Genomic DNA, 124,986 nt, shown 5'->3' with positions numbered 1-124,986 from the left:
CTGCCTGCCCTGAAGGCTGGAGCTTAGAACCAGGAGACTGCATTTCCACAGAGGGGTTTAGGAAAGAGGTGAAAGTTTTAGAGCCAGGAGCCATGCTAAGTTTCAATAGGGTGGGAGAGGGGTGAGGACTATTAACAGTTTGTTTAGCATATGCTTTAACCTGCCTTTATCCCATTTCATCTTCTGAACTATCCAGCACTGGAGGTATTAGGATCCTCACTTTACTATTACAAAACCGAGGCTCAGAGGGTGAAGTGACTAAGACAAGAGCGACAGAAAGAAAGGGGCCGAATCCATATTTCATCCCAACTGATCCCAAAGTCCTTGCTTTTCCCACAGCAATGTTAGTTTAGTCTCTAAACTGGGCTGGGACTTCCCTGGTGGTCCAGGGGTTAAGAATCTGCCTGCTAATGTAGGGGACACAGGTTCGATCCTGATCTGGGACGATTCCACATGCCCCAGGGCAACTAAGCCACAACTACTGAGCCCTGGCACCTCAGTTACTGAAGGCCCTGAACACCTAGAGCCCTGCTCTGCAACAAGGGAAGACACCACAATGAGAAGCCTGCAACTAGAGAGTAGCTCCCCCACTTGCTGCTACTAGAAAAAGCCTGCATGCAGCAATGAAGACCCAGCACAGTCCAAAAAAAAAAAAAAACTGGAAAATTGAACTGAGTTGATTTTCTATAGGGAGAAGATTTTGGAGCAGGGACCTTTAACATAGGACCATTGTTCCTAGGATAGGGTTGCGGAAAATTAGATACACAATTCAGTAATCCTCTGAAACTGGATGGAAGAGTGTGTGTGTGTATATGTGTGTGATTTCTCTGGGGGCAAGACTTGGGTTGTTTCTTCTAGATTCACAAATTGCCTGGAAATTCTGAGCGCATGGAGGCTGGATATCTTGGTTTCAGGGAATAATCTTGAGCCTCGTGGAGCCTGTAAGGAGCCTGGTTGGGTGGGATGAATGGAGTGAGGTATTTCCGGTACTGCTCACAGACTGGCTGTCGGTGTGTTGAGGCAGGTATCAACCCCCTTAGCCCTTGAAACCTGGAAAGACCTGGGACCACCAGAGACCCCAGGAGGGTGGCTTCTGGCCTGGGCAACTTCTCTCACTCTGGGGATGATAAAAATCTAATGTTCTCAGTGTGATAGGATGCAAAAAAAGAGTGGGAAGAGATCAATGGACCAAAGGATCAGAGTTGCTTATTGGGTTTGTGTCTCTTTGGGCCCTCTCCTCCTGCCCCGTGGTGGCGGGATGAGAGGGAGTTTGCACTTTCAGAGGGGAAGGAAGGAAGGATAGAGTGAGTATGGAGCTGCAGTTGGAGGAGGGTATCTCAGGAAACAGAGTAGGATCCTTGTTATCCCAGGAGTCTGGGTCTGGATGCTGCTAAGATGGAGCACTGAGGGAATTCCCAGGTGGTCCAGTGGTTAGGACTCTGGGCTTCCACTTCGATAGGCATGGGTTCAATCCCTGGTTGGGGAACTAAGATCCTGCATCAAGACCAGAAAAAAAAAATTTGGAGCATTGCACTGTATGTGTGTCCAAGAGAGAAATCGGAAAGTACAGGATCCGTCAATATGAACTCTCAGGCTCTGTCACCACCCTGACTCAGGTCTCTGCTTAGGGGAACTGATGGCTCCATCATCTGTGAGTCACCGCCTACCATCCCCACTCCCTGTCTGATCCAGAGAGCAACACCTCCCCCATGTCCCAACCTAAAATAAACCCAGACTCCCCTCCCCTTACCACCCCCACTTTGCTCAGAGCACTGGAGGGGTGGATGAAGGATGTTTGCTAGACATCCTGGGGACAAGGCCAGTCCTGGGATGTTCAAGTTCTCTTGCTCTAGGGCTCTGAACCTAGAGCTTGAGATTGTGCTCAGGTATTTCCGTTAGGGACCAAACTGGGAATTTTTCCAGGCTGGACTAGGTTTGGGAGGGATAGAGGGACAGGGATTAAGGGAAGGGCATTGATGGGAGAGGGGCAGGGCTAAGGGAACACTGGGGTAAAAAAAATACAAGACCCAGGGGTCCAGAGCAAGCAGATTAATGGGAAGGAATTTCCGTCATTCAAACTAGTGTCTTCTTTTCCAAACCTTTAGTTTTTCTAGTCTACTTTTTAGCCTTTTTTTTTTTCTTTTTTTTTTTTAAGGCAACAGCAAAATGTAGCAACTTCACATAGGAAGTTAAAAGGGAAATAAGATTCTCTGGGGCATCCTGAACAGTGGCCTCATTTTATTTGCTCACCCACCCCAGCCCCATTATTTTCCATCCTTTTTCTCCCCTGTGTTGCCTACCTTTAGAGAAGAGAGGAGTGTCTGGAGCTTCTGGGCTCAAGGGCCTGGAAGCTGGAGGAGAGAGCCATCCGGGGTGGGAGCAGTGGGCGGGAGCGTCAGCTTCCTGGGATGGCCTTCCCAGATGTAGGCACATCTGGAGCCCATCAGGGAGGGACCTGGAACACCAGGATTCCCACTGCACACCCGACTGGGGCTGTGAGGAGCTGAGGATGAGCCAGGCGTTCCCTCCCACCCCCACGGTTTGCCTGCCGTTTCTAGTCCTCTTTTGGGAAGGATGACCAATCTCAGACAGGAAGTTCGGGCATTGGAAGGGGCGGGGAGGAGGGCAAGAGGGCCAGAGATTGCACCCAAGATGAGGAAATACTATTTCACTAGCTTTGGCTCTTTCTGGCTCTATAAAAGTGACAGTGGGAATTCCCTGGTGGTCCAGTGGTTAGGATTCTGTGCTTTCACTGCCAAGAGGCCAGGTTGGGGACCTAAGAACCCACAAGCCTTGTAGCATGGCCAAAAAAAAGAAAAAAAGGATAACAGCAATGATGGCATCTCTGATCAATTTGGAATCAGAGTGTATGTGTGTACAGCATAGATAGGTATGCCATCTGTCCTTAAACACACAGTAAATTGACTGTGGTGTCAGGTTGGGGGATGGAGGCCAGCATGTCCTCCTTGCTTTTCATGAAAAGGCCCAAGTCCTCCCCATGAGTTCTCTGGGCTTCTGGCACGTCTCACTCCTCCACCCGCAAACAAACACAAACACACTCCTTCCTTGGCTGCAAATTCCTCCCTGTCCATCGTCACCTTGTAATGAGCACGTTTGTTTGCCAGGGACCGTGTACAAGGCTAAGAATAGGTCCATCCCTGGCCTTTCTCTTCAGGGACGTGTAACATGTTGGGGTGCTGAATTAGAGGGTAAGCGGGGGTATACAGCGACCCCTGCAAGGCATCCAGGCATTCCCAGAAGCCAGCCCCAAGGGGGCAATGAGAAGTCTCTGGGGCTGAGATTCAGGAGCTCAGTGATAGGGAGAGCTCCTCTGCACAGTCCCTCCGTCACAGCCACAGTTGGAGGGGGAACCAAGCCTTAGGAGATTAAAAAAAAAACACTGGTTTTCTTTTTAAACAACCTCTGGACTTCAAGGTTGTGGCTTATTGAGTTGAGATATCAATATAATAGAAGGTAGTGGTGGATACAGTTTATTAGTCTGACATATAAAAAAAATATCGGACTTCTCATGGACTTCCCTGGCAGTCTGGTGGTTGAGGCTCTCTGCTTCCAATGCATAGAGTGTTCAGGTTCGATCCCTGGTTAGGGGACTAAGATCCCGTGTTCCTGCTATATATATATATATATATATACTTTTATATATTTTTAATATGTATTTTGGGACTTCCCTAGTGGCTCAGATGGAAAGAATCTGCCTGCAATGCAGGAGACCCAGGTTCTATCCCTGGGTCTGAAAGATCCCCTGAAGAAGGGAATGACTACTCACTCCAGTACTCTTGCTTGGAGAATTCCGTGGACAGAAGAGCCTGGTGGGCTACAGTCCATGGGGTCTCAAAGTGTTGGACATGAATGAGCAACTAACAGTCGTATTTGGGGAAGGGGCTTCCTAAATTACCTGCAGCAAAGGTCTAATGGACTACGCACTTTCAGCCTCTATCTCTCTCACCTCTGGCTTCAACCTTAGATTGAACTTCAAAGCAGAAGCCAAAGGGAGGAGCTCCCTGACCTTTTGCCTTAGATCCCTTTCAATAGCTGTCCAGCTGCTCAGAGGCTGGGCCCTGGAGTCCTGTCTGGTCTAGGTTTGAGTAGATCTGGTCCCAGATGACAGAATTGTGGGGTCAGGGGTATGGCTAGGGACTTCAGGATCAAAGATGGAGGAGGAATGTGTGGTAGATTGACAGGGGAAGAAGGAAAAGTTTGGGGTTTGGGTGGAGAGCCAAGTGGCTGGGGGAGGGGAAGGTGGAATGGTGCTCTAAGCTTTTACCTCCTGGAGACCAGCCCTCCCTCCAGGCCACACCCTCACACCCAGCCTGAGGCTGGCCACACCCCCACAGCTGGCTGGGAAGAGCTCCCCCCCCCCAAGACGATTGCTTACAGATGTTCTAGGAAAGGGGGGGTTGAGAGCAGGGAGGGCAGAATGGGGGTGCAGAGAAGGAAAACTGAAGGCAGGAGTGGGTAATTCATGGAAGGAGAGAGAGAGAGGCTGTGGTCAGGTGGGGAAGCCTGTGAAGATGAGGAGGAGTCAGAGGGAAACAGCTGGAAAGAAAGGCCCTCATCTCTGTGCAGGGCAAAGAGATGCCCTGAGGATTTGCCTCCTCACTGCAGGCAAATTCATCTTCTAAAAGCAAGGCTCAGAGGATGTTCCTTCTCAACTTAAAACCTTGCCTGGCTTCAACCTTTCAATTAAGAAAAATCTGTCTACTCTAAAGTGACATGATTGAGCGACACACACACACATTTCTAAGTATATTATTTAATGGCTTCCCTGGTATAGCTCAGTTGGTAGAGAATCTGCCTGCAATGCAGGAGACCTGGGTTTGATCTCTGGGTTGGGAAGATCCCCTGGAGAAAGAAATGGCAACCTACTCCAGTATTCTTGCCTGGAGAATCCCTTGGACAGAGGAGCCTGGCAGGCTCCATAGGGTCACAAAGAGTAGGACATGACTGAGTGACTAACACACAAAGTGTCTAGAACTGTGCAAAGCGCACAATAAGTGCAGTGATCCAATTCAGTGTACATGTTTGGGTGCTGTGTGTGCATTAGTCGCTCATCCGTGTCTGTCTCTTTGTGACCCCATGGACTATAGCCCACCAGGCTCCTCTGTTCATGGGATTCTCCAGGCAAGAATACTGGAGTGGGTTGCCATTTCCTTCTCCAGGGGATTGGGCGCTAACTATGTACAAAGCTCAGTGGGTCGTGCTGGGGGGCATGAAGAGGGAGAAGAGGTGGGGAATTGGGCTGGGATAGAACGTAAATAAGAGCAAAGAGATAGGGAGAGGCTTCCCGAGAGAGGACAGGCAGAGGGTGAGCCAGGAGTGCTGAGCGGAGAATGGAGGAAGTAGGAAAGAGGGTCCCTGAAAGAGGGTAGGAGGGAGGGAAGGGGAGAAGAAAGAAGGAAAGAAGTGGGGTGGGGGGCATGGAGGGAGAGGTCCACGAGAGAGGGAGGCAGGGTGCAGAGCATGGGGGATGAGAGACGGGTAGAAAAGGGGAACACTTCCTGCTGGCCTCTGGTCGGCAGTTTGGATGGGCAGAGAACCCACAGGCCGCCTGTCTCCTCCCCACTCCCTTCCCATTGAGGACTTTCTATATCCTTTGTCATTTTGGGGGTCCTTGAATTGACTCTTCTTTCTCTGGTTCCCATCCCTCCCACTCTCATCTCCTGGGCACAGATTTCTGAAGTCAGCTTCATTCCCACTCATCATACTGTGTGGCCCTCTTCTCTGGGTTTCTTTTTCTGAAGTGGGTAGGCAGAGATGAAGCAGAGCGGAGGTGCTTCCAGGACTGGTCTGCTCGGCACTCAGTGGCCCGCCTCCCTCTCCAAACCCGTGCAGGGCTGAGAGTGTGTGTCAGGAGTCCCTCTGGCCCCTTTCCTGCTCCTGAGTCTCTGGGGTGGTATTTGGGGGTGGGGGGAGGAGAAAGGTCCGAGGTGGAAAGTCTGACGCTGAGTCCAGGCCCCCAGCCCCACTCAGACTGGCTGAGCTCATCTCTCCAAGCAACCACAGCTGGACATTTTCCATGTGATCACCTCAGGGAGGGGAGCTGGCTTCCAGAAACCCAGACATCACTGACTGAGTCTCATAGCAGGCTTGTGGACGGGCCACCCTCAGGTGCCTCTCACCCTACCTCTGCTGGGCTCAGCAGGGAAGGCCCTGAGGGAGGACCAAGGGCAGAGGAGTGAGAGGCCTGGAGAAGAGCCAAAGCTGGGACAGATTTTGGGCCCAAGTTGGCCCAGGTTTCTTTATCCATTCATGTGAATGTTCACCATTTGCACTGGCTAGACAAGGAAGATGCAGTGTGATCGAATGTTTGTGTGAGGTGAAAACCTGTGTGTGTGTGTGTGTGTGTGTGTGTGTGTGTGTGTGAGGTCTGAACGCCTAAACATGCTGGGTCCAGGTTGGTGTGTATGTATGCATGGGTGGGGGTGTCTGTCCTGGGTGGTCAATAGGCCAAAGCTGGGGTGTGTGTGTATGTGTGTGTGTGTGTGAGATCGCCTTGCTCCCTCCACAGTGCAGTGGGAGGTTAGACAGCTGCCTGCCTTGCTGTCATTCCATCCTTTCCCAAACCCATAGCCTTCTCTTTCAACCACAGATAACGGGAGGGTGAGAGAAATCAAGCCAGAGAACACAGAGAAGAATGGGTCCCCTCCTCCCCAGTGGAAGAAATAGGGGCAAGGGGCTTCCGAGCTGGCTGAGGAGGGGGTGACCACTGGGCAGTGGATGCAGGGGCGCTGGGAGAGCGGCCCCTGGCCACTTGCCCTGAAGGCTGCTGAGCTGGAAGCGTTACAGGGTGTCTGGTGTGGGTCTCTGTACCCTTTTCCTCCTTCTCTCCAGCCCCAAGATGCTGGGACAGGCTGAAGGAGGTTGGTGGGGAGGCAGGGGTGGGGGTGGGGAGGAAGCCCTTGGCTGTTTTTTCTCTCTCTTTCCTTACTCCTTTGTGGCTGCAGACGGGCTTCCTTCCTCCCCACGGCACCTTGGCTCCCAGCTCATTTCCTCCCTTATGCCCTTAGCGCAAGCTCTCTACTTGGCACAGTGGAGCTTTTCCAAGCTGGGTTTCTGGGCCTGGGGACCCCTCGATGAGTGGGAATAGGGGCTGAGGAATGGAAATGAAATGCCCATCTGCCCCCCCCCCCCCCCAACCCACTCAAGGTCTGTTACCTGACTAGAGTGATCATGGGAGGGACTCATTGGCCAGTGAATGGGAAGCGCTCAGACAAAGCAGGGACCCAGGTGTGTGGTTACCTGGGGGCCGACTCTCCTCCAGCCTGGGATGTGGAGAGAGCCGGGCTGGAGAGACACCCCGCCCCCACCCCAGCCTGGCTTCCCTCTCTGCGTCCCTACTTGGCTGTCCTTGCTTCGGTCTGCCCCTGCCCCACCTCCCACCTCCATCCACTGCCCTACAAGTCAAGGAATGTAAGTTTCCTCTCTCACTCTCTCATTGATTAGTCATGGGCACCCCGATCCCCACGGGAACCGTTACTCACCCTTGGGCCCCCCCCTTAACGGCAGTCGTCTCCCCAGAACTGGCTGAATTCCTGTGGGAGGAGCTCACGGGGTTGGACGTGGCGGGGAGGTAGCGGTTTCGGGGGCAGGGGAGGTATGAAGGGGGTGGGGGTGGGCAGTGTCCTAGACACAGCCCAGGCAGGAGCCCCGCCCTCCCCCCACACACTGGTCCTTAGGGAGGTGGTACTCCTGAATCCAGCCACTTTAATGCCCATGGAGATTTAGGCAGAGGGGTGGGGTTGGGGTAGGGGACTGTGCTGTGACTGTGTGGAGAAGGGCCCAGAGCAACTGAGCATCTCGTCCCCTCACCGGGGCTGCCTTTGGGGCCAGGACCCGGGCCTGGGGCCCACTCTTTGGACTTGGCTGTGTGCCCAGGCCTGGCCTCTGTCTCACAGAATCAGACAGGGGCCTTTCCCAATAAGGAGCCTCAAACTCTGGGTCCACTCCCCTGCTGCCCCCACTCCTTCTCCCCTCCAACAGCTCCTCTTCCCTAAAATGGCCACGTTTTCCCTCCTTCCCTTCCCAGCACCCCGGTCTGGGCCCCAGGGGAGAGAAGGGGGCTGGTTAAGGGTAAGACTGCACAGGGGCCAGATGGGCAGGTTTGGAGAAGAGTAATGGGATCCCAGGGAGAGATAGGAATTGGGCCACATGATCCAGGTATGTATGGGGGTGGGTGTGGAGACAAAGCTTCCTGGAGTTATTGTCTTTCCTACAATGATAATAATAGCATAAGCTATTTTATACATACTATATTTTATATATATATATTAATATAAGTATTATTGGGCTTCCCAGGTGGTTTAGCAGGTAAAGAATCTGCCTGCAACTCAGGAGATGCAGGAGATGTGGGTTCGAACCTTGGGTCAGGAAGATCCCCTGGAGAAGGGAATGGCAACCCACTTCAGTATTCTTGCTTGGAGAATCCCATGGACAGAGGAAACTGGCAGGTTACAGTCGATGGAATTGCAAAGAGTCAGACACAACTGAAGTGACTGAACACACACACACATAGACATAAATATTATTAACATAGCACATACTATGCATTCTAAGAGCTTCACATGTATTAACTCAGTTAATTGGCACCACCACTCTGTGAGGAGGGTACCATTGACCTCTCTGCTAAGATAAGGAAACCTGGGCACAGAGAGTTTAAGGAACTTGCTTAGGGTAAGCAGAAGAGCTGGAATTCAAGCCCAAGCAATCAGGCTTCTCTTAGGAGAAACCAGCCCACTTGCGCTGTCTATGGAATAGTTGAGACTCACTGGTGGAGGCGTAAACAATGCTCAAATGGCTTATGGGGTGGTGATACTCACAGAAGTTGCCGGTCATGTGTGCCTGACTATGGGCCCTGGGGTGTTTAGATGGATTCAGATTATTCACTCCCAGAGAGCCACTGATTCATTAAAAATAAAAAACAAAACCAAACTGAACCCAAAATCTATTGTTGAGTGACAGGCAAAGGATATGCAGGTTAGCACAGAAACTAAATAAATGTGACTGGGGGCAGGGAAGAAATGGAGGGCAGGGGATGAAAGAAGCAGTGAGAAATGAAAGTTAGGAAAGAGCTAGGGAATGAAGAAGAAGCCACAGGATGTGTGTGGAAGGACTTCCTTGAGCCCTTCCCCAGCCTTTGCTTATGTTCTAGGCAGTTAAAAATAGTGACTTACTCTCCCCACTGAGAGGGAGAAAGAAAGAAAGGGATGAGAATTCTAGCCATGAGGGCAGACAGGAGCCACAGGAACCCCCTGGGAGAAATCCAGGTATTTGACTTGGAAGTACCAGCTTAAGCAAGACTGCCCCCTTTTCTGGCGCTCCATCTGGTCTTTCCTAAGCCGAAAGGATTGAACTAGATTATCCTTGGGGTTCCATCTCCAACACATGCAGATTCCTCTATGGGAACTCAGTGGGGAAAACCAGTGTGGGGGCTGGAGTCCTTGTGTGGGGCCAGGACTAAACAAACATTTGGTAACTAGGATGAGCTCAGGGCTCTAGGGGAAAGGCTTTGCAGGGGGTGATGAGAAGGCAGCCAGGCCAGGAAAGGCCAGACCCCAGAACAGTGAATGGAGGATGAACTCATTCATTCGTTCAACTGTGTCCCTTTGAAAACCTAGAAAGCTGAGCTTCCCATTTTAGGAGGCTGTATGAGAATATGAATTATAGATGTCTAGGAAGGGCAAACTCTTGGATCCCTCCTCTATTTTTGAGGTATTACAGGAAAAATTAGCTGTTACCAAGTACCAGGTACAGACCTAAGCATTTTACATGTATTACCTCATTTAACCTAAAAAAAAAAAACTCTTAAGGCAGCATATCTTTCAAATTGTTGTTCCTATTTCATCTTAACAACCCTCTGAAGTTAACAAGGCCATTTGGTTGATGAGAAATCTGAAAAAGCTGAGAAGGGGGAAATTAGATTTCTAGGGGGATTTTCTAATGGGTAAAGGTGGGAGAGCCTGGAGTTAGGGGACTCTCACTTCCCAGGAAGATCTTTGCTGGCTCTGGGTTTCTAGACTGGTTTGGCAGGAGAGAGGGCAGGGTGTGCCTTCCAGCCCTTGACAATAGGGGGAGGAGGATATCACCAAGGTCACATGACATGTTACTGATTAGGGAGAAAATGACACTCTGATATCTTGGAGAATGCTTCTTAGAAGTCTTTAGAGATAAAAACAACTACGGGGATGAACTTAAATCCGTGAAAGGAGCTTGAGAGGAGGCCAGAGGGAGAATTCTCAGCGAGCTGTAGTGGCTCTGTCTCCACCACCGACTTGTCCACCAGCAGGAGACAAGGCAATGCGATACATAGAAGGACTTCACTATTGTTTGGGGCTGATAGGGGAATCTTGCCTCCTGTGGTGATTGTAAAGTCTGCCAGAGGTGGGGGGATAGTGGTTGCAGTGGTTGGGGGGGATGGTGGAGAGGGAGATGCTAGTGGATGCCGGATGGTTCGCCTGCTTGACCTCTGACCAGCTAGAAGAGCCTGAGATTTCTAAGGAGGAGGAGGAAATTTGCCAAAAGGGCACTTGAGGGGAGGGTCCGTATGTTTGGGCTCCAGTCGGGGGTGAAGTCAGAGACATAAATCACGCCTCCCAGCTGCCCATTTCCTCTTTGAGCTAAGTTCCCAGCCAAAAGCCCAGCTCTCCTGCCAGAGGAGGGAGTGTGGTGATGGGGGAGGAGCCAAGGAGCTGGGAGCTGGTGGTTGGGAATGGGAATCTGCTGGGACCTCGAATCTGGTCCCCTCAGGGTCATGAAATGCACTCAGGGTCAGGGCTGGTAGGACCAGGAGGCCAGAGATCCTAACTGAGTAATAATGAGAAATGCTCATGAGGGTTGTAGATCGTCATTCCACTCAGGACACACCCACTGCACACCCAGTCTGCCAAATTCTCCCCCACAAATAAAACCACTCTGACGTGCCTAGAGGCTCAGATACCTGCATAGACACGGCCCCCATCCAGCTCTTCCCCCTTCCAGCTGTTGCTCACTTCTGCCAGAAATCCCCAGATCTCCCTGTGAGCTGCACTAGAAGAAAGGAGTGGTGGTTGAAAGAGATAAGAGTATCTTGGATCTCCTCTAAGATCTGGAAACATCCTCCCCTTGTGCTCTGTCATGTCTTTTGCCCCTCCGCACTGGGGGCAGGCCTGGAGGCTGTTCCCTCTCACTTTAGGAGAAGCTTGGCGGTCTGTTGTCCTCTTGGTATGCAGTACCTGGGGACCGCAGTGATGGAGCAGGAGGCCTGATGGGGTATGCATGTTGGGAGGGGGGCAGGAAATTGAGAAAGCAGCTCAGACAATGGTGGTTTCCGCTGGCTTGGGTCCAGGTTGCTGGGTCCTGTCTGACCCTAACAGCACCTCCTACTTTTCCTTTGGTCAGCTTCCTACTCAGTGCTTATCCAGGGGGAGAGACAGGAGAGGCAGGGTTCCTTTGGAAGAAAAGTAGCCCTTCTGTCAGCCCTTTTCCAAGTGACTGTTCTGGATTAAGAACCTCATCCAGTCTGGAGCCATCCCACCCCTGTCTAGTCTTCTCCTCCATGTAAAGAAGTTTGCCATGGCCCCTCCGTGGTGTAACTATAAGCACTCCGACATTTAACGGGAATCATGATGCTCTTATTTTGGAATACGTTTACCCCATTCCGTTCTCTGAATTGTCTGTTTGCAGTCCCATTAGTCTGGAAGCTTCAGTGGAACAAAGACTGTGTGTCTGTCAGTGGGTACAGGCCCCAGACCAGCATTAAGAAAATAATATGCTATACTTGGTAGGCAAAGTGACAACATGATAATAATGGGGGGGGGGGGAGGATCTTGGGAGTGCTGGGATATGTATTTTTCCTAGAAAAGGGGAGGGGTTAGGGCCATAGCTATCAGGACCACTTAAATGGGGGTAAACTGGCATGAGGCCTCCCTCCTCCCATACCGGTGAGGACCAGAAAAAGTCTCTTTCCAACACAACCTCTATTCTCTCACTTGACTCTCCCCAGTTCATTCTAATTTTCAATAATGTTCCACTGTTCTGAATTCCTGCACTCATAGTCTGGACTATAGTCTTGCACTTAATTATACAGGGTATTTACAAAATCTTTGTGCAATTTAGAAGCAAAATACATTTGGATGTACATATGAAACCATTTATCTCAGATTGGGACTTGAATCCATGTGGCCAGGACTTGAACCTGGCCAAAACCCACGGTCTTCCAACTGAGATCACAGACCTGGTTTCAGAATCTAATGAAGCTCAGTTTCTTGATGTCTCATCACAGAAAGAATTCAGTGAGAGATAAAGGGATAGGTAAAAAGTGCATTTATTCAGAGACAAACACTTCACAGACAGAATGTGGGCCATCGCAGAGGGAGACTGCTGCCTCGAAATGTGGCGTGGTTAGCTTTTATGGCCTGGGTAATTTCATAGGCTAATGAGTGGGAGGATTATTCCAATTATTTTGGGGAAGGGGTTGAGATTTCCTGGAATTGGGCCACGGCCCACTTTTTGATCTTTGATGGTCATCCTTGGAACTGTCATGAAACCTCTGGGTGTGGCATTTAGCTTGCTGACGTATTACAATGAGCATAAACTGAGGAGCAAGGTCTATTTGTATGGTCAGTCAAAGGTTAATCAAAGTTGACTTATCTGCCATTTTGGACCCGTTTGATTCTAATCAGTTTATATTGTGTCCTCGGGTTATGTCATTCTTTCAAAAGTTGTGCCTTGCTCCCTTTCCTCCTGTTTCACATATGGTAGAAACAATTAAATATATTTTATGAATGCATATTCCATATAGAATTTCTAATGCTAATGTTTGCTTTTTGTTGAGTTGGTGATGCCATCCAACCATCTCATCCTCTGTCACCTCCTTCTCCTCCTGCCTCTTGTATTTTGTTAACGTACTTCTAATTTGCAAAGGGAAAGTGCATTTTATACTGAAAAGACCTAGGTTTGAATGCTGCCTCTCTCACTTAATCGATATGTGACCTTAGGAAGTTAACTTTCCTGGGTCTCAGTATCTTCATCTGTAAATAGAGAAAACAACTTCCTCGTAGATTTATTGGAGAATTAAACTAATATACTGTATGTAAAATTACCTCCCATAGTACTTGACTGCACATATTAAAGCCTCATTCAGTTTGTCTGAGGAAACTGAAATCTATTCAAAGTCTGATGTGCTCTCTGAATGGAATGGAATGTATTTTATAGGTCAGTTCTCAGCACAGATATTTCTTCCTCCAAGAAGCCTTCCTTAATCCCCAACCCAGTACCCCCGATTTCTCTGTCAGAGCCCTTACCTCACTGTATGGTATATCATTGTTTAATTGCCACTCGAACTGGACTTAATTCTGTGGGGATCTTGTTTACATTTGTTTTCCCATTGCCTAACACTTTGCCTAGATCAGTAAACATTATGTGAATAAACTAAGTCTTTAAAAAAAAAGCAATGGTAAACAACACAGTGATATTATAAAACTAGTGTCTGAACTCTATGACAGATAATTTAAGTTAAAAAAAAATCTATTTATTTAGCTGGGTGCATTGGGTCTAAGTTGCTGCATGAGGGATCTTTAGTTGTGGTATGTGGGATCTAGTTTCCTGACCAGGGATCAAACCCAGGCCCCCTGCATTGGGAACGTGGAGTCTTAGCCACTGAAGCAGCAAGGAAGTCCCATAATTTTTTTTTTTTGACAAGATAGTTTTCCAGGGACTTCCCTGGTTAAGACTCTGCACTTCCACTGTAGGGGGAACAGGTTTGGTCCCTGGTCAGAGAACTAAGAGACCACATGCCACATGTGGTACAGCAAAACAAAACAAAATAAAACAAGATAGTCTTGTAGCAAGATAGTACTTCTTGCGATCCTGCTTTTAATGTACATCCAGTTCTTGAAATGTATCTGAAGATGTGATCCAATTACTTGCTAACCTCAGGCACTTGACCTGTCCCCAGAGAACTGTATTTTGTAGGTGTAGCAGCACGGTCTCCAAGAATCTAGACTCCTTTTCCTTTTAATAATAGGACCCCTCCACTCTGCCACCCACACAATGAGTCTTAACAGGGCACATGGCTGCTGGGTAGCATACTCTGCCCAGTCTCTTTAACAGTTAGGGGTTGGACACACAACTAATTCTGGTCAATGAAATGTGAGTAAACCAGTGTGTGTCACTTATCAGTCATGTTCTTAAAAAGGAAATGTGATCATCTTCTACTTCCTCTTCCTTCTGCTTGCTGGGATATGGTGACAGACTAAGCAGCCACCTTGGATCAGTGATGCAAGCCTTCTTCACCAGTCAAGGACTATCTACCCCATCTACTTCTGGACTGTCACTTTATCTCAACCCTTCTCTTTGCGGGTCCCTTTGACATAGCAGCATGGCCTACATTCTTTGAATGAAGATTGAGATCACAACAAAATCATGAAATCTCTTAGTTCACCCTGAAGAATGTTCTCAAGTAGTTTAAAGGTAAAGCAGAACCGAGTTTCAATGAAAATAGAATCTCCTGAAGTTGTTTATTTAACAGCATTTTGTGAAAAACCATGAAATTTGCCCCATCACAGCATGTTCAAATTTCTTGCAGGTTTATATATATTCTATATATTCTACTTCTTTTGGTTAGCATAATATATTACTTATGGTAATTTTGAGATCCAAGGTGGTTTATATAGCCAGACTCCAAGATGGCCCAAAGAGCCTCATCTCCTACTATCCATGCCCTTCTAGGTTCTCTTTCTACACTGAATCATGGTTGGCCTGTGTGATCAGCACAATACCGTGGGAGTGACATGTGTAACTTCTGAGGCTAAGTCATAAAAGACATGGCAGTTTCCACCTTGGTCTCTCTCTTGGGTGATTTGCTGTGAGGAAGACCAGCCACCATGTCAGGGGGACACTCAAGCAGGCCTATGGAGAAATCCATATGGAAAAGAATTGAGGTCTTTCAACAAAAGCCAGCACCAACTTGCCAGAATTTGAGTTCACTCCCATGAACCGAGTGAGTTATCTTGCAGTATGCAGTGGCCAACCCCATTCAACTTTCAAATAACTACAGCCCCAGCTGATGTGCTAACTACAGTGACATGAGAGACGTCAAGCCAGAGTCACCCAGCTAAGTGGCTTCTGAGTTCCTGACCCACAGAAACCGTGTGAGAGAATGTTTCTTGTTGCTTTTAAGTCACTTTTGAGGTAATTTGTTATATGTCAGCAGATAACTATTGTTGTCGTTCAGTTGCTCAGTCATGTCCAACTCTTTGCAACCCCATGGACTGCAGCATACCAGACTTCCCTGTCCTTCACCATCTCCCAGAGTTTGCTCAAACTCATGTCCATTGAGTCAGTGATGCCATCCAACCATCTAAACCTCTGTTGTCCCCTTCTCTTCCTGCTTTCAATCTTTCCCAGCATCAGGGTCTTTTCTAATAAGTCAGCTCTTCACATCAGGTGGCCAAAGTTTTGGAGCTTCAACTTCAGCATCAGCCCTTCCAATGAATATTCAGGATTGATTTTCTTTAGGATTGACTGGTTTGATCTTGCAGTCCAAGGGATTCTCAAGAGTCTTCTCAGACACCACAGTTCAAAAACATTGATTCTTTGGCATTAAACCTTCTTTATGGTCCAACCCTCACACCCATACATGACTACTGGGAAAACCACAGCTTTAACTAAATAGACCTTTGTCAGCAAAGTAATGTCTCTGCTTTTTAACACGCTGCCTAGGTTTGTCATGGCTCTTCTTCCAAGGAGCAAGCATCTTTTAATTTCGTGGCAGCAGTCACCATCTGCAGTGATTTTGGAGCCCAAGAAAATAAAATCTGTCACTGTTTCCATTGTTAAGAAATAACTATTATAGGCTATCAATTCCTTGAAAGTGAAACTCTTTTTTGGTAAATTTGTTCTTAGGGATTCATGTTTTATACCTATTTTCCTTCAAGTTATTGCATCTCCCTACCCCCTCCCCCAAAGATTATAGCATATTCAAATATGTGATGGAATATGAGCTGTGAAGGGCTTCCCAGGTGGCGCTAGTGGTAGAGAACCCACCTGCAAAGCAGGAGACATAATGGGACTTGGGTTTGATCCCTGGGTCAGGAAGATCCTTTGGAGGAGGGCCCAGCAACCCACTCCAGTATTCTTGCCTGGAGAATCCCATGGACAGAAGAGGCTGGTGGGCTATAGTCCAAGGGGTTGCAGAGTTGGACATGATTGATTGACTACCACTCGCTCACTGAAAAGGTGGAGGGGAAATCAAGAGAGTAGGACTCAGGCCTCATGTAAATACTGCTATTTGTCATTTTGGAATCTCCCCAGGCTGCCTGTTCTCCATTCTGCAAAGGAATATTTTCTTAAGTCTGGGTATACTGGAAAGTATATCTCCTTTGGTAAATGAGGAATTTCCAATATCCTATGGAAACTCACTTGGGCAAAAGGAGTGAGACAGTGTTTGAAGGGGAAGTAAAGGGGTACCTCTCTTCACAGAATAAATTCAGGCACAGGTCCTTTTCTAGGGACCAGGTGAACCCTGCAACAGCAGCCAGAGAACCAGCAGTCAGCCCAGTGAATGGGCAGGAAGGGACCTGAGTGTGGATGGGCAGTTCTTGGGGCAGTGGGGCAGAGATCAGACACTGATCTGCATTAGCTCCAAACTCGGTAGACAGTAATACAGTGGATGTCACCCAGATGAGCTGCACTTTCTTTTTGACACACAAGTTTTAGACTCTCTTAGTTACAAAGTTGACAAGAGTCTCCAGCCTTCTCAGTATACAGAAGATAGGGAGGTCTGGACCTCTGATCTTCAAGTCTCTGTGGTGGTGGGAAATCCCTGTGGCCTAGTGGTGGGAGTATAGACAGTGGGTCTGGAGGGACATTGGAAACCCAGAACTTTCACTTCCCCCTCCTCTAGTACTCGCTTCCCTTAGCTTAGACATAATTATGCCTGGTCACATGGGGGTCTCTGAAGCTAGACTGGTCACCCTCAACAAGGGAAAGTCAATAACTTCTTGAAATTGAATAGCACATGTTGGAAGAGGAAGATAGTCTAGATATCATCTAGCCCAACGTCCTCATTTTACAGACAAGAAACTGAAGCCCAGATAAAAAAAGAAATGACTTTCTCAAGGAAATGCAGCTAATGAGGGATATAATCTAGGTGGTCCTTGTCCCAAATTAGCTCCTTTTATCACATCAAACTGCCTTTACTCGACTTCCATCTTACATTGTTTTATCCTTTTAACTTCTGACTTCAAGTTCTGGGTCATATTCAGAAAGGTCCATTTCCAGACTTTCTTTTTCCAGTGGAAGAGTAAAGAGCCCCTGCTACTGTTTTTAGGTAAAGTAGGGCATTACCCCCGCTCCCTGCCTCCCTTTCTCCTGTTGCTCTCGGTGAGGAACTAAGTGTATGGAGAAGGGCTTTCGTAAGTTCTGGGCTCCATTCAGTTTGTGTGGGGGAAGCTGACGGGCACAACGTTCTGGGATGCCCTTTGCCTTGGTAGGCTGACTGTACCCAACTGGATGTCATGGCCTAGTGCCCAATGGCAGGGAGGGTGCCCGCCCATGCCTTAACTTGGTGCCTGGCATCCACAGATGATAGACAATTGGTTGGATACCTATGCTGAATCCTGCCTGGTCTTCCAGTTGTTGTTTGTGTCACTTTCAGATTCATGTATGTGTGGGAGTGTTAGAAGGGTCATCCCTCTGTGAATTTAAGATACTGGCATTTCCAGATGGGCAGGAATGACACCTCACTGTCAACACAGAATCTGTGATAAACAGCACAGATCGTGGATTTCAAATGTCTCCATGATCCTCCTCTTCCCATCTTCCCCCCACTATAGAGTTCTTCGTATCACCCCTCCCTAACCAGAAGATGACAGGTCACAGCTTCAGGCTTAAGTTTCTGTGAAAAGAAAGGAAGTGAAATATATGGGTTAGACTGGGGACTGGAGAGCAGCAAAGGCATCTTGCTTACACTGCCACAGACTTCAGAAGACTCTGGAATGTACTTGCTGCTGCTGCTAAGTCACTTCAGTCATGTCCAACTCTGTGCAACCCCATAGACGGCAGCCCACCAGGCTCCTCTGTCCCTGGGATTCTCCAGGCAAGAACACTGGAGTGGGTTGCCATTTCCTTCTCCGTCGGAAGGTACTTCAGTTCAGTTCAGTTCAGTTCAGTCGCTCAGTCGTGTCCGACTCTTTGCAACCCCATGAATCGCAGCACGCCAGGCCTCCCTGTCCATCACCAACTCCCGGAGTTTACTCAAACTCATGTCCATTGAATCGGTGATGCCATTCAGCCAACTCATCCTCTGTCGTCCCCTTCTCCTCCTGCCCCCAATCCCTCCCAGCATCAGGGTCTTTTCCAATGAGTCAACTCTTCGCATGAGATGGCCAAAGTATTGGAGTTTCAGCTTCAGCATCCCAGTAATTTCCACTGCAGTCTCAGGCAGTCTTAGACTGTATCGCCACCTGCTGGACACCAAGGAGATCGACAACCCTGTGTCATCTCTTCAGAGGGAGAGTTAACTAAAACTGCACAATTATGCCACCTTTATTCCAAGGTTAAATTCTTCCTTCTCAGAACCTACTGGGGTTACAGTTTTCTCTCTTGGAAGTCTGCCTTTTCAGGGCTGGAGTCTAGGGAGACCTGGGAGTCTCCCTAGGACTGGAGTCTCTAGGGAGACTAATTTCCCCCATGTGCTGTCCTTTATCAAAAATTCTCTCAGAGGCTGAACACAGAGCCTTGCGCCCTCACTCAGCTGCATGAGGTGGAGGGAGGTTGAAACTTATGTCCCTCCTTATACAGGTTAACTGTGTCCACAAACAGAAAGTAGCAGGCAGATGGGATTATGCTTGGCTCTAGATCACAAGGTCCCTGCTAGCCTCAGAGGCGGGAGGAGGGGAATCATAGATTGCCCTTATTTGACTCTCCCTTGCCTGATCGAGGTATGGGGGGAAGTGGGGGAGTCCTCCACTGTGCTATCCGTACTTACTGGCTGTTCTCTTCCCCTGTCCTAGCAGAGACAGTGTCACCAGAAGCCACTAGCAATCACTCAGTCCATGCTGAAATCTTGGGTGAGTTAACTCCTAGAGTCCCCAGGCTACAGCTTCAGAGGTGAAGGTCATTTGTAAGCAGTGTGTGTGTGCTCAGTCGTGTCCGACACTTTGTGACCCCATGGACTGTAGCCCACCTGGCTCTTCTGTCCATGGGATTTTCCTGGCAAGAATATTGGAGTGGGTTGCCATTTCCTCCTCCAGGGGATCTTCCTGATTCAGGGATCAAACCTGCATCTCCTACGTTGCAGGCACTGAGACACTGGGGAAGCCCTTTATAAGTAGTGACAACTCTCAAATGAATCTTTTATTGGTAAAATGGAACATCAATAGATACGCTCAGAATTGATCAGGACATATAATAATATCAATCTGTGGAGAGTAGAGGGCTAGGCAAACAAATGACAGCAGATCTAGAAATCTACTTTCTTTCCCCAGCTGGCATTGTGATTTACCGAGGTTAAGTAAAGAGCAGCCATTTCTTTTTTATTTTTTGGATGCCTGACCTTGACTGCAGAGAAGGCAATGGCACCCCACTCCAGTACTCTTGCCTGGAGAATCCCATGGACCGAGGAGCCTGGTGGCCTGCAGTCCATGGGGTCGCAACGAGTCGGACACGACTGAGCAACTTCACTTTCACTTTTCACTTTCATGCATTGGAGAAGGAACTGGCAACCCACTCCAGTGTTCTTACCTGGAGAATCCCAGGGACGGGGGAGCCTGGTGGGCTGCCGTCTACGGGGTTGCACAGAGTCGGACACGACTGGAAGCAACTTAGCAGCAGCAGCAGCAGACCTTGACTGAGGAGGATGTCCTTTAAGTGTCTTTCAAATTGCTGTTTCAGAAGGAAGAGATCGAGGCGTCAGGCGGTGGGTGGGGAAAACCTTGCGCTGCGTGTGGTGAACATCATTCATGTCATCTGCGTGCTGGGTGCCCTCAGGTTACTCGTTCTGGCTAAAATGTAGAGAGTGCTGACTTAACACTCTTAAACACTTTAATGCATTTTCCATTTATATTTTTAAATGATCTTATGATTTGGGTACTGCACTTTATTATATGCTTGTTCTTAATCGCTACTAGGCTATACTCTTTGTGGTGAATGTGCAGTTTTTTTTAAAGGACCTGGGTCCTTAAAACTCAAATAGTGTAATTATCTTCCTTGTAAATTCCTAAAAAACCTTTATTCAAAGTAATATGTGGTTTCAGAAACTTTATTGTACCTAAGAATTATACGAGGTGTATTGTGGAAAATAGATTCTTGAGTGCTGCTTCCAGATAACCTGATTCAGGAAATCTGGACCAAAGCCCAGCAATCTTCATTTTAAAATAGGCACCCAAGTAATTATGATGTAGGTGATATCTGGATTATGCTTTGAGAAACACTGCCTTTGACTATAAATGGCTTGAGGGTAGGGCTGTAACTATGACAAATCTTCATGTGTACATGCCATTTAGCTCGGCTGCGTGTAACAATAGATGTAATGCTGGTGTCTGTATCATCTGTGGTGAAGAACTAAACCCTCTTTATTTACTCTTATCTGTGTGTGTATGTGTATGTGTGCATGCATGTGTGCACACACGGAAGAGGCAGCCCTGGAGCCTCCCTGTCTGTCAAAGGCCCTTGGGAGAGAGGCTATATGTTTAGTGGCTTTTCCTTTTGCTAACCTGAAATATCTGGGCAAAGGTTTGGAGAAGGCTGTACAATTTGACACATTGACCCTGCTGTTTCTGCTGCCTTCACTGGAGAGGGCTGAGAAGAGGCTGTTATTTTTCTCTACCTTTTGAAATGCACAATGCGGGGGGCGGGGTGAGGGGAGGAGAGTCTGGGGACTAAGCTAGAATTGGTAAACAAGCTTTGAAGCAAACTAAGGAAGCATATTAGCAGGGGAGAAATGAAGGGCTGCACAGGGCTCCTGTAATGAATGCCACAGCATTCTCTGAAGACAGCATCAGTCGCTGCCGGTTGTCTCTTATTTTGAAGGAAATAACAACAACAAAAAACAGTATTGGCAACTGACCCTTGGCTAACACTTGAAGATTTGTCTGGAAATTGTGCTCTGAAAAGCCATTTACATCAGAGAATCAAGAGAATGAAGGACAAGTCTTGCAGGGAAAGAAAAAAAAAAAAAAAAGGCCAAAAAAATACAGCAAGCACCTCAAATAGCCCAAAGGAGGTAGCAGGGACCTGGGGAAAGCTGTTTAATCTTTGGCCTAGCTACCATAGCCAGGAGGATGCTTTTTAATGCAGTCTTTGTAACAAGCCTGCCTTTTGAGGTTGTGATGGGCCCTTCTAGCTCTAGAATCAGTGATGGCTCTTTGAAGAATTTCTTTCCCCCTTAAACTCCTGGGGACAGATTAACTAAAACTCCAAACGGGGAAATTAGGGAACCCCGAAGCTGCTCTGTGTGTTTTAAAAGGCTGTATTTGATTCAATATGGTGAAGGCAAAATCTCTTCCACTTTCTAGGTTCCTTTTTTCCCACTGCTTCTCTCCTCACATCTGGATAGCCTCAAAGAATGTTTTAAAGTTAACAGGGAAATTTTACAGAATGATCAAAATAAAGAAAGCCCTAGAGATGGTTGCATAATCTTCTTCCTCTTTACTTTAAAAATGTTTTTTCAATTGAATAACTAACAAATCAAAAATTAGGGTTGCATTGAATCTTGGAGGTCAGAGAAGAGAGGAATGAAGCATAGAGTTTAAATGACATTTCCAAGGTCAAAGGTCTGGTCTTAGATTCAAGATAAGTCTGTGTGAACTCCTAGTTCAACATTCTGTCTCTTAACTCCTTTCATAACCACTTTACTCAACTGGTTTTTGCCTGCACCCCCCCCCACGCCCCCAACCCCATCACTCAAGTACAGTAGCAACAAAAGTCTTGACTTTTTTTTTTTTTTAAGAGGGGGAGAATTTGGCATATGGTATCTTTTCCTGTGAACTTTGAAAATAACTATTTCCTTAAAAAAAAAAAAAGGGCTTACCTCAATCTTATTTTATGAAAGCAAACATTCAAAAACCCCAACACACCCTAAAGCAAACCCTCAACACTCCAGGTTCTGATTATCCAGTTTCCTTCTTCCTCCCTCTGCTGACCATGCATTTGGATGTTTACGTTGGTCAGTAGCTCTGCAAACAATCTGATACTATATATGTTGTGGGATCATTTGTCCTGTTTGTCAGCAGCTTCCTGATCCCTGGGTGGTACTATGGCGCTGTGTTCTCACACTCAGCATTCCGCTGGCCATCAAGGCTGTAGTTCTGTTAGTGAGTTGGTTTGGTAGTGTTCTGAGAGTCATTCCTAGAGGTCCCAGTTACAGCCTGCTTCTCCTGCTATTCAAAGGATTTGGTAAGCACTCCATAACTGTCTTACATTTCTGCTTAAAATACCGAGATGTTGAGAGCGGTTCCTTTTTTTTTTTTGGCTGCACCATGTCTTAGATCTTAGTCCAACCAGGGATTGAACATGTGCCCCCTGCAGAGGAAGCTCAGTCTTAACCACTGGACTGCCAGGGAATTCGAAGTGGTTTTTTTTTTCCTACTGTAAACTGGCTGATATGGGCATTTAGAAGTTAATCACAACGCAACTCAAAACTAGTACTAACAGAGAACAGCAGGAGGCTAGGTCAGAGAGCCTAGAGGTTACTCAAATAACACTTGAGTTGGAACTTGAAGGTGGAATAAGCTAAATGGAGAAACCATTGGGAAGGCGTGGGAACAAGTACATTTCAGGAAGCAAGATGTACCAAGGTGTGTTCATTAAGGAGCACAATGTGTTAGAGAGATGGGGTGTTCACTATGTCTAGACTATTAACAGAGTCAAGAGAGATGAGGCTGGAGCAATTGTAAAATGGGGTGGGAATAAGAAATACTGCCTTTGCAGGGGAGCAGACCTGACTGCAATTCCAGCTCCTCCATGTAGAAACTAAGTAATTCTGGTCAAATCTTGTATAGTCTCACTTTCCTTATCTAACAAATAGGGACCTAAAATATCTATTTCATAGGGGGAACCGAATGTGATAATGCATATACAGTGCTTGGCACAGACCAAGTGCTCAAAAAGCCTTTGCTATTATTATTAGGTAACTGGAAACAGATTACTAAATATCTTGAAGGCAGGTGGAAGATAAACTGAAATGGGAAGAACCTAGTGGCTAAAAGACTACTTAGGAGATTGTTGTAACAGTCCAAGAAGAGATGATGGTCTGAAATAAGGCAGTGACAGTACAGATACAAAGAACTGGTTGGCTTCAGAAGGCATCTTTTGTACCAAAGTTCCAGGATTTGGTGATTAACTGAATGAGGAATTCTGAAAAGACTAGGCAAACAGTAACATCATTAACCTAGATTATGTATGAGGAACAGCAAGTCTAGATAGTAGCTGAAGTTCAAGGCCTGTTCCAGGAAAGTGGTCTTAAGTAATTCTTTTGTGCATACCATTGATATGGCTCTTACCACAAGCATCACAAGCAACAACTTGCTTCTCCTTGAATGTTCAAGGGAGTAGGACTAAAATAGACCACTGGTCCTGCAAATTAGTAGGTTGAGTTGAGACAGAAGAGTGGGCAGAGTGCAATGGATTAGGAGTAAGTGGGAACTGCAGACCAAGGATAGACTCTTTTTCAATAAATCTAGCACTGAGGGGAAGAAGCAAGCAAACATTAGTTTGAGAGGCAGTGGGGAGGTTTCTACGTATTGGTTTGCTCAACATGATATTCTTCTAGTGTATGGATCTGGAAATCTGGACTACATTTCCCACAATCCCTTGTAGCTAGGATTCAGATACTATTTCAGATCTGCCAATCAGATGTATTATGTTTCTCAAGTCAGCAAGGATTAAGACAGGGTGCCGGGCATCCATTTGGGGACGCTGACAGTGGCAGAGGTAGTGTGCTTCTTGAACTGGCAGCTTCCTTACTGTAGTAGAAGCAGCACCTTCCGGAGCAGTCTTTATTTCTGGAAGTCCAGTCTAGAGTTTATTTCTTCAGTCTTCTCAACAATTCTGTGATCCATTTAATGCCCTATGACAAATCCTTTCCTGCTTAGACTGGCTCAAATGGATGTTTTCTGCAACTGAACCTGATTAATATGGTGGATAGGGTATGTGTTTTTTTTTAAGAAATGAATGTAACAGTAGAATTTTTATAGCTTAAAGAGTTAAAGACAACTTACTTATTACTGAAAAATATACAAAAAGAAAGAAATAGAATTGAGAGAAAAGAGGGAATAACTTATGGAAGATATTGGAAGACAGAAAAAGTGAGGTGAGCGAGCCATTCTTCAAGACAGTCCCAATAATTCTTGCCTCCTCATATTCATGCTCCTTTGACTTCTCCTACAGTGTAAAGGGCTCACCAGCATAACCAAAAAAGCATGCTGTGGAAATGATGGAGTGTGACTTCTAGAGTTAGGTCATTAAAGAATTTATAGCTTCCTCCTTGCTCTTAACTTACTCACTCTGGGGGAAGGCAGCTGACATGTTGTGAGGGCACTCAAACACGCCATGCAGAGTCCCTTATGTGGAGGAACTGAGACCTTCTGCCAACAACCAATACAGACTTGCCAAATATGTGAGTGAGCCACGTTAGAAGTAAATCCTCCAGCCTCACTTCAAGTCTTCAGAAAACTGTAGCCCTGCCTGACATCTTGACTGCAACCACAAGAGAGATCCCAAGCCAGGATTACCCAGCTAAGCCACTTGTGAATTCCTCACCCTTAGAAACTGGGAGGGTAATAATGTTCAGTTGTGTTTAAATCCAGGGAAGATCCCCTGGAGGAGTACATAGCAACCCACTCCAGTATTCTTGCCTGGAGAGTCCCATGGATAGAGGAGCCTGGTGGGCTGCAGTCCTTAGGGTTGCAGAGTCAGACACAACTGAAGCAACTTAGCACGCACGTGTTCTAATCCACGGTGCTTTGGGAATATGTGTTATGCCTCAACAGCAGGGGTATCCTATAGGGATGAGGTTAGTCTTGGAGATGAAGTGTGCCTCTGAGATAAAAGGAGAAAATGGACATCACAAGCATTCAAATCTAGGGGTGGGAAAAAGAAGAAGTTAAGTCTGATGACCAGTATTTTCTCTACACAGAGGCAAAGCCATCTGCTGAAAGTAAGGGTGGAAAGTAGGGACTATAAAGTTGAGAACAATAAAAAGAATATAATAGTTACCAGGTAAAACTGAAAGAAGCCAAATAGGAATGACTGCTTCAGTTAGAAAATCATACATCTGCAATGAAGTCAGTTGGTATATTATGTGATTTCCTATCACTATGCTTGATAACCCAGAGGGAATAGAGTAAGAGATGGTAGGTTTTGCTTGATTTGAGAACTGGTAAAGCAAAGATAGCAGAAAAACAACAGGGTCAAGGGAACTCAGGGTGCTGACTTAGGCCACTGAAGTGACTAGCCATGCAGGCCAAGCTGGTAGACATGGAAACAAGTTGAGGAGGAAACAGGTGGCCTGAAAGAGTAAGAGGCTGAGTGCAAAATCAACATTTAGAGAAACAAAACGGTTATAGAAGTCCAAAGCAGTAACTCCTTAGGAATCAGAAGTCCCAGGTTATGGTCATGGCACACTATTAACAAGCTTGGTATTCTAGGCAAACAGAAAATTTTCAGGGCCTTTATTTCCCCTACCCTTGGTTAAAAATATTCAAAATGTTAAGTAAGAACAGTGCCTTGCTTACAGTAAGCCTTCTGCAATGACTTTAGCAATTATTCTTAGATGTTTTAAAATTACATTGTTTAATACACAGGTATGAAGCATAGTTAACACTGGGAAATCCAAAACCCAATTAAACTGACTACTATTGTGTTTTTTCCTGATCCCATCCTTCTGATTTCTCCCCTGGAGATAACAACTATCTTGGATTTTGTGTTTATCCTTCTTTTTCCTAAAAAATATATGTTGTGTTCCACATTGGTACAGGGCCTATTTCTGTATTTCTATTTATTTCTAAAGATGAAGCTTTAGATCAGTGCTCTCTGAACTCCCCTCCAGTTCTGAGTATATGAGGTATGACAGGTGGATATCAAACCCACACACCTAGTAGAATCGTATCAATGTTTGTTTTTCGAGGCTTTATAAAGCTAAAACACTGACTCTTCTGTTGAAATCTCCAATTCAACAAAAGGATATCTCAATGGAACTTCTAAAGATCGAGACTTTCCATCACTTTCAATTTGCACCTCTGCTATAAAGTTCTACTCTAGAGAAAACCAACACAATGAGCTAAATAATTTAAGCCCCTAACCCTGTCCAATGAAATCCTGAAACTGAAGCCTGAGGAAACAGGACAGAAACAGAGGAGCTGGGGAAGTATACTTTATTTGAGTGACAAGTATTTTAGTAAAAATTAAGAGGCATGGTTGGGTTCATATCTAATAGTTTTTAATACAACATAGATTTATTTCTTCCATATATATGTGTATATGTAGGTAGAATGAAGTAAAACAACTGAATGTCTTTTTAATGTTCATCAAAAGTGCTCACTCTTTTAGTTTCACAAAAAACTGCCTTTAAATAAGGTAAACACGAATGCCAATCTGCTGACCATATGGCTTTTCTCCAGGATGCTGATCTTCTTCTAGCTGTAAACAACCTGAGATTTTATATTTGTCATACCAGTTACCAAGTTGATCAGAGTTAAGTAAACTGGCCCAGGCAGTGGAATTGCTGTGTCAAGGGCAAATAAATGCTCACCCCCCCACCCTATACACAGGTCTGTGTTTTCCAGACTTCAGTATGGCTGGAGTAAGAGGAAGAGACTGCTGGTACAAGGTAACAGGCTCATGTGTTTTCAGTGGCTTTTGAAGAGGCCACGCCCATAAAGTAGGATGTGAGTATGTTCTGAACCTGAGCAGTACCAGGAAGACAGTGGTCAAAAGAATGAACAGTAACTATAGTAATTTTCTCATGGAATTGAAGTCATTTTCCTTATTCTACCCATTGAACTGGTATAAGAAAATGTATTTTCTAAGAGGTATCTTCTCCCCAAGGACAGTCCTGCTTCAATCATTTAAAACATAGTATACAAATCACCTTGATTTTTATAACCTGCCTCTTTAAAAATGGTAATAAGAAGTATAATATCATCTCTTTAGTTTTTCTCTACCTTGAAGTGTAATATGAATTGTGAAAAGTACAATAAAGGACTCTCAGAATGCCAGGATAGGTGTAAGAGGCTAACACAAGCAGCTACTGTTCTGTCTCACCAATGAAAGGGTACTGCAGAGCGCTATTTGAAATTGAACCCAAATACTCTCCTTGTTTACCTCAAGTACAGCTATTAGGAGAGCTAAGTATCATCTACTACCTACATTTGTTTATTCCTGGTGAGGACATTTGCAAATCACAGTGGCACTTCTAGAATACCCACAGAGAAAGGCAACCTTCCGGAAAGCAAATGTTCTCCTTCCTGGATAAGATCAAAATGCAGAACTCAAAGGCTAAGGTAAGCTTCTGAAACATGTCTACATTTAACCTTTAACCATAACACTTGACCTTCACTGAAATTAAATTAAACCTTCACTGAATGTTCAACTGTTTACTTTCCACTATTCATATTCCAAACAGAAGGTAGCCTCTGAAAAAGGTCTCAAAAATAAGTAAGCTTCCCCTCTCAGCTTCCGACAGTAGTAGAATTCAAGGCACTTCTTTGCTCTAGTTTTTGGGAATGTCCAAAATCTCCAGCAAACTAAATCCAGACTAGTGAATCCTAGGCCCCCCAAAAATCCTAAGCAAACTGGCTGCTTTAATAATTAGTTTACTAAAGAGACAATGGGGTGGTCTATTTTGTGAGCTAACAAAATTAATATAGGCAAGCGTTTGCCTATAGTGAGTGTTATTCACACGTGGACAGGTCAGATGTATTGCTGGTTAAGTTCTAGAACTGGTGAGCAAAGAGGTGTCCTTCTAAAATAACAACGTAAGGTTTTTCATGAATGATAGATGCTAGCCTAATTTGCCTCTCTAGATATATAAAAAACACAAAGTAACTCTTTTCTATTTAATCCCTTCTTTGAGTTGTACTCAAGTAGCTAATTCTTTGCAATAAGACTCATACTTCTGTTTTTCCTAAACTTGGTAGGAGTTCTGGGTTTCAAGTGTAGTATAGACAGTTTGGGTTGTCATCACCCAAATAAATGAAATCTAAAGGGTTTTGTATTTTCCAGTTAAAACTATTTTTAAATAAAGTTAAACTGTTGTGAGCTGTTGACTGACAAACATTAGTGACCAGAATTAGGGGCATAATGGGTGTTTTTTCCTCCTCCTTAATACACCACACCACCCTCTCCAGAAGAAATAGTTTACTTATTCAGTTATTTATACCAGTAGCAGCAGAAATACTACTGTATTAGGGCTTATCTTGAACCTGTCTATAGAAGTTGGAACTAAATAAACAGATAGCTTTACTTCATTAGGAGAGAATCCTGTTTTGCACGAAACTTGTGGAAGCAGCATTCCATAAGAGCCCATTTCCCCTACAAACAATGCTCAAGGGATCACTTTTGGAATTACTTGTCAGTATGCTTCCTTTGAGTCCTTATCTATATCAGGTCGCAAATCCCTTCCCATGCCAGACAGTTTTAAACTCAAACCACACCAAATCTGAAAACAACCAACCAAATAAAGAACTAGCCTGGGAGATTATGAAGTCTCCTTTTGAGGGCCAACAAGATGCTAGGATAGCCAGAGCCTTAGGTATTTCAGAAATCTAACTTTTTACACACACGTCCCAGTGCCTTGACACATTTCAGCTTTGAGCTTAATCAAATTTCACACACAGGTGGAAAGCCTATCTCTTCTCCACATGTACACTGGTTCCTCCTCTTCATTCTAATCTTCACTCCTACATAATCCACATCTACCTTGACAGCTAGCACAATTTCTAGCTGGAATGTGGGAAAGAGAAAAGAGAGAAAAGAAACCTATCCTAAGTTAGAAAAGTTTAGGGAACAAGATGTCCTAAGGATTCTAAATAAGAATGGGGTATATTTCTATATATAAATGCTATCAACATCAAAGACTCAGTAAACAGATGCACTAATAGAAAAGGTCCATTCCTTTAAATGCTAGAAGGAATTTGGTTCATGTGAGTCAGAGAACACAAACACACAGTTACTTTTTCCAATCCAAATTTCTTGCCTGCTTTAGCTGGATCCTTTAAGGTAACTTTAGATGATTCTGTTTCATTAATGCAGAACAGGATATGAATTCTGATCTTGGGGCTGCAGGCACTTAACCAAATTATCAAGCTATCTACAATGATGGTTTACTTGAAACATTTCTTCGGAGCATGAGTGTTTTTTTCTTGCATCAAATGAGTAAGGACTCAAAGGGGGGAGGGAAAAAAAAGGTACTTGTCAGTTTGAAAGTCACAGATAGTTTATCTTTCTATAATTAGATTAGGAGAAAAAAAAAAAATGAAGAACCCATTACAGCAGGAAGAAGAGTCTTCCAGGGTCTGGCATCTGTAAGGAAACAAGAAAAAAAATAAGAGTTCTTAGTTTCTTTCAATGACAAAAGCACCAAATACATCTGACAATAAGTCACACAACTATAGCCCAATTAAAGTCTCTTGGTCTGCTGGAAGACTCTGTTGTTGTTAAGGGCAGAACACCAAGTACCTTCTGACCCTTAGCTCTTTAGTATCACGAATCATACAGAAACTTGTTAACTGATTTAAAAACATTCTATACAGAGATCAATATACAGTCCTTGTATCAACAGTTATCATGGGTGAGGAGAAAATCAGAACTGACCATCCAGGCAACTGACTTTTCCAGACAATTCTGGGTTAATTCCAATTAACTTATTTTTTTCTCTTTTCATATACTCATTAATTCAGTAATATTTTTTGAGCTGTTACAATGCACATTGAAAGTAAAGTCACTCAGTTCTGCCTGACTCTTTGCGAACCTACGGACTATACAGTCCATGGAATTCTCCAGGCCAGAATACTGGAGTGGGTAGCCTTTCCCTTCTCCAGGGGATCCTTCCCAACCCAGGACCAGCTGAGCTATCAGGGAAGCCCACAATGCATATTAGGGAAACAAAAATGAACATGGTATTACCTGCTTCTGAGGCACTTATCTCGTAAAATATTGTTGATTAAAAATATAAATGGGATAAAACATTTAAGTGTGAGGTGAATGAACCCTTTTCATGTATGTGCAATAAAAAATTTTCTGCTTACTCAAGTTCCTTAAGAGAACAAGTCATGCCTTCTGTGTGTGTGTGTGTGTGTCCAAGAAGAGAATTCTGCAACAGGTGTTCAAAAAATGATGCTTTATTTTTAACTAAGAGGATAAGAAGATCTGTGGCTATTTAAGGATTCTTACCTAAATTTTTCCCCTTATTCCTCTGTGGTAACACATACAAAAAAATTATCAGTGTGTAATGAGTTTATCACTTTTCCAAAGCAGAAAAGTGTTTAGTCTTAAGTGATAGTTTCTCCTAGGCTTTCACCGTGGAGTAGCCATTGGGTAGGTAGCTATCCATACTGGATGAACACCGAACATTTTAAGCAGTGTGCCAGAGAAGGATTCAAAGTTCTCCATTTACCCAGGGCTGTGTGTGCTTTTTTGATGAACTCCAGTGCAGTTGTGTCTCTTTCCCTTCTGGGACCAAATCCAATTTTCAGGCTTCCAGATTTATTTAATAATTTGATGTCAGAACCTACCAAGAAAAATGGCCGGTCCCTAGAAGCAACTGACAAATATTATTGTTCTCTGCTAAGGGGTGTTTGCTTCTAGTATATCTTTTGTTTCTCACCAGAAGAAACGTCAGTTTAGGTACAGAACAAACCCGAGCTCTCAGAAGATCCATCTGCTTCACTGTTCAGAAAAGTGAATGGGCTGGAAGGCGACAAGCCAGCTACTCATTCATTCACTGAATGTTCACTGAAGGTCTACTACCTCAAGACAGTGGGGATTATCCCATTCCCAGCCCAACAATATTCCTCTTTTGCCAGAAGCCATGTGGCCGGTCAACCTCAGCCAAGGCAGCCATTTGAAGCATCAACCCTGGCTCTGCTGTGGGTACATAGGGTGATCTCAAAGAAGGGCTTCATCTGTGAAAACTTAAAGATTTTGGTCTCGTTATATAGATTTTGTGAGGTTCTGCTAAATCAAATATTCAGATAAGATCTACAGTGCAATAAGATCTACAGACTTTTAGAGACCCAAAACTTTAAAATGCTAGTTAAAAAGTATGAATTTTTTGATGAGTGTTAAATTGTACTGCACAGGGAAAGAATTGCAAAGCAGTGAAGCACAGCTGTCTGATTAATCTCAGTCCATTAAAAAGGCATGATAGATCTAGAATGCAACTTTGATTAAAAAAAAAAAGGAAAAAGCAATGTGCACTAACGTTAGCGAGAGCAACTTGGTATGTAACAGAATTCTAATTTAACTAGTAAATGTTTATTCATTAGCATGTAAAGCCATAACAGAGTCTATATACTTAAAAAACGAAAGGCACACACAAAGCTTTAATTCGGTACCATAATCTGAAAGAAAATTGGACCCAAACTGCTTTATGTCCAGTTAAATCTTGCTACCATCTGAAAAAATTGTGAAATAAAACCAAAACACTTACTTGATGAAATATTCAGTTACTGTGCATTTCCATCTATGGAGTAGAAATATTTCAAAATAAATACACCATGTCAATTGAAATTCACTCCACCCCCTAGTCTTACTAAACACAAATGATTTATTCCTGGTGTATATGGAATTATATAATAAAGTAGAATTTAAAGTTATGGACAGGATTCTACTCAGCATGGAAAAAGAAAATAGTCTTCTACCTATCAAGACTTATGGCATACGATTAGGTAATCTCATTTTGGGGGAAATGCAACTATCCAAAGGGAAATGTTTTAAAGGGGATCCTGTAGCCACCTAAAAATTCGCTCAAACAACAACAAAGACTGAAATCAAGGAAATCTGAATTTGGGGGCAACATTAGGAAAAGGAAGTTTGTATTAAATAAAAATGACAGTATGTTGGGTGTACCAATATATGGGATTTCTTTACTAGCGTGGTATGACATGAATTTCAGACCTGTTTACTCAGCATTGTCTCTGAAGCCTTGGGAAGACATGTGAATACCATTCATACGCTGGTTCTTATAACATTACTTTCATTTTGTCTTTACCCATTACCTTTCAGGCCCTTGCAATCCAATTTCTAATCCCAATTCCCTATTGATATTATGCTTTAAAAATCAGGGATGATTTCCTCCTAGCTAAAATAGATAGTCTTTTTATTGGTCCCAAATTTATCCATGGAATCCGATGCCAGTGGTCACCCTTTTTTCTTTCTCGGTTTGAGTTTTATTTACAAAAATGTTATTTTTTAAGCCATCAGTGATTCACAATTGAAGGAGGCATTTCATAGCTGAAACCAAAGGCTTGAGATGGGGGTAGAGAAATGGTATGAGGGAGGTGGGAGTGGGCAGGAAACAAAGAGAACTAAAAAGACAGGAAAAGGAAACGAGGGGATAATTCTGGTCTTGGGAGTTAAGAGACTCATTCAGGGTCCAGATCTGCCAACTACCAGCAATGCAAACAATTTTTTGTGCAATTAGTATGTATTTTATAATTAAAAAATTTTAATTACCAAAACGTTCCTTGTTTATAATTATAGAGTTTTGAAGAGCAGATAAGAATACTGATGAGAGCACACAGCACAGAGCTTTCTACTGGGAAGCTCAACTAGTACGCATGCATGCTCTGTTGCTAAGATGTGTCTGACTCTTTGTGACCCCAAGCTCCTCTGTTCATGGGATTTCCTAGGCAAGAATACTGGAGTGGGTTGCCCTTTCTTTCTCCATCACTCTGTCTTGAAAATATTCTTTATGCTTCTGTGATCTTGTACATGCCTGTTACTAACCAGGGTTAGGACTAGGGGTGAAGTGAGTGAGGTGCTTAAGATGCAAAATCTGAGGAGGCACTCACTCTCAGGGTCATTGAGTGCAGGGTATTCGGTATTCAGACTGAACATGTCCTTGAATAATTAAGACGAACTGTATTTATTTAGCACAACACATAGTAAAAGCATTTTGCCACTCTTTCACTTACTGTTTTTCCATGGCAGAACATATGGCAGAGACTTGGGAACGCGCATGCCTGAAGCCAGGTTACTCTTATGTTCCATAACTATGTTGCTTGCAGGACTGCAAAAGGAGAGATGAATTTGAGTATGCTGGCATATTTGCATTCTTTAGGCAGGCACACATAAAACAATCAAAATGTGTTTTTTTGTAATTTTGGGAAAACCAATCACCTACATGCTGAAATGTAAACACATTTCCATCAAAACATTCTTGCAATTAGAATGATTACCACTTCTCTGGAAAGCTCACTGTTCTGTACAGGCATTAAGATGGGTTTAACCATTTTCATTTTCTAGAAATTGAGATAAACAGCAATGCCATCTACTGTTCAATTGTATGACAGGCTCATCAACTCACTCAATATACATACGAGATAAAAAATGCCAAGACAACCAAACTAAAGGTAACAAATCTCACAGAAGTGATATAAAATTAAAACTGTACCAACGGAATTCATCTTTAAGTTTTTCTATCTCAATGCATACATAAAGTACAATAACTGTACACTTACAATAACTGACTTTAGGAGCTAAAAAATAAAAATTGGTTAAGTATTCTATTTGAGGAAAAAATGAGGTCTACTGTCTTTCATTTTCTAATCTGGGAATGCTCTCATTTGGGTTTGAAATATGATCTTTTTGGCCACACTATATGGCTTATGGGATCTTAGTTCCCCAGCCAGGGATAGAACCTGCACCCTTGGCAGCGGAAGTGTGGAGTTCTAACTACTGGACTAACAGGGAATTCAGAACATGATCTTAAAAGGTTTGAAGATCAAGTGGTAATGAAAAATCTTAGAGATTTAAATTAGATACAAAATCAGTAGGGAAGGAGAGATGAGTTTTTTTTCCCTACCCAATTGGTATTATGGATTGTCCAGTCTAAAATCAGAAACTTTTAAGATTACTTTTTCCTTAGACACTAGTTATCCAGAGCAAAAATAACACATACAGTACAGCTACATAAGTTTTTCAAAGCATTAAAATAACAGGAACTTAGCAAAAACTCTAGCTTAGACATAAGAATGGCTGGCGCCACTGTCTCCTGTGCTAGACGACAAGCTAGTATTTTTGTGTTCCCACAGGAATTAATGCAAAGCATGTGACCTTTTTATGACTCAAGGAATAAATAGAAAAAACCCACCAAAACTATATCTAGACAAATCACCACCAAGTAACATCATTGAGGAAAGAGGTCAATACATGCTTTGGAGCCTACTACTGGTAACACAGCACTTTGATTCTGGGAGGAAGTGGTGGGAATGAGATCTTTTCATTTACCTATTGTTGCCACAGTAGTTGGCTGTGCCCCAGACAAAGGGGGTGCTGGTCTGTTCCCACAAATCTGCCAAAGGAAACAAAACACAGTTTGTGGTGCTACTAGGTAAAACACCAATTCATGCTAGTCGAATTTGTAAGATGAGAAATAATAAACAAGTTCAGAGAAGCAACTAAAAACTGGTCAAGTACCCTAAGAGACACAGTAGCAAGAATTTAACTGAAGGATATAAACACAAACGACATAAATAATAATAAACGTGCCTAGTAACAACCAAACACAGATGGTGTAACACAATTTATGAAAAAAACAGATGTAAAGTAGTGTTCTTTTCCAATCAAGTGGGAAAGGCTGCTCCATGTGTCTGCACAGATACAAATGTGTTTGTACTGGGGCTCAATAAGAATAAGGCGGCATTCTGAACAATATGGTATGTTCATAAAAAAGGAAAACCTTCCATCTAAAGCACATGACTCAAGATTTTGACATTGTGAAGAAACAGACGTAGAGGCCCTTCACCTTTATCCCAGTCTTCATCGCAAGGAGGGCACTGCCACGTGCTCTCAGTCAGAGTCTTCTGTCCAAGGTTCCTGGTTTGGTTGACTGCAAGACAATAGAGATTCTGACTTAAGAAGGAGACACTGCCAAGTTATTATGTTTAAAGGGGTTAGTGGCTTAAAAGGTTCCAGGGTCTTTGTTTCTGAAAAATGGGATAGGATGAAAGCTAAACAGGTCTTATCTCCTTTCCGACAGAAGAAAAGAAAGAGAAGCAGAAACAAAGATGTTTGCTGTATTTATGGTAATAAAAGAATTTTTATTTTTAAACGAAGTATTAGTAAAATGAATCAGGTTGTTCAGAGGGAAAGAAGTCTGGTACACATAACCTGACAATCTTTTGCTGCGAAGATTAAAAATCTCAAAGGCAGAAAAGTATTGTTTTTCCGAAATGATGAAAGCCAAAAATCAAGGTGATAATGTAACATCATGTAAGTTTGAGGGAGCTAACCTCCAGTACTGAAACACCTTAGCTAGTCAGTCTTACCTACATCCTGCTCAATACAGCTTTTGTCATCACAGCTTGAGATATGATGACTGATTTCAGCCCGAGGAACCTGATGGCGAGCATTGAAGGGACAAGTTGCCAGTTTGTTTGCGACATCAGGATGATTCTGGGAAAAAAATTAAAGGGGTTTGTCAATAAACTTGTGGTGGAACTGTGATAGGTACACTAAGCAGAACATTAAGGGAGAATTATTTATCACCTATAAAGATCACAGAGACATTACCTCTTTGTTATGATTATAAAGACTGACAACACAGATCTTGGGGTTAAAGTGGTTTATAAGGAAGTAAACAGTGAATTTAGAATTGGGTATTTGAATCATATCTTCTCCCTGTTTACTTCTCAGGGTCATGCGAGTCTGGAGGCACAGCCTGTAATGGCACAGCTCTCTGGATGTCTTTGAAAGCGGATATTGAGGATGAACAGCAACACTAAAACACACTTTGTCTGGTAAAAGAGTGCAGGAAAACAGCTGTGGGAAGGGAGCTGCAGAAGAGGCAAAGCCAGTGATTTTTCAGATTAACACAGGAACACTTATTGAAAGTAATGATGCCTGAAATGAGGCTCTGAACAATTTGTCCTTTACTTCAGCTATTTCACTAAGGATAAGTCCAGATGATAGAGAGCTCTGTTGACCAAGTTCCTTATTTTAATACAAAACAAGAAAACAAAACAAAGTGTTTAATAGAACCCAAATCCTACGTCAAGTTTACCAGCAATTAAGAAATTAGGAGAAGCAAAAGATATATCACAAATGATACTCAAAAAAGTAAAAATAATGTAAAGTGGGGAGAAGGGTGCAAAAAAATAGAAGATGGAGAAAATTGTGAGGGCAGGTATCTCCATGATTTTTTTAAGGGATAGTGGGCATTCTAATGCAAAGGTTTTGTGGCTGAAGATTAAGAGCATTAGGAGAGGGGAGTTATGATGATGTCTTTTTACCACTTAGCTCCCTTTCCCAACTTTTCTCCTTGGGACATGTCTGAGAGCCTAGAGGAGGAAGTTGTGGTGGTATCTGCTGGTCTGTAATGTCTAGGTTCAACCTTAAGAAATTCTTGCTCTAGAGATTGAAAGGAGCGGAGAAATAATCAACAATGGCATTATAATCACGTCTCCAGGACTGCAAGAGAAACATTCTTTGAAGAATGTTAATGCATATGTGAACTGTATGCAGGTTTGGATTAAATACCTAAATTGTTTTCCAAGCATTAATCCTGGCAAGAACTTTGGCCTCTGTATCTGACATTTCTATTTTAACCACTCTTTCAAACTGCCTCAATTAATTTATCAGCATTAAATTAGCTTACATCAACTAAATCTACAAAAGGTAACCAGAAGGAAAAAAACACTTTGAGCTTTTTTTTTTTCCCTCCCCCCAAAGATGTTTACTGTTGAAACTTGGAGAAATAGTTATTTTTATGAATAATCTTTTCTTGGGTTAACCTCTAGCTGTTCAACTTCTCTAACATTTCTAAACAAACACACACAAAAAAATCAAAATAAGTGTATTACGGTACTCAATCCTTATCAGGACATCAAGTTTACAAGGCAAGAATGATTTCTGATCACTAGTAAAAATTAGTGTTTCCTCTGTTTCACAGTGGGTGAGAAGACTGGAGAGAAACTGTTTAAGGGTGCTGTGTCACTAGCTGGGGGAGAAACCAAATGAGAAAAAACTTACACCCCCAAGAAATAAATTCTTATCTATAAATGTTGGCATTTAACCCAAAGCAATTCTGGCATTTAATTAAAACATATATGCTAAAATTATTTGATATTTATAAAATCTGGTTTTTTAAAAGAACTCAGGAGGCCATCACTGGGCAAATTGAGAAAATAATATCGTACCTTTCTGCACTTGATAAGGTGATAAGGAAACCTGCAGGCCCTGATCTGGTGGTTTTTATCATAGGGGCATTGTAACAGCTTTTCAGGGTCCAGAGTATCGACTGAAAGAGAGAAAAACAGGGTAAGTATAAAGCTTAACAGGCCCTTGCAACATTTCAGCATCCCTGGCACATGGATTTTTCAACAGCATCTGTAAGAACTGAACAAGATGGCCTAACAACAACTTGAAAGATTTTTTTAAAAGGGTGACTAAAAACATTTGAAAGTGTAAGATAAAACTGTGTTATTGAATCTTCATTAAGTCCAGCAAAACAAGCATTCATGGGATGGGGTCAAAGTTCACGTTTGGTTGTACATAAATACTGTTGTTTTTATTGTTGGTAATCCTTATTATAACAAAAAATTAAATGATACGTCTTTTCCTTTTTTTTTTTTTTTTTTCTTTTCCTTTTCTGAAAGTGCTAATTCAGGGTCATTCTTTTCTCTAGCTAGTTCAACCAAAACTTCCAGGCAGTATACTGAAAGTTGAAAAGGACAATGTGTTGATATACTGATGTGGGAGTCCACTGCACAAGTGCCCCCTATTTCCCAACTAGTCTTAGGCAAGCTGAGGGTAGTTAACCCCCTACACCAGCATCCCTATTTACTAGTTTGCCATGACATGAATAAAGTTGTTAAGCACTGCTCTGTATCAGTTATATGTTCTATGGAAGCTTAGGAAATATCACTGATAGATTTAATTTTTTTGTCTGCCTGATTTAATGTACTTCTCAAAATAACTCCTAGTCAGTGAATATAGCTACCTCTCAAATGAGACCAATACCTTTACCAAATTGGTAAAGGTTCCAAAATTTCATATTTTGGAACACAATGAGAAAAAAAAGGAGAGAATTTTTTATCTGATGATCATGAAATTGGCCATATAAAAAGTAGAATAAACTGCAAAAACAGAACCTCCTAAGTTTAAGACAGCTGCAGACATATGGGGCTACTGTGAGAAAGCCAACCCCTAATCTATATTGTGCAATTTAAAAGTACTCTTAGAACAGCATGTATATTATCTATAGTGAAACAGATCACCAGCCCAGGTGGGATGCATGAGACAAGTGCTCGGGCCTGGTGCACTGGGAAGACCCAGAGGAATCGGGTGGAGAGGGAGGTGGGAGCGGGGATCGGGATGGGGAATACATGCAACTCCATGGCTGATTCATGTCAATGTATGACAAAACCCACTGAAATGTTGTGAAGTAATTAGCCTCCAACTAATAAAAAAATAAAATAAAAAATAAAAGCAGAAAAAAAAATAAATAAAAGTACTCTTAGAAGACTATACTTTCAGGCTCCATTTCAATAGTTTAAATAGAAACTAGAGAAGTTTCTCATAATGTGTAAAACTACTCTTAGGTTCTGTAAAATGTCCAGGCTGAGCCCCAAAATTTAAGAATCTTGGTAAAAGAAGAGAAATTAAACAGTTAAGTACATTTTGAATATATTATGAGGACAAGACACAATCTAATAAAATGCTGTTGCCACCACTGAAGGCAATAATAAAAGTGAAATAAGATAAACAATTCACATTTGATAAGAAGCTTATAAACCAAGAGACTGCTATGAAAATCAGAAGCTGCAGGAATTGAAACAGTGTCCCTGGAAGAGTGGTAAACATGGGACAAATTGCTAACCATGACCGTGATGCAAATGAGCCAGAAAGGTGACTTGAAGGACAGAATTAATAGGAATGAAAAGTCTTAAAGGACAAGCAGGCTTATTATACCAACCAGGCTCATCCTGAGCAGTGATCTTTTCACATTTCTAAAGCTTCAGGATACACAGGAAAAGTATACAGATGAAATTCTTGTTAGTTTCCCTCCATTTAATCCATTTCATCACAAGCAAATGATAGGCCACGTCAGTAGCTGACAGACTGGACATACTTTATGATTCATACACATTTTACTGCCCATACAGTGGCATACATCAGAGTTAATGATAGCTTCCTACTAAAATGCTTTACTTTTTGGTCTCTGGTAACAGGTCTGCTCTAAATGGGTCTTTTATTTAAAAAATTTTCAATTTTATGTTTAATTTAAAAATTTTAATGGTAATAATACAAATAACACAAAATTCATCACCTTAACTATTTAAAGTGTATAGTTTATTGGTGTTAAGCATATTCACATTATTGCGAATCCAGACAATCTCTAGAAATTTTCACCTTGCAAAACAAACTCTATATCCATTAAATAACTCCCATTGCCTCCTCCCTGAAACCTCTGGCAGTCATTATTCCACTTTTTGTTTCTATGAGTTTGACTATTCTAGATATTTCATATAAGTGAAATCATATGGCATGTGGCCTTTTTTGTGATTAATTTATTTAAATTACCACAATGTCCTCAAAGTTTATCCATAGTGTAGCATGTGACAAGATTTCCTGTAACTATTTTATTTTTATTAAAAAAACAAAAACTTAACAGCTCCTTCTCTATCAGTGAAATATAAGAAACATTTCCCTTCTGCATATGAATGTAGCACAGATTCTTAATCAGTTCCCTTACTGATACATTTGTTTCTAGTTTTTACTATTATATAAATGCTGTGGATAGCAATCTAATATATACTTATCTATGCACTGTATGAGTATTTTTCTTGGGCAGATACCTAAGAGTACTGCACAAAGTATTATATGAATTTAAAGTTGTAACAAATACTATTGAAATCCTCAGCAAAAAATTTTTTTAGAATGTCCCTTAAATTGGTTTACCTGTTTTTAACATTTAGAAATGTTTAAATTTCTTTTGAATTGGAGATAATTGCTTTACAATATTGTGTTGGTTTCTGCCATGAAACCATGGCAACATGAATCAGCCACAGGTATACATATGTCCCCTCCCTCTCACCTCCCACCCCATCCCACCTCTCTAGATTGTTAGAGATCAGCAAAAATCTTGAGTGACTTTTTGGGAATATAACTTAATTTGGAAAACAAAGTAGGCCTCATGGACAAGCTTCCTCCAAAAGCACAGACTCAGATATTCCTCACACTTGGATAGGGCTCAGAACCCATGGTGAGAAAATGGAAGAAACTTCACAGAAATGAGGAACCAGACGTGACAAGAGTATCATCAGCTAAGAGGTACCGCATGAAGACAGAAGCTGGAGATCTTCAGGAATCTATCAGATTATAGAGTTTAGATCAGTTGGGGGGAAAGGTCAAATACATTCTAAACAGTATTTCTCACTTTAACTTGATTCCTGGTGTTAAATCACTTGAGGGCTGTAGATTCTGCATTCAGCACGTTTGAGATGAGGCCTGAGATTATACATTTCTAACATACTCTCAGGTTCTTTTAAAAATCTTAAAATAATGAAACTTTACCAAGACACAGATAAACAGAAAAAAATGCTATGCTTAAAAAAATGCTATGCTTAAAGGAGTTGATTCTTTATAAGTCAATATATTTTATTAAATTTACTTAGTCACAAACTTAAAAATAAACAAACAGTAAAATCAACCATTTTCTTCTTTAACAAACACCTGATTTAAAAAGTCTGTGCTATGTAGCAATAATTACAAGAACCAAGTGATATTTTTCTAATAAAAAATCACCACTGGATAAAGTAAAGAATAAGAGACATAAAGGGGAGATGATGCTTTCTAATTTAATAGAGTAGTAAGCTTCCAAGAATAAATATTAATCTCTCATATCTATCTCACACGGAAATCTCAGATTTTAATTAATATATTTTTAGAAAAATTAAGGAAGTGAAGGAGGGAGCCCTAAGGAAGATCAAGTAGAATCAGACCTCTAGATCCATTATGCTCAAAGTATGGTCCTCAGATTAGCACTACCACCTGGCAGCGTGTTAGAAATGCAAATTGAGTCCTAGACCTTCTGAATCAAAAATCTGGGGGGAGGGCTCCAGAAACCTGTGTCTTAACAAGTATCCTAGGTGATTCTTCTGCATGCTATAGTAGATATTTAATAAAGACTGTTTCCATGTAGTTTCTACATGTTGGTGATAAAGGTTCTATTGGACTCTTCCTTGAAGGCAGAATGGAACTAAAATATCTTTCAGTTAGAACTTAGAGATTCTGAACAAAATAGCAAAGTAGGAAACAAAGGTGGCCGTGTTGACAAGTTTCATCCACTCAGATGCTCCTCAAACTTGGTCAGGGTCTAGAAACCATAGTGCCTAGTGGTATAAAGTAGGGTACGACACATAAACAACATACAAGGCTCCGGTTCTGACTCTGTCCCCAACAGTGTAACCAGGGGGCAGATCAGTTAACCCAGGCTCTGTTTCTCAGCTGTTAAAATCCTAGTGTTGAATGAAATGGCTTTTCAGGCCTCTCTCATTCTACCCTTGTATGATCCTAGCTCTCCCGGCTCCCATTTGATTTGCTGGGCCATTGAGATTACTGGATCACTAGAGAAATAAGAATCCTCCCTAGGATTTCTTTAATCATAAAAACTCAATGCACATCAACATTAGGTATACCATATATCCCACAGAATAGAAACCAGGGGTTACCATCCCTGTGTCACTAACAAGAGAAACTGAAGTCCTAAAGAATGAAAATTCTTCACTTAATAAATAAAAATATAGTTTAACACAGGAGTCCCAACTACAGCTTTCTCAAAGCTTGATGACTTCTCAGACTTTTTAATTTAAATTTCAAGGGTCCTATTTCAGATTTGGACATTTCTCTGCATTATGAAAACAGTCTCATTTTTTCTTCCCAGCAGTTTAGCGAAAAAGTGAATCTTTCTCAACACATTAAAAGTCTTGTCAGAGAGAAAACTACATGTTAAGTAACTTATTTTCTAAAAGCAACAAGAAGTACTTACTGTAAGTTTCTTCCATGTTGGGATTTAAGGAGCCAAATCCAAAGTGCTGGGGGAAAGAAAAAACTGGATCAGGAAATCAGAAATAAAACGTACCAAAAGGAGCCCTAAGAAGTGGAATCAAACTAGAAGTGAGGTAACCCAAGTTAATATAAAAAACCCTTATAGCACCTCCCTCTTCCTATTAGTTTCTCTCCTTTAAGGCATTCTTTACTACTTTGAATCATTTTATCATTGCCTAACTCACATTCTTAGAACAAATTCTAGGGCTCACAGTTAAGAAAAACTAAACATGACTACTACTTAAACTGTATTCAGGTGAGAGGATGTCAGTCAATTTTAAGTGCCATTACAACACCGTGTCACTGTTTAAGAGTTTGTCACATCTTTTGATGCTATTTAACATTAGAAGGAGCAACTCAAGCCCACAAGCATGTTATTTAAACTGCAGGATAAACAAAGAATAGGGTACTATTTTAAAGCTCTGAAGTCTTCAAAAATACAGGATGATCGAGCTGCCAGTCTTGCTTCCTCCTGCCCCTGGGGACTTGGGAACACTGGAAGCCTATGTCAGACTGTACAGTCAACCCATTCAGTATGCCCAGAGACACTCCAGTTTACTATTCTATGATTTTTCTTAAACATGATTAGGAAGTATCACACTTTTCCCAGTGATGCTTTATTACCTACACCCCACCCTATGCAAAACCAGACAGACTAGGTTATTTAAATTTCTCCAGGTAATACTCATTCCCTCTGTGCACTGAGGAAACACTTCTGAATGTTAGCACTCAAGAACTGTCCATTTTATAGTTGACAGAATCACAAAAGAACAAGTCTGTAACAGAAATATGGAAGATTAAAAGACAATATTTTTAGTTTGAATCCTCTTCCACCTGATTCTCCTCTACTGAGCTCTGTGATTAAACAAACTTATCATTACAAAATAGACTAAATTTATATAAAATCATCCCCATAGGAAACTTAAAACTGGTTAGATTTACAGTTATTGCCCCTAGAGCCAGCTCTCCTCATACAATTCCACACCCCTTCCCCCCATTCTATGACATAAGCGGTCTTGGAACCTATGATAGGAAATAGAAGTGATCAGCTGGAACTCGTTTAGTATTTTGCTGCAGAGCCCATTTGTAAATGACAATCACTGGTGAAACTGCCATGAAAAAATAATTTTCATGTCTGGGTTAAGAAATTTTGACCTTCCTTTTGATATGTTATACTATAGTTATATAGTTACTCTATATTTTTTCAACAAAAAATAAAAAGAGAATGGCAAGAGCCAAACACTATGTTCCTTGATTTTAAGGCATTTAAAGATGCTATCGGTGCCAGATTCAGCAACTTGCAGGAAGCTCCCCTATCCTCTGGGGGCAAAAAGACTAAATTACAGTAGATTAAGGGCATTGGAAACTACAGCCTCCTCATTCAGCCCTGCCCATCTAAGAATCTTATCATTATCAAACTGTTATTACGTCTTCACGTTTTTCCTAGCACTGCTGCTTCTGTTAAGTCGCTTCAGTCGTGTCCGACACTGTGCGACCCCATAGACGGCAGCCCACCAGGCTCCCCCACCCCTGGGATTCTCCAGGCAAGAATACTGGAGTGGGTTACCATTTCCGTCTCTAATGCATGAAAGTGAAAAATGAAAGTGAAGTCGCTCAGTCCTGTCCGACTCTTAGCGACCCCATGGACTGCAGCCCACCAGGCTCCTCCGTCCATGGGATTTTCCAGGCAAGAGGACTCGAGTGGGGTGCTAGACGGCGGTAAAACGGGCACTCAGCAGTCAAGCTTGCGAGCTGGTTGTAGCCTGAAGCAACGGGTTACACTTAACCGAGCTGGGGTCTCAGTAAAACCAACATTTTCCCTCCTTTAAACAAAAGCCAAGAGTCTATTTAAACAATGGGACTACATAGGAGAAGGTGGAGAAGGTGCCTAACTTAAAAAACTAGGGAGCCAGGGAGGCCCTCGACGGGACGAAGCAGCGGCAGGCCCACCGGTTGCTTAAACACCTTTGCGGAGGACCCACCCGACGGGCAGAAAAGGGAATATACTAGAAGGTGAAAATATCCCAGTCCACGGCGAGATTTTTGGAGGTCCCCAAGCCAGGACCTGGGCGTCTTTCCTACCTCAGCGGAGACACGCTCTCCTCTCCTCACGGTCGCCTTCGCTCACACCCGTGCCCCAGCAACGCTCCCTTCCGGCCCCTGACGTTAGGGGGTGGGGCCCCCACTTCCTGTGACGCAGGCCTGGGCGTCGGGGAGCGTGGTGGTAGGCGCCGCTCCGGCGACTGCCTTCTTGGCGCTCACTCCTCGGCTTCCCCCCATCCCCTCTCGGGAGGTGGGCTTCCGCCCCCCCCCCCCCCTCCAATGACCGAGGCTTTGCGTGGGTGGAACTCGCGCTGCCTTCCCGGCCTCTGTGGGGGCCATCTTAGAAACTAGAATGAGCGCTGAGACATAGCGCTCGAGGAGAGGGTGGGACACCTTAGAGGTCAACTGATACTGGTGAGAAGGAAGCCATGTTAGTGCAAGTTGTCCGGAGAGAAAGATAATTTAGGTTTTGAGGGGAGGGAAGAGGAAAACTGAAAAAGAGATAAACAGAAGAAGTCTCCTCCTCCCACCCCCAGTTCCCCCAAAAACAAACCACTAAGGACAGGAATCTAGTTTTTGTTTAGCACGCCTTGTAGGTAGAATTTCAAAGTTCAAAAGTCGATAATGGTTTATCGGAGAATGCTTGGTAGGATGGATGCCCTAGTCATCTCCATTAAAGGAGATTTTTGAGTTGAGGAGAGAGCTGGCAGTAGAAAGGGCCAGAAAGTTATAAACTGATAGTAGAAAACGAAACATATTGTGAGCCTTTTTTCTGGAAACCTTGATACCAAGAAGGAAAAAAAGTGTAATCGATGGTTTTTGTGTTCAAGTTGCTAGGAAAACAGTCCCTAGAGTGGATGAAAGATTAAATGGCAGTACAACAGATGCTAAGAAAGTGGTTGAGAATGTGAATTCTTTAGAAGAAAACCACTGGGGCCCAAAGTGACCCGGGGAAGACTTTGAGAAAAAGGACTTGTGGCATTTGAAGACCAAAAAAAAAAAAAAAAGGAAGGAATTGATACTACACGTAGATCTGGTAATAATATTTTTTTAAAAGCAAGAAGTAAAAGGCGTGATACGACAAATTTTTGTATTGTTCAGGGTAGGAGGCAGACTGGATGGTCAGTTTGGGTGTTGGAATATTGGGGGTTTTAGACCATTTCAGTGGTTTATGTAGTCTAAATGTTATTTAGGAGAACTTATTCTAACAGCATGAACTAAATGTGGCTTTAGTGAAAAGGGTCATGGGACGTTTTTACATGAATAATATGTAAACATTATTGGATTTTTATTTCTGTCCATGCTGCTTGTTTTTCGATATCTTCATTCCCTGCCCAGGGATAGATCCTGTGCCCCATGCATTTGAAGCTGGAAGTCTTAAACACTGGACCTCCAGGGAAGTCCTGTTTTTTTTTTAATTTTTTAAATTATCATTCCTTGAGCTGAAGAGAGTATGCTTCACAGCCTTTGGTTCATGTTAAGATCCTAAAAATAAAAGTATTGGTGGGAGTAGAATCAAGACTTCTTAATGGTGTCTGCACTTCAGAACCATTTGAGGAGATTTGAAACATACCATGTCACGTCCCCTTCCCAAGCCAATTAATCAGAAAGAGTTAGTTTTAAAAGCTACCCAGATGATTCTAATGTGCAGTCAGGATTGAGAACCACTGAGGTAGGCACTGTTTTGAATTTACAAAAGCTATTGTTTCACCTGGGTGGCCTGGATGATTTCTGTGAAGGAGGGGCAAGCTGCTAAAGTGCTTCTTGAAAGATGATTGCTGAGAATGAACAAGCTTCATTGCAAGTTCAGCACAAACAATTTTAGAAAAGCTGTTGTTTTGCAAATCAGTTTCAGACTGTTAGGGATATCTTAAATAATCTACGAAATCGTAAACCTCTGGATTTACCAAATCATTCATGCAGAATTAGCAGGGCCGGTGTGATTTAAAGTGAAATGTGATTTTTCAGGGTTTAAACTTCAGTAATCTGGTGAAATTGTTGACCCTGTTACTGTGACCCATCTGTTCTTTTCATTCAGATACCTGCAGGTTGAAATTTCTGGAGAAGGAAGAGCTAAGAGCTTGAGAGGACGAGGAGTGGGTACCAAACCAGAATCCAAAGTCAGACTTCACTGCATTCAGTAATATCTTGTCAAGGTGACAGGATCCTCAACTGATAAAGCTGTTCCGTTTAGCACCAGTAAATAAGCCCACCAACTTTTAAACAAACTAAAGAACCAAACATGTCTTTTAGTGGTGGAGATATTAAAATAAAAATACACCACACGTCTTTCTCTTCTTAAATGCTTTTTTCAGTCCTTCCCAACCCAGAAAGTTCCTGCTTTATCTGAGATCCCTGCTGAGTTTTCTTTCAGACTGATTTTCCAGCCAGGTTGAATATATTTGAAAAGGAAGGAAAAAAAGAGAGCGAGCCCAAGGCATTTACATGGGGTCATTCTGAGGGCTAGCTGGGATTAATACCCTAAACTGAATCTGATCCATGCTGGTTCTATCTCTGAATATGCTTGCATTTAACCCTAAATTATAAATTATATTTTTAGAATTATTAGTTAAAAATAAAGACTGAACTAATGAGTAGACATCTCTATGCCAATGATTTTTTAAAAAGCAACTTTGTTCCAAGATGAGTTTTTCTCTGCTTTCAGGATTGGAGTTCCAGTTATTCCTTCAGATTCTTTAGAGATTTTCAGTGTTTCATAAAGCCTGATAAACTTTTGCCCATCAGAAAGCTAAAACATTAAATTCTTTGTTTTGGGCTTAAATTTTATCCACTAAGTCCTATTTTTCTCATCTATTAATGATTTCTCATTGGTTGTAAAGTGTGTAACTTAGGAAAATTATTGAAGTGCAGTTGCAAAATATTTCAAAAAGAGGTCTCTGGGGGAACGTAATAGATATTATTAGTGAGAGTAGATTTTGGGAAGTATTGTTGTTGAGAGTGAAAAGTTGGGACTGGTTACAGTTTTTCAGGCAAAATAACAGGGCGAGGTGTTCCCACTAGGGAACCATTGAAAATAAATTTATGTTTAAAAAAGTTATTAATGAGAGTTTGCAAAGAATAGCTAACACCCCTCTCTACAAACACAGGATGATACAGGATAAATGAAAAACCAGTCGTGACTTTTTTGTCTTTAAATTCATTCTGTGTCCTAATACATAAATATTATATGATTGTGTAATCAACATTGCTGTAATAGTTGCTGAGCAGTCTGTTTTCTGTGTTTTTCTTTGACTTCTAAGTAATTTCTTTCACTAGGACTCAACAACAGTGCTTCCCTGGTGATTTAGATGGTAGAGTCTGCCTGCAGTGTGGGAGACCTGGGTTTGATCTCTGGGTCAAGAAGATCCCCTGGAGAAGGAAATGGCAATCCACTCCAGTATCCTTCCTTGCCTGGAAAATTCCATGGGTGGAGGAGCTTGGCAGGCTACAGTCCATGGGGTCGCAAAGAGCGGGACACAACTGAGCAACTTCACTTTTTTTCTTTCAGCGACAGTAGCCCCTTATGCCCTTTCTGATGCTGGCATCTGAGATGTAAATTTAAGTCAAAGTTTGCAAACCATTGTTAGCATTGCTTTTGGCAATGAATTCTTTACTGTGTAATGAATAGGTAGGTAAGAAAATGGAAACCTCTTAAAAGATTGTTGAAAAGATGGTAGAATAGCAAAATTATGCTGAAGAAATTTCACCTTCTAAAAATTATGTAAAGTGCTAGTCTTGAGTGGAATAGTTCTATAATTCCAATTCTACTGTTCTTCTGATGTTATTTTAAGGAATGTCCAATGTTTAAACCTGAGGGTCATTTTCTTTTTGAAGCCTTTTCCTTACTTCTGCCTGGGATTAAATGCTAATGTCTTCTTATACCCTCCTTTCCTCCCAGCACTTAAACTGTGTCATACCAGTTGTTCTCAGAGTGTGGTCTCCAGACCAGCATGATTAGCATCACTTAGGAACTTGAGAAAAACGCAAATTCTTGGGCCTTGCTACAGACCTACTTACTGAATCAGAAGCTTAGAGGTGAGATGCCCTACAATCTTTGTTTTAATAAGCCCTCCAAGTGGGAGGTGGGAGGGAGGTTCGAGAGGGAGGGGACATATGTATACTTATGGCTGATTATTGTTGATGTATGGCTCCCAGGTGGCACAGTGGTAAAGAATCCACCTGTTAATGCAGGAGATGCCCTGGGTCAGGAAGATCCGTGAAGGAGGAAATGGCAACTCACTCCAGTATTCTTGCCTGAAAGATTCCATGGACAGAAGAGCCTGGCGGGCTCCAGTCCATGGGGTCACAAAGAGTCAAGACTCGACTGAGCAGCAGCAGCATGGCAGAACCTAACACAAGGATAATTGTGAAGCAATTATGTCATTAAAAGTAAATAAATAAAAAAGAAAGCCCTCCAAGTGATTTTGATTTTGAAGACTGAGAACTGTTGCCATATATTAACTATAGTTGTCAGCCTTGTTCCCTCATGGCCACTGTAATTCCTAACATAGTGTGCCAAACTTAGTAGATGTTTGATTGTTTGACCTGAGAGCACAGGTATACTTTGTCAGGGCCTGCAGCACCTGTAAGACATCATCTGTCTGGTAAGAGACTCCGTGGGAAGAAGAGACTAAAATATTGAGATTTTTTTCTTTCCCTCTTTTGTATCACAGCTGCTTGGAAAGTCTGAACAAAAAGGCCCATAAAGTATGGGCCAACAAAAGAATAAAGATGTGGAACCAAGGAGATATGTTTTGGTACTTATCTAGGACGTGAGTAATGGGCCTTCACAGTTTTTTCCCCATAGTTCATGCTGTGAGTATAAGAGTAGAAACCCTAGAACCAGATTTTAGGGAAGAAACTTTATAGCCAGAAAGCCTTATTGCTGTTACATAATTTAAATTGCCTTGATGGGACTTTTCTGTGAAAATGAGTGAACCTGATTACCAAGTTTTTGAAAAGTTGATTTATTCAGTATATAATATTTGGCCCAGTGTATTGAATCTCTTTATTCCACCATGGGTATAAAGTATAGATTCTCCACATTCATCACCTTTGATTTTGTGTGGGCACACGACTAGTACATAGTCAGATCATTCCTCTCCTAAAGCATACTATAGCTTAATAGTAATAAATCAGACTGAAAGGAGGTTAAATGGAGATGTAAGCCACCTGTTAGGAGAGCTTGAGAGAATAGTTAGGACCTCGGGGAATCTAGGCAAGCTTTGAGGAAATTATTTTTAAACTTTGCTTTTTTAAAAAGTATTTTTCCTTAATTTAGTTTGGTTTTTTTGAAGGTTTGACCAAATGTTATGTTAGAAGCCAAACAAGTGGTGTATTTATTAACTTATATTGTGCCTTCTTCCAAGTGGCTCAAACTTCTTAAAAGTGAGATTTGAGTAGATCTGGCACCCATGTTTTGAATGACACAACTGCCTAATAAGTGATGTTTTATCCTTTTAGACTAATGTAGTCGACTTGGTTTCTCTGGTTGTTATCTCAGGAAAATTGTTCCCTGTTTTAATTTCAAGAGTATACTATTTTGGAGGAAAAATTATGTGGTCCCCCAGTTGAGACCACCTGATGTGAAGAGCCGGCTCAGAAAAGACCCTGATGCTGGGAAAGATTGAAGGTAGGAGGAGAAGGGGATGACAGGGGACAAGATGGGTGGATGGCATCTCTGACTCATTGCACATGAGTTTGAGCAAGCTCCGGGAGATGATGAAGGACAGGGCAGCCTGGCGTGCTGCAGACCATGGGGTCACAAAGAGTCAGACACGGCTGAGCGACTAAACAACAACAATCATTTAAGACTGCATGGTCTTTTAGGAGAAGATTTCATATACCTAAAATATGGTAAAGGAATTTTATCTTTTAAGGCCATTTTCTTGGGGAACAGTCTTTTGTTTTTATATGGTCTGGTGTTAATATATCAAAATATAATTAAAAAAATTCAAAACATGTAGGGTCTTAGTCAAGAGACAAGAGTAAATCTTGCTTATATTGTGTAAAGCTCAGAGAGAAAGTCAGTAGCCCCCCCAACCCCTTCACTTTGTACAAAATATACTGGAATATGCTAAATGCTAAAAGTGTCTACTTGTCCTCCCTTCTATTTTAACTGAAGAAAAAAAAAGATCATTTGAAAAAGATCTAGAAAATACTTACGTAGGGATAAGACTCCTAAGGGCAGAAAATACTCATTTGACTAAAACTTCTTTTAATTGAAAGTCTAAATTTACTTGAACTAGTCAGTAAACTAGCAAAATCCCAAACTCATTGTTTTAAAAGGATTAGTTGGCTGCAATAAAAATTACATCTTAAGAGGAACTAATTCTGGCTTGTTTTAAATTGGGTGTTGGTTCTCTTTAAGCACCAAGTGAAGGACTATAAACTGAAGGGCTCCAAAATCACTGCAGATAGTGACTGCAGCCATGAAATCAGAAGACATTTGCTTCTTGGCAGGAAAGCTGTGCCAAACCTAGACAGTGTCTTGAAAAGCAGAGCTATTATTCTGCTGACAAAGGTCTGTATGGTCAAGGCTATGGTCTTACTAGCGTTTACGTACATGGACTGTAAAGAAGGTGGAGTGCCGAAGAATTGATGCCTTCGAACTGTGGTGCTGGAGAAGACTTCTGAGAGTCCTTTGGACAGCAAGGAGATTAAACCAGTCAATCTTAAGGGAAATCAACCCTTCATACTTGTTGGAAGGACTGATGCTGAAACTGAAACTCCAATATTTTGGTCATCCAATGAGAACAGCTGACTTATTGGAAAAGTCCCTGATGCTGGGAAAAATTGAGGGCAGAAGAAGAGGGAGTCAGAGGATGAGATGGCTGATGGCATCACTAAAGCAATGGACATAAATTTGGGCAAACTTCGGGAGATGGTGAGGGACACGCAGGGTAGGCCTGGTGTGCTGCAGTCCGTGGGGTCACGGAGTGTCAGACACGACTGGGCGACTGAACAACAGCAAAGCACCAAGTATTTGAGTATCTCCTAGATAAAACAGCACTAGACTAGTGGTATAGCCAGTATGTGATTCTCTGTTCCTTCATGAAGGTGTGGTTTTGGTTGAGGTAGGAGACAGGGAAGGTTTAAATGAGATGAGGATTAAGAATTGGACTTTAAAAAAGCTAGAACAGTGATTTGAATAGTTGAAGGGCAAGGGGTGACATTTTAATTTTTTATTGACTTTATTACTTTTTGGCTGTGCTGGGTCTTCATTGCTGCATGTGGGCTTTCTCTAGTTGTGGTGAGTGGGGGCTATTCTTCATTGTGGTGCATGGGCTTCTCATTGCGATGGCTTGTCTTATTGTGAAGCATAGGTCCCAGGGTGTGCAGGCTCAGTAGTTGTGGCACATGTGCTTAGTTGCCCTGAGACATGTGATCCCACATGGGATCCTTCCTGGATTGAGGGATTGAACCTGCGTGCCCTGCAATGGCAAGTGGATTTTTAATCACTGGACCACCAGTGAGAGAGAATAAAACAGATTTAACATGGAAGTAAACTGACTTCTGAAGAGTTAGAAAGGTAGCTTTGGAGGCAAGTTCCAAACTCAGCTTGTCTATCCTTTAAGTATGGAAGAGTTATATGGAGAAGTGATTGAAGAAGGTTGATATGATGGTCATATAGTAAATGACTTGGAGATAGGAAAATAAAGTTGGGGATAAAGAATCTAACTATGTAATAGCATTATGGACCACATGGTGACTGTAGTTCCCCTACTAAAAGAAATAGGCAAATCAGCCATCCAGTCCTTTGGTTGAAAAATGAGGATATGAAAACAAGGAAGAATAAAAAACCAAATGAAGCTTGTCATAGGAAAAATACTCTTTATTTAAATAAATAAAAACATGTTAGTTCAGTTCAGTTGCTCAGTTGTGGCATCTTAAAAACATGTTAAGATGCCAGCAATGCCAGCAAGAGTTGTTACCTAAAACTTGACTGTTAAGATTTCCCCAAAGTTAAAAAAAAAGCTTAATAAATCTTCCATCTGCTGGCTCTTTTAATCTACAACTTCTCCATCTGTTTTTCTGACCTAAGGGTAGAAGGAAAACACTGAGATGGTGTTAGTTTGATAACAAGTGTTTTTATGGAAGATGTAAGCTTGATGGATGTTAATAGCATTTCAAATAGAGTTCTAGACAGCTCTTTCAGCAAAGTCTGATTTAAAGCCATGAGGACTTTCCCTGCATTCTGTTGTCAGGGAAGGAGGGAAGGAGGATTTTGAAGAGAAAACACTTTTTTTTTTTTTTTTGTGGCTGTGCTGTGAGGCACACGGGCATCCTAGTTCCTGACCAGGGATCAAACCCATGCTCACTGCAGTGGTAGCTCAGAGTCTTAACCACTAGACTGCCTGGGAAGTCCCTGGTTTGTTTATTCTTAAAGAAGAAAAGCTTGTCTAATAATCTTTGAAGATTTAGAATATAATGTTAGTAATATTAATTAAAAATTTTATTGTTGTTGTTGATCATTTATGTCTGACTCTTTTGAGATCCCATGAGCTGTAGCCCACCAGGCTCCCCTGTCCATGCGATTTCCCAGGCAAGAATACTGGAGTGAGTTGCCATTTCCTCTTTCAGGGGACCTTCTTTTTTTTTTTTTTTTTTTCAGGGGACCTTCTTGATCCAGGGGTTGAACCAGTGTCTGCTTGTTTCTCCGTTGCAGGCAGATTCTTTGCTGCTGAGCCACTGGGGAAGCCCACTAGTTAAAACTGTGTTAATGTATGTTTTTTGTGTGTGTGTGTGTGAATGTATGTTAAAACTGTGATGTTAAAAAAGTTACTCTTTTCTCCAAGACTTATGGTTGTTAGGATGTTTATCATCCAGTCTCCTTTTTTATGTTTCTTGAGTCATTGTAGAATATAACCAAAAGAGGAAAGTTAACTGGAAATTAGAACTATAGAATTAGTCTAAATAACCAGTTCCAGGAGATTAAAGTTCAGTCAGGTCAGTTCAGTTCAGTTGCTCAGTCGTATTCGACTCTTTGCGACCCCATGAATTGCAGCACGCCAGACCTCCCTGTCCATCACAAACTCCCGCAGTTTGCTCAAACTCATACCCATTGAGTCGGTGATGCCATCCAGCCATCTCATCCTCTGTTGTTCCCTTCTCCTCCTGCCCCCAATCCCTCCCAGCATCAGAGTCTTTTCCAATGAGTCAACTCTTCGCATGAGGTGGCCAAAGTATTGGAGTTTCAGCTTCAGCATCAGTCCTTCCAATGAACACCCAGGACTGATCTCCTTCAGGATGGACTGGTTGTATCTCCTTGCAGTCCAAGGGACTCTCAAGAGTCTTCTCCAACACTATAGTTCAAAAGCATCAATTTTTCAGCACTCAGCTTTCTTCACAGTCCAACTCTCACATCCATACATGACCACTGGAAAAACCATAGCCTTGACCAGATGGACCTTTGTTGGCAAAGTAATGTCTCTGCTTTTTAATATGCTGTCTAGGCTGGTCACAACTTTCCTTCCAAAGAGTAAGCGTCTTTTAATTTCATGGCTGCAGTCACCATCTGCAGTGATTTTGGAGCCCCCCAAAAAAAAGTCTGACACTGTTTCCACTGTCTCCCCATCTATTTGCCATGAGGTGATGGGACCAGATGCCATGATCTTAGTTTTCTGAATGTTAAGCTTTAAGCCAACTTTTTCACTGTCCTCTTTCACTTTCATCAAGAAGCTTTTTAGTTCCTCTTCATTTTCTGCCATAAGGGTGGTGTCATCTGCATATCTGAGGTTACTGATATTTCTTCTGGCAATCTTGATTCCAGCTTGTGCTTCTTCCAGCCCAGTGTTTCTCATGATGTACTCTGAATATAAGTTAAATAAGCAGGGTGACAATATACAGCCTTGACGTATTCCTTTTCCTATTTGGAACCAGTCTGTTGTTCCATGTCCAGTTATAACTGTTGCTTCCTGACCTGCATATTGGTTTCTCAAGAGGCAGGTCAGGTGGTCTGGTATTCCCATCTCTTTCAGAATTTTCCATAGTTTATTGTGATCCACACAGTCGAAGTCTTTGGTGTAGTCAATAAAGCAGAAATAGATGTTTTTCTGGAACTCTCTTGCTTTTTTGATGATCCAAAGGATATTGGCAATTTGAGCTCTGGTTCCTCTGCCTCTTCTAAAACCAGCTTGAACATCTGGAAGTTCTCGGTTCACGTTTTGCTGAATCCTGGCTTGGAGAATTTTGAGCATTACTTTACTAGCGTGTGAGATGAGTGCAATTGTGCAGTAGTTTGAGCATTCTTTGGGATTGCCTTTCTTAGGGATTGGAGATAAAAGTTACTTTAACAAAAATAGTTCATACTACTGTCCATGAGGGTAGGAATTACTGGTTTTGTGTTAGTTTCTGTTTTACATAATTCCTTTCCACCTTCCCTTCCCCATGTGTATCTAGTGAGTAACTCCATTGATGGCTCCTCTAACTCTGGGCTGTGCCTTTGAGTTTGTGTGTTTGGGGAATCCTGACCTGGTTCGTGTAGAGTTCCTTCCCTTTCATAGCTTTAGGAATTGATTTTTCATATCTCAAAAATCTTACACAGAATTGAGAACCTTGTGTAATCAAGTCCTTGATGGATTAAAGTCCTAAGTGGAGCTTTAGGAAAGTAATGCTCAAAATTCTCCAAGTCAGGCTTCAACAGTACATGAACTGTGAACTTCCAGATGTTCAAGCTGGATTTAGAAAAGGCAGAGGAACCAGAGATCAAATTACCAACATCCACTGGATCATCGAAAAACCAAGAGAGTTCCAGAAAAACATCTACTTCTGCTATATTGACCACACTAAAGCCTTCGACTGTGTGGATCACAACAAACTGGAAAATTCTTAAAGAGGTGGGAATACCAGACCACCTGACCTGCCTCTTGATAAATCTGTATGCAGGTCAAGAAGCAACAGTTAGAACTGGACATGGAACAGCAGACTGGTTCCAAATAGGGCAAGGAGTATGTCAAGGCTGTATGTTGCCACCCTGCTTATTTAACTTATATGCAGAGTACATCATGAGAAATGCTGGGCTGGATGAAGCACAAGCTGGAATCAAGATTGCTGGGAGAAATATCAGTAACCTCAGATATGCAGTTGACACCATCCTTATGGCAGAAAATGAAGAAGAACTAAAAAGTCTCTTAATAAAAGTGAAAGAAGAGAGTGAAAAAGTTGGCTTAAATCTCAACATTCAGAAAACTAGGATCATGGCATCTGATCCCATCATTTCATGGGAAATAGATGGGGAAACAGTGGAAACAGTGACAGACTTTATTTTTGGACTCCAAAATCACTGCAGATGGTGATTGCAGTCATGAAATCAAGAGATGGTTGCTCCTTAGAAGAAAAACTATGACCAACATAGACAGTATATTAAAAAACAGAGACATTACTTTGGCAACAAAGGTTCATCTAGTCAAAGCTACGGTTTTTCCAGTAGCCATGTATGGATGTGAGAGTTGGACTATAAAGAAAGCTGAGCACCCAAGAATTGATGCTTTTGAACTGTGGTGTTGGAGAAGACTCTGGAGAGTCCCTTGGACTGCAAGATCAGTCCTGGGTGTTCATTGGAAGGACTGATGCTGAAACTGAAACTCCAATACTTTGGCCACCTGATGCGAAGAACTGACTCTTTGGAAAAGACCCTGATGCTGGGAAAGATTGAAGGTGGGAGTAGAAGGGGATGGCAGAGGATGAGATGGTTGGATGACAACACCAACTTAATGGACATGAGTTTGAGTAGGCCCTGGGAGTTGGTGATGGACAGGGAGGCCTGGCATGCTGCAGTCTATGGGGTTGCAAAGAGTTGGACACGACTGAGAGCCTTAGGAAAGGAATGGAAGTACTCAGAGCCCATGACTACAGCTCTTTTAAATTTTGTAATTGAAGCTTAGGCATCTGCCATGATCTACTGGCCATCTCACTCAAAGATATTCTATTAGAATAGAGATATTCTATTCTTTATTTTAATAGCTTCTATAAGATGATTTATCTTACCTTTCACAAACCAGCATTTTTGGAGTAAATGTCTTAAAGAAAAGTGAAGAAGAATGATGTGTGTTATCTAGAAAGAAGGAAAGCAGGAAGAAGTAACACAAGTACCAAGCATTTTTATGTTGTTGCAGAGAAGGCTAACTGGCAGGAGATTTGAGTCTCCCTTCCATAGTTGTTGCTGGAAAATTCTGGAGACTACCTCCCTGACATAGGTCTGGTCATGTGACTTGTTTTTGCCGTTGGGATGTGAATAGAAATATTCTCTTCCGGGCTGAGGTGGTTAAGAGGCAGCTGTACTTTCTCCATTCTCTTTTTGTGGCAGCTTGGGAAGCCAGGTGTGAAAGGTGACAGTCAAGGGATGAAGAACCTGTGTTCTTGAATCACCACTCCTACTGAATACTCACACTGGGTTGTACACAAGGAAATTTCTGTTGTGTTAAATCATGAGATTAACACTATTTGGACTTTCTCTTAAAAGGGCTTGCATTGCTCTAACACGCATCTTAATTTAATTTAATTTATTTATTTGATAACACATCTTTATTTAATATTAGTCTACTATACCTTATGGGGGCTTCCCAGGTGGCACTAGTGATAAATAATTCTCCTGCAATGCAGAAAATGCAGGAGATGCGGGTTTGATCCCTGGGTCAGGAAGACCCCCTGGAGGAGAGCCTAGCAGCCCACTCCAGTATTCTTGCCTGGAGAATTCCATGGACAGAGGAGCTTGGTGGGCTGCAGTTCAAGGGTTGGACATGACTGAAGTGACTGAGCAAGCCCACATTGTACCTTATGAGGTAGATATTATTCCTTTTATAGATGAGGAAGATGTGTTTGAGCAGCAACTTTCCTTAAGGCCAGAGTAGATAGTTGAACCTAGGTCTGACTTGAAAAGCTAGTGAGTTCTACAATATAACATGCTGCATATTAGAGAAAAGATATCCTTTGAGATAGGATAAATCCTAATCTTTTAGATTACAAGTTTCAGTTTTTACCAGTAAGTTTTTTCTATGGAAAGTGACTTGGTATTGGTACGATAAGAATCTGTTAATTCCTATATGTGAATCTAATTATTAGATTTAATTAGACTCCTTTTTACTGGGTTGCCTCTCTAGAGACACATGAAATTCTCAAATTTACACTTTTGATTGCTCTGATGAAGGATTTTGTGGGAGGAGTATTAAGACTTAATTACTGCAAGGTGGCTGTACTTATTGGCTCAGAGGACTTAGAGTCCAAGCATTCACTTAGTGCTCACTGTCTCACTTTGCTTACCTGTGTTCCAGACATCAGGGCCAGGAATCTGATTGGCAACTTTAGAAATTTTTCATTTGGTTCCAAACTTGGAGAAATAACCTTTGGAGGGTTAAAAAGCTTTCTGAAATATAGCAGACAAAAGTTACAGAAGCAGAGTGGAAACTGTTTTTTTTCATTCCTCATTTGGCTAAGGTTTCCATAGCTATCAGATATGGAGGGTTGAGGGGGGGGAGAATAATAGAACTCAACTCCACCTCCACTTAGAAAACTCCACTCCAAACAGAAAACTTAACATCATCTGTAGCAGTCCTATTGACACAGTTAGCCCATGTTCTTTGAGCCTTTTTGTAGGAACCACATGACAAGCATTATATTTTCAGTTAGCCATCTTTTTAGCTATCTTTGGATTTTTCTAAAAGGAAGAAGTTCTTATTAAATGGCATTAAGGTTTTGCCTGAATTCCACCCTCCATTCCTTTCTGGAAATGCTGAAGATATATCATGTTCCAATGTTAAGAGCTTTCAGGTTTCATGCATAGTCAGGAGTTTGTTCTTAAAAAAAAAAAAAATCTTTAATCTTTTATATTCTGAGTTTGTTTTTCTCCCTGCATTGACTTAACAGTTATCAGGGAAACTTACCTTTCTGCATGATGCCAGGTGGTACTGTAACCTGCTGGCTGACATCCTGTGGTTTGGGTCATAAGGACACACTTTTGAGGCTTCTGACTCCGTGAGGCCTAAATAGCAGGCAAAGAAAATATTGACATTTAAGATCAGGTAATCTTGACATAAGTCTATTTCCTGTTCTCAAAAAGAGAGTGGTGTAGAAGATATGAGTATCTCAAGTCTTACCTATGAAAGTTTCGGATAACATAAGCCGTAGCCTAGCTAGTTAGATAACAGGATTACAGGACAAGTTCACTTCTTATATGCCTTGAAAGGCCAAAAATTAATATTTGTACACATATTATATAACTTGTATTAAATAGTTTATCTTTTTACCTTTCAATAGAATATTAAATAAACTGGCAGGATTCTTAAAAAGCTCACAGTATCGGGTAAAATGAAGTTTAACACCATAAGCTAGAGAGTCCTGGAGAAAACTGGGGCAGCTGGTTCCTTTACCGTTCAGCACTGCTGTCTTCCGTCTCTCCACCAAACCTGTCTGAATGAAGCTCTTTTCCAGACATAGATACTACTTGTCAGATAGGTCAGCCTAACCACTTTTGGGGAGCAGGATTTGGAAGAAAGAACATTACTATGTTTAGGTTCAGGCTACTTTATATGAGAATGCTAGTCTGAAATCTCTAAAGTCATAGGTATTAACACATGAAGACTCCTAGAAGCGAACTAAGAATACACTGTCTCAAATCTGCTGCATTTTACTGCCAATAGGAGGCCTACTTTCCCTTATGGCTAGCTGTCTTTAGCAACTCAGACATGCACTTCAAGGACTCCCAAGTTTCCAGGCAACAGCTACAGCTGAGATTTCTGCAAAGCAGAAACAGCATAGTCTGATGGGGGTGGTTGAGGGGAGAAAGATCAAGGCGGACTGGTATAAGCAGTAGGGATAGAAAAGTGCCTAGAATAGCCCATTTCAATTCTACTTTGCATCATGCCTAGGGCATAGACAAAGAGCACAGAGCTAGACTGTTAAATGTCAGATTTTCCTGAGGGCATTTAGGTGATTAAGTCTAGGGATTTAAACTCAGGTACCTTTCAGGAACCCAAGACGTTTTTTTTTTTTTTTTAAAGCTTACAATGCATATTAATGATTATATTAGAGCCATGAAAACTAATTGTGAGGTGAATTGGCTCCCTGAGTGTAAAGGCTGCAGTACATATAGTCCAATATTATATAGCTATCTTTAGATTCTTAAAGAATATGGAAAAGGAGATTTAATACTTGAATGTAGTTGTCAAATAACCCTAAACCCTTATTTTTAAATTAATTTATTTTTAATAGAAGGATAACTGCTTTACAGAATTTTGTTGTTTTCTGTCAAACCTCAACATGAATCAGCCTCAACATGAATCAGGAGGTATATATATATCCCCTCCCTTTTGAACCTCCCTCCCATCTCCCTCCTCATCCCACCCCTCTAGGTTGATACAGAGGCCCTGCCAAACCCTTATTTTTAGCAGCCTAGAAAAGTTTGAAGTTTGACTGGACTGATAAGGCTGGTCTTAATAAACAAAGAGTGCTTCAGAATGGGCCTGGAGTATTGGTGACCTGGGAAAGAGAAGGAAAGTGAAGTCGCTCAGTCGTGTACGACTCTTTGTGACCCCATGGACTGTAGCCTACCAGGCTCCTCTGTCCATGGGACTTTCCAGGCAAGAGTACTGGAATGGGTTCCCATTTATCGCTCACCTAATTATAGATAGCTGAATATCCCATGGAGAGAGACCAACACTATAATGGAGGTCATTTGGTTTAATACATGTCAGACTCAGCAAGCGTATTCCAATCTTGATGCTAGCTTGATACTTAAACATAGTCTAAGGCTCTTTAGACCTACCTTATTCTTGAAACAGTGTCTCTCAAAAAAAAAAGGACAGAGTGCCTTGAAGAGGAAGACCCTTCTGTAAGGCAAAACAAGGCAAATAGCTGAAGAGGGAAAGTACAGTACCTTTCAGTCCAGGTGATGTGAAGCAACTTTCTGTTTGAGCTACCGAATTCCTCTTCTCCCACTGTATGTTCTGTGGTTTCTCAGAGGTTTCAAAGTTTTTGATGTCATAGTTAAATCTTGAGAAGTGATTCTCCATCCCAGTCGTGTGTGCCTGAGAATCACTGAGTAGTTTTAAAGTGACAGAGCTTTTGACCCCACCCCAGAACTATTGGATTAGAATCCTCATGAAAGGGGTCTGGCTAACTGTGGCTTTAAAAGAGTTCCACAGGGGATTCTGATTTGTAGCCAGGGTTACTAGACCCTCCTCTGGGGTAATTAAATTACACCTCAAAGTGTACCACCAGTTTCCAGCAGAAACTGCCACATAATGTTTCCAGTGAGTTGCACTAAAGATTACCTGTTGGCATGATTAGTCTCACCCTTAAACCTGGCCTTTTTCTTTATGGGGTGCAAAATAGAATTCTGCAGACAGCAACATAAGCTCACTACATGTTAAAAAAAGAAAAAAATTATATTTGGTGTTCCTAATCCAGCTACCAGGTTTTGAGCCAAATATGTACGTATACCAGGTCATACAATTACTTGTGCAGTTGTATGAGGGGTTTCTGCCATTGTATAGATTAGGAAACCAACTCAGTGGTGATGGATAGCCTAAAGTTACAAAATGAGTGTTTGAGTATCATTATTAATATTATTTGATGTAATACTTGTCAAGCACTTGAAGGACCTGATACATAGTAAATAACCAAGTCATCACTTTACATGCAGTAACTTATTTAATAGACACAATATACCCAAGAAATAGGAACTATTATCAATATCATTTCCATTTTGCACTCAGGGAAACTGGATCAGAGCTGGTAAGTGATAGAGTTGGGATGTGAACTCAAATTACCTGGCTCCAGAACCTGGGATTCTAGTCCTAAGGCTCAGTCCACTGTACTCAATTACTTTGAGCTCAAATTTCTCTCTGATGCCACAATGTAGACTTTTCCCATATGTCAAGTACAGGCAAGTAAGTGTTTCCAGGCCCTAGCAATCTTACAGTTCAGCTGAGGTGGCAGTATAATATGAAATAGGCAATTAAAAGGTGAAAACTAATTTAGGTGTAAAATATGTGATATAGACCAAGTGCTGTAGGAATTCAACAAGGCTGGACTTCAGATTGTTTGTGCTAGATCCAGACGGCTGACTAGGAATTCAGTTTAGCAAGAGGGAAAGCATAGATAAATGGGAAAGGCAGAAATGAAAAATGAACATAGGACATTGACTATAGACTGAGAACTTGGTCTCCATTAAGTTAGGATATACTAGGGGACAGCAGAATACAAGATTGGCTTGGCATGGAGTGTCTTCAATAACATATTTAGGATGAGGATAAGAAATGCACGTGAGAGGATGTCCCTGGTGGTACAGTGGACAAGAATCTGCCTGCCAATACGGGGGACACCCGTTGGATCCCTGGTCTCGTAAGATCCCACATGCCGCAGAGCAGCTAAGCCCGTGCACCACAACTATTGAGCCTGTGTTCTAGAGCCCAAGAGTCACAGCTACTGAGGCCCACACACCTAAAGCCTATATTTGGCAACCAGAGAAGCCACTACAACGGGAAGTCTGTGCACTGCAATGAAGAGTAGCCCCCACTTGCTGCAACTAGAGAAAGCCTGCGCACAGCAGTGAAGAACCAGCGCAGCCAAAATAAATAATAAATTTAAAAAAAGAGAAAGAAATGCAAGTGAGAAAGATCCAATAGGAACTATATTAACCTATAGGGAGGCTGCTGCTGTTCTATTGCTTTTCAGCTCCCTAGGTATTGGTGTCTTTCTGCCTGCCCTTTATTCTCCTCCATCAAGGTGAAAGACCAGTAGAAACCTCACGAATCTCTTTAGAGAAACTGAATTTCTTTGGTAATAGCAAGTGATTCAGGTATCTGGGGCCACTATCACCTTACACTAGGCCCATAGCCTTCTAGGGACTCAGTTGCAGGAAATAAACTGGAAGGCAGATTCTATATTCTGAAAATGCAAAACCTACATTAGAGATATTTGAAATTTTATTCTGTCTTTTTGTTTCTTTGAAAAGGGTTTGGAAAGGAGGTAGATATGAAGACAATTCTGTCTGATTTAGAATTTTCTGAGGACGTTCTGCTTTTTGCCTTGTAAGAAACTTGAAAGGGAGCTGATTTTCTTGATAAGGCCTAACTTGGAATGGCAAGAATATTTTAGTGCTAAAATTTACCTAGTCTTCTAAGATTTAAAGTCTGTCATTAATTTCCCCTCGTTAATCTCAGTTAATTTCATTCTTCTTCATGGGACCTGTTTCTCAGGTTAGTCTTTTTTCATGACATTTATTGTATTATTATTTTTAAAAAGAAAATAGATTTTATTTTTTGGCAGCACTGGGTCTTTGTTGCTGCGTGCAGGCTTTTCTAGTTGTGGCAAGTGGGGGCTACTGCTTACTCTAGTTGTGGTGCTCAGGCTTCTATGTCTCAGCGACCTCTCTTGTTGCAGAGCACTGGTTCTAGGCCCTTGGGCTTAGTAGTTGTGGTTCATGGGCTTAGTCACTTTGCATCACATGGAATCTGGATCAGGGATCGAACGGGTATCCCCTGCACTGCAAGGCAGATTCTCAACCACGGGATTGCCAGGGAAGCCCCTAATTTAGTCTTAATAATTCAGCAAATAAATCAGCATATTTATTGAATGGCTACTGTGTCTAAGAGGTGGTCTAGATCGGTGTTTCTTAACATGTGCCCAATGGACCATTTGCACCAAAACCTCCTAGCGTACTTGTCAATTCAGACTTCTCGACCCCACTGTAGACCTTCCAATCCTGAATCTCAGGAGACACGGACTGATCTGTTTCTTAAGTACCCTTAAGAAATCATTGTACTTAAGTGGGGATTCTCAAACCTGAGAGAGCATTGAAGTTAACCTGGAGGGCTTGTTAAAACAGAGTGCTGGACCCTGCCGCTGCTTTGGATTTAGTAGGTCTGGGTGTGTGTTAGTCTCTCAGTCGTGTCCGACTCTCTGTGACCCCCATAGACTGTAGTCCACCAGGTTCCTCTGTCCATGGAATTCTCCAGGCAAGTTTACTGGAGTGGGTTGCCATTTCCTTCTCCAAGGTCTGGGTTAGGACCTGAGAATTTGCATGTCTGATAAGTATCTCAGTGATGCTAATGTGACCACCCTTTGAGAATCACTATGCTAGAGCATTGTGAGGGAGATGAAGAAGTATCAGATGCAATTCCTGTCATTAAGGAACTTATGCTATAGTTGGGGAGATAAGACATACCCAACAGTATAACAAGGAATACATGTTATATATAATGTTTGATATTGAATAGGGTAGCTTGGAGGAGTTGGGATTTAACTGGGCCCTGACAGGTGGATAGTCCTAAACTTCAGGAGAGAATAACAGGTATTCTTGCGTGTGTGTATGCGTGCTAAGTCACTTCAGTGGTGTCTGACTCTTTGCGACTGTATAGACTGTAGCCCACCAGGCTCCTCTGTCCGTGGGATTTCCCAGGCAAGAATACTGGAGTGGGTTGCCATTTCCTTCTCTAAGGGATCTTCCCAACCCAGGAATCGAAACTGCATTTCTTATGTCTCTTGCATTGGGACGCTGGTTCTTTACCATTAGCGCCACTTGGGAAGCCCAGGCATTCTTGATGGGGATATAGAAGAGGGAAAGTATAAAGGTGGATGGGACTTGTTTGTCTGCTGTGGAGCTTTATATAGGACATTGTTGTTGTCTAGTTGCTATGTGATATCCAACTCTTTTTTGACCCCATGGACTGTAGCCTGCTGGGCTCCTCTGTCCGTGGGATGTCCCAGGCAAGAGTACTGGAGTGGGTTGCCATTTCCTTCTCTAGGGGATCTTCCCAACCCAGGAATTGAATCCATGTCTCCTGCATTGGCAGGCAGATTCTTTACCATTGAGCCACCTGGGAAGCCCTTTATAGGACACTAGTGGAAGGCTAAGGGCAAAAAGGTTGGTGCCAGACTATGAAGAGCCTTGAAAGCCTGCCCCTCTCCCCCACCCCACTCATTTCAGTCTTACCAAAATTACTGCAGAGCTAGAAAGAGGAAGTGTCCCCTGCTGAGTGTGCAAGAGGAAGTACAGAAGATTCTGAGGGCCTATGAGGCGTAATGACTACTTTCAGCCACAAGCCAATTGTAGAGGTGACAGGAAGACTAGCGCACCAACCAGGCTGGGAGCCTCCGCCCAGAGGGTGTCACCACTTTAGCTGAAAGTGTTTGGGGAGATCAGGCATTGCTGTCTGGATGCTCCTGTCTCTCAGTGGCCATCATGTCTTTGACCTCTGCCTACCAGCATAAATTAGCAGAGAAGCTCACTATTCTGAATGATCGAGGTCAGGGGGTCCTCATCCGGATGTATAACATCAAGAAGGTAAGTGTGGGCAACTGGACTAGCACTAACTATTCCAACAGCAGTAGGGCGGGGACCTCTGAGACCGGCAGGTCCAGCTGTTAGACTCCTTTCTCTTTCCCTCTGGTTTAACTGGCCTTCAATCACTCAGATTATGTAGGACAGCTGGTGCTGGGAGGCAGAAGGGGAGGCTTTTCTTCAGGGCTTCCGCCTTTTTGGGTATGATTCTCACCCCAAAGAGAACGTCTGCTTTCTACTGGGGGTAACGGTGGGATGGGAAATAATGTTCTGAGTCGCCTGGATAAATGTCTGGGTCTAGAATCCTGGGTCTTATTGTTTAGTGCTGGCCCCCACACTCTGAAGAAATTGAGTTGGGTGTCTGGCAAAAGTTTTTAAATGGAAGTACTTTCCCTGAAAGGAAAAAATAGATAGGAAATTTGGGTTTAAAAAAAAAGGAGTAACTACCTTTGAGTTACTTAGAGTCTGAGACAGGTCTCACTGTGGTCTTATTTATGTGTGTTTAGGATAGGAACTGTGAAATTGGGAGAAGCTGGTGACAAGAGGTGGGCTAGTGCGGGGCCTAGTGAAGTTAAGAAATAAAGATGGGTGGGAATGGGGTTTTTGGGAACGAAAATGGGGGATTTGGGGGAGGGGACCTTGGTGCATTTCATAATAAAACAAATCACTGGGACACAGTTTCATCTCCATGCCTCCTATAAATGCCCTTGGGATGATATGCTTATATAATGGACATAATTATGACACTAATTCTCCCACTAAGTCTAGCTCCTGAGCAGCTGCTTTTCTTACTTCTTCCGGCTTCGGCTGAGGGGTGGAGAGAGCTTCCTCTTTGTGCCGGGCCCAAGCAGACGTTAGACTTTATCCAGCAAGACGAAATGCCCAGGTTATTTAGCTCTTCTGATGGTTGGCTTAATGTTATGGAACTTTTACCTGACCTACTCTTATTCTTTTATAATCCTCAGATCCCCTTTCCCTAAGAGAGATTGTGTAAGAATGCACAATGTGGGAAGAGGTATGTTTCCGAGGAACAGGAGAAAGGGTTGATAAACATAATGTTATTTATCTGTGCAGACTTGTTCAGACCCTAAATCCAAGCCCCCTTTCTTATTGGAAAAGTCCATGGAATCATCTCTCAAGTACATCAACAAAAAATTTCCCAACATAGATATCCGAAACAGCACGGTAAGAATGATGTCCCTCTTCTGTCCTTTCTCCAAAATAACTGTGCTTGAATGGTTCAAGCTCTCTTTTGATGGCCTCTCTTTGAACTTGCCAGAGGATGGAGTGGCCTTTTTTTAGTTTTCCTAAGCTAAACCACAGGGCTTCAGGTTGTTGTAGTCTTGAGATTTCTGAGATAAGATGAGATTCTCCTAAGGGTAAGCTGGAGCAAAACGTTGACCCTATTCACAAGAACACTTTGTTCTTATTGAGAAGGAGAGCTCTCCTGATGCAGCAGTTGCATATATTTTCTTGTTGCTCCTGTTTCCACTCAGTGTTTTCTTGTTTACTGTCTTAGCGTTATGCATCTAGTGGCATATGCCTTACTTCTCCCTTTTTAAATGTTACCCCTAGATTTCTTACCATCTTACTTAAAACGTCTTCTCATTCAGCTACTTTTGACTTAGATATGAATAGTAAACCACTTTGGCTGAAAAAGACCTTGAAATTTTCTCTCATTTAGCACTCTTTGTCTAGTCAGGATTACATGCAACCATCCTGCCTAGATAGAGAATATGCAGTCCGAAACTTCAGAATTTGGAGATCTTCCAGCTTCCTCTGTCTGCATATTTTAACCCTCTTTAAGGATGTTTTAGATGTAACCCCTGTTGTCTTGGGTTGCTTTGACCACTTGTCTTCTCACTTTGTTTCTTTCAGCAACATTTAGGACCAGTACAGCGGGAAAAATCTGAGATAATTAGATACCTTACCAACTACTACCAGTCATTTGTGGATGTTATGGAATTTCGGGTGAGCTCTCTCTAGCCCAAGTACCCAATGTTTGGATGTTCGTGTATGTTCCTTATTATTGTTTCTTTAAAATATCAGATGTATTGATATGGAAGGATATCTAAGTTGTATTGTTAAGTGAAAGTGAGTTGTAGAATAGTGTATGATGCAGTTTTATTTTTGTTTTAAAAGATACATAAGTTTAATACACATAGTGTTAGTATATATGTAGGAGAGATTTGGGATATTATACATTAAGCTGTTAAAAATATCTGACTTTGGAACTGGATTATTATGATTGGCTTTAATTTATTACATTATACATTTTTGTATTCTTTTGAGTTAAAATTTTAAGTATTTTCCCCCCAAATTTTATTACAAAATCTATTAAAAAATTTCAAGAGTAGTACAATGAATATTGGTCTATGCTCCCCCTGAATCTCCTGATTTTTAATATTTTGCCATGTTTGCTTATCTTTTTTTTTTTCCCTTGAACCATTTGAGTTGCAGGCACCATGACTTTTCTCTCCATAAATACTTTAGCATACATCTGCTAAGAACAAGAATATTTTCTTACATAACCTTAATGCAGTTATTATACTCAGGAAATGTAAAATTGCTACAATGTTATAGTTATAGCCCATATTCACATTCCTCTAATTTTCTCAAGGATCATACATTGAATTCATGATGTTATGTCTCTTAGTTGTCATATCTTTTTAGTCTTTAATCTAGAATAATTCTCAGCCTTATTTTGTCTTTCATGACACTGACTTTTCTGAAGGATTCAGACTAATTATTTTTCAGAATTTCTCTCAATTTGAGCTTATCTAATTATTAACAATGTTTGGTAGCATAATATATGGATGATATTTTATTTGAGTTCTAAACAATGAATATATAATGTTTTGTAGCCATAAACTGTAAAAAATATTTAGTGCTTTGTTTTTGAAGGGCAGATTGATATAGTGTTTTAATAGTCTTAGAAAATATACTTTTAAATGTAATAATTCTAATTCTAGAAATTTGTCTTAAGGAAACAGTCAGAAGTGCTAAGGTATATGTACAAGAATGTACTCTCTTGCATTTCTATTGCATTATTTATGATAGTGACAACTTGATAATTGATATGTTCAATAACTGGAGGCTTAATTAAAAGTTCAGAGTATGTGTCTATAAGTGAATATTATACAGCTGCTAAAGATGATACATATTTATATTACTTGGCATGGGAAAAATGCTCTTCACATGTTCTTTAGTGTAAAAGCAAATTACAACGTAGCTTAACAGAGGAGATGTCCCTAAAATGTATATTTACACAGATAAAAATGCATATGAAGAAGGTTAGAACTTTGTATGGTGAGATTATGAGTGGTTTTAAAAATGAGTTAAAATTATGTTTGTGTTTTCTGATTTTTCTACAATGAACACATTATTTGTATATTCAAGAAATAAAAAATTTTAGTTATTTGAGTCATGTAAGTTTGTGATGGTATCACAGTATTTCTTCAGCTAGAACAAGAGTATGGAGCCCTGCCTTTGCTGTCTAGGGAGCTAATCCATGCTGGTCATCAGATCATGCAATGAAGATAGAAGTGGGGACACAGAAGATCGTAGGTTCTGAAGGAGGGTCAGTTCAGAGGTTATTCATTTGGAATTGAGAGTAATGGTTAGGAAGAAGGTAGGCACTGGTGGAGGTAGTAGAAGATTGCTGGAAGCATATAGAAAAGTTTTTCACTAGGAGTCCAAAAGACACCTTCTGGTTGCTGCAGTGGTAAACTTCTGAGCCCAAGGAGTTTAGTACAGCTCATTCAGGGTTGGAAGGGAAATAGAGATACAGGTATTGTGTGTTGTGAAGTAGGTAGGCTCTGAATCAGACAGACCTGGTTTCAGCTCTCAGCTTTATCACTTATAAACTGTATGACTTTGGTAAGAAACTCTTTGAATCCCAGTTTCTTTATCTTGTAAAATGGGAAATAAGATTTACTACATGGGGTATTTGTAAAAATTAAATTAGACAACACATTGAAAACACTTAACACAGTGTTTAGTGTATAATAGAGTAATAGGCCAACAGATGTTAAATCTATTTCTTTCTGACTCTATCTTTACAGTATAAAATCTGGGTAGTGACATCGGTTGTGTGAGAGGCTGGAAGCAAACCTCAATTATATTATCCCTTGGGAATTTGGTTGCAGCAAGGAATTGTAGACTGGCCCTCCCAGCAAAGGAGGCAGCATAGACCTAGACAGAGGTCTTGAGGTCATGTAGTACAGAGAGAAGATCATGGGCTCTGGGTTCTAATTCTGGTCCTTACTAGCTTTGTGATCTGTGGTGAGTTTCTTAACTGCTCTCAGCCTCAGTTTCCCTGCATGTTAATTTAGATACAGCCTTTTGGGAAAGATAACTTGGAAATATTTTTTTCTCATACATTTAATAAATTTGACAAATGTATACGCCTGTGTAACAGCCAGCATAAAATATGGATAATTTTCAGTAACACAAAGGTTCCCTGCACCTTTTTATCCTTAGTCAATCCCAACTTATCCTGTCCCCAGGCAACCACTGATCTACATTCCAGATTAGATTTTTCTTTTTTAGAGGTTCATACATGTAATTAGGATCTATACACCATGTTTTCCTTTGTGTCTGGCTTCTTTCACACAACATAATATTTTTAAGATTTATTTGTGTTTTACATACGTCCAAGTCATTTCCTATTTTTGCTGAGCACTATTTCATTGTATGGATACAATCTATTTATCCATTTTCCTATTGATGGACTTCTGGATTGTGTCCAGGTTTTGGCCAGTATGCATAAGTTGCCATAAACATTTGAGTACAAATAATTGTGGGGACATATTTTTCATTTCACTTGGATAAATACTCTAGAAGTTGAATTGCTAAATCATGTGGTATGTTTATGTTTAATTTTATAAGAAATTGCCAAATTTTTCTCCAAAGTCATTGTTCCATTTTCTCTTCCCATTCAAATATACTAGTGTTCCTGTTGCTCCACATTCTTATCAAACTTGCTTTTAGTCATTCATGCCATTCATGGCCATGCACTGTGTGGCATGTAGGCTGTTAGTTCTCTGACCAGGAATTGAACTCATGCTCCCTGCATTAGGAGCAAAGTCTTAACCACTGAATTTCCAGGGAAGTCCCTAGTCATTCTTCGTTTGTTTTTTTGGCTGTGCTGAGTGGCTTTCAGAATCTTAGTTCCTTGACCAGAATTGAAGCTGGGCCACTGCAATTAAAGTTCCAAGTCCTAACCACTGGACCTCCATGGAACTCCTGAATTTTAGTCATTCTAATGGGTGTGTGAATGTGCCTGCCAATGCAGGAGATGCAGGTTCAATCCCTGAGCCAGGAAGATCCCCTGAAGGAGGAAATGGCAATCCACTTCAGTATTTCTTGCCTGGAAAATTCCATGGACAAAGGAGCCTGGCAGGTTGCAGTCCATGGGTTGCAAAGAGTCAGACGTGACTGAGCACTGCACTGCACTGGGTGTATAGTGGTATCTTCTTGTGATTTTAATTTGCATTTTCAAAAAAAAATTAATTTGCATTTTCCTGATGATTAGTATTATTGGACATTTTTTCATGTTCTTATTGGTCATTTATATGTATACATTTAAACTTTTAATTTTGTGTTGTGGTATAGCAGTCTAACAATGTTGTGAGTTTCAGATAACAGCAAAGGGACTGAGCCATACCATTTTTATATTTTTAATTGTAAAGAGCCTATTCAAATCTTTTGGCAATGTGTTTTAAAAATAAATATATATATACTCTTTGATCTAGTAGCTCAACTTGTGTAGAATTGACAGTATCAATGTGCAGTGACTAGGGCATCAGTTGGGAAAAGATAGAATGAATTGGCCATATCATGGACTACCATGCAGCCATTAAAAAGAAGTGCATTAGGGCTCTACCAGAGACTTGAGGACTTTTAGCAGGTATGATTGAATAAAAAAAGTAAAATGGAAAGAGAATAACCTACAACCTAGATTACTGTACCCAGCAAGGATCTCATTCAGATATGAAGGAGAATTCAAAAGCTTTACAGACAAGCAAAAGCTGAGAGAATTCAGCACCACCAAACCAGCTCTTCAACAAATGCTAAAGGATCTTCTCTAGACAGGAAATGCAGAAAGGTTGTATAAACGTGAACCCAAAACAACAAAGTAAATGACAACGGGACCACACCTATCAATAATTACCTTAAATGTAAATGGGTTGAATGCCCCAACCAAAAGACAAAGATTGGCTGAATGGATACAAAAACAAGACCCCTATATATGCTGTCTACAAGAGACCCACCTCAAAACAAGGGACACATACAGACTCAAAGTGAAGGGCTGGAAAAAAATATTTCACGCAAACGGAGACCAAAAGAAAGCAGGAGTCGCAATACTCATATCAGATAAAATAGACTTTCAAATAAAGGATGTGAAAAGAGACAAAGAAGGTCACTACATAATGATCAAAGGATCAATCCAAGAAGAAGATATAACAATTATAAATATATATGCACCCAACATAGGAGCACCGCAATATGTACGGCAAACACTAACGAGTATGAAAGAGGAAATTAATAGTAACACAATAATAGTGGGAGACTTTAATACCCCACTCACAACCATGGATAGATCAACTAAACAGAAAATCAACAAGGAAACACAAACCTTAAATGATACAATGGACCAGCTAGACCTAATTGATATCTATAGGACATTTCACCCCAAAACAATCAACTTCACCTTTTTCTCAAGTGCACACGGAACCTTCTCCAGAATAGATCACATCCTGGGCCATAAATCTGGTCTTGGAAAATTCAAAAAAATTGAAATCATTCCAGTCATCTTTTCTGACCACAGTGCAGTAAGATTAGATCTCAATTACAGGAAAAAAATTGTTAAAAATTCCAACATATGGAGGCTAAATAACACGCTTCTGAATAACCAACAAATCATAGAAGAAATCAAAAAAGAAATCAAAGTATGTATAGAAATAAATGAAAATGAAAACACAACAACCCAAAACCTATGGGACACTGTAAAAGCAGTGCTAAGGGGAAGGTTCATAGCATTACAGGCACACATCAAGAAACAAGAAAAAAGCCAAATAAATAACCTAACTCTACACCTAAAACAATTAGAGAAGGAAGAAATGAAGAACCCCAGGGTTAGCAGAAGGAAAGAAATCTTAAAAATTAGGGCAGAAATAAATGCAAAAGAAACTAAAGAGACCATAGCAAAAATCAACAAAGCTAAAAGCTGGTTTTTTGAAAAAATAAACAAAATTGACAAACCATTAGCAAGACTCATTAAGAAACAAAGAGAGAAGAACCAAATTAACAAAATAAGAAATGAAAAGGGTGAGATCACAACAGACAACACTGAAATACAAAGGATCATAAGAGACTACTACCAGCAGCTCTATGCCAATAAAATGGACAACTTGGATGAAATGGACAAATTCTTAGAAAAGTATAACTTTCCAAAACTGAACCAGGAAGAAATAGAAGATCTTAACAGAGCCATCACAAGCAAGGAAATCGAAACTGTAATCAGAAATCTTCCAGCAAACAAAAGCCCAGGACCAGATGGCTTCACAGCTGAATTCTACCAAAAATTTAGAGAAGAGCTAACACCTATCTTACTCAAACTCTTCCAGAAAATTGCAGAAGAAGGTAAACTTCCAAACTCATTCTATGAGGCCACCATCACCCTAATTCCAAAACCAGACAAAGATGCCACAAAAAAAGAAAACTACAGGCCAATATCACTGATGAACATAGATGCAAAAATCCTTAACAAAATTCTAGCAAACAGAATCCAACAACATATTAAAAAAATCATACACCATGACCAAGTGGGCTTTATCCCAGGAATGCAAGGATTCTTTAATATCCGCAAATCGATCAACGTAATACACCACATTAACAAATTGAAAGATAAAAAACATATGATTATCTCAATAGATGCAGAGAAAGCCTTTGACAAAATTCAACACTCATTTATGATTAAAACTCTCCAGAAAGCAGGAATAGAAGGAACATACCTCAACATAATAAAAGCTATATATGACAAACCCACAGCAAGCATCACCCTCAATGGTGAAAAATTGAAAGCATTTCCTCTGAAATCAGGAACAAGACAAGGATGCCCACTCTCACCACTACTATTCAACATAGTGTTGGAAGTTTTGGCCACAGCAATCAGAGCAGAAAAAGACATAAAAGGAATCCAGATAGGAAAAGAAGAAGTGAAACTCTCGCTGTTTGCAGATGACATGATCCTCTACATAGAAAACCCTAAAGACTCTACCAGAAAATTACTAGAGCTAATTAATGAATATAGTAAAGTTGCAGGATATAAAATTAACACACAGAAATCCCTTGCATTCCTATACACTAACAATGAAAAAACAGAAAGAGAAATTAAGGAAACAATACCATTCACCATTGCAACAAAAAGAATAAAATACTTAGGAGTATATCTACCTAAAGAAACAAAAGACCTATACATAGAAAACTATAAAACACTGATGAAAGAAATCAAAGAGGACACAAACAGTTGGAGAAACATACCGTGTTCATGGATTGGAAGAATCAATATTGTCAAAATGGCTATTCTACCCAAAGCAATCTATAGATTCAATGCAATCCCTATCAAGCTACCAACGGTATTTTTCACAGAATTAGAACAAATAATTTCACAATTTGTATGGAAATACAAAAAACCTCGAATAGCCAAAGTAATCTTGAGAAAGAAGAATGGAACTGGAGGAATCAACCTGCCTGACTTCAGACTCTACTACAAAGCCACAGTCATCAAGACAGTATGGTACTGGCACAAAGACAGAAATATAGATCAATGGAACAGAATAGAAAGCCCAGAGATAAATCCACGAACCTATGGACAGCTTATCTTTGACAAAGGAGGCAAGGATATACAATGGAAAAAAGACAATCTCTTTAACAAGTGGTGCTGGGAAAACTGGTTAACCACTTGTAAAAGAATGAAACTAGAACACTTCCTAACACCATACACAAAAATAAACTCAAAATGGATTAAAGATCTAAATGTAAGACCAGAAACTATAAAACTCCTAGAGGAGAACATAGGCAAAACACTCTCCGACATAAATCACAGCAAGATCTTCTATGACCCACCTCCCAGAATATTGGAAATAAAAGCAAAAATAAACAAATGGGACTTAATGAAAATTAAAAGCTTTTGCACAACAAAGGAAACTATAAGTAAGGTGAAAAGACAGCCCTCAGATTGGGAGAAAATAATAACAAATGAGGAAACAGACAAAGGATTAATCTCAAAAATATACAAGCAACTCCTGAAGCTCAATTCCAGAAAAATAAACGACCCAATCAAAAAATGGGCCAAAGAACTAAACAGACATTTCTCCAAAGAAGACATACAGATGGCTAACAAACACATGAAAAGATGCTCAACATCACTCATCATCAGAGAAATGCAAATCAATACCACAATGAGGTACCATTACACGCCAGTCAGGATGGCTGCTATCCAAAAGTCTACAAGCAATAAATGCTGGAGAGGGTGTGGAGAAAAGGGAACCCTCTTACACTGTTGGTGGGAATGCAAACTAGTACAGCCACTATGGAAAACAGTGTGGAGATTTCTTAAAAAACTGGAAATAGAACTGCCATATGACCCAGCAATACCACTTCTGGGCATACACACTGAGGAATCCAGATCTGAAAGAGACACGTGCACCCCAATGTTCATCGCAGCACTGTTTATAATAGCCAGGACATGGAAGCAACCTAGATGCCCATCAGCAGATGAATGGATAAGGAAGCTGTGGTACATATACACCATGGAATATTACTCAGCCGTTAAAAAGAATTCATTTGAATCAGTTCTAATGAGATGGATGAAACTGGAGCCCATTATACAGAGTGAAGTAAGTCAGAAAGATAAAGAACATTACAGTATACTAACACATATATACGGAATTTAGATAGATGGTGGCGATAACCCTATATGCAAAACAGAAAAAGAGACACAGAAATACAGAACAGACTTTTGAACTCTGGGGGAGAACGTGAGGGTGGGATGTTTTGAAAGAACAGCATGTATATTATCTATGGTGAAACGGACCACCAGCCCAGGTGGGATACATGAGTCAGGTGCTCGGGCCTGGTGCACTGGGAGGACCCTGAGGAGTCGGGTGGGGAGGGAGGTGGGAGGGGGGATCGGGATGGGGAATACATGTAACTATATGGCTGATTCATGTCAATGTATGACAAAACCCACTGAAATGTTGTAAAGTGATTGGCCTCCAACTAATAAAATAATATTAAAAAAAATAAAAAAAAAAAAAAAAAAAAGTAAAATGGTAATAAGAGTGTGATATTATCTCAAGTTTTTAACACAAATGATTTTCAAAAAAACCCTCTCTCTTTTTCTCCCTGCCTGAATAGAATTATATAAATAGGGTGAAAATTAACAAAGGACATACTAGGTTGTTAAACTTGTCTACCTTTGAAGGTTGGAAAGGATGTAGAGCGGGTGCTGATGTGAGGGAGGAGAGAAGTATCCACAGTAAAACTGCTTATTATTTAGGCAAAATTAGGTATGAAAAGAAAAGAATCCCTCTCACACTGGAATGAGGGTTAAATGAAGTATATGCAAATAACCTAGTAAGTACTTAGCATATATTGTGGTAGGTGATCAGTAAGTAGAAACATGTAGAAAGTTTGGTAGTATTCCCATTTGTTAAAGAGAACAGGAGATAGAATCAAAGAACAGACTGATTTTGGGATTCATCAATTAAAAAAAGGGGGGGGGTCCTGATTTTTGGTATTTTAGAAACAAACAATCAGATAATCTGCATTTTGTAACCTTTTTGTGTGTGTGTGTGGAGGAGGAGGGCACCGGGACAGTGAGATGATGGAAGGCGTGCACGGAGTAGTAGGGACCCGTGCCTGTGGGGACATGGGCATCTGGTAGGGTAGCCTGACCGGGGCCCACCGACAGCTTGTGGAGGAGGAGCTTCCCAAACTCAGCAAGCCTCCTGTACGTTATTCAGTGGCTCCTTAGGACCTCCAAGGAAGAGCGCCTTTCCCTCAAATTCCAGTAGTGCCTGTCATCTTCTGTTTCTTCTTCATTGATTCTCATCTCCAATTCTACCCCCAGGATCATGTGTATGAACTTCTCAACACCATTGATGCCTGCCAGTGCCATTTTGATATCGTAAGATTCTTTGCAATTCTCTTCTATCCCAGAGCCATGGAAATGGTCTGTGTTGGGACAGTGTGGGGTGAGATGGGACTAGAGGAATGGCTGTTCCCCCAGGACTATAAAATAGTATATACTGTATAATGAATGAATGGCTGTTAATTCAGGACTATACTTCTGTAAAAATGTGGACGTTAAAGTGCATTTACATGTTAAGCAGATCAACATTGTGATTTTTTTAATACAAAATTCACGTAAAATTGTTGTTATTCTACCTCATCCAACACCTAATTAGGCCAGCTCTAATTTCCTGGCCTCCTTATATCTTGAGTTCGCTTTAAGCCCCTGAACTTGTTCCAATTTTCTTCTGAATTTGCAGTCTTGTCAATTTCTTCTTCTTCTTTTTTTCTAATATATGTATTTATTTATTTGACTGTACCAGGTCTTAGTTGTGGCATGTGGGATCTAGTTCCCTGACCAGGGATCGAACTCAGACCCCCTGCACTGGGAGCTCAGTCTTAGCCACTGGGCCACAAGGGAAGTCCCCAATTTCTTCTTCTAAATAGACCTTTCATAAATAAATAAATAAATACACGCATAAATACATAAATAAATAAATAAACAAACAAACCTTTCCAGAGTCTGGTTAGCACTGTCCAGAATGATTGGGGAAATCGAGTTTAATAGGCCTTGCCATTCTTGGGTTTCTATGTATTTTCCTTGTAGAATCTCAACTTTGACTTCACTCGGAGTTACTTGGACTTGATAGTGACTTACACCTCAGTTATTTTGCTTCTGTCACGGATTGAGGATCGACGGGTACTCATTGGCATGTTCAACTGTGCCCATGAGATGCTGCATGGACACAGGTGAGTTAAGGAGATGTATACAAGATGATGACTCTCATACATGGTGCTATGAGGTAAAAGTGGATACAAAGGAAGTAGATGGCATGCTTTCTCATGTGAGAATCTATAATCTACATGACGACACAGGCAAAATAAAACAATTTAGAATACTTATAAGGGCATACACTAAGACGTGCACATCTACATATGGTTAAGTCTTGAATATCTGCTAGTGGGCTATCCAGTCTACATTATCTCTAATGAATTTTTAATCCTGGGCTGAGGTTATTGCAGAAAGCAAAGAAAACATTTTTTAATATTAGTAGGAATAATATTAGTAAAGTTAAAGCCTTTAGAGGTAAGTAATGTATGATAATACATTTGAAGCCAAATATAAATGGATTTTAGATTATGTACAATTCTTTGCCTTTCTGTTAGTGCAGATAAAAGCATTTAAGGGCTGAAAAAAGTGAAGACCAGAGAGATCAGAGTGGGCTGTTGAACATTGTTCTATGTATGATGTAAAGTCCTACGTGCCTACATGAGTACCTAGGCACATAACTTACATTTGCTTTGAATGTGTGTGTGTGTGTATATATATCCTTTAGGTCTGTATACAGATTTGAGTCCAGCAATAACTAATCAACACGAATTTATAGAGTACCTATCATGTGTTCAACCCTATTTCAGTTGCTTGTAAGGAAGAAACTTTCATGGGCCAGCCCCAAATCATGTGATTCTGTCTTAGTATTCCTGGGCCTAGGGTGGGTTATCTTTATATGTAACTTACAGTTTAGTATCTTTGCAGGTGGTAGAGAATACCAGCTTATGTACACACTTTTAACCTATATGCAAACATGAGAGTTTACATCATGGTTAATGGAGGGCTGTAAGCATTTTCCCTATGCTTTCTTCAAGTGACTCCAGTTTTGCCCGTCTGGGTCAGATGGTCTTGGAGTATGACCACCCTCTGAAGAAGCTGACAGAGGAGTTTGGGCCTCACACAAAGGCAAGTTTCTTGAGAGATCGGAGAATTTCTCAGGCAGAAGTAGGTTGTACCCATCATTGACTTTAAGGATTCATTTGTTTTCCCTCACAGGCTGTGAGTGAAGCCCTCCTCTCTTTGTACTGCCTCTTTGTCCGAAGGAACCAAGGGGCTGAGCAGTGGCGCAGTGTCCAGCTTCTGAGTCTTATTGGCACGGCCTCAGCCATGATTAACCCTGCTAATTCAGACACAGTGAGTTCTCTTTTCCTCGTCAGTGGAAGCATGCTCTTTCCAAGGCCATTTCTGTAGAGGCTTCTTATTTTCAAGAAATATAAGCCCTAAGAGTGCTTTAGCCCTCTGCTAGGATATGCCTCTGTGTTGATCACCTTATGTGGCTAAAAAAAATCATGGTTAGGTTGAAGCTTTTTTTGGATCAGGATTAGGAAGTGCCTGCCCATAGAAGGAAGTTAATAAATAGTCACAGAATGAATGAATGGATGAAACTGAGTCATTAGGCACTTATTTAGCCCAGCAGGAACTTGAGCATAGATATCAATTAATTAGCAAATGTTTTTATTCAGTTACTATTGGCTCAAGGTCCTTGATGAAAAGAATTTATCGTCTAGTAGGAAGATACGCCATGGGGTCATAAAAATAGAACTGATGGTATAAGATGTATGAGAAGCACCAGACAAGTGATTTATATCTTACATGGTGAAAGAATCCAAGGGAGGGGGAAATCATAAGATTTTGAGTATTACTCTCCTGAACTATTGAAGAGAAGTTATGTCAAACCATTTATTTGTCCTGACTTCTAGCCTAAGTTCCTTTTCCCCCATCAAATATATTTTCCCCTCAATCCACTTCTAGTGCCTCACCTCCATTATAGGCATGTTTTCCCAGGTATTGACTTATCAAAGTATCCTGATCCAGTCTGGTAAAATAAGAGTTGTGTTTGATACTCAGATTCTAGCTCGATTGCCCTTGTCTTGACCGCCGTAGTCTTTAGACCAAGTTAAATAGCTGTTAAACCATCTCTGCCTCCCTTCTCGTAGATGGCCTGTGAGTACCTGTCTGTGGAAGTGATGGAGCGTTGGATTGTCAGTAAGTTTTTTGTGGGTTGAGGTGGGACTAGACCTAGCAGCATGTTACATGGAGATCTAGTCCTAAAAGTCTTCCTTTGCACTATTTTACCCACCTGCAGTTGGGTTTCTTCTTTGTCACGGGTGCCTCAACTCCAATGCCGACTGCCAGAAACTGTGGAAGCTGTGTCTGCAGGGCTCCCTGTACATCACCCTCATCCGGGAGGATGTGCTCCAGGTGCACAAAGTCACTGAGGACCTGTTTAGCAGTTTGAAAGGGTGAGACCTGAGAGCCAAGTTAATCTTCTTTGGGGATTTTTAGCCCCTCCTAACATCCTTTTCTAGTCTCCATGAGTGTCCTGAATATAGGTATTCAGGAATAGTTCTAATTATCAAAGAAATATTTATTGAATATATACTATTTACTAAGTACTTCTCTCGATAGAGTAACTAATAAGATAGTATAGAGGTTAAGATCATGGACCCTGAAACCAGATTACCTGACTCTGAATTCCAGCTCTGCCACTGATTGACTATGTGATCTTGGGCAAGTTACTTAACTTCTCTATGCCAGGCCTCAATTTATCTATAAATAATGATAATACTTCCCTATGACCTGCCTCCTAGGGTTGTTAGGAGGAATGAAAGAGTAACTATTTATAAAGCATGTAGAAAAGTGCTTGGTATGTTGTAATGCAATCTGTGTGCTTTTTAAACAAAGACAGAATCTCTGCTCTCAAAGAGCTTGCAAATTAGTGAAAAATAGATAAACTGTTGTGATATAATAAGGGATTATAATGTATAAACACAAACTGCTTTAAATTGGCCTTGGAGGAGCAGCAAAACCTGGAGACAGACCTGAAGAATTAAACAAATGATGTGTGTGTGTGTGTGTGTGTGTGTGTGTGTAGGCGTCGTGGGGGCATGGATGGAGAGGCAGAGAAGTTGCTTAAGGCAGAGAAAGATACTTTAGGCAGAGAAACTGTCAAGGTTTTGAGGCAAGAGGGAGCATAGCATTTTCTAAGAAATTCATGTAGCTCTGGTTACAGAAATGAAGAAGTTGTCAAGACAAACTTGGAGAGGTAAGTTGGGGCCTTGGATGCCCTGCCATCTATTCTATTTGAGCCTATTCTAAAAGGAATAAGGAGTCATTGAATGATTTTTAAACAGGGCAGTGACACAATCATATTTACATTTTAGAAAAAGTCACTCTGACTGCAGGGAAGAAAAGAGGTCAGATGGAAAAAAACTAGAGGCAGAGATTGATGAAGTGAATTGGGAGAAACTGAGGATGAAGTTAAGGTTTCTGGAATGGATACTTGGCATTCCTTAAGGTAGAGAACATGATAAAAGCTAGTTTGTGAATATTCCATAGGACCCTGTACTTGGCTGGGCTCCATCTCTATATATTTTTTCCATTTATTTTTATTAGTTGGAGGCTAAATACTTTACAATATTGTAGTGGTTTTTGCCATACTATTCCCAGAATCTTTCACTTTAGGTAATATGGAAAATAAAGAGTATTAAAAAACAAACAAACAAAACAAAAAGCTGGTTTGTGGGAAAAAATCGTGAATTCAGTTTTGAGCAGTTTGAATTTGAAGTATTTGTAGAACATTGAAGATAGATGTATGTTAGACCTTTTATCTTTTGGTTGTGGAATTTAGGAGAGAGATTTGGATTCAGATTAAGTTTGGCAAAATGGTGATCAAAGCCATGGGAGTAGGTGAGATTACTCACAGAGAATGTGTGAAGTGAGAAAAGACTGGGATAGAACCTCTGAGACATTGAAATGTAAGGGCCAGCAGAGGCAGAGAAATCAGTGAAAGGAATAACAGAGACAAGGGAAGAAGATATGTCAAGAAGAAAGGACTAGTTATCTGTGTTTGACAGTACTGAGAGGTCACATAGAATGAGGATTGGAAAATATTTATTTAATTTGTTTGTAAAGATGATCTTAGTCCCCTTCTTGTTCAGTTCAGTTCAGTTCAGTTCAGTCACTCAGTCATGTCCCACTCTTTGCAACCTCATGAACTGCAGTATGCCAGGCCTCCCTGTCCATCACCAACTCCTGAAGCCTACTCAAACTCATGTCCATTGCGTCGGTGATGCCATCCAATCATCTCATCCTCTGTCATCCCCTTCTACTCCCGCCTTCAATCTTTCCCAGCATCAGGATCTTTTCCAATGAGTTGGCTCTTCTCATCAGGTGGCCAAAATATTGGAGTTTCAGCTTCAGCATCAATCCTTTCAATGAATATTCAGGACTGATTTCCTTTAGGGTGGACTGGTTGAATCTCCTGCAGTCCAAGGGAATCTCAAGAGTATCCTCCAACACCACAGTTCAAAAGCATCAATTCTTGGGTGCTCAGCTTTCTTTATAGTCCAACTCTCACATCCATACATGGCTACTAGAAAAACCATAGGCTTGTCTAGATGGATGTTTGTTGGCAAAGTAATGTCTCTGCTTTTTAATATGCTGTCTAGGCTGGTCATAACTTTCCTTCCAAGGAAGAACCATCTTTTGATTTCATGGCTGCAATCACCATCTGCAGTGATTTTGGAGCCCCCCAAAATAAAGTCTGTCACTGTTTCCATTGTTTCCCCATCTATTTGGCATGAAGTGATAGGACCAGATGCCATGATCTTAGTTTTTTGAGTGTTGAGTTTCAAGCCAACTTTTTCACTCTCCTCTTTCACTTTCAAGAGGCTGTAGTTCTTCTTCACTTTCTGCCATAAGGGTGGTGTCATCTGCATATCTGAGGTTCTTGATATTTCTTCTGGCAATCTTGATTCCAGCTTGTGCTTCATCCAGCCCAGCGTTTCTCATGATGAACTCTGCATATAAGTTAAATAAGCAGGGTGACAATATACAGGCTTGACGTACTCCTTTTCCTATTTGGAACCAGTCTGTTATTTCATGTCCAGTTCTCTGTTGCTTCCTGACCTGCATATGGATAACTTCAATTGAGTATTGAGGTCAAAACCTGGATTGCAGTGAGTTTAGGACCAAATAAGAGATAAGAAATTTAGTAAGTAACTCTTTTAAGAAGTTTGACCTTGAAGGGAAGAATAGATACAGGGTTATAATGAGAAGGAGGTAAGGGATTAAGGAAGGGGTCAAATACCTTTATTATCTTTGTAGTTACAAAACCAACACCAGAAATGTAAAAAATACCAAGAGGAAGTTGACTACAATCTCACGTCCCCAAATATTCTGGTGCATGTCCTCTAGATGCTTGTGTATATGTATGAACATGTAGAGGGGTGTGTTTATTTTTAGCCTTATATAAGCAATTGATAAAAAGCAATGGATCTACATTCTATATTGTGAAGTTTTTTTTTTTAAAACTTACTGTATTTTGTATATCTTTGCATATAAGTCTATAGACACTTATTCAAGAGTCAAATAGTATTTCCTTATGTGGTTGTAACATAATTTATTAGTCCAATCCATTATTGATGGACATTTGAACTGTACCCCTCCCCCACTTTTTAAAAAGCCTTTACAAATACTGTTGTGATAAGTATCTTTGTGATACTCATTAGACATGTATCTTTGTGAACATTTCTATAGGGTAAATTCTTAGAAGTGGATTTGCTGGGTTAAAGGATGTGCATATTTCAAATTTTAATAGCTGTTGCCAAATTGTCCTCCAAATAGATATATTATCAACAGTCTATGAGAATAATTATTCCTCATACTTTCAACAAGTGAGTATTATCATTAAAAATTCATTGCAAGATTTGAGAGAATAAATCTAAGATTAATAATTAGAAGTTACAGAAGGTAAATTGATACTGATATGCAGAAAAACTTTCTAATAATTCCTGCTTCTAGGGAATGGAAGGGATGTTTGAAGGGTATTTAGTTTCCCATCGTTAAGAACAACAGTAACATGTAAGATTTATTGTTTAGGGAATTCTTTGACATAAATGATCTAATTTGATCTTCATGTTACTTATACTCAGGCGTATATATTAATATTTTCCTTCTTTTTTTCTGGCCATGCTGCACAGTATATGAGATCTTAGTTCCCTGACCAGGGATTGAAACTGCACCTAGACTCTGCAGTAGAAGGACAAAGTCTTGACCACTAGACTGCCAGGGAAATCCCAATATCTTCTTTTACAAATGAGAAAATGGAGGCTCAGTCTCAATGTCACTCGGTTAATAGGAGATGGAATTAGGAAATCATTCCAGATTTTTTTGACTCTTAATCCTCTTGCTTTTCATCATACCAGGTAGAGGATGAAACAGCTGCCCACCAGGAATGCTGTGGAGTTGAATCCTGATTTGATTAATATAATTTCCTACTCTACCTTTCTTTGATTCTGTGCTAAGCTCAATAATGAGGTGGTCTGGAGAAGAGAAATGAAAGATTATAAATTCAACTAACATGGTGGCAATAGATGCAGGACAAGAGAAGACAGATCTAAGGGACATAGAGGGCACAGAGCCTAAAGTGACGTGGGACATTGGAGCATGGGTCACTAGTAGAGAAAAAGAGATATGGTCAAGAGAGTCAGATATTGCCGATAAACAAAGAACAATGAAAAGGCCATTGAATTTGGTGATTCAGAAGTTGATGGTGACCTTAGAGAAAGCAATTTGTTTATTGTCTGAGGTCAAATGGGCTTCAAGGGTCAGTGAAAGGTGAGGTGAAAAAGAATAAAGGTGTCTCTGGAGGAGATTGGTGGTATAAGGGGAATGGGCAGAGTTCAGTAGATGGTCAGGGTCAGTTGAGGGTCCTAATTCTTAGGGAGGCACGTTGGAAGAAGAGAATAAACCAGTGGGGAGAGTGGGGGATTACGGTGACAAAAGGATAATTGATGAAGTTAAAGTCTAAGAGGAGGTGGGAAGGGGACCCAGCGGGAATAACTGCTTTTACTTGAGAGCAGGGCCTGTGTCATGTTGATGCACTGCTTCTTTGTATTGCCTTCAAACCTGGAAGGATCCTTTGGCCTGAAGGTGTCAAGGCAGGAGCAGAGGATAAGAAATGTATTCTCAACTTCCTCATTAAAACCCTATGTGACTTCGGGCAAGCCATTTTCCTTTCCTAGGTATATTTTCTTCATCAGCAAAATAATGATGAGAACTAGATAACCTCTAAGTGACATGACTATGCCAAAGCCTTTGACTGTGTGGATCACAATAAACTGTGGAAAATTCTGAAGGAGATGGGAATACCAGACCTGACCTGCCTCTTGAGAAACCTGTATGCAGGTCAGGAAGCAACAGTTAGAACTGGACATGGAACAACAGATTGGTTCCAAATAGGAAAAGGAATACGTCAAGCCTGTATATTGTCACCCTGCTTATTTAACTTATATGCAGAGTACATCATGAGAAACACTGGGCTGGATGAAGCACAAGCTGGAATCAAGATTGCCAGAAGAAATATCAAGAACCTCAGATATGCAGATGACACCACCCTTATGGCAGAAAGTGAAGAAGAACTAAAGAGCCTCTTGATGAAAGTGAAAGAGGAGAGTGAAAAAGTTGGCTTAAAGCTTAACATTCAGAAAACTAAGACCATGGCATCCGGTCCCATCACTTCATGGCAAATAGATGGGGAAACAGTGGAAACAGTGGCTAACTATTTTTTTGGGCTCCAAAATCACTGCAGATGGTGATTGCAGCCATGAAATTAAAAGACGCTTACTCCTTGGAAGGAAAGTTATGACCAACCTAGACAGCATATTAAAAAGCAGAGGCATTACTTTGCCAGCAAAGGTCCGTCTAGTCAAGGCTATAGTTTTTCCAGTAGTCATGTATGGATGTGAGAATTGGACTATAAAGAAAGCTGAGTGAGAAGAATTGATGCTTTTGAACTGTGGTGTTGGAGAAGACTCTTGAGAGTCCCTTGGACTGCAAGGAGATCCAACCAGTCCATCCTAAAGGAGATCAGTCCTGGGTGTTCATTGGAATGACTGATGTTGAAGCTGAAACTCCAATACTTTGGCCACCTGATGCGAAGAGCTGACTCATTTGAAAAGACCCTGATGCTGGGAAAGATTGAGGGCAGGAGGAGAAGGGGACAACAGAGGATGAGATGGTTGGATGGCATCAGTGACTCAATGGACATGGGTTTGGGTGAACTATGGGAGTTGGTGATGGACAGGGAGGCCTGGTGTGCTGCGGTTCATGGAGTCGCAAAGAGTCGGACACAACTGAGCAACTGAACTGACTGAACTGAAGTGACATGAGTCTCTTATTAGTAGGCTGGGGTTGAAAGTAGTGTTTAGAAAGATTCTGAATGTGAGCGCTGTCCATGCTTCCTGCAGACTGTAGTTTGGAATCTCCGAGGACTGGGATGGTGGGATGAGGACTCTAACCGGAGGTGTGGCCAACCCTTTTGTACTTGTGTCAATTCTCAGGTATGGCAAGAGAGTGGCTGACATAAAGGAAAGCAAGGAACATGCAATTGCAAACAGGTAAAGTCAAAGAATGAGCTCTTCCAGAGGGGATGGAGTGGGTATCTCTCCTGACCTTTGCTGTCACCCAAGCCACCCCTATTTCTGTACAGATTTATTGTCTCAACCCAAGAACTCGCTGTTGCCCCAGAGGGTCTTGTTTTTCCTTACTGAGTCTAACTGTGGCCTTGACCTTCCTCCTGGCTGACATCCCTTCCTAAAGGTAGATCTCTTCTGCTCTGCATTTGGAGGATTTTTGAGGGTAGGAGGGGCAATATTCTCTAGCTTCTGCTTTCTTTCCTCAGTGGCCAGTTTCACTCTCAACGGCGCCAGTTTCTGCGAATAGCTGTGAAGGAGATGGAGACTGTGTTAACCGATGAACCAGGACTACTGGGTCCCAAGGCAAGAGAAAGAGAGGAAGGGAAACATGATTTGGCATTCCTGAGTTTTTGCATTTCTAAGTTTTTTGTTCTGTTTGTGTGTGTATATGGTGGTTCCCTTGAATCTTCTTGGAGTACCCTAAAACTTGTTGTATCTCTCTTTTGGGCACTATCATATAGTATCATATGTTATAGTTATTTGTGTACTTGTCTTATCCTCTATTTGAGTGTGAGCTAATTAAAGACAGCTTGCTTTTTTTTAAACCACATAAATGCCTAGTAAATATTTCTAAAATTTAATTTGATAAGTTGGTATTGACCTAGTAAATATTTCTAAAATTTAATTTGATAAGTTGGTATTGACCTAGTAAATATTTCTAAAATTTAATTTGATAAGGTGGTATTGTGAGCTAATGTCAATGTATGTAGAGGTCTGATTCTTGTAGGATGCTTTTTTGGTGGGTCTCTGTGTTTAATGTTGGACACTATTGTCGGTATGGCTACACAGTTGTATCTATAAGCACATTTTCATGACAGTTTTCTCTGTGCTTTGAAATTTATTTCTAAAGTTGAAAATTCTCATAGTCTCTGTCCCCTCCATAGGCCCTTTTTGCTTTCATGGCCCTGTCCTTCATTCGTGATGAAGTCACTTGGCTGGTTCGTCACACAGAAAATGTCACCAAGACGAAGACGCCTGAGGACTACGTTGACTCGTTAGTTCTTGGCATGGTTACGAATCTCGACTTTAGATGGACTGGGAAAAGGGACGGGGAGCGGTGCATTGGATGACCTCGGGGGTTCTCAGTTTCTGCCCCGTTGTCACTGTCTTTGTCTCAGGTCATGTTTTCAGTCTCACAGTGCTCTCTGTTCTCATGCTCGACTTTGTAGGAGCATTGCAGAACTGCTTTTCCTGTTGGAGGAGGTTAGGGCTCTGGTCCGAAGACACATCAGGGTGATTCAGCAGTACCACCTTCAGTACCTGGCCAGATTTGATGCCCTTGTGCTCAGTGACATCATTCAAGTACGTTTAATTGATGATACTTGGGAAATTTGGGGGTTAGCCCTGGTCATTTTTCTCTGGGGGTCACCTTGACTGAATTTCATGCTCTGTAGATTGTGTGTCAAAAGCCCAATTTCCTCCTTTACATTTGTTAAAATTTAAAAAAAAAGAACTAATTATCTTAGTAATTTTCCTCCCAAGTGATGCTAACAGGAGAGAAAATAAAGGCAGTTGGATGTTAGCATTGAACTCAGGGTGTTCCCGCCATGCTTTGCTTGCCTCTTTTTGGTTTGTTTGTTTGTTTATGACACGTGGCAGTTCCTTCTGCCTTCATACACTGGCCAAACCCTGTGGGCCTCGTTTCTCTCCTGGTGGAACTTATGCCCCCCTGACTCCACCTTCTCTTTTAGAACCTGTCTGTATGTCCTGAGGAGGAGTCCATCATAATGTCCTCATTCGTCAGTACTCTCTCCTCTCTGAATCTCAAACAAGGTAACTGGAGGGAAGTGGGGGAGAAAGAGTGAAGGCGAGCATTTTTTTTTTTCTCTAGAAATATGGGTCTCTTGAGCCAGGGAGTAGCCAAGATGACTTTGAAGAGAACCTACCATTCCATGCAATTGGATAGAGGTGCTGTTTTATTGTTTCCTTTTAAACTTCTGTATTTCTTGCAGTTGATAATGGAGAGAAATTTGAATTTTCTGGATTGAGACTGGACTGGTTCCGTCTACAGGTAGGTCTGTTTCTGCTAATGGTCCCCCATTCTCAAGGTTTTCCCTCCCTCACAATCCCCTCCCTCTCTTTTTTAGAATTTTATTTATTTTATTTTTTGGCTGTGTTGGATCTTCATTACTGGATGGGTTTTTCTCTAGTTGTGGTGCGTGGGCTTCTCACTGCAGTGGCTTCGCTTGTTGCAGAGCACGGGTTCCTGGGCATGTGGGCTTCAGTAGTTGTGGTTCTCAGGCTCTAGAGCACAGGCTCAATAATTGTGGCGCATGGGCTTAGTTGTTCCATGTGCGGCATGTGGGATCTGCCCAGACCAGACATCAAACCTGTGTCTTCTGTATTGGCAGATGACTTCGTTAACACTGAGTCACTGAACCACCAGGAAGCTCCCCTTCCTCCTCTTTTTAACTCCAAAGCTCTGCTATATGGAATAAAAACTGCTGATTAGACGGGACAAATCCCAGTCAAACTGTAGTTCCAAGACTGGGGAGTCTTTTTCATTTATCTTGTTTTTCTCCCCCCTTTTCCCATCTCCAACCATAGGCATATACCAGTGTGGCTAAGGCTCCCCTGCACTTGTATGAGAACCCAGACTTAGCCAAGGTGATGAACCTCATTGTCTTTCACTCCCGAATGCTGGACTCAGTAGAGAATATGCTGGTGGAAACTTCTGATTTATCTACTTTCTGGTATGTCCCGAGCTCTTTATCAATTGACCTAATCTCTTGCCTGGCCTCTGTGGAGCACTCTAATTCCCCCAGACACTGGGAAGACTTGTTTTCTTTGAGATCTCCTTAGAGGCAGATGCTATAACTCCACAGTTTCTTCATTCCAGCTCTTATCAAGTGGTAGGAGTTTGAAGCTGATTCCCTTTTGTGCTGGCTTTCTTTAGGAAAGCCAGTTGGACTTCACACAGTCTTGCTTTCTCTGGGATAATTCATCAATTGTCTGTTCTTCACTGTTATCTTTGGAAACTTCTTTAGCATCTTTTTTTTTTTTGGACCTTGTGATTTAAAAGAGACATGGAAAAGGTGGAAATTTAGTGGAGATGACTGAAAATAATTGGGAGGGCTGGGGAACAGGGCCTTTAGAGAATGCACATAAGTTTGTCTTACTTAGGTATCATTCGGCCTTTACTCAGTGACCACTGCTGTGCATAACTCTACCCTTTGAGGAATCAAACATACAATACAGTATGTTGGCTCTGCTGTCTGCATTCTGCATGGTTAGGAACATATAATACCCACATGTGAAAAGGACATAATAATGGCAAATGTGCATGCCGTTGAAAGGATACAGGATTGAGGAAAGATCAGTCTCATGGAATTAATGAGAAAGTTTTCTGGAGCTTGAGTGTCAAATTTTGGGAGGGATGTGAATTAGTAGTATTGAGAGACTTCTAAATCAGGGCCGAAATCATGCAGAGGTTCTTGGGAAGAAATAGCAATTTTGTACAAGAAAAGGGAAGGAGACATCACTAACCTGCCCTGGGATCCAGTTAAAAATAAAAAAGACTGAAAGGGTTGAGTTTCTTGGTTTTCTCTCTACTTTAAGAGTAGGGAATTTAAAGAGGGAGGGATGAATATCAATAAATATTTGTTTAGGGAGGGGAGTTTGGGGGTGAATGGATACATGTATATGTATGGTTGAGTCTCTTTGCTGTCCACCTGAAACTATCACAACATTGTTAATTGGCTATACGCCAATACAAAGCAAACAAAAAGTTTAAAAAAAAACTTCTGTCGAAAGAATCAATATTCTCTCCACCTCAGAGGAACCAGTTCCTAAACCCTGGTTCTGAGTCTCCTTGTCTGTTCCATAGCTTTCATCTCCGTACCTTCGAGAAGATGTTTGCTGTGACCCTGGAGGAACCTGCCATGTTCCGTTATGCCATTGCTTTCCCCCTGATCTGTGCTCACTTTGTCCACTGCACGCATGAGATGTGCCCAGAGGAGGTGAGTGTCCTGAGCTCCAAACCCTGTCATCTCTCTAACCACGTCTCATTATTATTCCCTCAAAACACAATTTCAGGGATTGATTTTGGCCCCAGGAAGGGTACCTGTCGATACCTGGGTATCTTTTGGCCCCACAGATATCTGGTGCAAGTTCCTAAATGTCTCAGCTTTATGTGCAGTGTGTCCTCTCTCTCGGTCTCATTTTCTTCTTCTGTAGAAGTGGGTGGCTCAGGCTGGGGTCAGAACAGTATTATGTGGAAGACATGGCTGTCTTGGTAATGACACTTTCTTCCTTGGGTCCTCTTTGCCACAGTACCCTCACTTGAAGAACCATGGCCTTCATCACTGCAACTCCTTCCTGGAAGAGCTGGCCAAGCAGACTAGCAACTGCGTCCTGGAGATCTGTGCTGAGCAGCGGAACCTGAGTGAGCAGGTGGGTTCAGCCCCCTCTGTTTCAGTCTCCCTTCTGCTGCTCCGCCGTGCCTTCCCCTCTATCTGCCTCTGTCTTCTTCTCAAACACCAAGTTATCTAAACCTTTCAGGTAGGGCTAGGGCTTTTGTATGCATGAGTTTATGGCAGGCTTCTTTTCTTAGTGTCATCCCTTTAGTCTTTACTCCCTTGGGACTTGATAGAAATGTCTAAAAATACCCTTATTTGAACAGTTGCACTTCAACAAAATCTGGTCTTTCATCTGAAGAGTTTCAAGAGATGAGTTAACTTTCTCATTTACTTCTCCTCCTCTCTCTGCCCTGTGTACACATACTTAGAACAGCGGCCCCCAGATCACCTGTCTTGTCTCACTGTTCTGTCCATCTGCACCCTAATCTGTAGCTATCTGAACATTTTCAGGCACCTCCTCTGTGTTTATCCTCCGGGTTGCTTTTATGTCTTTGTCTGTTGTTTTCCCCTCCCCTCCCTTGACTGACTCATAGCACCTGGTCATGATTAGCTCAGCCTAAATTTATAGAACATTTGAAAATGAGGGACTCGTTCTGCTGTTGCCCTGGAGTCCTTCAGGTTTCCTAGACTACCCAGGCTTTCTGGGTTTGAGTCAGGCTTTGTAGCAACTTTGGTAGGAGGGGAGTCAGGGTTTGTGTGTGTGTGTGTGTGTGTGTGTGTGTGTGTGTGTGTGCATATGCCCAGTTATATTATTACTTAACCTTCTCATTTTCTCATATGTAAAATGTGGATAAAAATAGTTTCTTAGTAGAAGTAGCATTAAGATGAAATGAAATAGAGTATGTTAAATATTTGGTATGTAATTCTCAATAGATGTTAGCTGCTCTATTATTTGGTATTTATTGGGCACTAAGGCCTGTGCTGGGGTTTTGGGATGGAAAGGTACACAATTCTGGCCCTTGGGGAATGTTCCAGTTTAAGGGGAAAAGGAGTACAAATACATGTTTGAAATACATTTAAATAATTAATGCAGAGAAGATAGGTAAACAAGTACAATTATGGGTATATTCATCACTCAACTTGAATACCTACTATATATGCAAAAGCACACAGTTAAAGATATTTGCTCAGTGCTGGGTCAGGGTTGACTAAAACATAATGTGAGTATTATTTTCACACACAACAAAACTTTTGCAAATGAATATTGGCCCCTCCAAAGTTGTCATTTTGCATAAATAATTAATGATGTTGCATTACTATTGGAGTTACATTTTTTGGAATTACTTTCAGAATCTACCCACAGACCCTTTTGCATAATTTCAAGGTTGTGACACATCTTTGCCCATCAAGGTAGACCTGATTTTTTTGGAAATAGTAGGAACTTGAACTTTAAAAAAAACCAGTTGTGACTATAAAGTAAGAAGACCAGCTTACTCCTGGCTATTATCCTATTGTAAGAATAATTCCAAATAAGGAGTTTCCAGTCTTTCTCTGCACATAGTCAGTGTCATTGGACTAAATGGGGAGAATTCCAGAGTGATTACCTTGAAGGAAAGATCTGAATATATAATTCTATCTTATATTTTCTGTATGGAGATATCTAATGGGGGTATCTTGTTAAAGAGAAGAAATGCAGCATTGATGTTTAAGTAACAAGAAATATAGTATCTTATTTTTTTTTTAAGACAACCAACACTTTTACTTTTATTTGCATTCATTTTCTGCGGCATTTATTCCCGGGCCATAAGTTTTTGTTTCTTCAGTTTCTTCTGGGATATGTTTTTCTTCTGTGCAACCTCCTCTTCTGGTTTAGGAGCAATCTGTTCTTTTTCAGTAAGGATCATCTCAATGTGGCAGGGAGAGCTCATGTAGGGGTTGATCCGACTGTGAGCTCTGTAAGTCCTGTGCCGCATCTTGGGGGCTTTGTTCACTTGGATGTGCTCAATGACCAGAGAATCTACATCTAAGCCCTTAAGTCAGCATTACTCTCTGCATTTTTGAGCATGTGTAGTAAAAATTCAGCATTCTTTTTGGGCCACCGACCCTGCATCCAGCCCCACTGTTTGGCCTGTGCACACCTCCCAGCTCCACCATTGTAACGACGGAATGGCACACATTGCTTCTTTAAAGTGACATCCTTCAGATACTTGGTGGCTTTTCAGATATGCATACCCTTTATGGCCTGGGCAGTTTCACGAGTATTCTTAAAGTGAACACGAAGATTTGAACCTCTTGATTTGCATGATTTTGTGGGGTTTTCTGGGTCGAGTGAATAGCGCACCATTTTTAGGGGTCAGCTCAGGCCGCCTACCGGAAAAGCAGTATCTTATTTTTTAAAAAAAGAAGAAGTGGGGGCTTCCCTGGTGGCTCAGTGGCAAAGAATCCACCTGTCAATGCAGGAGACACGGGTTCAATCCCTGGTCTGGCAAGATCCCACAAGCCTCAGAGCAGCTAAGCCCATGCACCACATCTTTGAGCCTGTGCTCTAGAGCCCGGGAGCCACCGTCACTGAGCCCACGCCCTACAACTACTGGAGCCTGAGTGCTCCAGAGCCTGTGCTCGGCAACAAGAGAAGCGCCACAGTGAGAAGCCCGAGCACCACAACTAGAGAGCAGCCCTTGCTCCCCAAAACTAGAGAGGAGCCTGTGCAGCAACGAAGACCCAGCCCAGTCAAAAATAAATAAATAAAATTGTATAAAAAAAGAAGTGGGAAGAGTGCTGGCCACGTTGTGAACTCTGAGCCTCTGGAGGGTTGTGGTAGTGTGGGTGTCTGTCCATGTTCCATATCCATGGGACAGGCTATGAAGGAATATAGCAAGTGAGGTGGTAGTTCCACACTAGCAAAAAACAAACCATCTTCCTAGGTTGGAAGACCCCTGAAAGCACAACTGAGTGGAGCTCTTAGATTGTTTCTACTAGAGTTTTTCCACTAGGAAAGACTTTCTCTCAGGAAGTGGATGGGGGAATTGGTGATCTGGTCCCTGAAGGACACTGCCATCTTGAAACTCTGAAGCTAAACATGGGTGGATATTTAATGAAAACTAACAGAGGTGAGCATATGCTAGGTAACCACTAGAGAAAGAGATGCATGGAAGGAAAGAGAGAGAAAGGCAGAGCAAGCAAAGAACAGGCCATAGTGGAAGGACCTACTTATAACTGTCAGATGGATTACTACGCAGTTTGAGGAAGGAATCTCATTTTTCCATTCATGTGTGTTTGTTTCTAAAGCTTCTACCAAAGCACTGTGCCACTACCATCAGCAAGGCCAAGAACAAGAAAACCATGAAGCAGAGGCAGGCTCCCAGAAAAGGAGAGCCTGAGAGGGACAAGCCAGGAGCGGAGAGCCACCGGAAAAACCGCAGCATTGTCACCAAGTGAGGCCCTGGGCCCTGAAGGGCCAGCCAGTGCTATCCCAAGGAAGGGAGGGGAGGGAAGAGAGAAAGTGATGCCAGCAAAAGGGAGCGGAAGTGGTGGTGGGGAATGACAGACATGGAAAAGCAATTCAATGTGAATTTTCTCCTTTGTGTTTGAAGTCAGCATTAATGTGTACTGTTCTAGGATGAGTTTTTTGAGAAGATGAGAGGGATCCAGGAGTGATGGGCCTGACAGATCCTCCCCAGCTACTAGCAGGCAGGGCCAGACCTGTAATGAGGCTCATTTTACTTTCTTAATTTTCCCCAGCATGGACAAGCTGCACCTCAACTTGACGGAGTTGGCACTGACAATGAATCATGTACAGAGCTTCTCTGTGTTTGAACACACCATCTTTCCTTCTGAGTATCTCAGCAGCCATCTGGAGGCCAGATTCAACAGGTATCACTCTTTCCTTGTCTTCTCTTTGCTTAGTATGGTAATTCTCAAAGTTGGGTTCCATTAGCTCCATCTTGATGGTCATTCTGAAGCAGCTAATCTGGCATAGGTCCTAGGCATCTCTATTTAAAACAAATAAATGAAGAGAACCCCGAACCTTTTTAGGTTGTTTTGATAAACAACCAGAACTGGTTTAGTAGAGTGAATGGGGCCTCTGCAGTCAGCAGATCTGTGTTGATGCTCTTCGCTAAGACACCAGAGCAGGTTATCTATCTTGTTTGAGCCTCAGTTTCCTACCCTATAAAGTGAGGATAATGATATTTACCTTGTTATGAGAATTACCTGTAATTAAGAATCGGTAGAGCATTAAAGATAATTTTGAGTGACATATATTGGCCTCAAAGAAATAAGTTCCCTTCCCCCCACTTTGCCTCTTGTTATGTTGCCCCCTAAATTTGCAGGAACATTCCTTGTATTGAAATTGGGCGCTACAGTCAGCAAATTAGAGAGTGAGGGGAAGACGTTTTTATGAATAATCTGCTAGTCTTCTGTGTTTCTTTTTGCAATATGTATACTAGTATATTTATACATTCATTTAAGTTTTTATTGAACATCTACTGTGTGTTGGCAGTGTTCCCTAAGCTGTTGATACAGCAGTATACAGAAGAAATGAAGATTCCTGGCCACATAAAGTTTCCTTCTAATGGGAGAGACAAACAAAATAAGAACATAGGATATATAGTATTAGGTTAGAAAATGATAAGTGCTAGAAAGGCAGGAGAAGGCGATAGGAAGGGTATAGTGATGGCAGTGGTGGTAGAATTTTACATAGGGTGGCCAAGAAAGCCCTGCTTGAGAAAGTGACATTTGAATGAACTCCCTGAAGGAATTGAGAAAGCTAAGTGGGTGACTGTCTGCGCAAAGAACATTCTAGGCAGAGGAAACAGCAAGTGTGAAGGATCTGAGGTAGGAGCATGCCTGGTATGTTCAGCAAACATGGAGGAGACCGGTACGAGCAGGGCGGAAGCTGTTAGGACGTGAGGTCAGAGAGGCTGGAGGAGTGGTAGACAGAATATTCAGGTGCCTCTGTGCCACCGCAGGACTTTGGCTTTGATCCTGAGTGAGACAGGGAGGCTTGGCAGGGTTTGAGCCGAGCAGGAATGCGATCTCACTCAATATTTCAGTAGGTTCACCCTGCCCTAGTGGGGCAAGGACAGAGTAGGGAGAATAGTTAGGAATCTGGACCTTGATTGTAGGAGAGGCAGGCTTGTTTTTTCAATTAGGTTTTTGCCTTGGTGACAGTAAAATTAATTTGTTTTCATACCTTACACTTTAGCTATATGGAAGGAAGTGTCTCAGGCACATACAAAATGTCAAGATGATAATTTGATAATCATCCATGTGCGAACCTTCGGAAACTGGCAGTGGTTTCTAGGCCCTGGAGCAGCATGGGTGTGATATTTTAGTTTTTCCTGAACAGCTCTAATACTTTCTTCATTGACATCCTTGCTCCTGAAGCCCCGAAGTTGGCCTAAAGATTTGGCCTCAATGAGAACTCTAAAATAGATTAGGCTTGCATCCAGTCTGTCCTTTCTGTAGTATTTTCCCTCAAGTGGTTTTCCTTCTCCTTTTCATCCAGGAAGCAGGTGCTCCTGTTCCTCCCCTCCCCTCCCATAAACATTTTTCCAAAAATGCAAAACAAACAAAACTCCCAAACACCTGTGGCTTTAGGGAGAACCTGATGGACTCATTCATATTGATGTGCTGATGACTGACAAAAGCTTGTGTTGACAAGGTCTGATGTTCGTTTTCCTCCTACTGTTTGCATTTTTTATCATGGTTGTTTTTATAGTTATTTATTTATTTAATTTCTGGTCTCCCTTGCCACGCATGGGCTTTCTCTAGTTGGAGCAAGTGGGGGCTACTCTTTGTTCTGGTGTGAAGGCTTATTGCAGTGACTTCTCTAGTTGTGGAGCCCGGGCTCCAGGCATGCGGTCTTCAGTAGTTACGGCTAAAGAGTGAGAGCTCATTCATTGTGGTACACAGGCTCTGTCGCTCTGCGGCATGTAGGGTCTTCCCGGACCAGGGATTGAACTGGTGTTCCTTGCAAGGCGGGTTCTTAAACACGGGATTACCAGGGAAGCCCCCTGTTTACATTTTAACAAGGAAGAAAGTCTAAAGGAAGAGGACTGACTCTAACTGAATTCTCAGGTTCCTGGGGAAGGTATTTTGGGAGGATCTGGGAGTCCAAGGGGGAGGGGGTATTGCTGATGTGCCCCTGAAATAATACAGTGTTAACAGTTCTTCTTCCTTCTCTAAGGTTGGCTATAGCTTGCGTGCCAGCCAGGTGTACTCTCTCTCCACCTGGCATCCCATGGCCACTCAGGATTGCACTGCATATCTAAGGATTTCTGGGTGTGGTTTTCCATTTCTGACAGTGACTGGAACTAATTCTTTTCAAGGAGAAAAGACAAATGCTGGCCCTGAGAATACAGGAGGTTATGAGACAGCTCATACAGTTAGATGACATTTGGGAGCCTAGATCTTTTACCACCTGATCTAATTTCCCTAGAGAAGGCAGAAGAACATGGTGATTGAGAATCAAATGTTATTGGTGTCAAGTCCTGGCTCTGTGACTTGAACATCTCTGTGTCTCAGTTTCTTCACCATGAAATGGGGATGATAAGTGTACCTACCTTTTTGGGTTGCTGTGAGGTTTACATGAGATGATGTGTGTAGTTAAAGCATAGTGCAGCACCTAGAACACAGTATAAGTGTGATAACTTACTATGTTTGACATTATGACTGTGATTATGGTTTTTGTTACCCAGAGCCATTGTGTGGCTGGCTGGCTACAATGCCACAACCCAGGAGATCGCCAGGCCTTCTGAGCTGTTGGCAGGAGTCAAAGCGTACATCAGTTTCATACAGTCACTGGCCCAGTTTTTGGGTGCAGATGTGTCCAGAGTCATCCGCAGTGCTCTTCTGCAGCAGACGCAGCCACTGGACTCGTGTGGGGAGCAGACTATCACCACTCTCTACACAAACTGGTCAGTGTTGTTTATCCTCTCTCACTGCCTTACTCTTTTCATTAGCACTTTTTCCTTTACAGGGTAGGACCTCGGGACCAGTCATTTTAGCTCCTAGGGTCATAGAGCCCCAAACGGAGGCTTGTTTCTGCCCAAGGACTAGAGCTATAAGCTGGAACAAACTCAGATGTCCTCTCTCCACCATGAGGGTTCTTTCCAAGCTTCCATGTGACACCCATTGACCCGCCCCTTTCCTCTTCATTAGCAGTTCCTGACCTTTCTTTTCTGGATTCTTACTGTTTTCATTTCAAATGATCTTTCTTCCTCTTTCTGAAGTTCTCTTATTTCTCTTTTCATCCAGCTTCTCCCTCTGAAGACCATTCTGTCTCATACCTTCTCTCCAGAGCACTATCTCCTCATCTTCCAACAGGAGAGCTTCTATTTTCTCATTAATAAAATCCTTTTAATTGTTAAAAAATATAAGTGTGATTGTGTACTTAAGATATGTCATACTAACAGAGGCACAAAATATGTTACTTCACTTTCATCTCTTCATTATTATGTGACTCTAAGGTTTTCCCCTAGCTCTTGAGCAAATAGTACTGTAGTCAGTAACTCCTGTGCCCTGGCTAGCCTAATGTGTGGGCTACTATTAGTAGTCCTTAGGCATGCATGCATATGCTCAGTCATGTCCAACTCTTTGCCACCCCATGGCCAGGCTCCTCTGTCCCTGAAATTTTCCGGGCAAGAATATTGGAGTTCCATAGGGAAAGGGGCATCCTCCCCCAAACTGGAGGGGGCAGGAATCAGCAATAGTTACTTTGAGGTTTTAAGGATGGAAAGGAGCTGGATTCCTACCTCCCTAAGCCACTGGGTGGCGCTCTTAATCCAGTATCAGCTTAGTATGAGTCAGGCTGCAAAGAACCCCCTGAGAAGGAGGATAAGCCTGAGACAGGGTTTGCAATACATATATCAAGCTGGGCCTGGCAGGTAAGGGAAATGGGTCTTGTGGGCTGGGTGGGAATTTTGAGTAGTAAGGGCATGCCCTTCTAAAGGGGCAGCCACCACTTAGTACCATCTGATTGCTGCCTCACTAAATTATTATTTTTAATATAAAATCTCCATTTAAAAATTTGACAGCGAATTCAAATTGAAAGGGAAAAAAACCTCACATTGAGTGCTGGTTTTGACCTACCCGTGTTAGCTTGTGACTTCTGTAAGCCCTAGGCCTAGAGCTAGTGCCTGGGTGAGTGACAGGGGTTACCAAGCCCTCTGGTGTCATTGGCTGGAAGCCTTCTTAGTTTGCCCAGAGGTCAGGAGGGGATATTTGGAGACTGGATGACAAGTGTTCACTGGGCTTCTCTCTGCCCAGGAGGTTTGACTTGAGACTCACTTCCAGGCTCCTAGGCTCTTAGTCTAACACTCTCATTGAGGAGGTTGGAGGAGCCCAATTAGTAGGAATTTTTGTCTTGTCAGCTTAGGCTTGTCTTACCTGACAGAGAAAGACCAAGAGTGCGGGGTGTGCAATAGCTGGAAAAGGCGGTGGGGCATGTCCACCATTACATTTGATAGCACAGCCAATGTCCAGTAGAGTAGAGGCAAAGTGGAATCACGTTACTGCCAGTTGTTTTTGAGCCAACAGCCTGGGTTGTTTATTAGAGTGCTATACTGTCTTCTCCTCCCCACCCCCGTCTCTCCTCCCCACCCCAGCCTTTCGTGGAGTTCCTCTTCCTGAGCCCAGTGGTGGTGGTAGGAGGAAGGGATTAAACACTCATCTTCTGTGCTCTCTTGGCCAACCCTGTAGGTACCTAGAAAGTCTGCTTAGACAGGCAAGCAGCGGGACCATCATCCTCTCACCAGCCATGCAGGCCTTCATCAGCCTCCCCAGAGAGGGGGAGCAGAACTTCAGCGCAGAGGAGTTCTCTGACGTCTCTGGTGAGCTCAGAGCCTGATCTCCTGTCAAGGAGCCGAGCTTTCCCCTCAGTACAATATCCCAACTGATGGACCCCATCTATGTTCTCCTACCTTCCCCGAGCCTCATTCTATACTCTTCTAGATCTCTGTTAGACTCTGCCTTAGGGACAATAGGAGAGATTTCAAGTGAGACCCAGAACTGGGAAGTAGCTTGGGAGTTGATGGTGGAGACAGAGGATGAAGGGAGTTAAGAGCTAGGCAGGGGCACGCAAGTCATTGAAAGGACTTATTCTCCAAAGGGTAGTATATGGTTATTTTCCATTTCTACAAAGAGTAGAGAGTAGGACATATGATGAAGGGTAAAGGATAAATGTAAGGACATTCTGATGTTTGGAATTATTAAACAGTGATCCGATGTCGTGGCATCTTCTTCCTGAGGGATACATTTTAGATAACTGATATTTAATAATGATGATGACATAACCGATGACGTTTAGTGTGGGCTAGGTTCTGAATGTTCACATTTGTTAACTCCTTCACTCCTCACAACAGCCTTGAGGTTGTTATTACCCCCATTTTACAAATGAGGACACTGAGACACAAGAGGTCACGGAGCTTAAGTTTGCACATTCATAAATGGTAGAACTGGAATTTCATCTCAAGGCAGTCAAATTCCAGAACCCAGGTGCTTAATCACTTTGTCGTGCTGCTTCCCAGTATATAGAAGTGCTTTAGTGTCTCAAGGCAGGCAGATGAGGAGTGTGTCATGAATGAATTGGGAAGTTATTCTCTTTTTAAAGAGGGCTTGAAGCCGTGCAGATCCTTTTTAATAGATTTGTTTTACTGACTGATTCATGAACTATCCAACTGCTTCCTCCTTCCTCTCATGGACCCCGCACGGGATCTGAGATAGGTAGGAGATGTTTCAGTGATGCTGCCCCCTCCATTCTTCCCCTTCCTTGGAGGGGGTGTTATGGAGGTCAGAGCACGCAGCTCTATTCTCCAGCTCTGCCTTCTTCTTGCCCTCACACTGACTCCACCAGTGAGCTGACCCTACTCTCTACCTGCTGGAGGCTTCAGATGTCCCCTTCCCATCAACTCCTCCCACAAGCTGTAGGCAGCATCTAAAATCAGCTTTAGGTCTTGCTGACAACTGACAAGCAGCAGGAGGTAATGTTGATTTCCCCTTCTACCACCCCCACCCCAATTTCTTAGGGTTACCATGGTGATGGGGCAATGCTGCTGCAAAAATAGATAGATGGATAGAGAAGGATGCCCTAGGGTTACTAGCCTAGAGAGGACTAGAGTAAGGTGGATCCAAACTGGTGGATCAGCGTGTCTTTTCTCCAGAAAGGGTAGTTCAGCCTCTCTGCCTGTCAGCCATTTTAGCATTATCTAAGGTGACCAGTTAGGAAATCCTTTCCTAGTTCTCAGCTCAGTTGTTCCTATTGTAAATAGGTGACTCTAAAAACGTCTAGTGTTTTTTTCCACGTGAGACTCCATGTCAGCTGCTGTGACGAGCTCCACTGCTTTTGTCAGTGGTAGAGGTGGAGATCGGAGAAGGCAATGGCAACCCACTCCAGTACTCTTGCCTGGAAAATCCCACGGACGGAGGAACCTGGTAGGCTGCAGTCCATGGGGTCGCTAAGAGTTGGACACGACTGAGTGACTTCACTTTCACTTTCATGCGTTGGAGAAGGAAATAGCAACCCACTCCAGTGTTCTTGTCTGGAGAATCCCAGGGATGGGGGAGCCTGGTGGGCTGCCGTCTATGGGGTCGCACAGAGTTGGACACGACAAGCAATTTAGTAGCAGCAGCAGCAGCAGAAGTGGAAATCAACTGGTCCTGCCTTTAAACCCTTGCGTATGGGGCCTCAACTTCCCTTTCCCTCTGAACTCTTATTAACTAGGTTAAACTCACCTTTCCTTTCTTCATCTCTTGTTACTTCTGGTCTTTATGGTTTTCTCTGCTGGGATGGCCCATAGCCAGAGATCAAAGCTAGAGCCCTTTCCTGTCTGAATTTGTCCCTCAGGTTTCTAACATGGGATTTCCCCAGCCAGGCTTTAGTTAATTCACAAAGGGCCAGAAGCAGGCTGGTTAGGGAGGGATAAGGTAATGGAGCCGACTGGAGGAAAGAAGGGTTTAGAGGAAAAAAACAATTGGGATAACGGGGGTGTGTGTTGATTATGCTCTCCTAGCAACTCTGTGAGGTATTCAGGGTGGATTTTAATTTCTTCATTTTACAGAGAAGGGAACTGAGGCTCAGAGATGGTCTTACATCTCATAAAGCTAGTGCAGGTAGTACAGCAAGAGGAAAGTCCAGATACCAGGTAAAGGGACTTGGCAAAGTCCAGATTCTTGTAAGAATGAAAAGTAAATAGCTATCATTTGTGGTACATCTTGGTGTGAGTGCCAGTGGGTAGAAGGTTAACTGTCCCACAGGCAGGCCAGACCTGTCACCGGAATGCAGGATTTCAGGCCACATTTTCTCCCTACTTCCCTTCCTTGCCATTTTCTTTCCTTGCTGAAAAGCATTAGAAATGTTCAGACTATCCTATAGCTATTGTGCAAATGCATCAGTGCCCTGGGTCCTACTTGGGGCCTCTGTAACTCCATTCCAGAGATGCGGGCCTTGGCTGAACTCTTGGGCCCGTACGGCATGAAGTTCCTGAGTGAAAACCTGATGTGGCATGTGACTTCGCAAATTGTGGAGCTGAAGGTACTGTGGATACAAGGCCCCGGGAAGAAGGTCCAGCCTCCGGGGAAGTAGGGTAGGAGTAGGAGATTGGGGAGAGATATACCATGGGTCTCATTTTTCTTGCTTAATGTCTCTGTCCTGACTGCAGAAGCTGGTGGTAGAAAATATGGATATACTTGTTCAGATCAGATCCAACTTCAACAAGGCGGACTTGATGGCTTCTCTGCTGCCCCAGCTGACAGGTGAGCACATCCCCTAAAGGGAGAAGGGACTGTGGGAAAAGCACTGTGGATCACAAGGGTTTCTGGAGCTATGAGGCCTCGGCTGGGTCTGAAGAAGTAAAACCATTGCCATTTCCCCACATTCTCTTCTCTCATGCTCTTCTTTCTCCTCAGGGGCTGATAATGTGCTGAAGCGCATGACCATCATTGGAGTTATCCTCAGTTTCAGGGCCATGGCCCAAGAGGGGCTTCGGGAGGTGAGTGGGGGCGGGGGGCTGCCACGGGATAAACGGAATAAAGCGCTGGGTGGGGCTTGTGTGAGAAGTTGTGGAAAGGGTTGGTAAGCATTGTGGAGAAAGGAACTTAATCCAGTAGAAGTCCTGGAAGATCTCTGAGGATAGATGAGCTGAAGAAACCTGGACGTGTGAGGAGGGAAGTAACACAGAAAGTTGGCCAAGTTCTCATCTAAGCTGAGGACCTGTTTTGCTTTGTTTGTTTCCACCTATGTTTGAAGGTGCTGGCCACTGTCCTTGGACTCATTGTCTTCTTTCCCCCAGGTTTTCTCCTCCCACTGTCCATTTCTCATGGGTCCCATTGAATGCCTGAAGGAGTTTGTCACTCCAGACACAGATATCAAGGTATCGGGGAATGCAAAGTGGAATCCAACCAGATTTCTGTTGTTGACAAAGGATAGAGCTAGGATCTTGGAAGGGAGGAGCAGGCTCTGAAGAATACCGTAGGAAGAAGATCCAGGTTTTCAACAGAAAAATATCTGGGGAGGTGTTATGGAGGGAGGGGTTTTGGTCAGAGAAGAGAGTTCAGAGTAGGGAAGCCCTGGGGAGATCTTGTGGGGCTGAGGAACGTTACTGGAGGGAGAGCAATAAGGGCAAGGATAATAGTATCTGTAGGTTTTCTCCTAAGATGTGCAAATTAGATTCTGAATTATGTGCAGACAAGTCCCCTCTTTAGTCAGGAGCCTGGGAACTTTCTGTAAAATTTGGTTCTTCCATTCCCACCCAGCCTGCCGGCCCTCAGATTTTCCTCTCCTTTTCTGGCCTGGTCTTCCTCCTAGCTCTGAAACTCTCTGGTTTGTGTGTGTGTCACCTGCCTCAGGCCTCATTTCCTATAGGCCTGGGGAAAGGGGGCGGGGCCTCGGTTAGCACCCAATTTAGACATCCGTTTCCCCTCTCCCTCCTCACGTCAGCTTGCCTTTTGAATCACCTGAAGCAAACAAGTATGTTTTGCAGGAAATACAGCTGCACAGTGCATGGGGCAGGGTACTTCTCTTATAACTGACTCCATTAATGGAGGGAAGTCTCTGAGAAGAGGATATTGATTAACAGGAAGATGTTGTTCAATCGCTTAGTCGTGTCTGACTTTGCAACCCCATGGGAAGTAGTTAGATGCTAAGAGAAAAAACAGCTTCCCTTACCTTGAGGTCAGAAGAATCGTGAAAATTTCCCCTCTCTCTGCCTGAAATCAGATGAGGGCCAAGTGGTCATGGGCCATGAGGGGTGATGTTTCACTGGATGGCTGCTCCTTCAGGCCCTGGCTTGGATTTCACTGTGGGCCCCCAGTGTCTGGCAGCTGTTGATGCTGGGGCGGAATGCTCTGGTCTGTCAGAAGTGTGTCTAGCTGGTATCTTCCTGGCAGCTTTGAGCTTTAGGCTCTGCCTGCCTGTGAGGATAAGCAGGTGTGTGGAGATGGGGCTGGCCTGTCCATCAGAGATTTTGTTACTACCTCCGAGGGGCGAGAAGATGAGAAGAGAAGAAGGTTAAAAGGTGAAGAAGTTTCCTTCAACCATCACCTTCTTCCTCCAGAAAACCACAGATTATGGACCAAATCCCCTATCTCCTAGGTCACGGTTGCCACTAGCAGGGTTATTTAGTTAGTAGGGAATTTAAACAGGGTGGAGCAGAATGCTGAGGTTTACCTTCTGTGTCTAGCATGATAGGCGGTGTGTGTTTACTGTGGGGTTCTTTGCATAAGATACTCTACTTAGTTATCTACTATTAAAACAGTTATCCTTGTTCTCTCAGAACATTTTGAAGTCTTTTTCTTAACCTCAAAAGTCCAAGTACTTTTGTGGGTGTGGGTGTTTGTAGCTACATCTTGGGAACCTGATTCTAAGTACAATGAGGGATACAGGAGTCAATCGATAAACATTAATTAAATGCTTTCTATGTGCTTAGCATTGTGTTCAAACCTAGAGAGGATGAAAGAAATGCAGAGCTCCCGGCTTTGAGGGAAAGGAAGCAGAGCGAAAGGGACAAGGTTTATTAGTCTCTCAGTGATTCTGTGAGTCATTAGGGTAATAAAGTGAAAGTCGCTCAGTCGTGTCTGACCCTTTGCGACCCCATGGACTATACAGTTCATGGAATTCTCCAGGCCAGAATACTGGAGTGGGTAGGCTTTTCCTTCTACAGGGGATCTTCCCAACCCAGGAATCAAACCCAAGTCTCCCGCATTGCAGGCGGATTCTTTACCAGCCGAACCACCAGGGAAGCCCAATTAGGGGTAGATGTGTTATATGTAAAAAGTGAAAGTGAAAGTCAGTCGTGTCCGACTCTTTGTGGTCTAATGGACTGTAGTCTGTCAGGCTCCTCTGTCCATGGAATTCTCCAGGCAAGAATACTGGAGTGGGTAGCCTATCCCTTCTCCAGGGAATCTTCCCGACCCAGGAATTGAACCCACGTCTCCTGCATTGCAAGCAGATTCTTTACCAGCTGAGCTACCAGGGAAGCCCTTTTACATATGTGATCTAATTTAATCTTCACAGCAACTCTGTAAGGTGAGTATTTTTATTCCAGTTTTACAGATGAGAAAATGGAGGCTCCGAGAGGTTAAGTAACTTTTAGCCAAGGTCACGCAATTAGTAAGTGGTGGTGCTAGGATTTGAACCCAGATAAGCCATACATCTTCCCTCCAATCTGAAAAGATAGCTGATGATACTAGGTGCTGCCTGTGATCAGTGCCGAGTAAGTGGTGCCAAGTTAAGGAGGGAAAGATGAGCATGAGCTGCAGTCAACAGGAAGGCTCTACTGTGAATGTGAGATTCAAGGTAGGCCCAAGGGTGGGTGTCAGCTGGATATAAGCAGAGGAGAAGTAAATAGGAATACCTTGTCTTTTTCCCTTCCTATTACGGAAAAACCCGGTTCTCCCCTACTGTGTGATTCTCTCCTGAGAATTTCCTTTACTCTCACATAGAACACTTCACTTCTGACACTTCTGGTCACCAAGTGTTTGGAGGATGTCCCCACACCAATTCCTGTGACACCAGCTGGATGTCCTGCAGCTTAACTCAGTTCTGACACTCTCAACCTGGAGTTGGTGTCAGATCACACTTGTTTAGGGCTCTTTTCCACAAGTCTGCACCTACCACCACCCCCTATTCAGAAGCCAGTTGCAAACCTGTGCTTCTGACCAACTGGCTATAGGTGAGAGGTTTCAATATCTACCTCCTTAGGTTCCATTAATTTGCTAGAGTGGTTCACAGAACTCAGGGAAACACATTGACCAGTTTATTAAAGGATGTGATAAAGGATATAGAAGAACAGCCATATGGACTTCCCAGTGGCTCAGAGGTAAAGAATCTGCCTGCGATACAGGAGACCTGGGTTTGATCCCTGGGTTGGAGAGATCCCCTGGAGAAGGGAATGACCACCCACTCCAGTATTCTTGCCTGGAGAATTCCATGGACTGAGGAGATATGGTGGGCTACAGTGTGTAGTGTCCCAAAGAGTCGGACATGACTGAGCGCCTAACACTCACTTCTACCTTCAGACCAGTCATATGGAAAGATACACAGGGTGAGACCTGTGAGGGTCCTGATGACATAAGCTTCTGACTCTGGATTTGGGCTGAACATCTTCCTGGTCCGTGGATGTGTTCCCAACCTGGAAGCTCTCTGAACCCCACACTGCTGGGATTTTATGGAGGCTTCCTCACATAAGCATGATTAACTCCATTTCCAGGCCCTCTCCTCTCTCTGCAGAAGTGGGTGGGTGTGGGGGGGTGGCGTGGAGCTGAAAATTCCCAGCTTCTAATCAAGGCTTGGTCTCTCTGGTGACCAGCCTCTATCTAGGAGCTGGCCAGGAGCCCAACCAGAGTTGCTGCATAGGAACAAAAAAATGCTCCTACTGTTTTTATCACTTAGGGAATTATAAGGGTTTTAGGAACCCTGTGTCAGGAACCAGAGGCAGAGACCAGTATATTTCCTATGGTCTCCCAAGAAGAAAGGACACTCCAGAAGAGGGACGCACAGGAACCAGAGTATGAAAAGAAGAAAGTAAGTTGTAGCTTAGAGACGGTGAATACATCACTCTGGCTGCCATTGCCTGCAGAAAGTGTTTGAGGAAATAAAGTTGGAAAAGTAAATTTGTGCTGTGGAGTATCTGAAGGCCTGACTAAAGCCTCGGGCTTTTATTTTATTTTTTTTCTTTTCCCCACAGGTTAGGGAGATCTATGAAAGGAATACCTAGAAAAGATGATAGTACACCAAAAGTTTAAAATCTGTGATCCAGGAGTCTTAACCACCTGTAGCTTCTGCCAAGTACTTCTCTCCAGGGAATACTCTCCAGAATGTTGTTTTCTTCTCCACCAGGTGACCCTGAGCATCTTTGAGCTGGCATCCGCTGCGGGGGTGGACTGTGACATTGATCCAGCCCTGGTGGCTGCCATTGCCAATCTGAAAACTGGTACGACTGGGGAACAGGGGTGACGGAAGGCCTGGGCCCTATTTTGGGGTGGGAAAATGTCAGTGTCAAAGAAGTCTTTATTTGGGACTGTGAATTCAGAGGGTAGAAACTGGGAGCTAAGGAAAGACTTAAAGCACAGTCCCTAAATCCCCAGAAAATACTTCCACAGGCAATTTCGATTTCTAGTCAGGTTCCAACCAGTTGATCTGTCAATCAGCTGAAAAGTATTAAGCAAGTCTGGTACTCAGCAAGTGCTCAAAGGAACTTACAATCTGGTTGGGGAAATAAGATTAATGCAGATGAAACAGCGAGGGAACCAGACATGATTTCATGCTTAGTTATATGGTATATAGTGTCCCAATTCCCCAGAATGATCTTACTTTCTCCCCTCCCCTCTAATCACCTTGACACCATTCACTTCTTCCCCTGGTCTCACACTTGTCTCTTATATTTCCATTACACTTTTCCTCTGATTAGCACATTCATACTCGCACACACTCCGAATAGGATGAAACCAGGGGGTTGGTATGAAGCCTTTTTGAATTGCCAGACTGGCTCTCCGTCTTCTCTCACGGTTCTGATGAGAATCTTTCCTCCCCTTCCTGCCTCTCCACTCTGTCAGGCAGCTGACAGAGTGCCCTCAGCCTGCGTGTCAGCTGAGCCCTTTGCCAAAAGCTCTGCTCAGTCACCAGTGGAAGTCTCCGGGACTCAGGCCTCTCACTAGCAGCAGTAATGACTTGCCTATAACGCTCTACAAAGTCTTCTCACAGATATTTTCTCATGTGACCCTCCTAGGAATTCTGTGAAGTAGGACCCTGTGGAAGAGAGCTCCTGCTTCCTGACCTTACTCTCTTTTCCTTTTCCCAGATTTGTCATCCCCTGAGGAAGAATATAAGGTGGCCTGCCTGCTCTTGATCTTCCTGGCCGTTTCCCTCCCCCTCCTTGCCATGGATGCTGCCTCCTTCTACAGCATTGAGAAGGATGGTAAGGAAGGAGGAGGTTCAGGCTAGTGTCCTGGGGTCAGGAGGTGAGACAGAGCCATCTATCTGGAAAATACACACTTCTGACTCAGATGCAACGTTCTGTTTCAGAAAGCTCTTGAGAATGAACAATCTGTAAAATTAAATTCAGGTGAAATTTCATCAGACTATCTATCTTTCTCCTAATCCTCGAATGGCTCCTAGTCCTTTGGTGTCACATAGGGCTGGCCCAGACTGAAAAAATGGGAATTTACCAGTTGGGGTCACCTGGCGTGGTTCAATTTCCTTTCCTTTCTCTCCCCCTCTGTCAATAATAATCTAGGTTACAGCAACAATATTCACTGCTTGACCAAAGCCATCATCCAGGTATCTGCTGCCCTCTTCACAGTCTACAACAAGAACATTGAAACTCACCTCAAGGAATTTCTCGTGGTAAGTGGGTCTAGGTTATAAGGAATGGACGATTGTGAAGTTTGGTGGCAAGTGGTTTGACTTAAATCCATAGACAGTTGTTATTGAGCAGGCCTCGGAGTCTAACCTCCCATCTTATTTACTAAGTAGTGAGAGACGGCTTTGTGAAAGGCAGGGTTTTTTTCTAAATTCCCTAACAGCTGGTATTTCAGCCTCTGCCCAATACTTGGAAGGAGTACTGGACTAAGAGTTAGCAAATCTGAGTTTAGTTTTGGATCTGCCACTGAGAAGTTGCATGGTCTCTGAAAAGCCAAACTTTTGAGGCCACAGTTTTCCCACTTATTAAATAGAGATTTTAAACCAAATCCATGATGTACTTCTTTGGTGTGCATTACAATATCCTGAGGAGTTTGTTAAAATATAGACTCTTGAGACACTGAGTTTTATCATCTATGAGGCTCCTTTCAACTCTAATACTGATAAAAAGTCAAACTTTTTTCAAATTATCAGACTTCATTGTGAATCAGAATCACGTGGAGAGTTTCTGATTCAGTAGGTTAATGGTGGGGCTGGAAAATCTTGCATTTCTAGCAAGTTCCTGGGTAATGTTGATCCTGGGATCGATCTTTGAGAGTCCCCTGGTCTAGATTTCTAGGGATTGTAACTCACAGTCAGGAAGCTGATTTTACTGTGGTTTATGTTCAATTTGTTTGAAAGAAGTTGTTAAAATTTTTTTTTAGTCGAAGTTTGACTCCCTGCAACTCTCACTATTGATCTAAGCTTTGGCTCTGGAAAAACACAGAATAAGTAATCTCTTTCCACTGTTCAAAGAGGTCCCAGAGCTTTCCATTCTAAATCCTCCATGGAGGAATCCATACTCTTTGATACGTGGTCCAATGCCCACTGACTGCTTGAACATTCTCTGCAATAGGGAGCTTATTCTTTTTTTAAAAAAGTTAATTTGTTTTTAATTGGAGGATAATTACTTTACAATATTGTATTGGTTTCTGACATACATCAACATGAATTAGCCATAGATGTACATATGTCCCCTCCCTCTTGAACCTCCCTCTCACCTCCTACTCCCTCCCATCCCTCTAGATTTTAACAGAATACCAGTTTGAAGGGAGCTTATTCTTTTGCAAAGCATAGTTCTGATTTAAAAAACTAGAGCCTCATCTGTCTCCTTTTAGGAGGAAACAGTAGATCATATTCTCTAGGGAATCACACCCTGGTCCCAAGAAGTACATGTCAGAAACTTGGAAGCTTAGTGAGAGGGTCTCTCTTTCAACTGGGATAGCAGACCAGACAGAATGGGCTTCAAGCATCTGAGATATACAGAGGATTCACACCAGACCTCTAAGATGGGGTGAGAAGGGAGTCACCCCCCTACTGCCTCTTTTACCCTCTCTGTTTGCTAAACACAGGTAACCTGGGTCTGGGATGCAATTAGTCACATTTCTTTCTTTCTCTTTGATCTACTGGGGACCTGAAGGTGAATAGAGAGGACAGCCATTCGGGAGTTGACAGAAGGAGAATACCAAAAGCACTGTGTCTGAGTCAGCGGCCCAGCTCTGTATCTAGTCGGGTGGGGAGTCAGCTGTAAACAGTCTGATGACAGTGGTGTCTGGAGGCTGCCTCGGAAAAGAGATTAATCTCCTGGCATACAGTATTACCTACCTCTGTTGCAGTTTCTTTCTTCGCCTCTTACTACCTCTCCTCCAGCATCCTTGGCAACCGTCTATTGTCTGCACTGGCTAGTTTGGAGGCAGCTGTGTCTCTGAAGCCTGGGGGATTCACCGCTTTCCCACCCCAAGCCTCCTAGCACTTCTTAACTCACCTCCTGGATCTGCTCTTGACTTCCTGTAGCCTGAGGCTGTCCTACTCTGACCTTCATAAAAATCTGCTTCCTTACAAATTTTTCCCTTACAGGTGGCTTCTGTCAGCCTCCTGCAGCTGGGCCAAGAGACTGACAAGCTTAAAACCAGAAACCGGGAGTCCATTTCTCTGCTCATGCGCTTGGTATGTATCTGTCTAAGTTGGTCTAGAGGAAGGGCCAGAGGGAGGATCCTCTATAGGGTCTTTGGCTCCCTACCATGGTTATCACCCGAAAGCATTAACTAAGAGCTTAATTCTGCCTGAAGGGGTCTAATCCTCACATTCTGGTTAACATTCTAGACTTGTCCTGTCATCCCAAGGTAGCGTCTTTGTAGATTTCTCTGCAGGACAGTGTCTTCCCCGCCCCTAGCTGACTGGGCCCCTTTCCCTGCGGTGTTCTTGAGTCTGATACGGTGGGACAGCTCACCCCCACCATGGGGATGAGCTCATGGATGGCGATGTCCCTCATCCATAACTACCTGTCCAGTGCATCTTTGATTTTACTTGGCCACTTCCTACCGCTGTATTTCTTGTCCTTAAGAGAACCATGAAGAAGGTTCAACTGGGGGAGTTCAACTGTGGGAGGAGGAGGGGAGCCCAGAAGAGGGAAGGGATTTTTATTGAAAAGCTGTAAGGCAGGGAACTGGGTGGGACACGAATCAGGCAGCTCCTGCTCTCTTCTGTTTCCTAAGCTCTGGCCTTTCCCCTTCTTTGGTAGAAAGTTCTGGGAACTCTGACTCAGTTAACTTTTAAAAAATCTTTTACTCTTGATCCCATTTCCGTCTTCAATGTGGTTACTCACTCTTGTTCTAAAGTTTGATTCCCCAGGTTAGTTCTGCACTTAAAGGCGGGCAGGAGGGGCTCCTGCTCTGGGCCCTGGGTTTGAGTGACCCTTCCTCTGGCCTGTGGGGAGAGGACGGGCCCACCTGGAGCCTGTGCCCCACCTCAGAGCCCCTGACTAAAGACTTCTCGGGCCTCAGAATTCTTTCCTGAGCAGCTGCAGCCCACATGTAGAGCTTGTACTATACTTCCTTGAGTCCATCCTACTGAGGCAGACTGTGCTCTAGAGCCCATGGAATGTATGACTGGAGTTTAGGTGTGCAGACAGGGAGATTATGTGTGTTTACAAACCCCCCAAACTGGGGTAGGAGGAGAAGGGGTGCCAGCCTGGAGGCTGATTCCCTCCCTTCTCCCTGTTCTGGTACAGAACTCTGAGGGGTCTAAGAATTCTTAATTCAAACCTGTCTTCCATGAAATTGTAAAGGTACACTCAGCCCTCCATATCCACAAGTTCTCAGCTATGGATTCAACCAACCATGGATTGAAACTATTTTAAAAAACATTCCAGAAAGTTCCATAGAGCAAAACTTCAAATTGCCCACACCAGCAACTATTTACATAGCCTTTATATGATATTTATAACCGTTTATATAACATTTATGTTGTATTAGGTATTATAAGTAATCTAGAGATGATTTAAAGAATATGGGAGGATATCATGGGTTATAGGCAGGTACTATGCCTTTTGGGTTTGAATGGTGGCTCAGATGGTAAAGCATCTGCCTGCAATGCGGGAGACCCAGGTTCAATCCCTGGGTGAGGAAGATCCCCTCAAGAAGGAAACGGCAACCCACTCCAGTACTCTTGCCTAAAAAATTCCATGGACAGAGGGACCTGGTGGGCTACAGTCTATGGGGTCACAAAGAGTAGGACATGAATGAGTGACTTCACACTCACACTCACTATGCCTTTTTATAAAAGTAACTTGGGCATCTACAGATTCTGGTCTCTCCCCTGAATTGGTTCCACAGGTGGTCTGGGAATTAATCCCCTGCCAGTGCCCATGGATATTGAGGGATGAATATACATGTTGCAAATATTGCAAGAAAGAATATAATATTTTATCATGTGGTATATGGGCTTCCATTTGCACTCTTGGCCAGGCCCACAAGCATTAGGGGCGGGCATGCCTGGGACACCCTCTGGGTCTCCTTCTTTAAGTACACAGGCACTGAGTGCTATCTGTGTCTCAGCTTCTCTAGCTCGAAAAGGCCTAGGTTGGGCTGATTAAGGGTCATGATGAAGAAGAGAAGAGAATGGACCTGAGGCTGTAGGGGTGTGGTGAGGAGGTGAGAGGGCAGAGGAGGCCAAGGAGGGCCGAAGGAAGGCGACAGAGCACAGTCTTCAGAGCAGCATGACCTCTGTGTGTGTGCATGCTAAATCACTTCAGTCCTGTCTGACTCTTTGCAACCCCATGGACTATAGCCTGCCAGGCTCCTCTGTCCATGGAATTCTCCAGGCAAGAATACTGGAGTGGATTGCCATGCCTTCCTCCAGGGGATCTTCCCCACCCAGGGATAGAACCCAAGTCTCCTGTGGCTCCTGTGTTGCAGGCGGATTCTTTACTGCTGAGCCACCTGGGAAGCCCAACATGACCTGGGGCAAGTTAATTAACCTTTCTGAGACTCTGATTCTTTAACCTTAAAAGTGGGCAGTTATCCTTATGATGGGCTTCCCTGATAGCTCAGGGATTCTTGGTAAAGAATACACCTGCAACGCAGGAGACCCTGGTTTGATTCCTGGGTCAGGAAGATATGCTGGAGAAGGGATAGGCTACCCACTTCAGTATTCTTGGGCTTCCCTTGTGGCTCAGCTGGTAAAAAAAAAGTCTACCTGCAATGTGGGAGACCTGGGTTCGATCCCTGGGTTGGGAAGATCCCATGGAGAAGGGAAAGGCTATCCACTCCAGTATTCTGACCTGGAGAATTCTGTGGACTGTATAGTCCATGGGGTCACAAAGAGTTGGACATGACTGAGTGACTTTCACTTTCATATCCTTATGCTAGAGGGGTGAGGGTTCATGAGACAGTTTATATAAAAGTGCCTAGTACCTAATAGATGCTAAACAAATGTTGCCCCTCTCTGCTGCTCAGTTTAGTTTCTTGATGATTTAGGCATGCCTGTTCCATTTCCTTGGATAGTTTCCACCTCTGTGAGGTTGGAGGTGATTCTGTACAGCTGCTTAGCCCTGCCTCCTCCCTCTGCTTTGCATTTCCCCCTCCCCCCCAAGTGTGGCAAGGTGTCTGCCCCTTGTGGCATCACAGGCCTGCAGAGTGGCTGGAACAGCCCTAGGGCTGGGCACTTTTTGTAGGAGGGAAGAGACAGAGGGACTAGCTGCTGCAAAGCAATTTAAATGCAAATGTTTCCACAGAGAAATTGGAAATGACTGAAGGGAAGGAGCTGTGTTCTGCGTAAAGAGGCTATTCATGTAGCCCCAGATCCTGTTCAGGCACTTCTCCCCCTGGGGTCTGTCTTGGCTGTCAAGCCTGGGCAGTGCCCACCCCCACTATTGTCAGACTTCCTGATGTGGGTTTCACGGGGGAAGGAATGACTCTCTCATAGACTCATGGAATCCTAGGTGTCAGAAACAGATCAGATGCTGATGGTTAGTCCAGTCCTCACCGTTCCTAGGCGAGGAAACTGAGGAGAGGGAGGGAAAGATAACATCCAAGGTCTCCCCCAAAGTACATGGGCAGATTTGGGGCTAGGACCCGTTTCTTGGCTTTCACTCTGAGCTGTTTCCACTGCTGTGAATTTCCTCCAGCCGGGAGCCCTGTGATTTTCTGTGCTTAACAGAGCAGAGAATAGAAGTCTTGGACCAGTGGATCCTTCTTGAAGCCATCACTCATTTCCCCGTACCCGAGGGTCATATCCTGGAAAAGAGATCTTATCTCTTTACTGGCTTAAGGTTTTGAAAATCTTGCTTAGCAAGAAATTCTTTCTGCCATCCAACCTGAGATCAGAGCTACAGTTTTATGGGAGGATTTTCTCTCCTCCAGCCTGTGGTGTCCGCTCTTCTGAGGCTATTGTGTGGATTGTGTGTGCATGGTTTGAGTATTGTAGCACCTTACAAATTTTAAAAATTGAAAGGTCTTCAGAGAGAGAAAACATTACAATAGAGATGGTAGATCTCTTTCCTGAGTGAATTTTCAGGACTTGAAACCCCAGACATATTTGGGAAGCCCCATCTGTGTGAACTGCCAGAGGATATGGGACACTTCTCTCCAGAGTGTTTTTTAGTCCCACAGTCTCTTGGGCAAGGAGAGTATGGAAGGAAAGACACCCTGTTCCTTCTTCAGGGAAGGAAACCCTCCTGTCCAAGGCTAGGCTGTACGGCTCTACGATAATATCCCCCTGCCTCCTATCCTCCGTCTTACCCAGGCATCTTGATCTATCTTTCTGCTTGGCTGTGGGGGCTGCAGGGATTTCCACAGCACACAGGCCTTCTAATTAAACTAATTAATCATGCCTGTTCCTTTATACAGCATCCATACTGTTCCCCAAGCACTGTACTAAGGGAGGGAGGAGACTAAACCGAGTGGGTTCCGGGGCTCCTCTTGCTTGGCCTGCAGTGGTAATTGTTTTTTTTTCTCCGCAGAGCTTTGTCATTAGCACGTTTATGCATTCTTACCTGCATCTGTGCTGCCCACTCACATCTCATTTAGCGTCCAGAATGAGAGAGAACAGAGTTTTTCTGCCCTAGAGAAGTGGTTCTTTCCTGCCTTCTGCTTCTGAGCCCTGCATATAACCCTGAGGAGGGGCACAGGGGTCATTATAATGGAGCTGAAGAGAACATTGCTTTCTGAGAGTGAAACGAAGTGAGAAGTGCCTTGGTACCCCCATTTACGTGTAACTCTAAGGGCCTCAGAGGGCCCAGGGAACCGAATGAAGAGGAACCGGATGTCACAGTGGATGCTCTACCTGGGGTCCTCATCTCTCTTGGCCCTTTCTTTTCCAGGTGGTGGAGGAGTCCTCTTTCCTGACCCTGGACATGCTGGAGTCCTGTTTCCCCTATGTGCTGCTCCGAAATGCCTATCGGGAGGTCTCCCGGGCCTTCCACCTGAACCGAGTGTCGGCCAGTACCCACTGAAAGGCCTTTGGACCTACCTAAACCCGTGCTGCACTGGAAGCTGTGGCTATTTTCTCAGAGGGTGGGAATGAGGTGGGGTCACTAGGGAGAAGATCAGTCAGAACTGGTGAAGAGGGAGATGGAGAAACAGCCCAGGGCTGAAAAACCGTACAGAATTAGGGCCAACTGGGGCAGGGGGTGGAGGACTTTTTTCATGGAAAGGAGTTATGGTGTTGGGGCCAGGTGTATGAATTTTTACAATGAAAAAAAAAATGTGACCCTCAAGTATGTTTTCTATCTTCTGGGGACTAGAGCTTGAGCTCTGACTGGCATGGATCTCTCCGACCTTCATCACTATTCTAGGATAATGCTGGCGGGCAGAGATGATCAATCATCATATTAAACCATAATGAGCTTATAACCCTCCCACTGGAGCTGCTATTGTCTCCTGCACATTCATTAGGACGATTATCTCCTCTCTTCCTTTTCCAAATGTGTTCAGCAAGCATTCAGCCAGCTCCTACTGCACTGCCAAGTCGTAGCAGAGGAACCCCTTTTTTCCTTTGTGGGGGCTCTTTTAGGAGCCATGGATCTGTTTGTCTGCCTCCAGCTGTCCAGCCTGCAGGGGCAATGAGGAAGTGCTCTTGGGATCCCGATTTTCACTGCCCCAACTCTCCCCCCACCTCACCTGCCCTACCACACCTTGTAGGTAACAAGTAAGTTCTCACATCTCTAACTCCAACCCCTCCTTCTTTTCCTTGACATCACCACAAACCAGAGCAGAGGGTCAGTCCAGAGTAATTTTAGGACAACTAATTGGTCCAGTGTCACGTGAGTTTCCATCACATACCATTTGGGGGTATTCTCCCTCTTAACTGGAGGGACTAACTTAACCCAAATCCCCTTGTCATCCTGGGTACAGCTGTTGCTCCAGGCAGGGATTTCTCTTCTGGATCTTAAATTTCACAGACCTCATTAGGTTACAGGGCCCTGAGAGTGGGTATACTTGAGGGAGTACAAGCTGTTTCAACCTAGCCCTTTCCTGCACTAATTAGAATTTCAAGTGTCACGAAGCCCCAGGCGTTTAAGATAGCACTAAACTAGGTTTAGTTAACTCCCTGGCAGGAAACAGTGGCCCCTCTGCATCCATCACTTCTGTGTCAGGCAGGACTGGAGCGACAGATCATATATGTCACAGGTCTGGAGTGGTTGGAATGGGCAAATAAAAGTAACTAATTGATTAATTAGGGTCATGTCTATAGTTCCAGGATAAAAGGGAAGCAATTTTTGGTTTTCAGCAAATCCATCCGGAGTTCATTAAAGCTATTTGTTAGCTGTTTTTAGATATGTGTGTGTTTGATCTTTATTTCTTGAGACCCAGGCTTAGTCAATCCTTATTAAACTTGGCACCCATAATTAATACACAAATTTTTCTTAGCAACAATTGTCTGCTCTTTAGGATAGAAGCAGCGAAGGGTCCTGCGCCATGCATCAGCTAATTGTCCTTCCGCGCTATGGAAAGAATGTTAGGTTCTAAGGAGTGATCGGGGGTCAGGCCTCCTGAGACTGAGGGAAGTGTTGAAGAAGAGAAAGCTCAGAAGTATCTGAGCAGCTCCCCTTGCACTCACTTATATCTCTGCTGGGATCCTCTGTTTGAGGAGCCAAGAGATCTCTTTTCCATATGCATGAGGAATGCTTAAGAGGAACATCCCAGAGGACAGCAAGACAAGTTGCTGCAGGGGAATAGAGAGTAGACATATAATACCTTTTTTTAAATTACAGTTTTTATTGAGAAATAATATTGGGTGATCCTGTACCTTTCCCTGTTTTCCTCAAAGAGAGCATCTTGCAAAACTGTCCTATGCCACTGTAACCAGGACTTTTTTTTTCATGTTTATATATATTTTTTTAATCACAAGTTGCCAACAGCACTTTATCAACCCCAATCTCCAAATTTATCCCCTGTCCCTATTGCCAGGATATTGAAATTGGTATAATTCATTGATCTTATTTAGATTTCTCCAGTTTTACTTATACTCATTCACTGTGTGTATTTAGTTTTGTACAGCTTTATCATGTGTAGGTTCAGGCATCTGCCACCATGGTCAGGATATAGGATGGTTTAATCACTACAGGGCCTTCCTCATATTGTTCCGTTCTGTCCCACCCACAATCCCCTTTCCCTTCCCTAGCCCTTGGCAACACAAATCTGTTCTCCTTTTATAAAATTTTGTCATGTGACATAATGTCTTTTTATAAATACACACACACACACACACACACACACACACACACACACACGCACTTCTCTATCACATATACTTTTTCAAAGTGCTCTCACAACCTTAAGACAATTGTGCAGGGTAACCAGGGAAGGCTTTCCTATTTCAGGCCAGAAAGCAGATTCAGAGATGTTAAATGACTTAATGAAGGTCACATGCTTATCAGTACATTTGGAACTAGGACTCAAAGATGACATTCAGCCCTGGACGTTTGCTACCTGCCCCGACTGCCTCTTCATCTGGGAAGACTTAGTTGTTAGAATCCAGAGACCCTAGAGTGAGAAAAATAGAAGAGGGTGAGGACATGCAGCCTTGACCACCTTAACAAAAGGTGACTGTCTAGAGGTGAAGGACAGCTGAGTTAACAGGACCCATCGGCATTTTAGGCAGTTTCCTTCCTCAGTCAGGAGGGTCTCTGACCTCTTACAGTCTGGGATGCATTCCATGATGAACCGCTTTCTATGCTCAGATCCCCAGCTCACTTTAGGCCTAAAAGGAACTGCGGAATGAATAGCAAGAAGAAATTCTGACCCCGATTGTTTTGTCTCGCAGGCAGAAAGTAAGTTCTAGCCTCAGCATTTTCATTAGTGCAGTGTTTTCATTAAAAACTCCATTAACTTGTTTGCAGCAATGAGATAGAATTAGCCCTCCCGCCAGACCTGGGGGTGAGATGCTTGCAGGGGAGCCCCTGTTCCTCTGGGCAGTAGAGACAGTGTTTCCCTCACCACGCTGTTCAGTCGGGTGAGTGGGTGAGGGTAGCCTTCATGTGCAGGGGGTGGGGGTGGGGGGACATCCCTGGGCCTGGCCAAGGGGAAACTCACCCTTTGGCACTTGGCCAGGGAGGAAAAGAATACATGTGGTTTAAGCATGGACACTCAGTGTGGAAGGAGGCCCCCGCTAGGGACAAGAGTTCCAGAACCTTAGATTCTCTTGCCTAGATCAGTTCTCTTCCAACAAAGTTTGACTTTGAGAAGAAGCTGGCACGTGGTTGAAGTCACTCACATGGTTGGGGGAAGAGAGTTCTTCCAGTCCTCCGCCCCACAGGGCCTCCTGCTCCTCCTAAGTACCTGTCATCAAAGGAGACGAAGATGAGTCCCCCCTCGGCCCCCACACCTCAGTTGTCAAGTCCTCTCCCTCCCACCTGAATAGGAAAAAGGAGCAGCAGGCCAGGGTGCAGGTTGAGGAAGTCAGAAGTTAACTTGAGCTGAGTTTGCAGCTCTGGAGAGATTGAGGAGCAGGCTTTTCTCTTGTCACTTTGGAGGGAGAGGATTGTGAGGCCGCCCCTTTAAATAGCATTCCTGTAGGAGGCAGATCACATCCAGCCTTCACCCGCTGCCAAAGCATCTGGGTTTTTTTTTTTTTTTTTTTTGTCTCTATCAAACTCAGAGATTGTAGGAAGGGGTTGTGGGGTTAGGGGAGTGAGGAGGAAGGGTCTCCAAGAGGCAGGGGCAATTTGGAGGCTTAAGAGTGAGGGCTGAGGTTGGGAGAAGCCTGGGAAAGCTGGGGGTGGGGAGCAAGGGGGAAGACAGGGAGAGAAGAATGGTGGTCTTTTGAGACAATAAATGGAACAGACATATCCTGTTCTTACCTCTCTAGGGGTAGAGTAAGGCAGAAATGAGACTGGATTAAAACAAGACGGATGAGCTTGAGATGAAAAGCCGGGACTGGTGATTAAAAAAAGCAACACAGAATGGAAAAGGGTTAGGAGACTTGGCCCTGGCTTTGTTACTTACTCTCTGTGCGTAGGTGATCAGTCTCTTAATCTCTGTGGGACCACATAACTTTTCTAGACTTAGTTTTCCCACTTAAAGAAAATTATTTATTTTATTTCTGCACTGGGTCTTCGTTGCTACGTGTGGACCCTTCTCTAGTTGCCGCAAGCTAGGGCTACTTGCTCGTTGTGGTGCATGAGTTTCTCATCACGGTGGCGTCTCTTGTTGTGGAGCACAGGCTCTAGATGAAGGGGCTTCAGCAGTTGTGGCACGTGGCCTTAGTTGTCAGGAGGCATGTGGAATCTTTCTGGATCAGGGATCAGACCTATGTCCCCTTCATCGTCAGGTGGGTTCTTAACCACTTGACCACCAGGGAAGTTCTTTCCCATTTGTTAAATAAATGGGATTCTAGATGGACTCTAAAGTATCTTTCATGAATTGTGTGTGTGTGTGAATTTTCCTTCTCTTAAAATGGGCTAGAAGTTGGGTGCCTGGGAAGGCAGGGGTGAAATATGTCACTATGTTGACAAGAAACATTGAGGGGAAAAAGAAGAAACATTGAGAGATCCCTCTCTTAATAGAAGCATCTTTCCCACCTCTTCTGGTTGAAACATCTGCCCAATTTGGGAAGCTCCTTAGCTCAAACCCTAATTTCCTAATTAGAGCTCTTTAGCTCTAATTTTATTTCACAATTCGTTTTCAACCCATTCTTTCTCAGTTGATAAGAAGATGATTGCCCTCAAATTTTGAGGCCCGAATTGTGGAGAAATCTGGTTCACATCTCAGAGGCACGCATGTCTTGGCTAGGACAGTTCCACTGGCCAGCACAGGAAATGGTGTGTGCTAAAGTTATATGGACAGAGCGGCTGAAGTCCAGTGTTCTCTCTGATTTTGTCTCCATCTCTGGCTTGCTGTCACCTTCAGCCTCTGTACTTCCTGGAAGCTGATTCTGCTGATACTTCTCTGTCTTGTCAGATCTGAAGTCCTGACCTAACTTCACTGCCTAAAAGGCAATCCTTCTATGTTGAGAATCTTCACCCTGTCACTTTACTTCTGTTCCTTTTTCTTCAATTGGTTGGGAAGGAGGTAGTTGCCACTTGATATGGAGTCCACACCTTCTCCTCATCACTCATCCTTCCAGCCTCCAGAGTTCTTGAAATTAAAACTCACATTCTTTAATTAGTTAATGGGTCATGGATTAGTTAGTGAATACACATCCACTTTCGGTTCACAGAAGATTTCCACCAATGCCAAAGTAGGTGGCCATTAAGGAGGAGACTTTAAAGGAATCCTAACTTCCTGCCAGAGTCCTAGGTAGAACTCACTTTGACGGAAGAGGCTTTGTCCTGCTACAGGTCTTTAGTTCAGATTCCAGAGCATTCATTCTACAGATGTTTTAAGCAGCTAAACTGTTTTGTGTTGGGCCTTTAGCCATTGGATTTCTTTCAGAGAAGATAGAATAAGAGGAAAGGGGTTGAGATGCAGGGGTTGAGATGAGACAGGAATGATTTCCTGACCCTTATGGAGTTGCCTATAATAAAGTCAAGACAGGGTGCTTCCTGCTCTGGTCGGATTCTCTCTGGAAAGCCTTAGACTTCGGAGAAACTCCCACCTGCCTGAGGCCCCAGAGGGAAGGACACAGGCTGGAGGAGTGTCGGGAAGCCCAGCTAAGGGAACTGGAGAGAGGAGTGGGTGACCATGGCCACTGAGAGCAGACGCTGTACTTTTCCGTTCAAAGGCAGGAGCACACGAGTGAGGGTCCCGTCTGGGGCTGGATGCTGGGGGTAAGTGGCTTCCCTCAGCGAGTGTCAGGACTCCTCCCCGACCTCTCCCTCACGCCTGGGACGCACCGGCGACTAGGCACGCGGGAGATACATGGAAGGACCGGCACATACACAGAAACTCCAAACACACTCCCCGGGAGCCCACACCACCGCCCACAGCGAAGTCCTGCCGCCCGCCGCCTGCGCTGCGCTGTCAACACGCACTCATCCCCACCCGCGCGGGGCACACGCAGCCTCCCGCACCCGGCGCCCGGGTGCGTGCGCTCGCCCTTGGACGCTGCCGTCTCCGTGTGCCCCCGGCTGCCAGGCGTTCCTCCGGGAGGGGGAGGAGAGGCTGCGAGGAGTGAGAGACGAGCCGGCAGGCCGAGGAGAAGGGAGGGGGAGAGAGGGAGGGGAAGCCGGCCCGGGGAGGAGGAGAGAAGCGAGGAGGCGGCTCCGGCAGAGCGCGGCGGCGGCGCGGAGAGCTCGGACTGGGAGCCCAGAGCTCGGCTGGGCAGCGGGAGAGGAGGAGCCGCAGGAACTGCAGCTCTGCCAGCTTGGGCCGAGCCTTAGAGACCCCGGCCTGGCTGGTCCCTGCCAGCCGCAGGTGGGAAGGGGCTGGGCTGGGGGGCGCGAGTCTGCCAGCTGGGGGCTGAGGCTGAGCCGCGGTGCTGTCTCCTCCCTCGGTTCCATAGACGGAGGCTGAGCATGGAGCTGTCCCCCCGCAGCCCTCCCGAGATGCTAGAGTCGGACTGCCCTTCACCCCTGGAGCTGAAGTCAGCCCCCAGCAAGAAGATGTGGATTAAGCTCCGGTCTCTGTGAGTCTCCGGGCCGGGGGGGATTGGGGGAAGGGATCTCAGGGAGCCTGAAAGGGGGGGGGGGGGGTGTAGCTGGAGCCGGGCCGGTGGATTCTCTGGGGCACACATGTTGGCAGGTGCGAGGACAAACGCTACCCGGACACGCGTGGCCAGGGCACATGTGCAAGGCATGTGCAAAGCAAGCCGGCCGCTTGGAGCGGGTTTAGGAGTTGCAGAGCTAACGAGGTGCTTGCGGACCCCCCCGGTGACACATGCGGCGCAGAGAGGCGGCACAATCTTTGCGGTGTTGGCAGGGCTGCCTGCGGACAGGCAGCTCTCAGGAGGTGCCAGGCTGACTCACACGTATCCATGTGCAGGGTTGGGTAGATGTGAGGCACATCACATGTGTGTGCATGAGTGTCCCAGGGTCACAGAGAGGTCTGTAGAGTGCTGCACACAGATGCAGGTCCAGTGCATGGGGATACTTGTGCCAACCTGTGGGTCATACATATCTCGGCTGGGATTGGTGGTTTCTGCCTCCTGCATCCTACAGAGGGTGGGGGTGGGGGGGTTGCCCCGTTCCTAAGCTGCTCATCTCTCTTGGGGCCTGGAAACACACTCTGCATATTAATGATGGGGGACCCACTTAGAATCTAGAGAAGGGGGGAACCCTGTCCTGGGGGGAGAGGGCGTGGAGCCCCAACCTGGGAGCTGGGGTGGTGGTGAGGGGAGATTGGTTGACTGGGGCAAGGTAACTGTCAAAGCCTTTTTGTCACTGTAGGGTCTCCCAAGGATCTCCAAGCACATCTAGGCATCTTTTCTTATTTTTGCAGGAAGAGGGCATGTGGAGAGGAATAAATGGGAAAGGGAAAGATTCAGGTGTCCCATACTCCAGTTCTAGGGAAGGAGAGGAAGTTTTCTTCCTGCTTATCAGAGAAGAAGAGGATTGGTTCAAAGACAAGCCATGTACCATGTTTATCTCTCTGTCAGCTGCCACCCGATAATCTCTGCAGTCTGTTGATCCTTAACCAGAAAACAAGAGAAAGTGTTGCTCTCCCTGCTATGACTCCCCATGGCCCTAGGAGAGAGGCTGCAGATGTTTGGTGAGGAAATACAGGGAACACAGCCTCAACACGTAGTTGCTCCCCAATATTCTCATTGTGAGCACTGAAGCTTTTCATTTCTAGGTTCTGGCAGAGGAAAAGATGGGCATAGAATATGGATAGATGCCTATGAGTGTGTTGTTTTAAAAATACTTCACCTGTGGCGATAAGACGATGCCTTTATGTTGGGCTGGTGGGTCTCATTTACATACCAGCTGCTTAGAAAGGCCTTAGGGAGAATGGAGGCACATTGGGCAACAAGGCTTGGAATCCAAATGTACTTCTTGGTCCCCTCCTTTGCTGCCTCTGGCCAGTGCAATCTGTGGGCTCCATGAATCCTTGGAATGAGGTTCTGGGATGAAGAAATGGAAAATCATGTTGAATCAGTTTTTGTTGGGAGGAGCACCCGGGTGATTCTTGATAGAAAACCTTGCTCTGTTGATGTTAACTAACCTGGCAAGAAGGTTAGGTAGGAAGTGGTTGAAAAGCAAAGAGGGGACCTCAGGGTCTAGAAACAGGAGAATCCAAGCATCCTAGGATGCTTTCCCACAGCACGAGTGGCTCATCATATCTTCCCCTTGCCTCCGTTTCAGGTAAGGGGCCCTGCAAAAGAGGTGGGTCTACCCATTTCACTCTCTCCCATACCTTTCTAACCACAAAGCTTTTCTGGAAGCAGATTGCAATTTCTTCCTTTAGGGTGAGAAGTGGTCTATGGCAAGAAAATAGGACCCTCAGAAGGAGGCACTGAAACCCAAGGGAGGAAGGGAGTGGAGGCAGCTGCCCCTACAGAGCCTGTTAGCTGAGACATCCTTGCAGGAGATCACGGTGGACAAGGATCACTAATCTTATTGATGAGATTGTTCTGGTTTTCACTCACTTCAGCAATCTGGTCCTTAAGAGCACCAGCTACATGTCATAACTTATCCAGAGAAGTACCATCTCCTCAATATGAATTACCAAGGATAGATTCCCAGTCTCAAAGCAGAGAAAGATCTTGATACCAAGGTAGATCTGAAGTTGATAGCTTACTGGATTAGGCCCTGTTTGAATCCTGGGAAGGCTTTGCCAGTCAGATGAAGGGAAAGCAAAGGATTGAGGATTTTTGCTGGGTAGGAGAGGAAGACAGCTCTCAGGGTTGAGTGGTTTCTGAAGAGGTGAGCAAAGAGGGCATTTCCACCTTAAATAGAAATAGAACTCCCACCCCCACCCCATTCACCACCTGTACCCAAAAAGGCCCAGGTGGGAAGGGGCTATTTAGTCTGGAAACAGGGAGATGGGCATGATTATCTCAGGACTAGATATTGAATGGGCTTCCCTGGTGTCTCAGACAGTAAACAATTTGCCTGCAGTGCAGGAGAGTCCAGGTTAGATTCCTGGCTTGGGAAGATCCCCTGGAGAAGGGAATGACAACTCACTCCAGTATTCTTGCTTGGAGAATCCCATGGATAGAGGAGCCTGGCAGACTGCAGTCCATGGGGTCGCATAGAGTCAAATGAAGACAGATGGGATATATATATTCTGCTGCTCAACATGTCCTATCTCCTCCATCCCAACTACCCTTTTGATTTCTAATCTGGGACACTGAGGGTCTCTTCAGGGAAACTGGGCCTGGTGTTTTTTCTTCTGGTTAAAAAAGCCCATATGAATATAATAGTGCAGGGCAATCTCTTCTTGGGAAGGGCATCCAGGAATTCTGTTTTCCATACTAGCACTCTGCCAAAGATAAATTCAGAATCTGGAGCATATTAGCTGTTGGATTTCACCTCTACCTAGGGGAAATTTTCCTAACTAAGCAGACTCGTAACCTGAGGCATGAGAGACACTGAGCCAGGCACTTCAGGGATAATGGGTGAACCAGGACAAATTTCAGCATCTCTAACATTAAGATGAAGGACTGGGCTAGTCTGCCCACTCTTCTCGGAGACCAGAGAGCCTTGAGGTATGTGGGGGAGGGCCAGCAGAAATGGAAAGGTTTTTTGGTGTCTTTTGCAAAACAAGAAAAACTACAAGTGGAGATTGGTTTGCCATCCTTAGCTCACCATTCATTCAACAACTCTTAATCGAGTGTCTCCTGTGGGGCAGGTGATGTGCTGGATGCTGGGGATATGGTGGTGGGCAAAATGGACCCAGTCCCTGATTCTATGGAGTTTGTCATATGGTTCAACTCCATCCAAGAGAGTGGAGAGTAGGAGAGGCCCCCTGTTCCTTCTTTTATGACACCCACCCAAGTGGTAAAATTCAACCATTCTGGTTTCTGCTTCATCGCTTACTTTGGAGGGGGGTTATATACAGTACAAGCATATATATGAATTCTTTCTCTCTCCCAGGATAGGACAAGCCTCACTCTCTTCTCTTTGCTCCAGTTTCTTCTGATATTTTACAGACAAAACTTCCCTCTTTCTTGGGATAGTATAAAACAATCCCTTTCTCTTTTCCTTTCTCCACATGGTGCATGCTCAGGCTTCTGTGGTTTAGACTCAATGTCCTAAGCTGCAGTTCAAGGTCATTTCTGGGGAGCTGGAGCAAGGACACAGTTGGGGATTATTTGTGCCCATCTTTGTTGCAATGGAATCTAGTGTGGTACCTGGAACATAATAGGCACTCAATAACTGCTCTTAAATAAAGGAATGAACAAACAAATGAATGGATATACCTGCATGTCACAGAGCCCAGTTCTGTCTCTGATTCTGTTGCTGTGTGCAGTGGGGGAGGGGAGTAGGCATGGGAATTGGAGAAAAGGAGAGGTCGTTTTTGTTATTGTTTTTAGAGGGTGATGCTCAAAAGTGATGGGATTTGAGAACCTCCGAACAGAGCCTGGAACTGAAGGAGTTACAGAAACAATCTGGATATGTGAACAAGATGTATCAGAATGAAACTGTGAATGCCTGACATGTATACGTATGTATCTGGGGTATCTAGGTAAAGGCTGATGTGTGTGACAAGGACAGTTGGTGAAGTCAGAGCTCCATACTGATGTCTCTTTGTATGTTTATAAACAGTATGTGTGAATAATAAATATGCACTTACCTGGATACCTGAAATTGTCCTATGTATGAATGAGATGATGTATTTGTGTATGTGTGTGTGTGTGTCTAGGTAATGGAATGGTATATATGTGTGATCTGCGTATGTGTTTATGACACACTCAGATTTTTGGACAGTCCTGGGGAGATCAAATGCACAGGAGAAAGAAGCCGAAGATCCGGACTGGTTGCCTCA

General features: G+C 43.0%; 2 protein-coding genes and 2 pseudogenes across 2 annotated transcripts; 1 reads left to right on the top strand and 3 right to left on the bottom strand.

Moving 5' to 3' along the window:
* Nucleotides 1-33,123: 33,123 nt before the first annotated feature.
* GTSF1 (gametocyte specific factor 1) lies at nucleotides 33,124-42,224 on the bottom strand. The gene is made up of 6 exons (XM_065935057.1): nucleotides 42,209-42,224; nucleotides 37,356-37,456; nucleotides 35,487-35,613; nucleotides 34,964-35,047; nucleotides 34,447-34,510; nucleotides 33,124-33,226 (listed from the first exon to the last, which is right to left on the bottom strand). Exons 1-6 carry the CDS (start codon nucleotides 42,222-42,224, stop codon nucleotides 33,124-33,126), a joined length of 495 nt encoding a protein of 164 aa, XP_065791129.1.
* Nucleotides 42,225-57,812: 15,588 nt separating this feature from the next.
* On the bottom strand, nucleotides 57,813-58,425 carry LOC136167514 (gametocyte-specific factor 1-like; annotated as a pseudogene).
* A 6,028-nt stretch (nucleotides 58,426-64,453) lies between these two features.
* NCKAP1L (NCK associated protein 1 like) lies at nucleotides 64,454-115,427 on the top strand. Its single transcript, XM_065935496.1, has 31 exons — nucleotides 64,454-64,594; nucleotides 65,666-65,776; nucleotides 66,470-66,562; nucleotides 75,732-75,788; nucleotides 76,500-76,642; nucleotides 77,540-77,630; nucleotides 77,721-77,858; nucleotides 78,662-78,710; nucleotides 78,811-78,967; nucleotides 85,070-85,126; nucleotides 85,411-85,507; nucleotides 86,089-86,198; nucleotides 86,374-86,506; nucleotides 86,896-86,977; nucleotides 87,157-87,215; nucleotides 87,752-87,897; nucleotides 89,031-89,163; nucleotides 89,477-89,596; nucleotides 92,791-92,936; nucleotides 93,244-93,375; nucleotides 96,204-96,422; nucleotides 98,206-98,336; nucleotides 100,938-101,035; nucleotides 101,163-101,256; nucleotides 101,410-101,492; nucleotides 101,793-101,873; nucleotides 105,839-105,932; nucleotides 106,800-106,916; nucleotides 107,235-107,344; nucleotides 109,256-109,345; nucleotides 114,000-115,427. The coding sequence occupies exons 1-31, from the start codon at nucleotides 64,493-64,495 to the stop codon at nucleotides 114,129-114,131; spliced, it is 3,405 nt and encodes a 1,134-aa protein (XP_065791568.1). The 5' UTR covers nucleotides 64,454-64,492; the 3' UTR covers nucleotides 114,132-115,427.
* On the bottom strand, nucleotides 91,232-91,856 carry LOC136167930 (large ribosomal subunit protein uL22-like; annotated as a pseudogene).
* Nucleotides 115,428-124,986: the final 9,559 nt, after the last annotated feature.

This window comes from Muntiacus reevesi, chromosome 4, assembly GCF_963930625.1.
Source record: "Muntiacus reevesi chromosome 4, mMunRee1.1, whole genome shotgun sequence".
Classification (NCBI taxonomy): Eukaryota; Metazoa; Chordata; class Mammalia; order Artiodactyla; family Cervidae; genus Muntiacus; species Muntiacus reevesi.
The sequence above is the reverse complement of the archived record's forward strand: the minus strand, read 5'-3'. Positions and strand labels throughout refer to the sequence as shown.

What these genes read in the sequence shown, in the direction of transcription:
- GTSF1 (XM_065935057.1), bottom strand. An exon ending in CGATGAAGACTGGGATAAAG is followed by an intron (nt 34,511 to 34,963) that starts GTGAAGGGCCTC and finishes TTCCTTTGGCAG; the next exon opens with ATTTGTGGGAACAGACCAGC. An exon ending in AACTACTGTGGCAACAATAG is followed by an intron (nt 33,227 to 34,446) that starts GTAAATGAAAAG and finishes CTCCTTTTGCAG; the next exon opens with TCCTGCAAGCAACATAGTTA.
- NCKAP1L (XM_065935496.1), top strand. Translation starts at nt 64,493, where the DNA reads ATGTCTTTGACCTCTGCCTACCAGCATAAATTAGCAGAGAAGCTCACT. An exon ending in CCTGAGGACTACGTTGACTC is followed by an intron (nt 86,199 to 86,373) that starts GTTAGTTCTTGG and finishes TCGACTTTGTAG; the next exon opens with GAGCATTGCAGAACTGCTTT. An exon ending in CCCAAGAGGGGCTTCGGGAG is followed by an intron (nt 101,493 to 101,792) that starts GTGAGTGGGGGC and finishes TCTTTCCCCCAG; the next exon opens with GTTTTCTCCTCCCACTGTCC.